The 144,179-nt window shown below is 41.7% G+C and overlaps 1 protein-coding gene and 1 pseudogene across 2 annotated transcripts; one reads left to right on the forward strand and one right to left on the reverse strand.

Annotated features, from left to right (window-relative positions):
• Positions 1-2,338: 2,338 nt before the first annotated feature.
• On the forward strand, positions 2,339-87,236 carry kiaa1549l.S (KIAA1549-like S homeolog). Of its 2 annotated transcripts, none has more exons than XM_041560903.1 (21): positions 2,339-2,830; positions 26,482-26,781; positions 30,016-30,561; positions 32,203-32,339; positions 32,437-32,650; positions 34,760-34,893; positions 38,148-38,310; positions 41,773-41,832; positions 44,877-45,028; positions 48,343-48,514; positions 49,144-49,310; positions 52,105-52,280; positions 55,576-55,703; positions 60,206-60,384; positions 63,291-63,511; positions 69,641-69,773; positions 78,497-78,841; positions 80,603-80,700; positions 81,928-81,995; positions 83,523-83,671; positions 86,808-87,236. In XM_041560903.1, the coding sequence occupies exons 1-21, from the start codon at positions 2,626-2,628 to the stop codon at positions 87,087-87,089; spliced, it is 4,029 nt and encodes a 1,342-aa protein (XP_041416837.1). In that variant the 5' UTR covers positions 2,339-2,625; the 3' UTR covers positions 87,090-87,236. The 2 variants fall into 2 exon arrangements, with proteins under 2 accessions (XP_041416837.1, XP_041416836.1); XM_041560902.1 differs by having other exon boundaries at positions 2,340-2,830; positions 81,928-82,076.
• Positions 87,237-99,657: 12,421 nt separating this feature from the next.
• Positions 99,658-101,543, reverse strand: LOC121403720 (annotated as a pseudogene).
• Between the last annotated feature and the right edge of the window lie 42,636 nt (positions 101,544-144,179).

Genomic DNA, 144,179 nt, shown 5'->3' on the forward strand with positions numbered 1-144,179 from the left:
GACTGCACTGGGTCCTGTGTTGTCATGTAATCTAATGTGGGTTTTATAGTTTTTGTATTGTTTAATATAAACTTTCTCCAACTCTGCAGAACCAGTGGCTGCAGCAAAATAATCCTCCAAATAGAATCCCAGTTTATCTGTTTAAATCTGGCTCCATGATCTTTGTCCCTGCAGCTGGAGTTGGAAACAGTAAAGGGGGTGTAAAGGTCTCTATCTCTCCCTCCCCCCCTCTCTCTCTCTCTCTCTCCCTCCCCTCCCTCTCTCTCGCTCCCCCCCCTCTCTTTCTCCCTCTCTCTCCCCCCCGCTCTCTCTTTCTCCCTCTCTCTCCCCACCCAGTGTGTAGGGCTGCAGAATGGCCAGACTGCTGTCCGAAAGAACTTAGTGACCAATTACATGGCAACTAGTCACCTCTCCCACCCCCTGTAGCAGGACAGGTACATAGAGCTCCCATGTCCTGTGTGAGTCAGTTTTTGGAAAACCATACCTGCAGCCTTCAATTTGTACCGCTACCCAAACCACAATAGGCCACCTAACCCTCCGACCCAGGGGACACGGAAGTGTCGTCACTCCGGCACCGAATCTTCACAAAAATATTAAAAAACTGGAAGAACTACAAGGGAGGGTGGGAGGGATCAAGCCCAAACTTTTGTTGGGTACCCAGCCGGTACCCGCAGCTATTCTGCAGGTACCAGACCCGATGCAGGACTCTACTCCCATATACTATATACAGTTAAAACCAATTGTGCAGGAATTTGCTGCCATAGTAAATGACGCACCTAAGTGTCAGCTCCCCTGTCCCTAGTTCTCATGGGGCCCTTCTACACAAATTGGCCTGAGCAATGTGTTTGTAAGTGAATCTGAGATCAGTCCCACAATAAGAGCCATAACACTCATTGGCCATCCTCTTGTCAGCAGATACTTGGGCCCTTCATGTATTGGGGTCCCATCTCATTACGTTGCATTTGTACAGTGAGAGCAACGCAACTTCCAACTTTATATGAATAAAGATCAACAACTATTTTTTGGAATGCAAAACTTCAGCCTCACCCCTGCCCAAAACGGGCCGCCATTCTCTTTGACCAATTAGATGCCAGCATTTTATGGGTTGAGTGTCCTATTTGTCTTCTTCTGACTATTTCCTGCTTTCAAAAGGGGGTCACTGACCCCATCTAAACACAAATGCTCTGTAAGGCTACACTTATTATTATTATTGCTACTTTTTATTATTCATCTTTTTATTCAGACCCTCTCCTATTCATATTCCAGTCTCTAATACAAATCAATGCATGGTTGCTAGGGTAATTTGGACCCTAGCAACCAGCTGCTGAATAAAAAGCTAAATAACTCAAATGCCACAAAGAATAAAAAATGAAAACCAATTGCAAATGGTCTCAGAATATCCCTCTCTACATCATACTAAAAGTTGATTTTAAAATCAACTGATTTTAAAATCAGTGCTGAGGAATAGATGGGCTGTTATAGTTTTAGGGTGTTGCAAAGAATCCTAATACCCGGCTTTGTACTTCCATTTAAAGGAGCGGTTCACCTTTAAGTTTACTTTTAGTATGTTATAGAATGGAGCTACTTTTCAATTGGCCTTCATTATTTATTTTCTACAGTTTTTCCATGATTTGCCTTCTTCTTTCAACACTTTCCAGCTTTCAAAAAGGGGGTCGCTGACCCCATCTAAAAAACAAATGCTCTGTAAGGCTACAAATATATTGTTATCGTTACTTTTTATTACTCCTCTTTCTATTCAGGCCCCTCCTATTCATATTCCAGACTCTTATTCAAATCAGTGCATGGTTGCTGGGGTAATGTGGACCCTAGCAACCAGATTGCAAACTGGAGAGCTGCTGAATCAAAAGCAAATAAGGGGCACGTTTACTAACATTGGGCATTAAATATCTGGAGTGATTTCTGGAGATGTTGCCCATGGCGACCGATCGGCAATTCGATTTAAACAAACGCCTATGAGTTAGAAAACAAAAGCAAAGATCTGATTGGTTGCTATTGGCAACATCTCCAGCTGTTTATCTCCAATGTTAGTAAACAGGCCGCTAGATGCAAAGACCGCAGGTAATAAAAAATGAAAGCCAATTGCAGATTGTCCCAGAATAATAGTCTCTACATCATACTAAGTTAATTTAAAGGTGAACAATCCCTTTAAACATTTTTCTTATTTTTTGAGGGGGGGATAGGAATGGGTGTCACTCAATCTGACAGGGGGCGGGGCTGCCAAGGCTGAAGAAGACACGCCTATAATCCGCATTCCAGTGGCAGCAGTCGTCCTATTGCGCTGTCCCGTGTGCGGCCACTAGGTGTCTCCCTTCTCCAGACGTTCAGTGTCCACTGTCCTCACATTCTTCTGCCTGAGACGTGATCACTATGTCAGCCGTCTCTAGGCTGCAATGACAGTTTCATCCCCCGAGCAACAGCAATCAGCGACCGAGCTCACCTCCAGCTGCCCGACCCCAAGCTGCCTGAGCCCAGCTGTGTCCGTCATGAGCCCCTGATACTGCAGCACTGGGACCTGTCAGCCAATGACTCGCAGCTTTCCGGATCTGTGACCCAGAGGAGGGGGGTTGATTCCCCTGGGGTAGATGTTTGCACCCCCAGTTATAAATGGTTTCGGCGGGGATCTGGACTGTGGGAGATGAGGGTCGGGGCTCCAGCTCAGCAGCAGCTCAGTGGTGCATTGGTTCTATAGGCAGAGCCTGGCAAGGGAGCCCAGGAGCAGCAGCTGAAATGCTATGGACAAGGTGGGCTTCTCTGCTCCTGTTTGTGGCTGTGATGGGAGCTGTGCTGATGCCTGTGAGAGCCTTGGGAGGTAAGTGATGGGGCCCCTGTATTCACCTGTATACACCTGTATAGGCCTGTCTCACTGCAGCATCCCCCCATCTGCCTCATTGCCACTGCTGATGCTTTATCCCCCTTTACTCTCATTTATCTGAGGCTACAGGGCATTAAGATGTAGAAATAGAAGCCCCTTGATGTCTTATTTATATCTCCTTATTAATCTCAGTGTGTCCCTCCTGCTGCTCCACTGCAGCTCCCACCGTAGGTTGATGGTGCATGCTGGGAATTGTAGTAGGCGATGGTGGTAGAAGCTGATCACAGAAGAATGGTGCAGGCTCTAAGGGCTGCATCTTATGTGCTCCTTTATAGCATGTTCCCTATACGGTATGGGACCTGTTATCCAGAATGCTCAGGACCCGGGGTTTTCCAGATAACGGAACTTTTTGTAATTTGGATCTTCATACCTTAAGTCTACTAGAAAATCATGTAAACATTAAATAAACCCAATAGGCTGGTTTTGCCTCCAATAAGAATTAATTATATCTTAGTTGGGATCAAGTACAAGCGACTGTTTTATTATTACAGAGAAAAAGGAAAACATTTTAAAAAATCTGGATAAAATTGAGTCTATGGGAAACGGCCTTACTGTAATTCGGAGCTTTCTGGATAATGGGTTTCTGGATAATGGATTTTTCTGTAATTTGGATCTTCATGCCTTAAGTCTACTAGAAAATCATGTAAACATTAAATAAACCCAATAGGCTGGTTTTGCTTCCAATAAGGATTAATTATATCTTAGACGGGATCAAGTACAAGCGACTGTTTTATTATTACAGAGAAAAAGAAAATCGTTATAAAAAAATCTGAACTATTTGGATAAAATTGAGTCTGTTGGAGACGGCCTTTCTGTAATTTGGAGCTTTCTGGATAACAGGTTTCCGGTAGGGATGGGCAAATGAATGCGGCAGGCATGGATTCGTGGCAAATTTCCACTGCCGGAAATAAATTTGCGAAACTGCCTGCAAAAAATTTAAAAAATTGTCGCGCGGATAAAACTTGTCACATGTCAAAATTATTCAGACGACCATTGACATTTGGACAAAATAGTCACGGATATAAAAATTGTTGTGCGTCAAAATATTTTTGACGCCCATTGACTTCAACTCTTTTCGCAAATTTTTTGCTTTCGCAAAAAATTTCAGAAAAACTGGACAGATTTGCCCATCACCAGTTTCCAGATAACGGATCCCATACCTCTATCAGTCATGGCACCCCTAGGTTTTTCCTCTCTGGTATAAATGTTGTTGCATGGCTTTGTAAGCACTTTAGGCAGCAGCACCGATGTGGTTAAAGGTCTTGCTGCATGCATAGGGTTAAATAAGTCTACATTTTGTGTTTCATATATATAGATAGATATATATATAGAGGTGAGAATGTCTGTCCCTATTCTATGGGGGGTATTAACTCCCCTGTGCCCAATGGGACCTCCCATGCTGAAACCCATTGCAGAGCAGAATGCCCACAGGAGGGGCTTATACACACACACACATATATATATATATATATATATATATATATATATATATATATATATATATATATATATATATAGATATATATATAGATATATATATAGAGATATAGTTATATATAGATATATATATATATATTTTGTATATAGTGGCACCTGATTTATTGATTATACAATTTAAGTACCAGGCAGGTGGAGGTGGGTCTGACCACAACTAAATGGATCTGCCCGTTTCCCATAGGCAGTGATTGGTGCCACTGGATAAACTGCCATGACTCGACCCAACCAATTAGATCTCTCTCCCATGTTTATAAAGGGTGATCATTGGGAAGTGTCAATGTTGCCTAAATGTCATGTGGTTGGATTTTGGACAAGAGGGGTATTATTATTCGGATATTTTCTATTGGTTTTAATTTAGTTGCGCTTTCTATTAGGGATGCACCGAATCCACTATTTTGGATTCTGCTGAACCCGAACCGAATCCTAATTAGCATATGCAAATTAGGGGAGGGAAATTTTTTACTTCCTTGTTTTGTGACGCGATTTCCCTCCCCGCCCCTAATCTGCATATGCAAATTAGAATTCAGTTCTGCCAGCAGAAGGATTCGGCCGAATCTGAATCCTGCTGAAAAAGGCCGAATCCCCAACTGAATCCTGGATTCGGTGCATCCCTACTTTCTATTGTACTCGAGTCTGTTAACGTTTGAATTCAGCCTATTCCAGCGCTGTGATTGGCTGTAGGCTGGTTCTGTACCGCTTTGGGTTTTGCACGTTGACACACAGAGGAACGAAATTATTACACCCAAGGTTACTGGATTCCTTGGAAAATCAGGGACACGTCTAAGAAATGCGAGCTCTTCAGCTGAAGCTCACACAATAGGCCTTAACTGAAACAGCACCTCTAGTGGTGCAGTCCTGGTGCAAACTATGGAGAATACTCATTTATACTAAGGAATATTTATGACTATACAGAAAATACTGCCCTGGCTGAAGGAGAGGACCTGCCTGAATGTCCCTTAAGGTGATATTTGGCCGAAATAGAGTTGCTCTTCTAGATACTCCTGGATGTCCAGCTTGAAGGTCAGTTGAAGCAAGAACTGAGATGAACACCTACTTGCTGCCCTACATATGATTGTTTAGGACCTGACCATATCTTGGACCTCAAAGGTGGGCAGATGCCAGAAAACCACTGCCCTAGACTGTAGAATGGGTTTGTAGGGAGCTAATTCAGTTGCCTTTGTAGTCATATATGTATCAAAGGCTTCTGTGGTTAAAGGGGTGGTTTACTGTTAAGGGGATACTGTCATGGGAAAACATGTTTTTTTTTTTCAAAATACATCACTTAATAGTGCTACTCCAGCAGAATTCTGCACTGAAATCCATTTTCAAAAGAGCAAACATATTTTTTTATATTTAATTTTGAAATCTGACACGGGGCTAGACATATTGTCAGTTTCCCAGCTGCCCCCAGTCATGTGACTCTCACTCTTTACTGCTGTACTGCAAGTTGGAGTGATATCACCCCCTCCCTATTCCCCCAGCAGCCCATCAGCAGAACAATGGGAAGGTAACCAGATAGCAACTCCCTAACACAAGATAACAGCTGCCTGGTAGATCTAAGAACAGCACTCAATAGTAAAATCCAGGTCCCACTGAGACACATTCAGTTACATTGAGTAGGAGAAACAACAGCCTACCAGAAAGCAGTTCCATCCTAAAGTGTTGGCTCTTTCTAAAAGCACATGACCAGGCAAAATGACCTGAGATGCACCTACACACCAATATTACACCTAAAAAAATACAGTTGTTGGTTCAGGAATGAAATTGTACACAGTAGAGTGAATTATTTGCAGTGTAAACAGTGCAAAATTACACAGAATCCCTTTAAGTTACATTTTAGTATATTATAGAAACCCCTATACCTAGCTACTTTGCAGTTGGTATTCATTTTATATTTTCTATAGTTTTTTTTAATGATTTGTTGTCTTCTTTAGACTCTTTCCAGCTTTCAAATGGAGGTCACTGACCCTGGCAACCAAGCACTTGCTTTGTGGGGTTACAAATTGTACTGCTAGTGATAGTTTTTGTGATTTATATTCCTATGCAGCCCTTCTGCTATTCATACTGCCATCTCTCATTCAAACCACTGGCTGGTTGCTAGGGTAAAGATGATCCTAGCAACCAGATAGCTGCTGAAATACCAAACTGGAGCACAGCTAAAGGGAAAAAGCTACATAACTGAAAAAGCATAAAAAAACAATTGTCTCCGAATAGCAATGTTTGCCAGGTTATGAAAGTTTGAACACATTTCTGTGGCTTTTATGTGTTGTTACAGTTTTGCTAATGAAGTTGAATTGCCCTTCTGCTGCAAGTCACAGTTTCCCCAAGAGAACTGCTTATCTTAAATTGTTACAAAAGTATCTAAGTGCACCTGCCACGTATTTTGGGCTCTCTGCCAACAGCCAATTAAGTTTTAGAAACTTTGTATCCTTTTCTGGCTGTTCAGTGCAGATCAAAGAGAAAGTCAGGATATTTCAGTAACAATCCGGGACTGCGGTTTAAGCTGTCAAAATCGGGACTGTCCCGCGGAAAGCGGGACAGTTGGGAGGTATGAATAGAGCCTGTATTCTGATTGTGGGTAACAGTAGTTCTGTTATCCCAAACTGTAATGAGGGCTTTATTAGCCTGCACTTTTGGTTGGGGAAAATATTTTTGCCCAGGAGGTGCAAAAAGGTTTGAGATCCCTGGTCTACATCATACTCAATTAAGACAGATCTTAGAAATACATGGTATGTGGGTGGGGATGTTGATCTTGAGCCATTTCTAGGTTCAAGGTGTTGGCTGGTTGTTATTATTCTGCCCATCTTAATTCTGGGCCTGTCTGGTATTCCAGGGAGTTGGATTCCTACCGTGAAGGGACTGACACCCTCTTGTGCCGGGCTCCCCGGTGTCTCCTGCGTGAGTCTAGAATTGGCACATTCGCTGCTCTGAAATCTTTGGGAAAGTTCTGTATTGTACCAAGTTGGAAGCTGCACAGGGGACACTCGGGAGCCGGGGTTTAAAGATGAGAGTGGCCTGCTCAGCATTAGGGTCTCTGGTGGGTGCCCCCTCTACGAATGGAAGTTTCCTCCTCAATTAAATGAGGGAAGAGGTGATAGCTGTTCCCTTATGAATCATGAGCTTGTGGTGAAGAGGTGAGACCCATATACATGAATGTATTTTTAGCTGCCCGTGTGACAGTCATACATTTTTTAGGAGAGGTTGCCTAGGGGCATAAATCACTTTATATTAAAACCACTGACAGAGGAGAGTCTGCAGGCGATCGAATGCCCAGGACACGCTCAGCACAATTGCATGCGGGTATGATACTGGCAGTGGCATTATACTGTCGATTTAACCATTTCCTCCTGAGGCATCCAGCCTTCCTAATAATCGTTCTCGTATTTCGGTCAGTTTCATTTTCTGGTGTACTGGCCCTTTAAGATAAAGTCTGTATCTGCCAAGCTGAGAGATAATGATCAGTTTGTGGGAAGTGAGAATCCCTGGTCAGCAGCCAATATACTAACCAAGTGCAGGAATGTACAGCCATCACTAAATAACCTGATTTATAGCAAGAGATAAGACTGAGCACCCAACTTACTAACACTGTCAGGGTAGGGCAACTGTCACTGCTGGTTGCCATGGCTCCCTGTTGGGAAACACTGTTGCTAGGAGACCTTAAAGTTTTGGGAAATTTACTAAAGCCCTTCAGTACACAATGCTTCTGACTGCCTTTCTTTTTCTGGTATGGGATCCATTATCTGGAAACCCACTATATAGAAAGTTCCGAATTACATAATAAAAGCTGTGTCCCATAGACTCCTTTTTATCCAAATAATCCAATTTTTCAAATAATTTCCTTTTTCTCTGTAATAATTAAACAGTACCTTGTAATTGATCCCAACTAAGATATAATTAATCCTTATTGGAGGCAGAACCAGCCTATTGGTAACTTAAAAAGCTGAAATTCCAATTTTTTCAATGGATAAAAAAGATATTCCTGAGCCCCCCTCTGTATGTACCTAGACTAAGGCTCCCATTAACGTATGCTTGTTTTCCCCCTTGGTCCCAGTTTATAGGATTACATACGCCCCGTGTAATTAGTACATACAATACTTATTTCTGTTTAGGCACCGGGAAAACAGATCTCTCTGGGGTGGCTGGGTTGTATAAATGGCTTCTTTGTCTTCATCAGCCCAAATCAAATACTTTTCAGAAGATTTTTAATTTCCTATTGCAATGGAACCGTTCCCTGATAAATACGCACTCACAGTTTGCTTAATGCTCGATAATTAGCAGAATGTTTAAAGGATTGGTTCACCTTTAAATTAACCTTTAGTATGGCGTAGACAGGGATATTGTGGGACAATTTACAATTGGTCTTTATGATTTAGCCTTTAGATCTGCTCTCTAGTTGGGAACTCCAGCAGCTTCGTGGTTACTAGGGTCCAGTTTACCTTAGCAACCAGACAACTGCTTCAACGAGAGACTGGGAGATGAATTGGAGGGGGCATGAACAGAAAGAGAAGTAATAAAAAGTAACAATAAGATTGAACAATAGTGCCAGGGTCAGTGAAAGCTAGAAGAGGTAAGAAAAGAACGCCAATAATTGGAAAATAATGAAAAAAATGAAGACCAATTGAAAAGTTGCCTAGAATAGGACATTCTAGTAAAGGAACAGTAACACTTACAAATTAAAATGTTTTAATGTAATGAAAATATCATGTAGTGTTGCCCTGCACTGGTAAAACTGATCTGTTTTCTTCAGAAACACTACTATAGTTCATATAAACAAGCTGCTGTGTGGCCATGGGGGCAGCCATTCAAGCACAGGATACACAGTAGATAACAGATAAGTACTACTATAGTTTATATAAACAAGCTGCTGTGTAGACATGGGGGCAGCCATTCAAGCACAGGATACACAGTAGATAACAGATAAGTACTACTATAGTTTATATAAACAAGCTGCTGTGTAGCCATGGGGGCAGCCATTCAAGCACAGGATACACAGTAGATAACAGATAAGTACTACTATAGTTTATATAAACAAGCTGCTGTGTAGCCATGGGGGCAGCCATTCAAGCACAGGATACACAGTAGATAACAGATAAGTACTACTATAGTTTATATAAACAAGCTGCTGTGTAGCCATGGAGGCAGCCATTCAAGCACAGGATACACAGTAGATAACAGATAAGTACTACTATAGTTTATATAAACAAGCTGCTGTGTAGCCATGGCAGATATTGAAAAAAGGCTATATGTCACAGGTTAAATAGTGGATAACAGATAACATTATGTTTTACAGAGCTTATTTGCTATCTGCTGTGTAACTTGAGCCTTTTCTCCTTTGAATGGCTGCCCCCATGGCTACACAGCAGTTTATTTATAGAAACAATAGTAGAGTTTCTGAAGCAAACACAGCAGTTTTACTGGTGCAGGGCAACATTACATTTTATTTTTATTACTTAAAAACAATTTCATTTTTTGATGTTACTGTTCCTTTAAGAGTTAACTTAAAGGGGAACTACCCCTTTAACTATAGGCTGCCGTCTTTACAGCCGTACTAAGGGACCCACCACATACCGCCCAACATTTTGGAAGTAAAAAGAGGGATAAAAAAAAAATTTCCGCACGTAGCGCAGCAATTTTTTTGACCACACCCCTTTCTGTGACCACACCCCCTAATTACCATGTTTGTTTTACAAAATTTGGCAGGTTATGAAAGTTTGAAAATATTTCTCCTTATCTTAACTGTGTTTTTGTGTCTCAAAATTGTTACAAAGTATCTTTTTTGCACCTGTTAGTTGTTCTGGGCTCTCTGCTAAAAGCCAATTGAGTGAGAAACTTTGTTTCTTTTTCTGGCTGTTCAGTGCAGAGAAAAGAGGGACTTTCCAGTACAAATGAGGGACTGCGGGTTGAGCTGTCAAAAGAGTGACTGTCCCTCCGAAAAAGGGACAGTTGGGAGGTATGCCACCATGATGTCCCTGCTTCTATGAACTGCCCGGGAGAATTGGCTTCCACCATGTTTGGCCACTTGAATTTGTGTTCCTGGCAATTGCTGACCAGGAGGATATTAGAACCAGAGACCCTGACACAAGTCAATCAGCCAGAGATGACAGTTGCCAACCCTGCCAGGAAGCTCTACCTATTTAATACACATTTGGGGGTTCAAGGCTGTTTTTTTTGGGGGGGGGGGGTCTCTTTGGTGCAGTTGGGGGCCATCTGCCTCTTCAAGTTAAAATTTAGTCGGCCTTCATACAGAATAGAGCAATGCTTAGAATATCCAAGCACAGAATAGGACCTGCTTGTATTTTAGTTATAGTTTCCCTTTAATTAAAGGATCTATTGATTCCAGGGGAAAGATTAATTTCCTGAACAATCTGTGCCCCTTCCCTTATTACTGCAGCATAGTGAGCTCATTGTGAAGCTTGGCCTCTGATTGGTTGGTGTCAGCTCCTCTGAGTCAAGGGGAATAGCATACACATTGCAAGGTTGCTTTACAGGGAGGGTTATATCCCCCCAAAACAGATGAGAGCAATATGGCTGCCAGCAGATAATATTGAACAACATTAGAGACAGCCGTTCTGCCATAAAGTATAAAGACCTTCATTCACAGGCCAAAGGCAATAAACTGTTCCTTCTAGATTGTCTGCTTAAAGGGAAAATACCCCTAAAAATAAAATATTGCCTTATGAAAGAAGCAAAATCCAGATCAGCTCCAGACAAGACTCCATTTCTCATACTACTTTGTACAATTCTTCCTGGCTCTGTTAATCACCTGGATTCTGCTTACTTTGTTTCAGTAGTCAGTCAATATTTGGTTTGAGCATCTTAAAGGGGTTATGCCCCTTTAAATGAACTTTTAGTATGATGTAGAGAGTGGTATTCTCAGTGCATTTGCAATTGTTTTCCATTTTTTATTATTTGTTTTTTTTTAGTTACTTAGGCTGATTATTCAGCAGCTCTCCAGTTTGCAATTTCGGCAGTCTGGTTTCTAAGGTCCAAATTACCCTAGCAACCGCGCATTGATTTCAATAAGAGACTGGACTATGAATAGGAGAAGGTCTGAATAGAAACATGAGTAATAAAATTTAGTAATAATAATAATAATTTTATATATATATATATATATATATATATATATATATATATATATATATATATATATATATATATATATATATATGGGATCTGTTATCTGTAAAACCATTATCCAGAAAGCTCCTAATTACAGGAAGCCTGTCTCCGTTAGATTCCATTTTATCCAAATAAAATCTTTTTAAAAATGATTTCCTTTTTCTCTGTAATAATAAAACAGTAGCTTGTACTTGATCCCAACTAAGATATAATTAATCCTTATTGGAAGCAAAACCAGCCTATTGGGTTTATTAACCGTTATATAATTAATTTGCACACTAGTTATTCCTATCCATCCTTTGGAAATAGAAATACCATTATAGGATTCGTTATCCAGAAACCCATTATCCAAAAAGCTATGATTTCCTTTTTCTCTGTAACCATAAAACAATAACTTGTACTTGATCCAAACTAATGTATAATTAATCCTTATTGGAAGCAAAAGCAGCCTATTGGGTTTATTTAATGTTTACATGATTTTCTAGTAGACATAAGGTGTGAAGATCCAAATTACAGAAAGATCCCTTAATCAGAAAGCCCCATGTACTGAGCATTCTGGATAACAGGTCCTATACCTGCACTGGAATTACTCTACATTCAAACCACTTTTGTAAATTCCTCCCTGGGACACAACTTTAAAGGAAGCAGGTAGAGTTGCCACCTTTTAGCCCGGTGGAGACCGGGCAGGGGGCGGGGCTGTGATGTGGAGGGGGCGGGCCGTGGTGTCAGGGTGGGGCTATGATTGGCCAATCACCATTGACGATCGTCGCGTCAGTCTTAGAAAATCCTGCCCGGTTTTTCTAATTTGGAAAATCGGCAGCCAGTTTTGACCAAGACAGCCCTTTAAATTACAGGGCTGTCCGGGTCAAAAACTGGACAAGTGGCAACTAGGGTTGCCACCTGGCCGGTAAAAATGATGCCTGATGTCAATGTTATAATTTGGAAAAAAGGCAAGAATATAGGAAGTTATTTTTTTCCAGAAAAGGTGGCAACCCTACCAGGAGGAATGGGTGGGGCAATTGGGACAGTGACAGTTTTGGGAGGCCCTAAAATAAGTTTGCTATGGGGCCTAGTAACAAAAAGAACAGGAAAGACATTGGTAGGGGCTTTACAATCAGGTGGAAGTTTAGTGAGTTGGGTGGGGAGAGGTGGAATGGGGAATCTATGGAAATCAGTATATCTATAAAGACAGTGAAGCAATGTTCTATGACACAATAAGCTGTTGATGTTGCTTTGGATGGAAACCCTACATAAATGAGCTTCATTTTCCCTTAAAGCAGAGCAGCTACGGTTTCCTATTTAAAAAAAAAAACATACCGTATAAATATTTCCCTCATATTTTCATTTGACAATGATAAAACGCATCCCGTGCGAGTGTATTGTCTGCCTTGTGATAACTCCTACCTTCATTCAAATATCCCACTATTCAAAGGCAGCACGATTTCCCCGTAACCATGGCGACACCTGCGTACAACCTAATAAGGGCTGGTTGTCGGAAAACTGAAGATATTGCTGTGAAATTTCAGTTAAATGGATAAAATAAAATCAGGGCACCATTGTATAGAGAGGGAGTTGAAGGGGTGTGCGAGTGTGAATGAATCCCCTGGGAGCGAGGCAATCAGCGCTGCATGTGTTAATGTGATAGGTGGGCGGTTATCGCATGCGGCAATGTTGTTATTGATCTTACAATGGGCGCCTCATTATATGATACACAGCTCTCAGTCTGGTCATATAGGAATGAGGGAGAACACATGATTCAACTATTGAGTTTGTAGAGTCAGTGACCCAGGCAGCTATAATCAGATTAACTCCAAGACTAGATTGTTAATTGTACGTCCAGTCATTCTAACCACTGATCACTTGGGCCAGTTGCCACAGCAACCAAATGTCAACCAGGAAGTAGCACCAGGAACAGGAAGTAGTAACAACAACTGCCCATTTGTAGTCTTCAATGCATTTACGACTAGAAAATCAGGGTGTTTTCGATGACTCAATAATTTGATTCTGTCCCCCTCTTTCGATCAGCTATGATGTAGACAATTTGAGTTGTTTAGCTTTTATTCAGCAGTTTGCAATTGCAACCATCTGGTTGCTAGGGTCTAAATTACCCTAGCAATCATGCACTGATTTAAATAACAGACTGGAATATGAATAGGAGAGGCCTGAATAGAAATATGAGTAATAAGACAGTAACAATAATTACATTTGTAGCCTTACAAAGCATTTGAAAGCTGGAAAGAGTCGGAAGAAGAAGGTCACTAATTCAAAAACTATAAAATAAAAAATTGAAAAGCTGCTTCGAATTATCCATTCTATAACATACTAAAAGTTACCCTAAGGGTCAGGACACATGCTCAGATTCGGGGAGATTAGTTGCCCGGCAACAAATCTCCTCTTCTTCTGGGCGACTAATCTCCCCGAACTGTCTGCTGCCTCCTAGAATGTAAATCGCTGGCAGGATGGCACTCAGATCGATTCTTTTTCGAGAAGAGGAAGAGGCGACTTATCTCCCGAATCTGAGCGTGTGCCCTGACCCTAAAGGTGAACTGCCCATTTAACTACACCCAAAAAGATTTTGCATAATGAAAAAAAAATGGAATTTAAATCAGGTGTTTTTCCGATGGTTTTAAAGGGGAACGAAAGCCATAGATAAATGGCAGTAACACTTTCTAGAACCACAGCAGCCTGATCTCCCCTAATTATTTCCCTGTTTTTTGTTTCCTGTTGAGAAAAAGTAGAACAGTACAGCCGCATTTTATACCAAGAACATACACTAAATTGCCCATGTGAAAAGGTGGCCATACGATAAAAGCTGCCGACAGACCGAGTCGGCAGCTTATTGGCCTGTGTATGGGGCCCCCCGACGGGCTTCCCCGATCGAGATCTAGCCGAAAGTCAGCCGGATCTCGATCGGATGAGACTAAAAATCTCGTCAATCTGTTCGTTGATGCGGTACCGCCCGTTACCATTTGTTAGGATCCGATCGTTGGGCCCTAGGGCCGATATTGCCCAATGTCGCCAAACGAGCGGATCTCTCCGTGTATGGCCACCTTAAGAACCCCTCCTGCACTCCTTTCCTTACCACTAACTCCAGTCCCAGATGCAGTAAAGAGTATAATTAGATACTAATAAACAGTACATTTAATTACTCAATATGATAAAATTGCAAACAGAATGGAATGCTTGTTTTTTCTCTGCGCAGCCTAATTTACCTGCATAAACAGTTTTCTGTGGTTTTGAGATCAATTCTATAGAAAAAGCAGCACTTCTCAGCCTGGGAATACACTGCCATTGAATGCTGTAGCTCTCCAGTAGTAAGTACAAAGGGGATATAATCTTAAAAATAACACTGATAAAAATCGATACAACTTTCCAATATACATTCAATAGGCATTTTCAATGAAAAGCAAAAATCTGGGGGTTTATTATCCCCTTTAATTACAGATGCAGCACGATTCTCCAAAAAGAATTTTCCTATCATGACTAGGACAGTTAAGCTGGCCATAGATGTTGAGATTTTTAAAGGATCCGATCCTCATCGTGAGACCCAGTTGCTGCTGCCCCCCCTCCCCCAGAAATTTGCTCTTAAAGTACCAGGAGCAACATTTTTGCTGCCCCTGGTACCTAGTGGGGCGCTGCCGCCTGAGGGGACAGCCTCAACTCGCCTCATTGGCGAAGCACCCCTGGTGAGACCACAATTTTCTTGGAACGATCGTGTGAATTGACCATCAACTAAAAAGACCAATTTGCCAGGAAAACAAAGGGGAGCTGCCTGCTTGGCCCTGCAAACATAGATAGATTGCACTGGGACCGACAAAGATTTTTTAACCTGGCTGATCAATTTCCTGACAGATGTCGGCCGAAAAATCGTAAGATGTGCGATCATTCGAATCCCACTATCTCACGATAATTTCGTTGGATTGGTGGGACTTCGCTAAAATTGGTAGTTCGGCGAGAAGAATCGTCGCGTCTATGGGGAGCTTTAGGGTTGACACTTTTTTTAGGGTTGACCCCATCCCTAAGTACAACTTAGGGATGGGCTAATTTGACCCGTTTTGTTTCGACAACAATTAGCCGCTGGCGAAATGTCGCAGACGCCCATTAAAGTTGGGCGGCGTCTTTTTTTTTTTTTGACGAATGCTGCCATACAAGTCTATGGGTCGTCATTTTTTCGTCTAAACGAGGGGAAAAAATTCGCCCATCCCTATTAAAGAGCGATATTCTGAAACAATTTGCAATTGGTTTTCATTTTTTATTATTTGTGGTTTTTGAGTTATTTAGCTTTTTATTCAGCTGCTCTCCAGTTGGCAATTTCAGCAGTCTGGTCGATAGGGTCCAAATGACCCTAGCAACCATGCACTGATTTGAATAAGAGACTGGAATATGAATAGGAGAGGCCTGAGTAGAAAGGTGAGTGATAAAATGTGTTTTTCATTTTTTATTTGTGGTTTTTTGAGTTATTTAGCTTTTTATTCAGCAGCTGTTTTTTTAGATGGGGTCAGTGACCCCCATTTTAAAGCTGCACATAATCAGAAGAAGAAGCAAATGATTAAAAAACGATAACAATGAAATATTGAAGACCAATTGCTTGCAATTAGCCATTGTATAACATACTAAAAGTTAACTTAAAGGTAAACCACCCCCTTAAAGTTTTCAGCCAAGTCTACTGCCAGTACAAGTCTGAGACCAGATCCACCTTAGATGAATTTCTCTTTCTCTCATGGGGAAGGTAATATCTCAGAGAATAATAATCTTAGTCCAGAGCTGACGTTTTTTGTAGATAATGCAGCGTTACTGTGGAAACTAAAAGGCGGTGACCGCAAGCATGGTCACATAGCAGAGAAATGTGTTTTTTTGTAAAAAGCTCCATAAAGCCATATTGGTTTACTCGTCCAGCCTTCTCCTCCGTCATTGTATTACATATACTACAACATTGTCCTATTAGTGAGGCCTCACAGCCAAATACACATGAGAGATGGGCATATTTTTAGGCCAGCCGTCTCTTTAAAACACTGTATAGTAAATTGAAAGTGACACATGGCTTGGCCCCCGGGAGTTCACATGTTCATATGCTCCGAGTCTATATATATATATAGATATATAGCTGGTACAATAAGTTCAGTAGATAAAATTCAGGATTTCTGTCCATAATCATGTTTAAGCTTTAGTTTTCCTTTAAACATTCTCTCCTTTATTTTTGCCTTTCTGTAATATCAGGCTTCTGTCAGTGATCAGTCTGCAAAAAAAAAAAAATCAATGCCTTGCTGCAATTTTCTGAAATGTCTTTGGGAAAGAAATATGTACATGCGTCAGACTGCAGAGCGCGCAGTTAATTAACCCTTTGTAACCACTGAGCTCTAACACTTATCAGCTGCTCCTTGATGTACAAAGATTTGCACGGCCAACGCTGATTCCCCATTTCAGTTGCAGAAGGGGGTCATTAACGCATTTCACCAGCTGAGCACAAGTGATCCCTGTTAGGGCTCTTACAGACGAGCGTTTTTACATGACGCATTACATTTTTTACAATGGGGCTGTACTCGCACAGGTGTGTGTAGGCGCCGAACACAGTTTTCCTGCGTTCGGCACCTACACGCACCTGTGTGAGTACAGCCCCATTGTAAAAAATGTAATGCGTCTATTCTTGCACTCCCCTGCAGCTGAACGCAGAAAAACGGAATGCAGGGGAGCGCAGGTAAAAACGCTCGTCTGTAAGAGCCCTACGTGATGTGCGGGTTGGGATTTCCCCGACCTGACCCTAACACAGTCTCTCTCTAAGGAAGGAACTCCACAATGCGTTTGGTGCCGACACGTCGCCATGCGACGAAAACGCATGTGACGTGTCGGATGTTGTGAAGAAACAGGAAGTGAAGGAGAAGACGCAGCTCGCAGCTTTTCATCCGACAGTCTGATAAATGTAGTTCTTACATGCGATTTTCCTTCACTTCCTTTTTCGTCACAACATCCGACACGTTGCATGCGTTTTCGTTGCATGGCAACGTGTCGGCACCAAACGCATTGTGGAGTTCCTCCCAAAGGGAGTTATTTTTTATTAAAGCAAATGGCAAAAACTCAAAAAATTTGAGTTTTTTTTACTATAAAATCCACATTTTTAGTGGGAAAAAAACCTTGAATTTTTTGGAATGTAATAAACCCCGAGGGTGTTAATAGTCCGAATTACTCCAACTCAGACCTGCTGAGTTCATGTAGAAGTCAAAGGGAGAAGTCCGAAGATATCCTGATCTGTGGAAAATTGAGATTTTGGATGTCAAATCCGATTTTATAAAGTTTTTTCTCGAACAGGAAATTTTCGGAAAAATGTATTGATAAATAAGGGGAAAAATCTGTGCGGATTTGGTGGGACTGTTTTACAGAAAATGATCAGAAATGTTCTGATTTTGATAAATAATGCCCTATGTGTGGGGTCACACGGGGTGGTATTTACGTTGCGATTTTAAAAACACACGGTCACACGTAAGTACGCCATTGAAACCTCATGCGCATTTTTCAGCCTGTAGTTTTCTTTTTCCCAACATGCATTTCTGTTTTTTCTCGTTCCCACAATTCCGCTCAGAAGAATTTTATCAAACTTTTGAGAAAAAATAGCCAAACGGAAAAGCGATTCCCATGCAAAATGTAGCCGGACTGATTGTAAATACGCGACCTAATTACGTCACCAGCAGACAACGCTGCATATACGTATATGCTATACGTATATGCTTAATACATCATGTGAGAGTTTGCCCTCCATATTGAAAATACACAGTGTATATCAGCAAAGTGCAGGGTCGGACTGGGCCAGCGGGACACCCGGTGGGCCCCGACCCTCATGGGCCCCTGCTGGCCCAGTGCCCCTCCCCCGGTCTCCGGGCCCCCCAAATAAACACACATATGTGTGCCGCACGTCGGTGTTCGCACATTCGCACCACAAGCCAGCGTTAACGCATGCACGCGGTGGTCTCGTAGGTAAGTAACCGCATGGGCCCCCCATGTCCAGTCCGACCCTGGCAAAGTGGATTTCCAAACCTGCACATTCAACAATATGGCGTTTCCTTGGTGTATTGGCGTTTCTGCTGAAAAACCCAAATACTGGCATCTCAATGTGGATGTTGACTTGCACACCCCCCAGTGAGATTTGCTATAGTGCATATTCCATTATTTTCAGTAGGGCTTCATTTTTAATTCGTATCAATGCTCGGCTGTGCGTTTTTTTTAAAAATGCAGCATAAAAACACTACACAAAAAAAGTTGCCCGATGGTTTCAAGTGCTTCTCCACCTGCTGAAAATCATGGAGTACAGCACTGTTATTCAAGGCTTATGTTCTGGGGGGTAACTAGAGTGTGCCGGGACCCCCCTGCAGAAACATTTTCAGAAGGGCCCAGCGCACTCTGATCCCCATCCTCCCGCCTACTTCCTGCCTCCACCCTTTTCCCGCCCAGACTCTGTCCACTCCCCGCCCACTCATGCACCCAGACTCCACCCACTAGCCACCCCGTGCCGACGCTCTCTCCTTCCCCACCGCAGATAAGAGAGCGGCTGGGGAAGGGGGGGGTTCTTTTTGGCTATAGCAGAAGACCCCTTTTCCCCAGGCCCCCCTGCGACTTCTATAGTTACGCCACTAATTATGCCCCCCTTCCAAACACTTTTTTCAATACATTTGTTTTTAGATTGTTCCCCAGAAATGAATACTTTTTTCAATAACTTCCCATTACTTATTTTTTCCAAAATCGAAGTATAAAGTTGAATGTTCGTGTCTCTGGTGTTTGAGTCTGGCAGCTCAGTAATTCAGGCGCAGACCCTGAACTGTTACAATTTTGCAACATTATGGGGCAGATTTATCAAAGGTCGAGGTCAATTTTCGAATGTTAAAAATTCGAATTTCAAGCTATTTTTTGCGTACTTCGACTAGGGAATAGTCCAAATTCGATTCGAATTTGAAAAAAAAAAATCGAAAGTTCGAATATCGAAATTTATCATGTACTGTCTCTTTAAAAATTTTGACTTCGACTATTGGCCATCGAATTCGATCGAAACAGACCTATTCGACCAAGAAGAATTTTTGACTTAATTTCGGTTGGTCTTTTTGAATTTGAATTTCGAAGTTTTTTCAGTTCCAAATTCGACCCTTGATAAATCTGCCCCTTAGTTGATCCATTTCTCAGCAGCATCTCTGGAGTATCAGCAACTATTGTATCAATTCTAACAGCTGCCTGTAATGAAACCCAGGGATTCTGCTCAGCAGGGACAAAGATAAGAAATGTATCAACTAAATGTATCAATTTAGAACAGTTTACAGGGTCGGTGACCCCTCTCCCAGAGCTGCTTCAGAAGGTGAAAAAAGTTGTGTTCTCTATCTTTGTGCCATGGGGCAGAGAAGGGGCGGATTGTGGAGCCGTGTGAATCCTACAAGTCTTCAAATGAAGGGCTGCTGTACAACATCAACGACTGATTTCATGAATTTTAAATGCAGCCTGTACATGTTGTTGTGTAAGTCAGTGCATCAGGCTTTAATATAGGAATCTAGTTTTATAGCCTGGCCCTAAGCTGATGCCCAAGCCTTCCCCTTTGATTCAGGGACTCCTTTTCATATGTTATACTTTACGTTGCAAGCATTATTATGCCATACCGGTATGGAAATCCATAATCCGAAAACCCATTATCCAGACAATTCTAAAGAACAGGAAGTCCATCTCCTATAGACTACATTTTATCCAATTAATGGGGCAACTAACAGGTATGGGATCCGTTATCCGGAAACCCGTTATCCAGAATGCCTAGATTTACGGAATACATAGAATGACCATTTCTAGGCAACTTTTCAAGTGGTCTTTATTATTTTTTTTTTATCATTTTATAGTTGTTTGTCTTTTTCTTCTGACTCTTTGCAGCTTTCTAATCTTTCTATTCAGGCCTTTCCTATTCGTATCCCAGTCTCTTATTCAAAACAGTGCATGGTTGCTAGGGGAGTTTGGACCCTAGCAACCAGATTATTGATACTGCAAACTGGAGAGCAGCTGAATAAAAAGCTAAATAACTCAAAATCCTTAAATAATAAAAAATGAAAACCAATAGCAAATTGTCTCAGAATATCACTCTCTACGTCATACTAACAGTTAATTTAAAGGCGAATAAACCCTTTAAATAAACCCAATAGGCTGGTTTTGCTTCCAATAAGGATTAATTATGTCTTAATTTGGTTCAAGTACAAGCGACTGTTTAATTATTACAGAGAAAAAGGAAATCATTTTTAATAATTTGAATGATTTGATTAAAATGGAGTCTACCGGAGATGGTCTTTCCGTAATCTGGAGCTTTCTGGATAATGGGTTTCTGGATAACGGATCCCACACCTGTATAAACTGGTTAGAACTCAGAACATGGTCTGTGCTATCATGGGGAAAGCAAAGCCTCATGTTGGAGTGATGCAGAATTAAAGGGCAACAGTCACATTAAAATTGTTTCCCCCACTGAGTTGCCTGTAATAAAGCACAGAATGTGCCTATGGGTTGCATTTATCACTGACGTGTATTGCATCTCCTGAAAAAACGTAGCATTCTCAGCCGTTGCTCACAATCCAATCACTGTCGCATATTTTACTCCGGTGACTGGCAATCCATATTAATAGTGTTTTTCATTCTCTAACTCAGATGCTTTTTCTAGTGATTTAGGGCTCTTACTCACTGGCGTTCTGACCTGCACTCCCCTGCGTTCCGTTTTTTGGCGTTCAGCCGCAGGGGAGCGCAGGAATAGACGCATGTCATTATTTCAAATGGGGCTGTACTCACTCAGGCACGTGTAGGCGCCGAACGCAGGTTGAGACGCAACATGCTGCATTTTTCCTGCGTTCGGCGCCTACACGCTCCTGAGAGGTCCCACTGAGACACATTCAGTTACATTGAGTAGGAGAAACGACAGCCTGCCAGAAAGCATTTCCATCCTAAAGTGCTGGCTCTTTCTGAAAGCACATGACCAGGCAAAATGACCTGAGATGCACCTACACACCAATATTACACCATCATGACTTTGTTACAGGAGCACCCTGTTCTGTTTGCTTAATTTACTGATGCAGTGTCTCCTGACACCTCTCTGCTCAGTTGTCTTACATCAGGAGATGCTCCTGTATCAGTCACGTAAAATGAGTGTGAAAAGTGATAGTATTATAAAATCTAAATATATATTTATATATATAAAATATAAATTGCCATTGAAAACATTGGTTAACAAACCTGCAGAGAATCATGCAAGGCTCACCTTGGCTACATTGTTTCAAGAGACAGAACCAGCAGTGCAGAAAGGGACAGAAAAATATCTCTTCCACAAGTTGCAATCACCTAAAAACCATTGGAAAGATTTGTGTATTGCAAAGTTACTTAGAGTTCCATTATTCTTTCATTCGGAAAACTTTCATTTTAACTTTAACATCTCCTTTAAATATCTCACCAACCGGGGAAAATCTATTCGGAATTATATGATGCAGTTTAAGAGATGCAACAAAACAGCGGAGTGAGGCAAACGGAAATGTGAAATGGCCTTCAAGGGCAATAAAGTAGAAGGGATAAAATAAAGCAGCAATAAAGCACATGGGATACAATAAGGCAATGGTGGGTAGAACAAGTCAAGGATAAAATAGAATCAAAGGTTTAAAGGCGCAGTTCGGGCTTAGAAATGAATTGTTTTGATGTTACAGTCGTGGTTTTAGTACCTTTGAGGTTCCACTTTCTCACGATTAAGGTCAACGAAACCAATTTTAATTAAAGTATGAAGCTGTTATCTGAGAGCTCAGGATTCTTTCTGCACAATTAGAGACTGTCGTTTTAGGACTAAAACCTCAGCAATGTTTTGCGTTTGATAGGGTTATACAGAAGCATCTTATAACAGCAACAGCCAATCAGTTGAACAGCCATTCAGTTATACAGCCAATCAGTTGAACAGCCAATCAGTTGGCAGCATTGGACCGCGGGGTCTGGGCCCACTAGGGCTGCCACATTCAAGGACCTCACCCCCCAGGTTCCCCCCCTCCACAGACCCCCAGTCATCCCCCCTCCCCACCAGCACAAACCTGCCTTTCTATTATCAATCAGGATGGGAAAGGTCAAGGTGCACACAGTTTAAGGTGGCCATAGGGTTGCCACAATTTTGGGGCATCATGGGGCGGAGCAATGTCATTGCAGGGTTAAACTGATGACGTCACAGGGCTATGGCTTGGCGATTGGCCAATAATTTTGAAAATCAGGCAGGTACTTTTGACGTTGGTAGCCCTTCTGAAAATCAGGCTGTCCGGGTCAAAACTGGGTGAGTGGCAACTCTAGGTGGCCATGGGGAAGGAGTCGCTATGGAATGCTCCCACTGCCGAAGTAACGCTGAGCCCATGACTAAGTGCCCTGAGTGGGTGCGAAACGCGTAGGGCGGATGGAGATGCAAATATGCATTTTTAATTTTGTATAAATTAAATATATATTTTTTACTAACTTTCCTTGGCCCTGCGGATCCGTTTGAGTGCCCTGCTTTTTCCACATATTTGTTGCCGTAGCGCTCCCTAAAGCTGGGGGTCTTGGGGCTGGAGCACCCAGACCACTTTTACTATTCGGTGAGTCATTTACAATTTATTCTGGAGCACCACTTCTCTTCCTACCTTTGAACTGTAGTGAAAAGTCGCCAGCGTTCGACGCCCAGGGCAAACTTCGCATGTTAGTGAATTAGGGTAGTGGTAGCGAGTATGCGCCTGGCGAAGTGCGTGCGAAGCGGTTGCTGGCGACAATTAACCCTTTAGTGAATCTGCCCCATTGTGTCAACCAGACGAATAAAGGACTAAACTTACAATACACATATAATCCAACAATAAAATCGCCATGACATATTGGATTTGGCTTGGAGCAACTTCAGAATTGTGTCTGCGTTTCCGAGAGAAGCAGCTGGTCTCCGGCAAGTGTACGTGGCTTTTTCAAACAAATAACACAAGGCCAAAAGCCAAGTCTGCGGGAAGACAAGTGCATCGCGGTGCGGCCAGATGGTGAATGGAAATGTCACATTTAAATACTGCAATACAAAGCGGCCCTAAACTCATAGAAACCCGTCTACTGTCGCATTCTCGTTGTGCTGAATGTCTCATAAATGAAATGAGTCTGTCTGTATCAATGGGACTGTCTGCAGCCTGTGGGGGGCGCTACTTGAGTTATCACCGTCTTTACTATACATGAACCACAAGGAAGGCTGCCTGGGTCTGCTCGCGTACTCGTAAATAAAATAAGCTTGCGGCAATATCCAGTGACCTTTTATTGAACACAGTGAAGGGATAAGGTCATCAGAATAAAATGGCGTTATTGCGTTTGATTTATTCCGAATAACACGATATTATTGTCACAACAGATTTCCATTGAAGACACATGGATATGATTTAGGCTGCTGAAGGAACACTGTATTCTAGTTATAAAAAAAAAAAAAAAAAATTATTTGCGGCGGTGATAATCAGGGCACCATAAATGATTCCCTATCTGGAGCACTGCGACGTTGGTATTCACAGCACAGAGGGAAGAGTCTCATAGGGACACTGGGCATGAACACAAAGAGTTATATTTAGTAAAATCATTTCGGGGAGGGAAAAAAGATTTTGTAAAAAAAAGTTATAGTCACTTTTTGTGCCTTCTGCTCCGTCCCTTTGTCATGAAGCAGCGGCAGTCTCACTTTGGTCCAAATGCTTGAAGTTAACACTTTTCATTACAAATGTCCAGGGAACCTCAATAAAAACAAGAGAGTTAATATAATGCCCTACACATGAGCCCACTGTAAAATGAATGTTCCATATTTTATAAAATGTCTGGAGAAAACCGGTTACCCAAAAAAAGTTTGTTAGGACTTTTGCAGGCAATTCTGCTTAAAAAAATGAAAAGTCGCCACTCGCCAGCGTATTTTGGAATTTAAAGCACTTTCAGCACACAGGATATGATGTAAGTGACAGAAGATGTAGCTGCTTTTTAGAATTTCACCTGATCCGAGGTAGAGAAGTAAAATCTGCACTCTACTGAATTTGCGGAATAACGGCCATTCGCCAGAGCGAAATTCGCATGGCGATAGAGTGCGAATGATTGTCGGTCTCTTTTGCTAGCGAATTGACGCCTGCGCCTGTTAGTGAATTGCCGATGTCCCTGTGGGTTTGATACCTGGCGAAAAGTCGCTAGCGTTAGCCATTTTGCCCTTTAGTAAATCTGCCCCAATAAGAGAACTGATCCTCCCGCTGGAGCTACAATATGCACATAATCTGTTCTGAGAACAATTGGAGAATTTGGATCTTCACACATTGAGTCTACTTGAAAATCATGTAACCAGTCCAGTACTAACCCACTGGTTCAGTTGGTGCAGGGGAGAATGAAAGATTATATTATTGGAGAACCAGTGGAGCCCACATTTTCATTTGTTGAATATTCACTTTACAGCCCACCCTTTCTTTCTAAAAGACCATCAAGAGCTGTGGTCCTCAAACATTCATAGAAGACTGTAGGCCACACAACTTCTGTATTTCATTTGGTTCAAGGCTTCTTCCCCCACTGCACTGGCCATCTTGCCCCTTCTTGAAATGAAGAGTTATTCAGCGAGCGGCTGCCATTTTTGTTGACATCACTTCCAGGGGGGTTATTTATCAAAATCCGAATTTTTCTGATTATTTTATTTAAAAAAGTCCAACCAAACTAGAATCCACGACCTTATTTATTATTAAAATAGCTAGATTTAATCGGATCAGGGAAAACTCGATAAAATATAGCAAAAATCCAAATCATGCAGTTTTTTTAAATGTTTTTTTTCCGGAACGCTTGATTTTTTCAGGCATTTTCCCAAATAGCCCAGATTTTTCAAATTTTTGCCCAAAAAGCCTGAAATAGTCCGATTTTCGGGCTAATCCCAATGCAGACCACAGAAACTACCAGATAGGGAACTCTCCCATTGACTTATATACAACCTCGGCAGGTGTGAGATGGCGGATTTTCAGATTCTGACTTTTTGCAACCTTGGGGTATAATAAATCTCAAAAAATTCAAATACTTTGAATCTTTGGCATTCGGACTTTAATAAATAACCCCCTCAGTGTCTGCTGCCCCAGTGTGATGGTTGGCCAGGACCAGATTGGTTTCCAGTTCACAAGCTCCTGCTCGGCGACGACTTCCTTGGAGGCAGATACTGGATGTGACACTTGCAAACATGGCTCCTGCCCACCCTGCTAAGAAACTGCATGGTCCCCATAGCTGTATGTATAGGGGAGACCTGGGGCCTTATATTTATTCCCTGGATGCAGGTAAGAGAGCAATAAGGGGAACAAAGCCATAAGGATCATTTATGAACTTAGTATAATGGAAGCAAATTGCATTGATTTTTACCCACAATGCCCACCTTAATTGCCTCCGTCGTTCTGAAACATTGTTAATTCTAAAATTCAGTGTTAAAATGACACTACCATGTGATTCTTGTGTCAAAGTCTGCTTCACCTATAGACATAATCTGCTTTGGGTACCCGAGAATTACCGACACCTCCAGGGTCCCTCAATAGCTCAATAGGCACATTGAGTACAGCAGAAGAGGCAGATGCAATGGTACTTAGCCCAGCCAAGAAATGCACAATAAAGCAATTTGTACGTGTGTACGCAGACCTTACAGCAAGAATGTCTACATCTCTATAAACTTGCATTGTCCTATGTGAATCCTTATTTCCTAGTCACCATTGCACCCCTCAATTTAAAAATGTCTACTGAAATAAAGGGGTTCTTGCAGATTGTCCATTCACTTGGCTATGGCAACTGAGCTTGATGAAAATCGTCTTCGACCGAAATTTCTGCTGGTGACGATAACGATAGTCTTTGTGTTCCATTGTATTTAAAGTTGGATGGCTTTTTTAATTTCTCTGGGCCAACTATGTTTTGTGGGTCTGTGTGTTTTCTGCCTTTGTATAACAATATCCATTTATATTATATCTCAATTACAGATTCGACACAGCAACCGGACCAAAGTATGGCTCCAACGGAATCGCCCACATGGACTTTACAAGGAACTAAGTCTTCCTTCACAGACAGTGGTGTTCTTGACACAGTAGGAAAAGTGCTGGAGAATACCACCTTGTACAATATATTTGTATTGCTATCCAGCAAGAATACAAAGAACTATATCACCCCAGCTTCAGGTGTGCAGAAAAATGTATCTATGCTAATGGGGGAGTATAACTCTTCTACTGAACTGTCAACAGCATCTACATCTCAATTGTCTGATCAAGAAGACACCAACTCAGGTCAAAATAATGCCAGCATATTAACCTATTTGTTCCCATCTTATTCGTTGACTCACACTCCATCTCCTGTCTCATCTCACTCAATATCTCCTGTTGTTTCAAAGGAAAATACTGGTTCAAGTAATCTGGGTGATTTTCCTTCCTCATCATTGTCACCTTCATTGTCATCGTTGTCACCTTCATTGTCATCATTTCCAGCTTCCAGTGGAGGCTTTTCCAATGATACAGTGTCTACTACTACTGTGCCTTATACACCAAACAGAGTAACTTTGGGAAGCAATACCAACATGACCAGCACTAGGTCTTCTGCAACAAACAACCATCTTCTTATGGAAAACACCAGCACTTTGAAGGCCTTTGGAGAACATCTACTGTCTTCTGAAGAAACCACAACAGCACCTACTCCTTTGTCTGTTACTTCTAAAGGACTACTCGCAGGAATCATAACAATATTCACACAAGCAAATAGAGATATTCCAACTGTATATTCCAGTGTAACCACTAATGTCTTACAAAGTACCAGTACAACTGAAATGCTGAACTCAGAGGTCTTATCTACGTCTGCTGAAAATTCTACTCTCCAGCATTTTATGGTATCTGAAAGTTTGTTATCTACAATAAAAGGCCAGGACACTAGACCAAATGAGAAGCCTTCTGCTTTATATGATACTTTAACAACAACAACAACGGATGTTTCCTTGTATACAAGAGATGATATCTTGTTGAAGTCAGTATCTACTGATTCACTAAGCACCAGTCACCTTGAATATAAACAAACCTCTTCTTTAATTCTTCCAGGTTCAACGGTGCCTACTAATGAGTTAGTATCAAAGGGAACCAATGTAACACATTTTGCAGAGGCGACCGTAACATTTTCTAAGGCGACAACGGAAATGAATATGAATAAGCCTTACACTGATATATCACTGTCCACTTTGTCTTTTACAAAAGATACCCATGTTTTATCCTCTAGGGATCATACTACTACAGTGATTAATTCTTCCGATGAAATCGTTCACATCGAATCTCCATCAACTGCTGTTTTTAGTAGTAACGCATTAACAACGATCAATAAAAATAACAACCCTGATTCCTCTAATCCAGTATCTGATTCAACATCTTCCTCCGGGGCTCAGGAGACAAATAGCCTGCATTCTCAGCAAACAGATAAGGAGAGTATGTCTACAACAAGCAATAAAATAGCACTTTCCACAGAATTTAAAATAGTATCTGATTCTGTATCCTTGACAAAAGGGACTAGAACAGAACACCCTGCCAGCACCATAAACTCTTTCCCTACAGGAATAAGCCAAGTGTTGACAAGTCCTACTCATATCGTAGCATCATTCCCATATTTGACTACTCTGGAAGTTCTAAAAACATCTACAACTGGTCAGTCTTCTTCAGACAACTCATACACCAGCTTACCAGAAGACTCATCCACCAGCTTACCATCCTCGATATCAACTCAGACAGAGCAGCCTAGAACATCAGACCGTCTCATCTCAGCAGGTTCAACTTCCCAGTTTGTCTCTGGTATAATGGGTGGTTCAGAAGCATCATTAAAAGATATCTCAGATACGTCACCACCTACATGGTACTCAACCTTATCACTGACTTCTCTACAGTCTGTTTCAGATGCTTCACAAATATCCACGACCACAAGAGACACTTTACCTTATAGAACACAAACGATGATACAAACACATGAGTTACAAACTGACAATGTACAGACTAGTCCTTCAGATATCAGCTTCTACAGCAGTACAATAACTCTCAGCGTGAGTGAGGGGATTACATTGTCAAGATCAACACATCAAACAACTACCTCAAACTTCCAACAGTCAGAAAACACAACACCATATTCTGGTGACTTAATTACCCCTGTTAACACTGGTACACATTCTAGTACAGGTGAAGTAGCTAGTAGTACATCATCAGATGTAACCACTCAACACTCAACAAGCACTTTCCCTAAAACGACTGCCTCCAGTACAGTTATTAATATAAAGACAAATATTCCAGATATTACACAATCTTCTGTATCTGAAACTTCTTCTTTGTTATTTACATCTACTAGAAATGGAGACAAAGATTCACATTCCACCACAATCAACCCTTATAGCAGTGAAGATAGTACAGTTTTGCAATCAACTGTAAATACTCTTAGTGAATTAACATCCCCCTTTAACCATACTACATTTTCAGGTACAGTGAAATCAGATATTCCTGAAGTTAATACACCAGTACCATCAGCCAGTCCATCAAGCACTCCTTTTTGGGATGTATCTACAGAGGTGGTTTCTTCTACCCATAGTAGTTCTACTGACATACAAACAGGAAGGACTATAGTGTTCCCTACTACAAAGAAATTGGAAACAAGTGATATCACAGTTCAGCGATCAACATCTTTGGTTGACATGGAAAATGAGTCAGTTACAACTATTACTACTGAAAAAGCAAGCCAATCCAATCACGTGCCAAGCAGTACTACCAGCAACCTATTATACACATTGACCTCTGATTTGGCAAATATTACTGTGAATGTGAGTTCTACTGCCTACGTTTCTTCAGAATTTACAGGTAGCAATGCCTTGATTTCTTCCTCAACAGGTCAGTTTACTGATCATTCAAGTCCATCAACAACAACAAGCAACCCATTATCCACATTGACCTCTGATTTGGCAAATATTACTGTGAATGTGAGTTCTACTGCCTACGTTTTTTCAGAATTTACAGGAAGCAATGCTTTGATTTCTTCCTCAACAGGTCAGTTTACTGATCATTCAAGTCCATCAACACCAACAAGCAAAAAAAACAGTCCAAGTCTAATGAGCACTTACAACTTATCTACAGAAAGCTCTTCCACCCCTTCATCATTTTTTCAGACAATCACTCGTAGAACTGAAGTTCCTTCTAAACAACCTACGCCGACTAAAATGTCTTCCGCTTTAACATCTGATGGCACTCTTACAACTCAAGAGCATTCAAGATCTACTGCAGCAGAGCATTCAGAGGTCTCTACAGTCACACCAACACATGTTAGTGCTTCCCCTGTGAATACTTCAGAAATAGGCCGTTCTACTGGAAGTTCCACTAATGGTGAAGCCTCTGTGACCACATTTCACACCACAAACCATTTATCATCCAACTCCATAAGTTCAACCCGCTCATCCCCCATACCATATTCTCCCACAGTATTTCCAACAAACATCTCCAATTCTGTTTTTACAGTCCTTTCTACGGTACCTACTGGTGAATCATCAGCAGTTTCATTAACAGAAAATGGAACATGGAAATCGAGTTCTACATCAACCATTTCAACCATGCAAATGTCTTCAGTGCACGAAACTCACAAGGTCTCCACAAGCAATATGTTTATCTCAACAACTTTGCAATCGACTGCACGCTCAGAGACAACTACAACTACACCAACTACAACAGCGTTTCTTGGAACATCCTCAACTGCACAAAAAAGCATGCATACTCCAACCTCTGTTTTTCTTCCGACCAAGATATTAAATACAACCACTACACCCCTCATAGCTACAACACATACGTCTACTACTGTGAAGACTGTAACTCCAGCCACCAGTGTGACTATAACTAAACCAGCAACGGTACCAACTGTTAAAACAGAATTAACATCTACAACAATAACAACACAGTCAGTGACTCACAGTCCATCACTAACGATTACAACATTGGAACCCAGCACAGTTGCAACAACTCCTTTAGCTTTGGAGTGCAAATTGTCTCCTCAAACCATGCTAAAAACAGGTATGTATGGGCCACCCACCCCAACTTCTATCAGATGAGCCCCCACTAATCTTTACATTTGGCCATGTCACATCTTGTTAGAGCTTCCATGATGTGATCACTGACCAGGAGTACAGTATGTGCATGGACTGGTCAACTTTTGGTGGGAACTATGGTAAAGTCCATAAAACACATAGAAGCAGTAGCATCATCTACTGGTTCAAGTTAAACCATTGCTGTTATGAAATATTGTCCGATCAACCCAATGATGTCCTTTATCCTAGCTGATAAACTAGGGAGCTATTACACTAGAGAAGAACCGAAATTCAGTCAGTTTAGGCTTAAAGGTGTTCTCCTTTGCTGACCCATGTACCTGAGTGTCCGAAAAATAATTTTTGGGTTCAAGGGTAAGGATGAGGAGTGAGACTAATTCACACATTCAGTTCCTGAATCTGCTTCGGTAACCTGATTGGCTCAAGTTATTTGGCCAATCAATATGCCAGGAGACTGCATTTTCTGTAGCATGCTTTTTTTTAGTTATTTATGTATTTTAGTGGCTATTTTGTATAGAAGGGAATTTATATACGTTAAACTATATAGCCAAAAGTATGTAGACACCTGCCTTTCCAACATCTCATTCCAAAATCAAGGGTATTTATATGAAGTTTGTCTCCTCATTGTTGCTATAACAGCCTCTATTTTTCTAGGAAGGCTTCCACTACATCTTGAAACTTTGTTGGTGGGTTTTGCTTTGTAAATCCATCCAGGTGAGGACTTCTTCCAACATAACTCCTTAGTCCTCCCAGGGAGACAAATGATTAGATTTGGCCTAGCATTTTGGTGACTAAACCAGTAAAGATCCGTTTGTTTGGTGACCTCGCCAAATGAACGTATCATATTAGTGCACGCCCAGCTTTATTGAGGTTAGGTACTATTCTTGATGGCTTGGTCAATATTCCAGTTCATCCTAAAGATGTTCAGTTGGGTTGAGGCCAAGGCTGGGCAGTCAGGTTCTCTCATTTTAGCAAACCCTATTTGGACCTTGCTTTGGGCTTAAGTACAACACTGTCAAGAATGACATTGTACGGAGCAGGGTTTAAGATTATTAAAGGAGAAGGAAAGGTCTTTGTACTTGGAGGTGCCAAAAGTTAGGCACCCCCTAATGATCGCATTTACTTACCTGAAATTTCGGGGAGGTGCCCCTATAAGGAGAAAACTGCACCGGCCCGGGATTCTTCCAGCGATTCTACCATGGATCGATCTTCTTTTTTCTCGCGGCTGCACTCGCATAGTAGAGCGAAAAGCCAAACTTTAACGAAAAAGCTTTTTATTTAGTTCTACTGCTCATGCGTATGCACTGGGAAATTTAAAGAAAGAAGAAGCCGGAAGAAAATTGCTCCGTGGTGCTTGCTGGAAGAACCCCGGGCGGGTGCAGTTTTCACCTAATAGGTGCACCAGCACTGGGTTTCAGGTAAGTGATTGCGATCACTTGGGGGTGATCAGCAGTGAGTGATCCAGCGTAAGGCGTCATTTTTGTTGGAATATCCAGATATTTTTGGCCAAAGATGAGTTTTGATACTTTGGCAATGTAGGGTATATTAGCCATGCTAGATTGTAATATTCCTACAAACACAATATGAAATATTTTATCTTCTTGTTCAGTTCTTACTATGCCACAATGGCTGCCAGACAAGGACACGGAGAACGTTGTACAGAGTATGAAGGAAGTCCTTATGGATACTCTATATCAAGCTTTAAAGCTGCCGATTCAGGTTCTTGTAAACCAGGCTTCAATAACAGTAAGTTCTGCAAATGATATCAGTCATGTTTTTTAATGGTTTATGGTTATTTCCCCTATAAGACATATTATCTTATTAATTTTTTTTTGTATTTCAGATAGCCACAGATCAGAAATTCAAGAATCTGACTGTCGGATATTTTGTTCTGGTGAATATTTCGGTTTATATCCCTTCCACTATCACAGACATTATTGCGGCCAGTTCTAGTTACGTAGATAACCTGATGCGCCAGATACCAAAACTTCTCTCGGTGCCCGTGCCCGCTGCACCATGGGATCCAGTGCCGGATTACATCTACAGGTTAAAGACAGGCATGTGATTTATTATGTATCGGATATACCCAGAGCTTTATTTCAGGGGAAGCAAATAGAGGGGACTACCCTGGGCCTCACAGATGATGGGGCCTTCCGAGCAGTAGTTGTAATTAGTATGAGCTGGGGCAGCAGAACAAATTTGTGATAGTTGGTCAAGATGGCAAAACAGTTACTTTTTATGTCATTGTTATAGTGATGCACAGGTCAACAGAAAATTGATTGAGACTCAACCCTAACACACCTGCTCCTAACAAACTGACATGGTGTATGTCCTTACTTATATACCCAATCCCTCTGATATGAGACATGACATGAGAATATAAATAAGCAACACCATCAGAATGAGCAGGAATCTAAAGGATCTGATGATATTGAATCATCCTTCCAAGTCCTACCCGAAGGCATGGGCTCCGATGCCCAAGTTTCACTGAAGGAACAGCTTGGGTGGGTCCACCTTCGGCGAAGCTAGGGTGAGCCCCACCATCCCCGCCCCCCGAAGGGGTTTAGGGCTGTTTGGACTCCCCTTCGCCGAAGCTAGCGGGAGTCCCGTCTACCCTGGGTTCTTCCGAAGCTTCCCCCAGGGCGTAAGTCATAGCCTGGGGTCCAGCCAAGAGACTATGACACCCATCCAGGGTGCTCGAACCAAACACAAAAAAGGTGCCGGAAGCTGCGGCCGGAAGCTGGCGGCTGGAAAAAAGAAAAACGGCACCCCCTGCCGAGCGGCTTGGTGAGGGATGAAGCAAGATTTAAACAAGAAGTGCATGTGCTTTGTGCAAGACCCTTCTGCTTTCAGCAAACTTCCGCCTCCCCGGCCTAGACCAGAGGAGTCCAAGTGTGTCTCCGTTTTCAAATAAGAGTATAAAGACGGATACCTAGCCAAAAGGCCCAGTGTGACAAAACCTGGTCTTAGCCAGCCAGAGGACCAAGTGTTTTTCCTTCTTCACAGAAGTTGTACCTAGCCAAAAGGCCCAGTACTACACTTGATCTTAGCCAAAAGGTGGAGAAGCGATCTGATGTATGTGGGGTGGGGTCAAGGACAAAATTCAGTTTGTTGCTATCCGCAACCTACTGGAACAGTGATGCTCCGGCCTGAACTTGCCAGACCCATGGGCCCAACCTTTGGCTATTCAGCTGTTGTTGAAATATAAACCCAAACACCCTCTGACAGCCGAAGACACATTAAGGCCCATTTATTTCAAGCAGATGTTGATGAACTACAGCTCCGAACATCATAGAGAAAATATACAAAAACAACACTCCCAGTCCCAGAATCCTCCAACATGGGATCAAGGTAAATGAGGCTGGAGGTTATATAGGTAGAACTTTGCTTCTTTGAACTTTGAATGTGGCTGCCATGCTGGATCTAATGATGCCTCCCCAGCCTCACTAGAAGGAACAATCCTTGACGACTTTGGGCATGTTCTGGGCAGTAAAATAATTAGCACGCACCAAGCCCGAGTTGGGGAGAACTTAGAACTAATGGACGTGATGTAGAAATTAGGGATGCACCGAATCCACTGTTTTGGATTCGGCCGAATCCTTTGCAAAGATTCAGCTGAACTGAATCTGAATCTACTTTGCATATGCAAATAAGGGGTGGGAAGGGGAAACATTTTTTACTTCCTTGTTCTGGGAAAAAAAGTCACGCGATTTACCTCCCCGTCCCTAATTTGCATTTGCAATTTAGGATTCAGATTAGGTTCGGCCGGGCAACAGGATTCAGTCGGATCTGAATCTTGGATTCGGTGCATCCCTAGTAGAAATACAGTATTTTGCTAGACAAATTTTAACCTGAAGAGTAAATAATTACATGGATTTATAAAGGGATATTTGCTCCAGTTCTGTATCCCATAGCAGTTAGCTGGTGGCTATAGGTTCGTAGACCTGCCGGCAAATATTGCACCTCTTACTTACTACGTTATGCTGAAATATTTCTGCAGGAAAAACACTCTGCACTGAATATCATTTAAAGGCCCCCTGTGATCAGTAATGATAAAACAATATATACGTTAATGTGATATATACATAGTATATTCCGGGTATAGAAAATCGGGTGCTGCTTCTCCGTGCCAAGGAAAATAAGTGTGTCTTCTGTGTCATTGGCAGTTGTGAAGTTAATGGCGACAGCAGGGAACATCCACACGTGCAGTTATGCGCAGAGCATGGAGCAGAGGCTGCGGGTTGCATATGACAAAGCAGAAGTGCAGACAACCAATAGAAACAGCAACCTCACAGTACAGGTAAGTTATACTTTACTTTCAATTCTGCACTGGGCAAGGAAGCCTAATACCCCCTGATTGTGTCTGTAAGGATTGCAAGCTTCATATTAAAGTGGCATTGATGGGAAAGGGAAACAGTAGCAGGCAGGACATGGGAAGCATATATATATATATGTATATATATATATATATGTATATGTATATATATATATATATATGTATATGTATATATATGTATATATATATATATATATATGTATATATGTATATATATATATATATATGTATATATATTATATATATATATATATATATATATATGTATATATATGTATATATATGTATATATATATATATATGTATATATATATATATATATATGTATATATATATATATATGTATATATATATATATATATATGTATATATATATATATATATATGTATATATATATATATATATATGTATATATATATATATATATATATATATACACACATACAAAGTATGCAGATGCCAGGTTTGTCATTTCAACCACTATCTGGTTCCTAGGTAAGGAACATGCCACCTGTTCAATTTAAACCCAAACAGTTTGGTTTTTCTAAGGCCTGTTCTGGTCTCGCCATTCTGTTGGGTTTTCAGCCTTGTGAAACCGAACAGAAATGTGCCCAATAGATAAAAACATTTACATACTAAGATACTCACCTTAACACGGCCTAGTTATTATCAAGTACAGTTAATTTCTTATTATTTCAGAAGCAAAAAAAAAAGCAATTCATAGATACATAGTTAAGTTGGGTTGAAAAAAAGTGTCCAATGTCCAATCAATCAAAAATAAGAAATTGTTTTTCTGAATTAGCATTTCTGTATTTCAGAGCTTTCTTGATAACCGATTTCTGTATAATAGGCAGAATATAGATAGAGATAGGGTTGAAAAGATTCAGAAAACTGAACAGAAATCAAGCCATTTGTATCTAAGTCAGTGATCCCCAACCAGTAGCTCGTGAGTAACGTGTTGCTCTCCAACCACCTGGGATGTTGTTCCCAGTGGCCTCGAAGCAGGTGCTTATTTTTGAATTCCAGCCTTGGAGTCAAGTTTTAATTGTATAAAAACAAGTATAGTGCCAAGTAGAGTCTCCTGTAGGCTGCCAGTCCACATAGGGGCTACCAAATAGCCAATCATAGCCCTTATTTCCTCTTATAGTCCTCGTATTGCCGTTACCATGCTGGGAGAGTCACGAGCATCTGCCAAATATTTTCGGTGCCTTGAAATAAAACGTAATGCAGAACGGTGGGGAATTTTGGCAGCGTTTCGCCCTTGCTGAGACGGCACCTGTTTAGTTCTGGGAAGTCATTTGTGATTAAAATCCTGCGCAGGAGCAGTGACCTACAGGGAATAAATCAGAAAAAATTGCTTAGAATTAGCGAGTCTATAACATTCTAAATGATAACTTAAAGGTGAACCACCTCTTTAACCCTAACCCTGATAATACAGAATATAACACAATTAGTGATGGGCGAATTTATTCGCCAGGCGTGAATTTGCGGCAAATTCCTGCGATTCGCCCCCCAGCGAATAAATTTGCGAACCCCCCGTGAAAATTCACCGGTGAATCTGCGGAGGCGTACAAAAAAACGGACGTCAGCGTCAAAAACGAGACGCTGGCGCCGTTTTGCGAATTTTTCCCTGTTTCGCTAATTTCGCTGGAAATTCGAGAATTTTTCGGTGAAGCGAAACGCCCCAAATTCACCCATCACTAAACACAATGTTCCATTTGAGCAGTTTATATAAAGTGCAGAACATATAGAACAAGGATTCCAAACCTTTAGATTAGGACCCAAAAAATGGGGACCAAAACCAGATAAATAACGGCTTCTGGGCCAATTCTTGGGTCAGTTTCTCCAGGTTAATTCCGGCCCCCGGTGTGGGACCAGTTATCCAGAATGCGCAGACCTGGGGTTTTCCGGATAACGGATATTTCCTTAATTTAGATCTTCATACCTTAGATCTACTAAAGAATCATGTAGACATTAAATAAACCCAATAAACTGGTTTTGCTTCCAATAAGGATTAATTATATCTTAGTTGGGATCAAGTACAGGTATGGGACCTGTTATACAGAATGCTCGGGATCTGGGGTTTTCCAGATAGCGGATATTTCTCTAATTTGGATCTTCATACCTTAGATCTACTATAGAATCATGTAAACATTAAATAAACCCAATAAACTGGTTTTGCTTCCAATAAGGATTAATTATATCTTAGTTTGGATCAAGTACAGGTATGGGACCTGTTATACAGAATGCTCGGGACCTGGGGTTTTTCCGTATTTAGGATCTCCATACCTTAAATATACTAGGAAATCATGTAAAAATTAAATAAACCCAATAGCTGGTTTTGCTTCCAATAAGGATTAATTACAACATACTGTTTTATTATTACAGAGAAAAAGTAAATCATTATTTTTTCGATTATTTGGATAAAATGGGGCCTGTGGGAGACGGCCTTTCTGTAATTCGGTACTATTTGGATAATGGGTTTCCAGATAACGGGTAGCCTAAAACTCAGTGCTCTGGTACGGAGGATGGGCATGCACGAGATCCTGTAGTAGGGAGGGGGGCACTAGAGGACGTTGGCCTCCGGGGGTGAAATCTGGCTCTTGTAGAAAGGTCTACTATTCATAGAAAATATAGGAAAATATAGAATTTATACTGAACACAACATATATTTATGGTTAATTATGATAACAACGTATGGTCCCAATGGGCTACACAGAATAACCAAGAGAATAACCAACCAGTTGCAATATACATTACTGCACCATACAGCATAGCCTACATTTCTACGGTGAACTTCCCCTTTAATGCTCTTTTACTGCAAGTGTAAAAAATCCTTAAATGAAAAACAAGGCTAAAATAGAAGCAATAAATACAAGATCCAGAACAGACGCAGCACATATAATGGAAGTGTTGAGGCTCTAACATTTGCTAAGAATAATTATCTTTCTGAAGGTGTGAAATCAGCTCTTTTAATGATCTGTCAATATTCATGCGGCGAGTATATACCATATGTGATACATTTGACTGGTTGCAGAAACATTGTGTATCATGCATAATGAAGTTATCATTTTGGATCAGTTCAACTCAATGCACAATACCCTAGCCGTGTTCATGTAACACCAAATAAAGGTTCACTTTGCCTTAACCTTCTATATTTTAAGTTTCCCTTTGTATTTGACCAATGAGCTTTTCCCATTTTGATCCATTTCCTTAGATCTTAAGCACTTCCCAAACTGGGCAGCTTCTCACGTTGATCTATGTCGTGAAGAACAGCAGCTTCTTCTTGAATGGGACAACGTCTAGCAGCCTCCTCAATGCTCTCTCGGGAGAAGTGGTGGGCTATTATCTTGGGGACCCTCCTTCAATCATTGCAGAACGTAAGTACCTAGATGTTAGCAAGGCTGCCATTAGTCTTGATCTACCTAACCAGTCCTTCTTCAGGTTGGCCATTGGTCTCACAGAGTTATTTTCTGGGATTCTTGGAACCGATTTTCTCAGAAAAAAAAATGGTTATTGGGTCATTTGGAGCACTCTGCCTTAAAACTACTAATGCTGGCTAGGTGGAGAATGGATGCACCAGTTTTTGGAGAAGACCTCCCATGGTTGTGTGTTCTTACTGTAGATATGCAGATGGTCCTCATATATTTTGTTTTCAGCTGTGATGTCAGCATGGGGAATGTAAGTACCAGCAGTCATGAGTAAGAGCCCTTAAAATTACCAACCTATGGATAAGGTTGACCACACATGCATTGTTTTGACTATACCATTTGCTGATTTCCAATCTGGTTGCATGGCTATGATTTTTGTTTTTGTCTATGACCCAATGGAAAAGTGAGTTGATCTGTGACCTCATGCATGCGAAAAGCTGGCCATCGGCCAAATGAGCGGATCTTTCACCGACATTCCCACCAACGGCAGAGCTATATCGGGTAATCCGAACAGTTGGCCCTAGGGGTGAACGATCGGATTACAACAAGGAGCAATGGGCTCTGACGGGTCGGTCGGTGGAAGAATTAAACCTTTGATATCGTGCCCAGATATCTATCAGGGAAGACCCGATGGAAGTCCCCATAGATTGCAGATAAATTGCAGAATTGGTCTAAAGGACAGCTTAATCTGCCCGTGTATGGTCACCTTTAGGATGGGTGTCTCTGGAGGCAGCTACATATATCTACCAGACTGTACAATAGGATGATGCTCCTTTGCAACCCTATGTAACTAATCAGCAGTTTGACATATCCATTGCCTTATGTGCTGCTTAGAAGAAGCAAGTGCCTAGGATGCAATGGTGGGGGTACAAGAACCCTAGGCACTAGGACCCTAGGCATTTGGAGCTGGTGTGGCATTGGACGCCGACCCCTCCCTACTCCTCTGACCCCCCCCCACTCCTCCGACCCCCCCCCCCCCCCCCCGGTCCTTGCAAAAGAATTTGGCTCTACACCAAAAAAGGTTGGGGACTGCTGCTTTAGTGGTTTCCAGGCTGGAATGTATTGCTATTAGTTTTAGCCTCCCTATGGCCATATTCTAGCAGACAAAGTTGATATGTACATATATTCAGTAAAACCTCGATTTTAAGTCCCCTGATTTTAAGTTTTCAGGCATTTTACATTTTATTATTTGTGGTCCCATCAAATTTATACTGCATTTCAATGGGTGCATGTCCCTTATTTTAAGTAATGTTTGTCCTGATGTTCCCAAAAACTGCTTTTTCTCCCTGCACCAATCACTTATTGCTTTTGGTTGTGTATGTGACTAAGGGCTCTTACACACGGGCGTTCCGACCTGCGCTCCCCTGCGTTCCGTTTTTTGGCGTTCAGCCGCAGGGGAGCGCAGGAATAGACGCAAGTCATTATTTGAAATGGGGCTGTACTCACTCAGGCGCGTGTAGGCGCCGAACGCAGGTTCAGACGCAACATGCTGCATTTTTCCTGCGTTCGGCGCCTACACGCGCCTGAGTGAGTACAGCCCCATTTCAAATAATGACTTGCGTCTATTCCTGCGCTCCCCTGCGGCTGAACGCCAAAAAACGGAACGCAGGGGAGCGCAGGTCGGAACGCCCGTGTGTAAGAGCCCTAAGAGTCTTGCACGTGCCCCTCATAGTGTTAACGCTGCAATGTTTAACCCTTGTTATTAACACACTAAATATTGTATCTCAAAGTAAAACAGACTCCTGTGCTTATATCCTTTCAATACTCGAAGAAAAAGTTACTTTAAGGGCTCTTACTCACGAGCGTTTTTACCTGCGCTCCCCTGCGTTCCGTTTTTCGGCGTTCAGCCACAGGGGAGCGCAGGAATAGACGCATTTCATTTTTTCCAATGGGGATGTACTCACACAGGCGCATGTAGGCGCCGAACGCAGGAAAAATGCAGCATGTTGCGTCTCAACCTGCGTTCGGCGCCTACATGCGCCTGTGTGAGTACAGCCCCATTGGAAAAAAATGAAATGCGTCTATTCCTGCGCTCCCCTGCGGCTGAACGCCGAAAAACGGAACGCAGGGGAGCGCAGGTAAAAACGCTTGTGAGTAAGAGCCCTAACACATTTCCCTGATTTTACATTTTCTCGGATTTTACATAATTTTTGTCCTGGTCCCCTGAAAAACGAAAATGGGGGTTCTACTGTAAACACATCTACAAGCCTGTGCGTTCTGTAAAGGGGAGGGTGGAATCTCCAGTGAGCTCCGGATCCAATGATGTTTGATATGTGATCTGACTATAGGCTTCAGCACCAGTCATGCATTATACACGTATATAATAAAGACCTTTTTTGAGAGGACTGGAAAGAAAATAGATTTACCCAGCTTGCACCTAATATTCTCTATCCCACGCATTACTTTAAGTATGAAAACAATTTAATATCTATTTGCAAATGTACCAGCGAGCCCTTCATACAAGAGCAATTTATTTCCGCCTTAGTGTTTCTTTAATTAGAACTTTATGCTGGGGATGTAGCGGCTGCACAGCTGACACCAACCTGATTCATCATTTCCACCGAAATTAAACCTAATCTTTCTGCCTAATGGATCCTTAATTCTTCCCTCTCTGAGAGTCACGCTGGGCTTACAAAGCAGCCAGACAGTGGCACACGGTCACCATATTTTTTTTTAAGAAATCATCCTTAAAACGAACTTTTAGGTATAAATCGACTTATTCTAAGCATCGTTTCCGTTGGTCTTCGTTATTTATTTTGTATGATTCTTTTAATTATCGGTGTTCATATCCTGCCTCTCAGCTAAAAATAGTAATCTAAGAAAAAAACACAGCAGAGGCCACTGACCGGTGCTCCTCTTCTTCCAAATATGAACCAGACCAGCGTACTTTTCTCAGCTCCCTACATGTTTTGTGAATGGTTTGGTGCTTTAGCCCAAACCCCAAAATAATGAATTGATGTAAACGCACTTGCAATTTACATTCATTATTTTATTTTCTGTGGTTTCTGAGATATTAGCAGTTTTAGACTGCTTTTTACCAGACTTTCTGCTTAACAGCTCTTTTAAAAGACCCTAGTGACCCTAGCTGTCTATGCACTTTATTTGCACTCACTATATTCAGTTAACCCTCAGTTTGCCGACTTTGAGTTGAGCCCAAAAGCCTGGTTAATAATAGTCTTGAAATTCAGATATTTCAGCAACCACTAAAAGTAGAAAAAAATGTAAGTTGCAAGCATCCATACATCAGTTCCACTTTATTAAACAATTATATTTCAGTGATGAATCTCTCAAACATGGGATTAAAAAAGACAAAATGTATAAATTACCGTTTTTTTCACCATTCTGTTATAACATTCTGAACATTTTTTACATGCCGTGGCTCATTACTGTCTTGGTATCTGTTTTTTTTAGCTTTGTATTATCCTAGCATTGACACCTCGGAATCCACCATAGATTACTGGGTGAATACAGGTAATTACAGATTGCATGGAAACTCTTATGTTATTATTGCAAATGTATTACACTCACCCTTCCTCACTGTACCCCTTCCCCAATCTGCCCTGACTTATCTACTTCTCTTCCTTCCTCCCCAATTTCTTCCTTAACTTCTCTTTTTTCTTACTATTATCCGCCCACCCTTTATTCCTTCCTTTTCCTGCTCATTTCTCATAATCTTCCCATCTAAAACTAAACTGAATAATAGAACTTTAAAACTCCAGTATTTGGCCTATTGTTTTTTTAATGTTATATGCAAAAACTGATAGTAAGTCAACCCAACTTCATTATAGTAATTAAAGGGAAGAAGAAGAGAAATGTGGAAAGGGAAAAGTGAAGGGAAAAAAAGTGAACAACTGGAGAAGAGAGTATAGTAGACAGGGTCGGACTGTGGAGCCCAGGGCCCACCAGGACTACCGTCCAGGGCCCCATCTGACCCCCCCCCCCTTCTGTGTTGCACCGAACGCCCATGCATGAATGTGGTGATCGGCGCGCCTGCGTGAAGGCGCCGCCCGGCATGCCTGCATGAATGGTGCCGTGCGCATGCGCAGATGGAGCTGCGCCTAAAAAATCAGATCGGGAGATGGGTCTGGTCCGGCGGGGGCCCATTAAGGGTCAGGGCTCACCGGGTTTTTTCCCAGTGGGCCGCCGGGCCAGTCCGACACTGATAGTAGGGCAAGAGTAGAGAGAATGGGGGAAGAGTTGAGAGAATGTGGATGACAATGAGCCTAGAATGTACTGGAGTAACTATAGAGGAAGTAGACCCTGCTAGTGATGTGCGCGCTTGCCTGATACCCGTGGTTTTACCCATGACCTCGCACTCCCATTTGCGGTGGGTCACTTTACACTTGCGGTTTCTGACTGGCGGGTTCCAGTTTTATGGCTGCCCGTCTAGCTGGCCCGCCTCTTTTGTGATGTCTTCAGCGGGTGGGTCGATGCAAGTCTATAAAAGGAACCCGAAGTCAGGCTCGGGCTTGCGCGGGTGGAGGGAGGGTGGATATCGGGCGGGTGGGGGTTGGGAAAAACCTGACCCGCACTAGACCTCGCAATCGCACTAGACCCCGCAGTTGCATGGGGGCCTGGTCTGCTTCTATAGTTAGCAAGAAACCCCCCTCCCCAGCCACTCTCTTACCTGCCGCGGGGAAGGGTGCAAGTTGGCAAGGGACTGGGAGTGGGCAGAGGCGAAAAGTGGGCGGGAGGGTTGAAAGGATGGTAATTGGAGTGCGCCAGGCCCCTCTGAAGTTTTCTTGCATAGGGGACCCTCTAGTTACACCACTGCTATAATGGGTAGATGAGAAATGGGGTAGGCAAGAAAAGGTGGCAAAAGAGAAAGAGGGAGAGGAAAGGCAGAAGGGCTAGAAAAGAAGAGATAAAATGTGGAGGAGAGAAAGAAGAGGGAATAAAAAGATAAAACAAGTAAAACAAATAAAGACACAAGAAGCATATAAAGAATATGAGTAGAAAGCAACAGAGAGCAGAAACCGGATTGAATATGGGACTGGATTGGATATGAAAGGTCAATAAACTGAGAAAAGAGGAAAAAGGGAGAATATTTTGTCAAGTTGACCCCTAAGTACAAGTTTCCCGGTGGGCCTCTGTATCCCAGTCTGGCGCCAACCAAAGCTGAACAAATCAGCCCAGTAATGTAACTATACTCACTACAATGGCTCGTTGCTTATTTGCTTAGTAAATGGAGCCCTAGAATCCTGTGTTACTCGACAGTCTGTGAGGCCAACGAATAGACACCTGATATACATATTGGTTATCTCAAGGAAACCTCATTAAACAGATCCACAATGTGTCAATAAAAAAAATATTATTTCTGTACTCAAGTGACACATGAACAGAACTGCGGGACCCTCCTCACATTCTTACTATCCGACAGTCTTTGCTGCCTCTTTCTGGTATGGGGTTTATGGTTATGTGTAGAGTGTAGAGTTTTTACAGTGACCTTTCATGTGAACCCCGATGTTTGGCTTCTGTAGCAACGAAGCGTCCTGCACTGTTATCAATGCAAAGTCAGTGGAAGACAATTTCAAACCTTCAGAAATATATTGACAATGCCAATGGGCAATGGAAAGGTCTCTTGATGTGATATATATGCTGCATGATTCCACCTGGAAAACTGGGACATTTTAAGCTCTTCATGGCTATGCCTAGCCACACGCTAATTAGTTAGTTAGGGATACTGTCATGGGAAAAAAATTTTTTTTCAAAATGAATCAGTTAATAGTGCTGCTCCAGCAGAATTCTGCACTGAAATCCATTTCTCAAAAGAGCAAACAGATTTTTTTATATTCAATTTTGAAATCTGACATGGGGCTAGACATATTGTCAATTTCCCAGCTGCCCCAAGTCATGTGACTTGTGCTCTGATAAACTTCAATCACTCTTTACTGCTGTACTGCAAGTTGGAGTGATATCACCCCCCTCCCTTTTCCCCCCCAGCAGCCAAACAAAACAACAATTGGAAGGTCACCAGATAGCAGCTCCCTAACACAAGATAACAGCTGCCTGGTAGATCTAAGAACAACACTCAATAGTAAAAACCCATGTCTCACTGAGACACATTCAGTTACATTGAGAAGGAAAAACAGCAGCCTGCCAGAAAGCATTTCTCTCCTAAAGTGCAGGCACAAGTCACATGACTGGGGCAGCTGGGAAATTGACAATATGTCTAGCCCCATGTCAGATTTCAAAATTGAATATAAAAAAATCTGTTTGCTCTTTTGGGAAATGGATTTCAGCACAAAATTCTGCTGGAGCAGCACTATTAACTGATTCATTTTGAAAAAAATGTTTTTTCTTATGACAGTATCCCTTTAAAGAACAAGGACTATTACCCACAAGGGCTGATGTTGGGGCAGGGAGCCAAGTGCCTGTTTTTTTAACTTGCTACCCTACCCAGACAAGTTCCCTGAGCCCATTTGTCTTTGTTACTCCTTTCCCTGTCCTTTAATGTTATTACAACATTCATGAAATTGCATGTGCACAGATGTTACTCTTTACTTGCCCTATAGTCATAGTCGGAGTGGCCAGTGATTTCGTGGGAATCAACAACCAGAGTTTTGCCAGGTTGATGGAGGAACGATTGGCCCAACTCTTTCAGAATTCTGGCCAACAAAGCAGAAGATTTAAGAGAGCAACCGCCGTTGGTAGCTACACTGTTCAGGTGAGCATTTCAAAGCAACAAGAGGGAAAGTATAAGGGTCAGGGCACACGCTCAGATTTAGGAAAATTAGTTGCCCGGCAACAAATCTCCTCTTCTTCAGGCGACAAATCTCCTTTTCTTAGGGGCGACTAATCTCCCCGAACTGCCTCCCGCCGGCTACAATGTAAATTGCCAGCGGGATGGCACTCAGATCGCTTTGTTTTCTGAAGTCCCCTGAAGTTTTATTTGTGAGGCAATCTTCGGGCGACTTGGGAAAAGTGCTCCGAGTGCCATCCCACCACCGATTTTCATTCTAGCTGATGGGAAGGCAGGGGAGGCAATTTGGGGAGATTAGTCGTCCCATTAGAGATTAGAAAAGGAGATTTATCCCGGGCGACTAATCTCCCCGAATTGCAGCGTATGTCTCTGCCCTAAATGTATTGTATGGCATCTGGAAGTCTTCTTATGGCTTCCACAGACTTCTTTATACAACATCAACGTTTAAATAAATCAGCCCAATGAACTTCAGTTGGTTGATGCATGAGCTCAATGAACAGGAGTTTTTCTGAAGATACTTTGTGCATATTTTTGTAACAAAGAAATATCTATTATTTCTTGCACTAACGAAAAAAAAACGAGACCGGTTTCACTTTCTAGGTCTGTTATAAATAAACCCTTTGCTCCTAGTTCTGCCGAGCAGAGGAGAAGTTGATAAAACAAATTGTAAGTCCGCAGCTAAGCCTTCTATATAATGAGCTGCCCCTTATCAGGGATGGGAGAGGTTTGTTTATTTGGAGCTCAGATCACCTTTTAAACAAATTACCCTGTTTATAGGAGAAAAGGAGGAGAGACTAATGAAATAAAAAACATACGTTTTAAAATGTACACTTAATAATTGAAAAAAAAAAACTAGGAAAGTGTGGATTTTATTAGGGGTGCACCAAATCCAGGATTTGGTTCTGGATTCAGCCAGGATTCGTCCGTTTTCAGCAGGATTCGGATTCAACCGTATCCTTCTACCCGGCTGAACTGAATCCAAATCTTAATTTCCATATGTAAATTAGGGTGTCATAAAACAAGGAAGTAAAAAATGTTATCCCCTTCCCACCCCTAATTTTCATATGCAAATTAGGATTTGGTTTGGTTTTCGGCCGAATCTTTCGCCAAGGATTCAGGGTTTCAGACGAATCCAAAATATTGGATTCAGTGCATCCCTAGATTTTATAAATTAAAAGAATAGCCAGGTTTTGTAGTAGTTCAGCACACTGAAATAAGACACTTTCTAAATACAATCAATTAAATATTCTGTACTGTTTCTGAAATAATCAAGTTTATCTTCACTATTCCTCTCTCAGTATCTGTTTCTCCTCATTCTGTCTTCATTAAGGAGTTGGGTGTCAGATGAATGATCCAATATATCTTATAGGGGGGCTCCTTTTGCCTAGAAGATGTATTAGAGCTCACTCTATTAAAATCACCAGACATCGTGTCTCTCTACATGCAGAATTTGTGCAAAATGCAGTGTGCTAGGACAGTGTCGGACTGGCCCATCAGGATACCAGGAAATCTTCCGGTGGGCCCAGGTGTCAGTGGTCCCTCATGCTGCTAAACTTTTGGCCAATTTCATGGCCATTCCCTTTTTCTATGAGAACAAAGAGGCTAAGTAGATGGAATAATTGATTATAGTATGTAAAGAAAACAGACTAGGAGAATAGAGCTTGATTGAGGAGATGAAGAATAATAGTACTGAGACTGGCCCCTGGCCTAAGGTTTTTGGGTGGGCCCCTGGTGTCCCAGTCCGACACTGTGCTAGGAAAGGGAAATATAAGATATATTAGATCTAACTGTCAATGAATATCTGACACCAGGTCCGGACTGAGAATCAAAATAGGCCCTGACATTTCAAGTACACAGAGGCCCAATCAGCCCACATAGAGGCCCAAATAGCCCCCACCAGCCGACTAAATACTGACTTTCTATGGCACCTTCTAGCATCACTTATTAGCATCTTATTACAGATTTCCTTTGTCAAATTATAGGGTACAGGTCTTATTCCTTATGGATCCACCCCGGGGGGGGGGGGGGTGCATGTGTACAGGTTGTAATGATTTCTGGAACCTTTGCAGCAATGCCATTTTGCAAGGATTTCAGAAGAGCCTCTCCCTGTGATTAGTTATTACCTGCAGGCTCCACCTAGTGGCTGACTCTTGTCATAACTATTAATATGGACAAGATATGGCTTGGGCTGAAAATATGCAATTAATTTATAGTATACAGAAAGAAACAAAAGAGGTAGTATCCTTTTAGGATATGGAACTGTAATAACCGTAGCAATTAAGCAAGTCGTGTGTGGTAGGTAAGCAAATCATGATTGCTAAGACCCAGCAAAAAAAAAAATGTCCCTTTACATTCATTTTCACATGTTGGCAATTATAGAAGAGCGTCTGTGATTCTCACGATTTCTCTTGACGCCAGCAGCCAATGTTTTCATGAACTAACACTGCATTTCATTAACGTTAAGTCGCTCTTAATTGAAAACACATTCTGGAACACTGACAGATTTAATTGCAGAAGCTTCTTCATGAAAGGAACAAATAACTGGAAACCTAGGGCCCCCCTTTATATATATGTATTTTTTTTAATAATACAGCCGCCTATTATGATCAAATATTGTTCTTCTACTTTTACAGCTAATTTGAAATATTAACTATTATCTACAGTTCCCCCAGTAAAGCCATTGAGAAACATGGTTCAAAAATCTGCATAGCGGTTTTTGGGAACAGCACAAAGGCATTGGTTTTGGGTCCCCCAAAGTCATAGGGGGGTATATACGGCAACATTATAATAATGAACATTGGAGGGTTTTAGAGTTTGCATTTGATTCACAGTGATCACCCCCTACCCCAGAATTCCCAGAAACCAAACCCCATCCAGTTTTGGGTAGGTCCTTCCTTTGTCCCTAAAGGCATGGGCAGGGGCCGAAAAAAGCTGCCAACTGAGTTGGATGCATTTTGTTACGATCGTTGAGCCCGAAGGATCAGCCCGATATCGCCCACCTCAATGTGGGCATATGGGAGAGAGATCCGCTTGTTTGGCGACATCGCAGATCTCTATGTCTATGGCCACCATAAGTCAGGGCCCTCCAGGCAATATAGGGGCAATTGGGAATCATGGGGGGCAAAGTTTGATAGAACTGATTATATGTATAAAGTGCATTCCATGATAAACAGAGCATGGCTTTTGAAAGCATTTCCCTGGGTCCTTTCCCAATCAATAGCCAGATCACCTCCACTCCAGTCTTCTTCTTCTAACATGACTTAACCTTTATGTTCCAGATGGTGAAAATGCAGCGCGTGGTTGGTTCTAACAACCCAGCGGAACTGACTTACTACGCTGAGTACAATAAAATTCCCATATTGGGGACTGTGGCAGCCAAGCAGCTCAGCACTATTGATCCACAAACCATGGCCCTGACCCTGGGTTACATCGTACGAGTGCAAGCAGACCGTACGTTATTTGCTATTATATCTTGGGGTACAGTTTGGGTATACTCTGGGATGTGGTTTGGCATTGGGGGTGTAACATGAGCAGTTTGAGGGCTTGAAAAGAGTTGAGTTGTAACCTGTTATGTCCACAACCCCATGTTGCCCCATGGCCCGGCTGTTTGGACCTCCCAACACTTTACCCCAATGCATGTCAATGAAAGACTGCTATAACCGTATAACTTGAATATAATATCCCATTATCTGAATATATCTTTAAGCTGGGCAAATATGGAAGAAGGTTGTCCACCAAGCAGGCATGAGGTGCCTCAACTGACCATATTTTATTTGGTGGGTTCCACCACTACAGATGGCTGATCCCCATCAAATATGAAGCTCCCTCCTGCTTCCCAAGCAACCTGATTGCTGGGCCCACAGTGCCCGATCAGTGTATTTTGGCCCTTAGCAGTTAATACATATTCACAAGAAAGAGATGAGGTTCATAAGGTGGATGGATGGAAAGTCTCAGTGGAGCCAGTTAGTAGATAGTGAGCCCATTACTCATTTGCTTTATAATTATCAGATATCTTTATAATTGGGTGGTTTCTCCCAACAATATCCTTATCAAGATCTTTTCTCCTGTTTTTTTTTTAGCCGTTGTAAAAAATCCCCCAAACAACCTGTGGATTATTGCGGCAGTGTTGGCCCCCATCGCAGTCGTCACGGTGATCATCATTATAATCACGGCAGTTCTGTGTCGGAAGAATAAGAACGATTTCAAATCGGACAACATGAGCAGCAACATCCCCCCTCGCACTAAGGTAGCGTCTCAATTCTTCGAGGGGACAATAGTTCCAGTCGATGTGCTGCCAATAGGTCTATATTTATAGTATATCGTTTGTGCAGTTCATTGCAAGATCCCTGTGCGAGGTCGGGACTGGTAGTGAGGACGCGCCGTTGCTTATAAACTGTATTCCTTGTGGTGTGTAGGGATGTAGCGAACGTCGGAAAAAAAGTTCGCGAACATATTCGCGAACTTGCGCAAAAATGCGAGCGGTTCGCGAACGGTTCGCGAACCCCATAGACTTCAATGGGAAGGCGAACTTTAACATCTAGAAAAGACATTTCTGGCCAGAAAAATGATTTTAAAGTTGTTTAAAGGGTGCAACGACCTGGACAGTGGCATGCCAGAGGGGGATCAAGGGCAAAAATGTATCTGAAAAATCTGCCTGTGTGTGCTTGGAAGAGATAGTGTAGGGGGAGAGCTGTTAGTGATTTCAGGGACAGATGATAGTAAGCTTGCTGGCTAGTAATCTGCTTGATACTGCTCTGTATTGGAGGGACAGAAGTCTGCAGGGATTTGAGGGACATTTTAGCTTAGGTAGCTTTGCTGGCTAGTAATCTACTGTTCTCTTTAAACAACTGCCATACGTTGACCTTGTAGGCATTGTTTGTCCAGTTTTTTTGGACGCAGCCACTGAAGCACAGTTGCCAGAAAAAATATGCCATATAAATGCTGAAAATAGTCATTTTTTGCCATACGTTGACCTTGTAGGCATTGTTTGCCCAGTTTTTTTGGTCGCAGCCACTGAAGCACAGTTGCCAGAAAAAATATGCCATATAAATGCTGAAAATAGTCATTTTTTGCCATATACGTTGAGTCAACGTATGGCAAAAAATGACTATTTTCAGCATTTATATGGCATATTTTTTCTGGCCTCTGTGCTTCAGTGGCTGCGGCCAAAAAAACTGGGCAAACAATGCCTAAAAGGTCAACTTATACACTACTACAGCGGTAGTAAAATAAAAAAAAGTAAAATAAAAAAAAAATGAATATTAAAAAAAAAAAATTAAAGTTGGTGCTGCTGAACTACTAGGAGCAGCAGATTAGCACACCAGTCCCACTCCCCAACACTGCTAGACTAATAGCACTGGGCTCTTATAGTAGTAGTAGTAGTAGTAGTAGTAAAACAACAAAAAAATAAATAAAAGCAGTCCTTACAAGGACTACTGTTATTGCAGCAGTCAGCAGATGAGATCAGAAGCAGGACAGCTGCCCACTGCAGCTACATACAGAGCACTGCAGTAGAAGGTAGATTACTAGCCAGCAAAGCTACCTAAGCTTAAATGTCCCTCAAACCCCTGCAGACTTCTGTCCCTCCAATAACAGAGCAGTATCAAAACGATTACTAGCCAGCAAACTTTCAACTGTCCCTGAAATCACTAACAGGCAGCAGCTCTCTCCCTACACTATCTCTTCAGCACACACAGGCAGAGTGAAAAAACGCTGCAGGGCTTCGGTTTTTATAGGGAAGGGGAGTGGTCCAGGGGAGAGCTTCCTGATTGGCTGCCATGTACCTGCTGGTCTGGGGTGAGAGGGCAAAAAAAAGCGCCAACAATGGCGAACCCAAAATGGCGAACGTCGCGCGACGTTCGCGAACTTCCGGCGAGCGCGAACACCCGATGTTCGCGCGAACAAGTTCGCCGGCGAACAGTTCGCGACATCTCTAGTGGTGTGTCAATGATATATAGATAACTCCAGGATTAGATTGCAGCAGCTAACCTTCCAACGCATTGTAGGAGTTGTACCCTTCATTTGGCATTACTGTAAGGATATTATATAAAACGCACTCAGTCGGACAGACTTGTTCTGGTATATGATGGCATTATGCTGGCGTAAGATTTTGTTTTTTTTTTATCACAGCCTTATAGCGATGGGAGATTAAATTCGCCAGGCATGAATTTGCGGCAAATTTCCGCGTTTAGCTGGTGATGCTTAAAGGGATCCTGTCATCGGAAAACATGTTTTTTTAAAAACGCATCAGTTAATAGTGCTACTCCAGCAGAATTCGGCACTGAAATCCATTTCTGAAAAGAGCAAACAGATTTTTTTATATTCAATTTTAAAATCTGACATGGGGCTAGACATATTGTCAATTTCCCAGCTGCCCCCAGTCATGTGACTTGTGCCTGCACTTTAGGAGGGAAATGCTTTCTGGCAGGCTGCTGTTTTTCCTTCTCAATGTAACCGAAGGAGTCTCAGTGGGACATGGGTTTTTACTATTGAGTGTTGTTGTTAGATCTACCAGGCAGCTGTTATCTTGTGTTAGGAAGCTGCTATCTGGTTACCTTCACATTGTTCTTTTGTTTGGCTGCTGGGGGGGAAAGGGAGGGAGGTGATATCACCCCAACTTGCAGTACAGCAGTAAAGAGTGATTGAAGTTTATCAGAGCACAAGTCACATGACTTGGGGCTGGGAAATTGACAATATGTCTAGCCCCATTCAAAACTGAATATAAAAAAACCTGTTTGCTATTTTGAGAAATTGATTTCAGTGCAGAATTCTGCTGGAGCAGCACTATTAACTGATTCATTTTGAAAAAAAAAATTTCCTTTAAGTAAGGCTTAACAGCAAGATAACTCAATACCACTCAATTCTGCTGAACAGGACTAGTCCCTCTTTGCAACCTTTAGATCTTTAAAGGCATAATAGGGTATTGGTGCCCCTTCCAGCAGCCTGTATTTCAAATATACAGTTCCACGTCTAAATCGTATAAAAACCCAAGTCACACTGGAGCCTCAATTAAAAAAGTTACTGTTTTACCTTCCCAACAGCCAGTCCAAGGATTTGACTATGCCAAGCAGCATCTGGGGCAACAAGGAGGGGACGAGGAGGCGCTGCCGGTCACCCAAGAGACTGCGGTGCCCTCACTCAACCTGTCGCAGGAAAGAGACAGCACTCAGGATGGCAGCATTGAGAAAATGCCCAAGTCTTCAGAAACCATGAAAAGGTACAGTCAGCACCACAGTGACATTGTTACCCAACCTAAAAACTCAGCTCAGTTTGTTAGTTTATTGATAGTGTTTGTCTTTGTGTGAATACTTTGCTTGTGCAGAACTATATGCCTTACTGCAGTGATCCCCAACCAGTAGCCCAGGAGAAACATGTTGCTCCCCAACCCCTTGGATGTTGCTCCCAGTGGCCTCAAAGCAGATGCTTATTTTTGAATTCCAGGCTTGGAGGCAAGTTTTGGTTGTATAAAAACCAGATGTTCTGCCAAACAGAGTCTCCTGTAGGCTGCCAGTCCATTTAGGGGCTACCAATAGCCAATCACAGCCCTTATTTGGCACCTCCAAGAAACATTTTTCGTTCTTGTGTTGCTCCCTACCTCTTTTTACATCTGAATCTTGCTCACGGTTGAAAAAGTTTGGGGACCCCTGCCTTACTGTATAGCAGTGATCCCCAACCAGTAGCTCAGGAGCAACATGATGCTCACTAACCTATTGGATGTTGCTCCCAATGGCCTCAAAGCAGTGTTTATTTTTTAATTCTTGGGTTGGAGGCGAGTTTTGGTTGTAAACCAAGGTATACTGCCAAACGGAGTCTCCTATAGGCTGCCAGTTCACATAGGGTCTTACAAATAGCCAATTACAGCCCCTATTTTGTAACCCCCCCAAGGGGTGTTGCTCCCCAGCTCCGTTTACATTTGAATGGGGCTCATGGGTAAAAAAGGTTGGGGACCCCTGCTGTATAGGGTGGGGAGCTGCCATATTGCTATAGACACAAGTGATATCTAAAATAGCCCAAAAAGACTTCTACGGAATAGAATAGAATTGCATTTAGTTAAAATAAAGGAAACTAAAGAGAAGTAGTCAGGCTTTGCAGCTGTAGCAGAACAAGATGGTAACAGAGATGGCAAGAGTAAAGCCAGTGTTGCTAAACTGTGGCTCTTTCACTTTCAACCAGGGTCGGACTGGGCTGGCGGGACTCCGGGAAAAAACCCGGTGGGCCGGCTTCTGATAAAACTGACCATAGTGTCTGTGTGTGAATGGGAGTGGGACAGGGACTATAGAGTGTAAGCTTCACTGGGGCAGGGAACAATGTGAATGATGTATCATCTGTTAAATAATATGGAATGTGTGGGCAGTATATAAATAACAGAAAACAATATACTGTATCTTGTATGGTAGGTACAAGAACAAGCCTTGTGATGCCATGTCATGTCAAATAGAATCTCTTTGCAGATTTATTAAGGGTCAAATTAAAAATTTAAATTTTTGAAAACTCTCAAATTCGAAAGTGTGAATTATCCAAACTCGTTTCAAGTTTTAATTCGAATTTCAAGATTTCTCAGTACCCTTTAAGAACTCGAATTCGACTATTTGCCACCTAAAACCTGCCAGGTTCATGTATAAGTCAATGGGAGAGATCCAGGGACATGTTAGTAGCCTTCCTGAAATTCAAAGGTTTTTTTTGGAGAAAAAACTCAAACCGAGTTTAGTCGAATTCGCTTCGAGTTTTCGAGTCGGTTAAATTCGTACGATTTTAAGATATTCGCTTTTTTTTATTAAATAACCCCCCCGTCGGATTTCGAGTATATTCGAATTTAATAGTTAAAAATAAACTCATGAAATTTGAAATGCGACCTTTAATAAATGTTGTCAGTTTTGCATTATGGCGGCTCCCGCTCATGGGTAGAAATGCACATTAGTAGAGACTTTATGATCCATTCAGGAGGAAAATATGTGGTTGATAAACAATTTATTAGGGGAAATTGTACCAAAGGGGCTGCATTTCTGGCTGTAGAACCTCATGAGACAAATGATTCTTGTCTGAATGACACTGGGCTAAAGTGAATAATCATTTTCCAGGCTCTTTATGGCAGATGTGATTCCCTAGTATTTCCTGAGCAGCAGGTATAATAAATAAATGTATAGATAGTAATCTGCTCCCTGTAATAATCCCCGGGCCCCTCTCTAACCCCGCGCCACTTCTCACTGGGAATAAGAAATGGGATCAGGTTGCGTTTCCTATGGAATCTAATCTGCATGGGATGATAAGAAGATAAGGCTTTATTTCCGAATTACGGAAAGGCTGTCTGCCATAAACTCCATTATAAACTGCTGCTTGGGATGATCATAGATGAGCCCTTGTGTCTGAATAGTAAAGGCAGAGACACACAGGGAGATTCGGGGAGATTAGTCGCCCCGGCGACAAATCGCCTCTTCTTCGGACGACCCCCCTGAACTGCCTTCCTGCAGGCTAGAATCTAAATCGTCGGCAGGATGGCACTCGGAGCGATTCGTGTACGAAGTCACTCGAAGGGCGGGATGTCGTTCGGAGCGCTTCGTTTTATGAAGTCGCCCAAAGTTGGAAACTTCAGGCGACTTCAGAAAACGAAGCGATCTGAGTGCCATCCCACCGGTGATTTAGATTGTAGATGGCGGGAAGGCAGTTTGGGGAGTTTAGTCGCCCGAATAAGAGATGATTTGTCGTCTGGTGACTAAATCTCCCCGAACATCCACGTGTGTCTCTTCCCTAAGGCAAAATGGTGTCAATATATTATCCAATGGGTTTACCATAATTTGGATCTCCATAACTTAAATCTTCTAAAAATAAAAAAACATGGAAACATTAAATAAACCCAATGTTTATATGATTTTCTAGTAGGCTTAAGGTATGAAGATCCAAATTATGGAGAGTGTCGTTATCCGGAAAACCCCACGTCCCAAGCGTTCTGGATAACAGGTCCCATACCTGTACTTGATCCCAACTAAGATATAATTAATCCTTATTTGGTTTATTTAATGTTTACATGATTTTCTAGTAGACCTAAGGAATGAAGATCCAAATTACAAGGAAGGCCCCAGGTCCCAAGCTTCCTGAATAACAAATTCCATACCTGTGTACCCCCTGTTAGAGGGATCCCCTGAGCAATCATACACTAACATGGAGCAAATTTGTTTCAGTGCATTTAAACCAAGCAACCAATCAGCAGTTGGCTTTGTTCATTCTATTGCACAGAGAAAACTGTAAGTAAGGATCTGATTGGCTGCCAGCGCTAGTGAATAGGCCACTCACTATGGAAAGAAATTAGGCCACGTATCCCAGAATGTGACTTTTTATATTCGCACAGCAACACAATCATGTCATTTTGTATATTTCGATAATTCCTCTAAATGGGAGTGAACGCTGCTCATAAACACAATAGTTCCCTTTCAGTGAGCTCTGTGACATTTCCATTGTGTGCTTGAAAAAAAAAATGGATGCTTGACATTTGTCTGTGTTGCTATGGTAACCTGCAGCCGGTCGCCTTGTGAGAACGGCTCCGTCATCAGCAACGAATCGGAAGAGGCCAGCTCAGACAGGAGCACCCCGCAGAAATCGTTGCCTCAGCTCCGAGTGACAAAAGAAGAGGTGTGCAAGCGGAACGGTGAGGACACCAGTCTTGCTAACTGCTTTCTGCAGACCTTACTGACACCATTCATAGGCCTTCATCTTGCCCCTCCCCCAGCCTCTTCCTTACACATATAGTTGCTGCCAGGCTGAATTGTAAAGATAATAAGAAGGAACTGACAGTTTGGGGTATAAAGGCTCCCATGGCAGATCCCCTTAATGCGGATACGTATCTGCATTGCTTATATATAGTAGTTCCCGACATCATACTCTGTATTCTCTAAAACAAGGAATGTATTTAATAGCAAGTCCAATCTATAGGCTGGGCCCCCAGCTAAGCACCTTTGGTTTATAGGTACAATATGCAAATATAAAGAAACACTGGTATAACAGTCACCCAGCTATATAGTTCCAGGGGTACCCAGGGCACAAATAAACACTCACTCCAAATCTCCCCCTAACGGACCTTCAGACTGGGCCCCCTTAGCTCATAACAAGGTTAAAGATATATAGAAACATTGGGGTAACAGTCACGCTGCTATAGTTCCAGGGGTACCCAGGGTACAAATAAACACTCACCCCAAATCTCCCCCTAACTGACCTTCAGGCTGGGCCCCCTTAGCTCATAACAAGGTCACAGATATATAGAAACATTGGGGTAACAGTCACGCTGCTATAGTTCCAGGGGTACCCAGGGTACAAATAAACACTCACCCCAAATCTCCCCCTAACTGACCTTCAGGCTGGGCCCCCTTAGCTCATAACAAGGTTACAGATATATAGAAACATTGGGGTAACAGTCACCCTGCTATAGTTCCAGGGGTACCCAGGGCACAAATCAAGTCACCCCAAATCTCCCCCTAACTGACCTTTAGACTGGACCCTCTTAGCTCATAACATCACTATAGAGAAACGTTGATGTGACAATCACCTTGCTTTAGTTCTAGACAGGGAGTCAACTAATAAGTCCAACCCTCACAACAATTGGCCATCAGAATGGGGGCCACCACCAACTGCTTAGGGTCCCACTTGGGATGAAGTAGAGGCAGCACTGCAGTTTGGCAACCAGTGTTTTACAGTATAGTAAGGTGAACTTTGGATCCTAACGCTGCCTAATAGATGCTGACCTATCCTACTTGTATAAATACTAGACGGGTCTACACTCATGGGCATATTGATTTAGCATCTTATTTTGTTTCTTCTCAAAATTCAGGTTTAAAAAAACAAAAGCGCAAGATTGGTAAGGAACTCCATGTGCTGCTCAGTCTTACTAACCCATTAATCCTTCTCTCGGCCTCTCTGATCCACAGTATTATGTTCTTAACAGGCAAAGTCCATCTCCAGAGTCAAATCTGTCTGAAGCCCACACTTAGTACTTGGCTGTTCCATCTTATAAAGTTACATAACGAGCAATTTGCTGCAGGCCTGGAAGAAATGTAATGGGTTATTTAGTAGAGATAATAATAAAACACAAGGTCATCTTGCATATAGGGACACTGCCATTAGATAACTCCCCTTTCTCTACGCCATGTCTTGTGAGAAGGGTCAATAATAGGTGAGAGTCATGTCAATGGTTTGGTCCACGATGGTCCAGAATTGAACAACAAAGGGGTTGGACTTAGAAAAAAAAGAGTGGAATTGGGCATGAAAGGCAATGGTGGATTGGGGGTTAGTGGTGGTGAGACCTGGATTACATAGATGTAACAATTATTAACTTGTGACCTCATTCTACTTCCAGTACTTCCATCACCCAGTACTCCTGCCAACTTTGTAGTATGGGGCCCCATGATTTCTGATGGCCCCACTTACTTCTCAGGTTCAACTTTCATTTAATTAAATAATGTCCTTCAGCTGATGCAATAAGCATTTGTCCTTTATGCCATAAAGCTGAATCCTATGGCTGATGTGTCAACCAAAGCCCCATGACATCTAGGGCAGGAAATAAATCCTCATACCAAATTTTAACGTTATTATCATTTAAAGGAACAGTAACAGCAAAAAAATAAAATTGTTTGAAAGGAATAACAATATAATGTACAATTGCCCTGCTCTCGTAAAACGGGTGTGTTTGCTTCAGAAACACTACTGTAGTTTATATAAACAAGCTGCTGTGTAGCCATGGGGGCAGCCATTCAAGCACAGGATACACAGTAGATAACAGATAAGTACTACTATAGTTTATATAAACAAGCTGCTGTGTAGCCATGGGGGCAGCCATTCAAGCACAGGATACACAGTAGATAACAGATAAGTACAACTATAGTTTATACAAACAAGCTACTGTGTAGCCATGGGGGCAGCCATTCAAGCACATGATACACAGTAGATAACAGATAAGTACTACTATAGTTTATATAAACAAGCTGCTGTGTAGCCATGGGGGCAGCCATTCAAGCACAGGATACACAGTAGATAACAGATACAGTCCCATTGTATCCCATTGTATACTACAGAGCTTATCTGTTGTGTATCCTGTTCCTTTTCTCCCTTTTCCAGTTTGAATGGCTGCCCCCATGGCTACACAGCAGCTTGTTTATATAAACTATAGTATCTGTTATCTACTGTGTATCCTGTGCTTGAATGGCTGCCCCCGTGGCTTCACAGCAGCTTGTTTATATAAACTATAGTTGTGTTTCTAGAGCTAACACAACAGCTTTACCAATGCAGGACAACGCTACATTATATGTCCACTATTTTTAAAACACTTTCATATTTTGGTGTTACTGTTCCTTTAAGTTAGGCTTACAGAGGAAGTAGCAGAATAAATATGTAACTCCCCCCTGATCTCTACCTGAATACAGAAGCCCTTTATCTAGAGGCCTAGTACCTGTACCAGAAGGAAGTGTACCCAGTCTATATGTTCCGTGTCTGATCATGTGTTAAGTCCTATAAGATAAATGTAGCTCCTGCCTGTCAAGGTTATCATGAAATATATGATTTACTAGAAATCACTTGACCTGTGACTCCAGTTATTTTATCTGGCCTGACAAGTATTGCAAATAATTTCTATTCATTCAACCTTAGCACTGCAGTATGTGTATATATATATATATATATATATATATATATATATATATATATATATATATATATATATATATATATATATATATATATATATATATATGCACAGTGGAATAAATGATTATTGACCAGTAATATTGGAGTGCTTATCTTCCTTATCGCTATATATATATATATATATATATATATATATATATATATATATATATATATATGATATTTTAAAGGGAAATAATCTCAACCGAACTGCATGCAGCTGTTATTATAATTACTCTTTTTGGCCAAGCTGCAGTATCCAGTTTGCAATTGGTCTTTACTTTTTAGATTTGGTGGTTTCTGAAATATGTCTTTTCATTTCCCCCTTTGGGGCGCTGACTTACAGAACAACAACAGAATTTTCATAAGAAAAACCCCCTATCAAAGCCTGGGAGGGAGGGTTTGACTGTTCTGGGGCATGTGCATAATAATCAAATGTTCCAGCTCGTGCATGTGACGTTGGATCGAGGAACAACATTGCCCGATCTACAATTTCTAGGTCATACGTGGCCTTTAATTAATCTGAAATCTGTAGAATTTGTTGAGAATAAAATATTTTAATTAAAACAAGACATTTTTAAATTAAATTAGAAAATTAAGGAGACTTGTATCATTTTTCTTTTTAAAAGCCACAACATTGCAGGATTTGAATATGGAGATGGTCTTTCCAACATCTACTGCTCTAATTCTTTGCCTTTTCTGCTAACAAAATGCTGACAGTACTGACAGTTCTTTCCATCACAGTTTTTGACTTCCCTTGATCTTCATCCACCTTTGGTTACAAAGATTCATATGCACAGTATGTGATATTGGTGGCTATGTGTTGACTATGTGGGTCCATAAAGACCAAGCTGCATCCACCCTACCATTCAATATTGACCACAGTTTAATGTCTAAGGTCTGCAGCCTGATTAGCAAGACCTTTCCAATGTTGTTGAGCTGATGGCACCCCTGAGCCCATGCATCATCTACTCAAATGAGGCCTGGCAGCATTAGGGGAAAGGAGATATTTACACATTGTTCTCCTCCCTCTGGACTCGGTTTACAGCAATCCTGATAGCCATCATTCAGATCATACCTTAATATAATGAATTCCAGGGGATGGAGTGGTTTGTCAAGGTCAATGTGCCTGTTTCTTAACCTTGGGCACCTCATTTTAGACATCTGCCAGTGTTCCTCAACATATAAGGGTGAAAACATGCTCAAAGAGAGGACAGAGCTTGAAATGAATAGCCAGAGGCTGAACACCTAACCTCCAATGGTTTTTGGGATGGTAGTTCTGTATCTAGGTGCAAGACTTGCTATAGGTCTAATAACCCATATCAACCAATCAGCAGGGCAGCTGTTTGAAAGTAAACTAATCTGATTGCTATGGGTTATTTACCTCTAATCTACCCCATATACAGATAATTAAAACATGAATGAAATACTCTCTCTCTCTTTATATAAATACGTAAATGATATATATATATATTTTAGTGCCTGTAAGTGATGAAGAAGAGGAGAACATGCACTTTGACAAGAACACCAAGATGATGGTTGATCCGTTTGACTCATCGTCCGGCTCAGTCCAACTCATTTCACTCAAACCAGTGTCAATCCCTCCTTCACACCTGGTGTCAGAAAGGAATCAAGAATTGGCTGCTATCAATGGGGAGGTAAGGGACCATCTACATAATGGCCATTTAAAGGGAAACTGCGGTATGAATGTAGATTATAGACAAGAGAGCTTTTTGTAGGGCTACACAGGTGTCTGCACTGGTCCTACAGGCTAATCCTTTCCCTTAGTTGTGGCTTTGTAAAGAAAAAAAATATATTTCCACACTTCCTCTGGTGCTAGTCTACTGCCCCCTGTTGACTTTAAGAGCAGAGACACACGGTCAGATTCGGGGAGATTAGTCACCCGGCGACAAATCTCCTCTTCTTCAGGGCGACTAATCTCCCCGAACTGCCTTTCCGCCAGCAGGATGGCACTAGGAGTGCTTTGTTTTCCGAAGTCGTCCGAAGTTTCCTCGTGAGGCAACTTCGGAAAACGAAGTGCTCTGAGTGCCATCCTGCCGGAGATTTACATTCTAGCCAGCGAAAACAGTTCGGGAGATTAGTCGCCCTGAAGAAGAGGAGATTCGTTGCCGGTTGACTAATCTCCCCAAATCTGACCGTTTGTATCTGCCCTAAGGCTTTTAGTACAGTAAAGGGACAAGTCAAGGATCCTAATCGCTTGGTGATGTGGTCATTTACTGACGGCTTGCATGGGTGCCTACTACAAAGTGGCCATATTGGGCATGAAACCACTCATGTGTATGGCCAGCTTTAGTCTCATGCAACACAGGGACAGGGATTCTGCAGGTGGAGAACTCCTTCAATTGCCTCCCAGAGCTCACATTCAGACTCTAGACCATAAAGCTTGCACGCAACTGTGGACAATGTTGTTATCTTCATAAATGCTAATATAGAATGATAGATCCTTTAATCTGGTTGGGAGGGGGGTTATAAATCCCAAATCTTTTAAAAATGAAAATGATTATGATACATTTAACTTAGATGTTACCCATTTTAACCAGTGTGACTAATGGATCAATAGGTTAAACTCACAGACCACAAAACCCTCATTGTTTTCTGCTTTGAAATCGATACTGCGGCAGGTGAAGTCTGGTTCACGGTTGGGAAAAGAACGACCAGCCTACCCAGCCCGGAGCTGAATGCTCTTTTGCTTCGTTCTCTAATTAGTGTAATTTTCTTTCAATCAGCCCAAACAATATTGTGCGGCAGATGTTTCTTTCCAAGGCTGCTATTTAAAAGGGGTGGGGGAGGGGGAGGGGGTAGAACGCCTGCAACTGCGGCATCTAAATGGCTTCATCCTGCAGTTTAGATTCTGTGTTGGAGAAGGAATACAAAGCTATAAAAATGGTGGCAGCTCAAGCAAAATAAGAACCCCCTACCAATATCATTAGTGGGATATCTTAGACTAATAAATGCTTTTCTTGCTGATCAGGTATTTCTGTTTTTCGGAGGATCAGGCCAGTCTAGTAAGGCATTTTTTGCAAGGAAAGGTCATGAAAGCTTCTTGTATTTTGATTTGAGGTCGTTAACTATGACCCCAGACTAGGGTTGCCACCTGCCCGGATTTTACCCAGACAGCCCAGTATTTCGAAGGGATTTTCAAATTAGGAAATCCAGACAGGACATTTAAAATAATGACATGGCAATCAGCCATTCACTGATCGTCACATCATCTGTCCTGCCCCTGAGGTCACTAGTCCTGCCCCTGAGGTCACTGCCCTGCCCCAAAAATCATTTTCCCCACCCCCTGCCCGTTTTCCGGCCCCAGTAAAGGTGGCACCCTTACCCCGGATGCAAATGCTACAACACTAAGGCTAGTGCCAGATTGGGGCTGCCCCTACTCAGGCATTGACCTCTTCTCCTATCTGCACCCAGAACCCGTCAGCTTGGGTGCAGGTTTCTTCACCAAAATCAGCTGCGTGTGCCTGAACCTGAGCCAACACTACAGTTCCGGGTGCAAGAAGGAGAATAAGCTAATGTCCATGTAGGGTCTGATCTTGGCCAATTTCAGCCTTAAGGTGGCAAAGCATGGCTCTTTGTGTTCTATTTAAAAAAACTTGTGCCTGGGGCGTGGCTGAGCTGTTAAACTAGCACAGGATTGGAGGTTCTGCTCTAGGTACAGAGCACAGTGCTAGCGGGTGCAAAGCAGCAATGTCCTTACCTCTAGTTACAGAGCAGTTGGTAAGTCAGGGGCTTCGTTGCAGCCTGCACCCACCAGTTCCCCTAACTTGTCTGAATGACACACGGATTGGCGACAGGTAGAAGGGGCACCTATGTGCCTTCCCCATCTGCTCCATCATGAATACATCACAGCTGCATGCAGGCAGCACTGTATTCATTGAGTCACATGCAGGTCTCTGTGGCAATTCAGAATAGAGCAGGACAAGAAACAAAGTCAGAAAGCATGATGGTTTGATGGAATTCATGCAGCTGGAGTGTTGCTGAATCAGGTGCAATGGCCAAGGGGCACAGCTGTAGGTGCAATGAGCCTTGTATTTAGGGGAGGTGTTTCCACTGTCCCCTCTGGTCGGTTGTGGTCGGCTAGGGGAAGCACAGCTGGCTGTGATGAATACAGTGCTGCCAAATTCTTTTTTTTCTTCTTCTGCTTTAGCCAGACAGCATTAATCATTATTATTATTACTATTATTACTATTAAAAAGTCTTTATATATACCCAACAAATTCTGCAGTGCTCCAAGGCCTTCCATAGTTTCCATTATTCCGTTTTTCATCTTTATACAGTTGCACTGTCTCTTCAGGAGTTCAGGAGACTGTCTTTCCCTCAGAGAAGTAGATCTAGATGTGAGATTACTGTATCTGGCACAATATGTTCTTACTTTGTATCCGGTTGTATTTCTGCTCCACTGATCCTTTCATTTCCCTTTAGCTGCACCAGGACATGTAGGTGCTAAAATCACTCAAGCGCTCCATGAAAATAAGCGATGGCCAATAAAAGCCTATGACTGAGGAAGCGTTGCTGACAAGTCCTTTTTTTTTCCAACCAGGTCAACAAAGCTCTGAAACAGAAGTCGGACATAGAACACTATCGTAACAAACTGCGCCTCAAAGCCAAGCGAAAGGGCTACTATGACTTCCCACCCATTCTGGACAGCAAGTCCCTCACAGAGAGGAAGAAGAAAATGTACGAGAAGACTCAGATGGAGATAGATAATGTGCTGGACGCGGATACGGACACATCATCTCCATTTGCCGAACCAAAAAACAGGTACGTTGTTCTCACTGCATGGGGAATGGGCAATCCAAAAAATTGTTCTCCAAACTCAAAGGAGAAGAATGGGAATTATCTGTGGGCAGAAAAGAGGCTAAGTTCAACAGCCAGCCTACTGTTGGGGCAAACAATTGAAGGAACTTGACTTCAAAATAGTAAATTTCTGTGTTGTGTGGCTCTCCTGTATTCCTACTCTGGGGTTCTCCAGTGCCGTGTGTCAAAAATTTTCAGAGGTCAAACATTTGGCAAGAATTTACTGATCTAATGTTTGAAGGCCCAATATATGGGAAAAGTTTGGCTCAAGTGAGTTTTTCTCTTCGGGCATGAACGTTTCCCACCAATATTTGATGAAGCCCAGATTTTAAATGGTTTCTGTACCTCCCTATATATACAGGGTTGGACTGGTCCATTAGGAAACCAAGATGATTCTGGATGTAGCGATGAGCGATTTTCGTCAGGTTTTGCAGAGAAAAAGACGACAATAGATTCCAACGGTGAAAAAAATTGTTGCGCGTCAAAAAAAAATTGTTGGGCTTCAAAATCAAATTTGGTGAATTTTTCACCTTTTCGTGAATTTTCGGCAATACGGGTCAGATTCGCCCATCACTACTCAGGAATAAGGACTACCTCTTCTTCATCCAGGCTTATTTTTTGTCCTATATACACCTTGGGGCTCAGCACTCCCAACAGTCCAGCAAGACAGCCCTGATTGGAGCAGTGATAAATCTTACTCTAAAATGGGTGGAGTTTTGGGTGATCATTAGCGACGAGCGAAATTTTTCGCCACAAAAAAGACACCCATAGACTCCATCACTAGTGATCATGGGCATAGCTGGGCATTATGTAAGGGCAGAGGATCAGGACATAGGGAACATTTTATGATACAGGTATGGGATCCATTATCCAGAAACCAGTTATCCAGAAAGCTTAGAACTATAGCTCTTAGCAGCAATAAACTGCCCTATAACTATGATTAAGTGTGTTCTACACTGGCACCGAGTACAAAAGATATAAACTAATGACTGTTCTGTGTCTCTTAAGTCAATGTAATTTATGTAACCATAGCAACAGCAATTAATTGGAGCTACTGAAGAATTATTGAGTAAAATCCACATTTGTAGTGCCAATTAGTTGATCCCAACTAAGATATAATTAATCCTTATTGAAAGTATGTTAATATTTACATGATTTTCTAGTAGACTTAAGGTATGAAGATCCAAATTACAGAAAGATCTGTTATCCGGAACCCCCCAAGTCCCGAGCATTCTGGATAACAGGTCCCATACCTGTATTATTATCTGAAATAAAGAATCACTAGCATGTCATGAAGGGAGTGCTGATAATAACCTTTGATCGGTTGTACTCAGGGTCGGACTAGGCCCGCTGGGCCCAGGTCCGCACCCACATGTGGCTATTAATGTCGCGACCCCCTTTATCAACGGTCGCGGAAGAAAACGGTGTGCTTGCGCATGTGCACAACTACGGCGCCGCGCGCATGCGCACAGATGAGGGGTTGCGTGCATGTGTAAAGACACGGCGCCGCGAGCAGACGCACCAGACAACGGCACTGCAGGGGGGTCCTGAGGGGGGCCCTGGGGCAGCAGCCCCGGTGAGCCCCGGGCCACCCAGTCCGACATTGGTTATACACAGTATTGACACTGCACACTAGCCAGAGTATAAAGGCTCATCTCCTGGATGTTTCTGAACTACAACTCACAACATTCTGCAACCTACAATCAAGGGTTAAAACATGCTGAGACTTGTATTTCAGCCACATGTGGTTCAGGAGAAAGGTTTAAGGGTCAGGGCACACAGGCAGATTTGGGGAGATTAGTTCCCTGGGCAAAAAATCTCCTCTTCTTTGGGCGACTAATTTCCCTGAACTGCCTCCCCGCCGGCTAAAAATGTAAATCGCCGGCGGGATGGCACTCGAAGCATTTCGTTTTCCAAAGTTGCCTCACCAGGAAACTTCGAGCGACTTCAGAAAACAAATCGATCCGAGTGCCATCTCACCGGCGATTTACATTTTAGCCGGCGGGGAGGCAGTTCGGGGAGATTAGTCGCCCGAAGAAGAGGAGATTTGTCGCCGGGCCTGTGTGCCCTGACCCTAAAAGAAACACACACACGAGTTTCATTCCTTGTTTGAAGCAGTATTGTCACCTTTCTGTTTTGTATGCCTCCTAACAGATTATTATCTTGATTCCCCAAATAGAAGGGGGCAGGGAAACAGCTCCTATAATATTAGTTCAGTTATACAGGTAATTCATTAACCTGGCTTTAGACTCTTGGCTAATTGCTGTTGCTAAGGTTATGTCAAACATCTCATGAAGAAAACAAGACATAGTAATTTGTTTACTTTGTTGGTATTTGTTATTTGCTGGATACTGGACAAGCCCTAGAAACACACTGGTTGAACGGCCATTGCTAATGGAACATGATGGCCACTGATAAAAGACTCATCTGGCACAAGGGGACCCTGTTCTTCAGAACATCTGTTGCCATCGATGCCTCTGCTCATCCGCTGTAAATATCAGTCCTGTGCTCCAACTGGACGAGGGCTGGGCTCTGGCTCGTTAGTACAGAGACTAAACATAAAGGAACCTCCTTAGGAAAATACAGATATTTGTCTCTTGAAAATGAGGACCAATAGAAATGTTGCTTAGAATATGCCTATATATTCTAATATCTATAGGACTAAAGGTATATTTTATACTAGAGATGCAACGAATCCATTATTTTGGATTCGGCCGAACCCCCGAATCCTTCAGCAAAGATTCGGCCAAATACCGAACCAAATCCGAATCCTAATTTGCATATGCAAATTAATGGTTGGAAGGGGAAAAAATGTTTTACTTCCTTGTTTTGTGACCAAAAAGTCACGTGATTTCCCTCCCTGCCCCTAATTTGCATATGCAAATTAGGATTCGGTTCGTCCGTGCAGAAGGATTCGACCGAATCTGAATCCTGCTGAAAAAGGCCAAATCCTGGCCGAATCCCGAGCCGAATCCTGGATTCGGTGCATCCCTACTTTATACATCCAGAAACCCGTTATCCAGAAAGCTCCAAATTACATAAAAGTCACCTCCCATACACTCCATGTTATTCAAATAATTAAATTTTTAAAACAGTAGCTTGTACTTGATCCCAACTAAGATATAATTAATCCTTATTGGAGGCAAAACCAGCCTATTGGGTTTATTTCATGTTTATATGATTTTCTAGTAGACAAGTTACGAAGAACCAAATTATGGAAAGATCCGTTATCCAGAAAGCTCCGAATTACAGAAAGGCTCCCATAGACTACATTTTATCTAAATAATACAAATTTTTAAAAATTACTTCCTTTTTCTATGAAATAAAAAAAACAGTAGCTTATACTTGATCCCAACGAAGATATAATTAATCCTTATTGGAAGCAAAACCAGCCTATTGGGTTTGTTGAATGTTGATGATATTCTAGTAGACTTAAGGTATGAAGGTACAAATTATGGAAAGATCCATTATCCAGAAAACCCCAGGTCCCGAGCATTCTGGATAACAGATCCCATACCTGTACCACCTTGTGGCATCACCTCTAGGACCTGCCTGCATGTAACAATCATTACAGGAAACTGGTACCTTCATTCTTACGTTTTTTCTCTGATCTCTTTAACTCTTTCTGTTAACTTGTAATATGTTATAGAATGGCTAATTTTAAGCAACTTTTCAATTGATCTTCATTATTTGTTTTCTATAGTTTTTAAAATATTTGCCGCCATTTTCCATCTTTCAAATGGGGGTCACTGACCCCAATCTAAAAAGCAAATGTTCTGTAAGGGCTACACATTTATTGTTATTGCTACTTTTTATTGCTCATCTTTCTATTCAGGCCTCTCCTGTTCATATTTCAGTTTCTTATTCAAAGCAGTGTACGGTTGCTAGGTTAATTTGAACCCTAGCAACCAGAACTGGAGAGCTGCTGAATAAAAAGCGAAATAACTCAAAAACCACAAATAATAACAAATGAAAACCAATTGCAAATTGTCTCAGAATATCACTTTCTACGTCATACTAACAGTTCATTTAAAGGTGAACAACCCCTTTAATGTATAATTGAGATATTCATTTCCTGACACTTGCTTGCGGTTACTTGACAAAGTGCGGGCGGCGGCACAGGAAGGTACATATCTGCCGCTGTGAAATTGAATAGCTAATTAACCTGCCAATATGAATTAAGATACTCACGTTGACAGAGAACAATGGTTCATATAACAGCACTGCCTGTATATACAGTGATATACATTGCAGGAGTTAGTGATACAGAGGCACCCTTGCCTGACTGGTTTCTCATAGAAGGGTAGGAAAGGGCAGTGTCCTGCAAAATGATGTATTGCCGCCTACACTGTATTAAGAATCCAGACAACTGCCTATATAAACCCACAAGGGTATAATTAAAGGAAAAATAACACCAAAAAAAATCAAAGTGTTATAAAGAAATTAAAATATCATGTAATATTGCCCTGCACTGGTAAAACTGATCTGTTTGCTTCAGAAACACTACTATAGTTCATATAAACAAGCTGCTGTGTAGCCATGGCGGATATTGAAAAAAGACTATATGGCACAGGTTAAAAGATAAGTAAATCTTAAAAATGTGAATGTGAAATTGACACGGGGGCTATTCTAAGCACTTTTGCAATTTACATTCCTTATTTATTTTCTTTTTATTCCAAAATATTAAAGGATACATGTGCTGTTAATATGAATGAATTGTGTTACAACAGCGCCACCTGCTGGTCATTTTCCCACCAGTCTGACCACCAAGTAGTCAAGGAAGTTGTCAGGAGAAAGAAAGAGGCTGCTCTGATTTTCTTCTGCTTAGGAAAACAATTAGAAACCTTTCTCACATCTTTCCTAAGCAGAAGAACATCAGAGCAGCCTCTTTCTTTCTCCTGACAACTTCCTTGACTACTTGGTGGTCAGACTGGTGGGAAATGACCAGCAGGTGGTGCTGTTTTAACACATTTCATTCATATTAACAGCACATGTATCCCATAATATCTTGGAATTTAAAAAGAAAAAATAATGAATGTAAATTGCAAAAGTGCTTAGCATAGCCCCCTCGTCAATTTTACATGCACTTATTTAAAAGGTTTACTTATCCTTTACTTATTCCAAGATATTAAGGGATACATGTACTGTTAATAAGAATGAATTTTGTTACAACAGTGCCACCTGCTGGTCATTTCCCACCAGTCTGACCACCAAGTAGTCAAGGAAGTTGTCAGGAGAAAGAAAGAGGCTGCTCTGATGTTCTTCTGCTTAGGAAAGATGTGAGAAAGGTTTCTAATTGTTTTCCTAAGCAGAAGAACATCAGAGCAGCCTCTTTCTTTCTCCTGACAACTTCCTTGACTACTCGGTGGTCAGACAGGTGGGGGAAATGTATCCTTTAATATTTTGGAATAAAAAGAAAATAAATAATGAATGGAAATTGCAAAAGTGCTTAGAATAGCCCCCTCATCAATTTTACATTCACTTATTTTTAAGGTGGCATGCTTACAACGCACTATTTCCACGACAGTTGAATAGACATGTTATTGTCTGTACAACTGGCCAACAAAACCATTTTACTGTGTAGGTTAATTGATATTATTCAGCCCTGTTGCTCTTTACCAACCACATTGGACACCAAAACTGGAGGTTCTTCATTCAGAGAAACCTGTATCTATGGACTTAAAAACAACTGTCAGTAGCAAGGGAGGATGTGCCTGGTATATGGTCTTAGACCGTCAACCTAGTCTGTATGAAAATCATCTCTATGGGAGATCTGCCCTACTTCCAACTCATATGTTGCTATTTTTATATGAGCAGTGTTCAAAAAGCACCCTGCACTTCCAGGTATCTGCCTCATAAAGCCTATCGTTTGGTGGAGGAAGCTTTGTGAAGTTATCGCCTTTTTCTCTGCTTGCATGGTGACCCCTTGTTACTGTGGATCAATCTATCCTTCCAACAGAGAACTTCTCTCCCCAGATCAATGGAATGATCAAAGGGTTTCCATTGTTTCCATTGATGCCACTGTTATATATGTCATTACACACTGAAAATGATGGTGTAAGACTTAAATCTATGTTTTTTTTTTTTTTTTAGGCAACCGTCAATAAAGAACCGCCCATACCGAAGCAGACAGTCTCTAAACAGCCCGAGCCCCGGGGAAACCGAAATGGACCTTCTTGTGACTCGTGAAAGGCCACGACGTGGGATCCGCAACAGTGGCTATGATGTAAGTCTATCTGTGCTACTCACTTACTTATTTGATAGAATATGCTCACTGGTAGGACCGTTTACAGTGGGTTTCACAAACGGGCTGGGTAGGTTTGGGGCAACAAACAAGTCAAGGCAACAGTTGTGGGCAGGTGGCAAGCCAAACTATTTCTCCCCCTTATTATATCGATTTTTATGTCTACAACACCTATGGTGACTAGTGATGTGCGGGTCAGGTTTTCCCTGACCCGCACACTACCATAACCCGCGCTCCCTCCCTTCACCCGCGACCTCCGGGTTCCTTTTATAGACCCGCGCTGCCCCGCTGATGATGTCACAAAAAGTGGCGAGCAGGGCCGGATTTACCCTTCCTGCCCCCCCTAGGCCCAGCTACTGTGCCGCCCCTCCCCCCCGTATTTTCTGTGCACGCATTCGCTCAGCAGCTCTTGCCTGAACTTGCTCCCTTCCCAATCCTCTAGACTCAATTTCTAATTACTCTGGCGCCGTGCGTGCCCGTGTGGCGCGCCAAGTGATGTCACGATGAAGTGCGCATGCGCAGTTACATGGTAACGTGGCGACGTCACAGAGCGCAGACCGGAAGAAGTGGAGATCTGCACCGACACCGCTTGCTATCTACTCTCTGTAGAGTAGAGGCAGGCGCACAGCAGGAGTCCACACAAGCTGCTGCGCCGGGTCAATGGGGGGGGGTGGCGTTTGCTCTGTTTGGAAATGTGACGGTCACGGACCGCTCCGCTTTACTATGTTATAGAGAAGATGTTAGGGGGCCTGCTTGCCGCCCCTAACATCTTGCCGCCCTAGGCCCGGGCCTAGGGGGCCTCTCCCCAAATCCGGGCCTGGTGGCGAGGCATTAAGGCGCGAGCCTATAAAAAAAGGAATCCAGAAGCCGGCAATGCAAGGTGGCGGGTGGGGAGAGCAGGAAGAAGAGCCCGCAACCTGTCACCAACTAGAGGTGCGAGGTCAGACCGAACCCGCCAGACCCGAGCGTAAACCGGTGGGTCCCGTGGGTATCGGGCCGGCCCACACATCACTAATAGTGACATCACTAGAGGCATATCCCTTCCCCTGTCTACTTACCTCCTGAGAGGGCAGGTATATAAAGTTAGATCAACTGTTAGACCGAAAAACACTGGACCGTGGGAGTGGGAAAGTCAGATGTGGGTCAGGACATTCCCAGGGTGCACAATCATTTTCCTGTCTGTTGTTCAATTCATTCCTTGGTTGTTAGGGCAAGTTCTACCCTTGGGTAAAATAATTCTTTTAGATGATCCATGTTGATTTGTCTTATCTATAAGCCACAATGAAACGTTGGCTCAGAGGCCGTTGCTTTGTGATGGAAATGGTTGGATGATTGTAAAGCTCTACTAAACAGCAGCTGGGCAACCATTTCTACTTATGGCCACTAGATGGGCTGTGTACTATTGCTGGGAAATCCAAAATGATTTTTCAAGCAAGTGGTTTTTCCACCAGATAAATTAACAGCAACTTGTCTACTCCCTGACGCCTCGTAAGGAACAAAGATAAAGAACCTTGATTGTAACTGAGAGTAATGGCATTGGCTTTGGCACCCTCTCACGGCCTCGCGTTATTAAAATGATCTTTATTATTGGTCGGGAAAAGACCAGTCGTTAACTTTAAATGGGAAAAGTAACATCTGCCTTCAGACTCTGATCTTAACGGCTGAAATGTTCTCATTGACTTAAATGGGTAACGTCATGGCATGAAATAATGCAGTTAAAGGGTTAGTTTGCCTTTAAGTTAACTTTTAGTATGTTATAGAACGGCCTGTGTCTAGCAACGTTTCAATTGGTTTTAATTACAGCTATGGGAACTGTTATCCAGAATGCCCGGGCTCTGGGGGTTTGGATCTTTCTGTAATTTGGATCTTCATACCTTGTCTACTAGAAAATCCTGTAAACATTAAATAAACCCAATAGGCTGGTTTTGCTTCCAATAAGGATTAATTATATCTTTGGGATCAAGTACAAGCTACTGTTTTATTATTACGGAGAAAAAAGGAAATCATTTTTAAAAATTTCGATTATATTAAGGATAGGGAGGACCACATGTCATATGTTCAATATGGTGCCAGTATTAAATGTATGTTTACAAATGCAAGAAGTCTGACTGGTAAAATGGGAGAGCTGGAGCTGCTGGTGATGGAAGGAAAATATGATGTGATTGGTGTGGCCGAAACATGGCTGAATGAGTCGCATGACTGGGCAGTAAATATCAGTGGCTATACTTTGTTTCGGAGGGACAGAGGCAATAGAAAAGGAGGAGGGGTATGTCTGTATTTTAGGCAGGATTTAAAAGCTCATATAAAGGAGGAAGTTGTGTTAGAAAATGAGGGGCCAGAAGTCGTATGGGTGGAGTTCTTCACCAATTGTAAAGAATCCAGCAAATTAATTGTAGGAGTATGCTATAGACCCCCTAATGTAAGTGAGGAAGAAGAGACAAAGCTCCTAATGCAAATAGAAAAGGCTGCTAGTTTAGGTAAAGTAATGATAATGGGGGATTTTAATTGCCCAGATATTGACTGGAGCAACAGTACTGCCAGATCAGTTAATGGGAACAAGTTTATAAACTTATTGCACGACAATTTTTTAGCACAGGTTGTTGAGGAGCCTACCAGAAAAAATGCTATTCTTGATTTAGTGATCTCAAATGACCCAGAACTTATAGCAAATGTGCAAGTCATTGAACCCCTGGGTAATAGTGACCATAATGTTATATCCTTTAATGTCTGGTGCAAAAAACAAAAATATACTGGGGCAACAAAAACCATGAATTTTGCCAAAGCTAATTTTAGTGCCTTGAGGGCTGCCCTACAGAGCATTGATTGGGGCATTAGGTTTTCAGCTAAAAACACGGAACAGAAATGGTTGTCCTTTAAAATGATATTAAATCATTACTGTTCTCAATTTATTCCCTTAAGGACTAAACGTAGAAGCTCTAAGAATCATCCTGTGTGGCTTAATACAGAGGTAAAGATGTTAATGGGAAAGAAGAGAAAGGCATTTAAAAACTACAAATCTGTAGGGACAGAAGCTGCATTTAATGAATATAAACACTGTAATAAATGTTGTAAATCAGCAATCCGGAAGGCTAAGAAAAGAAATGAAGAGTTAATTGCGGTGGAGGTGAAAACTAACCCTAAAAAGTTTTTTAAATATATTAATAGTAAAAAGATGCAGGGTGAGAGTGTTGCTCCATTAAATAATGGTACCAGTATGGTTGTAGCAGATACAGATAAGGCAAATGTGTTAAATCAGTTCTTTTCTTCAGTGTATACAATAGAGGAGTCTGGGTTCACAGGCTCACTTAATAACTGCACGAATGGTTCAGCTCAATCTAGTCAGTGGCTGACTCAGGATATGATTCAAAAAGCTTTAATACAAATTAATGTAAACAAGGCTCCAGGGCCTGATGGCATACACCCCCGGGTTCTAAGAGAGCTTAGTTCAGTTTTAGACCAGCCCTTATTTCTGATTTTCTCAGATTCACTGTCATCTGGTATGGTGCCTATGGATTGGAGAAAAGCTGATGTTATTCCAATATTTAAAAAGGGATTACGATCTCAGCCTGGCAATTATAGGCCAGTAAGCTTGACATCTGTGGTGGGCAAATTATTTGAAGGCTTGTTAAGGGATCACATTCAAAATTTTGTCCTAATGAATGGCATTATGAGCAACAATCAGCATGGCTTTATGAAGGATAGGTCATGTCAGACGAATTTGATTGCATTTTATGATGTGGTAAGTAAGATTCTGGATAGTGGGGGGGCAGTAGATGTGATCTATTTGGATTTTGCCAAAGCGTTTGATACTGTGCCCCACAAACGACTGCTTTCTAAACTAAGGTCTGTTGGGCTTAATGAAGTCGTTTGCACATGGATAGGAAACTGGCTACAGGATCGGGTACAGAGGGTGGTTGTTAATGGGACATTCTCTACTTGGAGTAAGGTTCTTAGTGGGGTCCCCCAGGGCTCAGTATTGGGTCCACTTTTATTTAACTTGTTCATTAATGACTTAGGGGAGGGTGTTGTAAGTAATGTATCAGTGTTTGCAGATGACACAAAATTATCCAGCCCAATTCATTCCATCCAGGATGTGGCACTTGCAACAGGATCTTGACAAACTGGCAATCTGGGCAGCTAAGTGGCACATGAGATTCAATGTTGATAAATGTAAAGTCATGCACCTGGGATGTAAAAATATCCACTTATAACCTTAATGGGACTGCACTAGGCAAATCCATTATGGAAAAGGACCTTGGAGTCCTTGTAGATGATAAACTTGGCTGTAGCAAGCAATGCCAGTCAGCAGCATCAAGAGCAAATAAAGTCTTGAGCTGTATTAAAGGGGCATAGAGTCACGGGAGGAGGGGGTCATTCTTCCACTGTATAGAGCACTTGTAAGGCCCCATCTAGAATATGCCGTACAGTTTTGGTCTCCATCACTCAAACAGGACATTATTGTATTAGAGAGGGTACAGAGAAGGGCAACTAAGCTGGTAAAAGGTATTGAAAATCTTAGCTATGAGGAAAGACTGGCCAAATTGGGGGTGTTCACGCTGGAGAAGAGGCGCTTAAGGGGTGATATGATGACTATGTATAAATATATAAGGGGATCATATAACAATCTCTCTAATGCTTTATTTACCAGTAGGTCTTTCCAGCTGACACGAGGTCACCCATTCCGATTAGAAGAAAAGAGGTTCCGCCTAAATATTCGGAAGGGGTTTTTTACAGTGAGAGCTGTGAAGATGTGGAATTCTCTCCCTGAATCAGTTGTACAGGCTGATACATTAGATAGGTATAAGAAGGGGTTGGATGGCTTTTTAGCAAGTAAGGGAATACAGGGTTATGGGAAATAGCTCATAGTCCAAGTTGATCCAGGGACTAGTCTGATTGCCATTTTGGAGTCAGGAAGGAATTTTTCCCCCTCTAAGGCAAATTGGAGAGGCTTCAGATGGGTTTTTTTGCCTTCCTCTGGATCAACTGGCAGATAGGTAGTTAATAAAAAAAAAAAAAAAAAAGGTTGAACTCGATGGACATGTGTCTTTTTTCAACCTTACTTACTATGTTACTATGTTACTATGTATATTGGTAAAATGGAGTCTATGGGAGACTGGCTTTCTGTTTTTGGAGCCTTCTAGATAATGGTTTCTGGATAACCGATCCCATACCATTTTTATTATGATTTTTTCATTAATCGTCTTCCTCTTCTACATCTTTCCAGCTTTCAAATGGGGGTCGCTGACCCCAGCGGAAGCAATATCAGGTATAGGGCACTCTGGAAATCACTTGCACATCAGACCATAGGTATCAATTAAAAAGTAAAAAAATCTTTATTTAGACTACGCGCGTTTCATGTTCATCTGACACTTAGTCATAAGCTCTCTCACTGACCCCAACACTATTGCTCTACGGGGCTATTGTTACTTTTTATTATCTATGTTCCTATTTAATTTTTTCTCTTATTCCTGTTCTAATCTCTTGTTCAAACCACTGCCTGGTTGCTAGGCTAAATTAGACCCTAGCAACCAGATAACTGCTGAAATGCCAAACTGAAGAGATGCTGTACAAACAGTTCAATTAAATTAAAAATGAAGACTAACTGCAAATTGTCTTGATTTTTGATTGAATATTGAAAGTCCTAGTCATACTAAAAAGTTATTTTCATGGTGAACAACCCCTTTAAATATGGTGCCATAACAATCCACCATTTATTCTACACTGATTTTCCATCGCAAATAATCAGGCGGAAAGAGTAATTCCAGAGCTAAAAAAGACATAACCTTATTGTTTGTAGGGTAGGCACTAGTGATGGGTGAATTTATTCGCCAGGCAGGAATTTGCTGCGAATTTCCGCATTTCACCGCGGGTGAATAAATTCACGAAACTGCCGCGAAAATTCAGCAGCAAATTTTGGCCGGCGCAAATGATTTTTTGACAATGTTGGCCCTCTCGACAATTTAATGCACGCCCATTGACTTTAATGAAATCGAACAAAATAGGCACTCGTCAAATTGTCGCCGGGGTCAAAATTGTCTCCGGCGTCAATTTTTCCGCCAGCGAATTGACGCTGGCATCGAAATTCATGTTTCCCAAATTTTTCAACGTTAAATTCTCTAATTTTTCAGCGAAGTGAAACAGGACAAATTCGCCCGTCACTAGTAGGTAGTAAAAAGAGCAATCCTCCAGGCAGTAGTAGTAAAAGCAGTTCTTTATTGAAGTTAGGGATGCATTGAATCCACTATTTTGGATTTTGTCGAACCCTCGAATCCTTCTCTAAAGATTCGGCCGAACCCCCAAATCCTTCTCTAAAGATTCGGCCGAATACCGAACTGAATCCGAATCCTAATTTGCATATATCAATTAGGGGTGAGAAAGGGAAAAGATTTTTTACTTCCTTATTTTGTGACAAAAAGTCACGCGATTTCCCTCCCCGTCCCTAATTTGCATATGCAAATTGGGATTCAGATTCGGTTCGGCCGAATTAGAATCCTGCGGAAACAGGCCGAATCCCGAACCGAATCCTGGATTCGGTGCATCCCTAATTGAAGTACAAGTGTGGATTAAACCCTTACGCGTTTCGTGTTCTCACAACACAATCATAGGCTACCTACTGAAAAAGACATAGATACATTTACTATGGCCAAACTGGCTAGGGCTGGAGCAGTGGTCCCCAACCAGTAGCTCACGAGCAACATGTTGCTCACCAACCCCTTGGATGTTGCTCCCGGTGGTCTCAAAGCAGGTGCTTATTTTTGAATTCTTGACTAGAAGGCAAGTTTTGGTTGTATAAAACCAGATGTACTGCCAAACAGAGCCTTCTGTAGGCTATCAGTCCATATAGAGGCTACCAAACAGCCAAACACAGCCCTTTTTTGGCAATTGCATGGACTTTTTCATGCTTGTGTTGCTCTCCAACTTTTAAATTTAAATGTGGCTTACGAGTAAAAAAGGTTGGGGACCCCTGGGCTGGAGTGTCTAGTAGCACAAAATTGTACCCATTAGAGCCCATACAGAAAGAATTTGTAGAGCAAGGGGTTGTTCTTCGATTTGTGAAACCCCTGTACTGTCTGCAGGGAGATTGGATGGTAGTGTGATTTATTTAAAAAAATGCAAAAACTTCATTATTATGTGACCTGCATTAATATTGGAGATTTAACTTAAAGCCACACATTTTAGACCAAATAAAAAAAAGGGACAATGGACTGGGCTGTACAATACAAAAGAGCAGTGGAACGGGGGTGGGGGTGGTATGATCTCACTGCCGACTCTCATCCTCAGATTTATAGCAGATTTTGGTCCTAATGCATTTCACACAAGATTGCCGCCAGTGCCGGTTCTGCCTTTATGAGGAACTAGGTCAGAGCGCCGCATGTTAATCTCCAGAGCTGAGAGTCTGAGGGACCGGCAGAATTTATACCTGAAGATGAAGGTTTCATTTATCACGGCATCGTTAAAATGTCTCTGTGGCTGCGGCATGTAAAGGATATCAGCCCCCAGAACTGCAGATTATTCCAGCCATAGAAGAAAGAAAGGGAAGAAAGCATTGGGATAAAATCCATTATATTCTTTGAATAAATACTGTTTGTTGGCATGAGCAAGAATTCAAGGAGCAAATTGCAACCCCCCCCCCCCTAAATCCTATGGCAATTGCTTGAATAAGTTAAAGGCAGAAAGATTCTGTTCATTTTGACCCCATGTGTGTCCGGCTGACATGACTGGGTACCTGAGGATTTCCAGGTGGGCCATATCCAAGGACAACTTCCATCAGCTCTTTCCATAGGTCTATGATGCCAATTTCATTAGGCATTGTCTACATTTTGTGAGCAGGGTCACCATACTGTCTATTTAGTTGGGCCCTTTCATGGGTCCCATGTTATTAGTGTCTGAGCCTCCTGAGAGACAAGCCCTGCCAACTAATTAGAATGGGGCCTAAACAATAAAAAAACTTTAATGGAACTGTGCTCTTAGTCACGGCCCTGATCAAAGCCACAGCAATTCCCCCAAACCTTCCAACTTCCCATTCAAGCCCGACCCTTTGCAGCCCACAATTGGGCCTTGACATTTTTTTTCTGTAGGCCACCTTTCTGCCCAAGCCTAGCCAGCAGATGACGTAGGAGAGGGGGGATCTGAAAGAGGTGGGCAAATGAGATCACAGGGAGAGGTTTGGACCCAATTGGTGGCGGGATTATGTTGCAGCAGGGATATGACATGGATGGTCGGTACGGACCAAATATTTGACAGGAGGCAAAGTTGAAGAAGGAGGGATGGTGGAGGAGGCAGGATTGGGGGAATCAGAAGTGCTCTACTGAGACAAAATAGGTAGGAATTTAAAACAAATACATTGCCTGTAAATTTACAATACTGGCCCCAGCCCTGGCTGGTATTTTAACCATAACCTTATGCAGTACCCTCTGTACATCCTGATAAAAGCCTTAGTTGCTAAAGTGGGACCTAGATGTCAGATTCTCTGGAGAACCCTAGGCGGCCCAGTCTGACTCTCGCATCAAACAAAATGTGATGAGCAAAACACTGTTTGTTGTTTTATGGGTTTTCCCATGCACAATGCTTGTTCTGCAGACCAAGTGTGATACAAACCTACAAGTGTGATACAAACCTCTACATTAAGTTGACTAACTTAATGTAGAGATGATCTCCTGTTGTCTTAATCTGTGTGATAAGTATGTGTGATGTTCTTCTTGCAGACGGAACCTGAAATGATTGAGGAGACAAATATCGACAGGGTCAAGCAAGCCAGAACTTTTATCAAGTCCCATCAGGCCAAAGGCCATTCAGAAACGTCCACGTTGAGCTCCCAGCCATCCATCGATGAAGTCAGGCAGCAGATGCACATGTTGTTGGAAGAAGCCTTTAGCTTGGCATCTGCAGGCCACGGAGCTCCAAAGAGGCAACAAGATCCTTATGCGTCAGTACAGCACATGCCGTATTCTGAAGTGGTGACCAGTGCTCCTGGCACCATGTCCAGGCCTCGGGTGCAGTGGGTGCCAACATACGGACCTGAAATGTATCAGTATAGCCTGCCCAGGCCGGTGAGTACCCCAGATACACTACAATCACAACAAGAGCTGTGCCAGCGATTGAAATGTTAGCGATATCACAAGTAGTGAGTTTCATGATGAATTGAGCACCCCCTGTTGGAGATCCAACATTTTGTCAGGGCCCCTTATGTTCCACGAATATCTAAGATAGCACATAAGTCAATATAAAAGGGTCAAGAAAAGCAGTGTGCCATGTGCAAAAGACTTATGGCCACTCCCATGAATTAATTTCTTCCTTTGTACGTTATCACCGTATTCATGAGGAGCTGGAGGGGGCATCACCCATTCTGCCTCTACCCATGCCCTAAATTGGGTGCAGGCCCGGACTGGCAATCTGTGGGTTCTGGCAAATGCCAGAGGGGCTGCTATAAGGTGCCATAGAAAGTCAGTATTTAGTGGGCTGGTGGGGGCTGTTTGGGCCTCTTTATGGGCTGATTGGGCCTCTGTGTACCTGAAATGCCAGGGCCTATTTTAATTCTCAGTCCGGACCTGATTGGGTGTCATTCAGCAAACAAGTTAGGAAGCGTGGGTGGACCCTATGGACCTGTGGCAGGTGGTAAGGACAGAGCTGGCCGGCTCTGCACCTCATACCAGATGTTTTGTAAGGGTAGAGGCACACAATGCTATTTGGGGGAGATTAGTCACCCAGCGACAAATTATCTCTTCTTCGGGCGACTAATCTCCCCGCAATGCCATCCTGCCGGCTGGAATCTAAATAGCTGGCGGGATGGCACTCGGAGCAATTCGTTTTCCGAAGTCCAAGTGCCATCCTGCCGACGACTTACATTCTAGCCAGCTTGAAGGCATTGCGGGGAGATTAGTCGCCCGAAGAGGAGGCGATTTGTTGCTGGGCGACTAATCTCCCCCAAATAGCATTGTGTGCCTCTATCCTTAAGGTGCAGAACACAAATAGACCTAGGACAGAAGTGCTCCCTAAATAAGCACAAAGGGATTTCTCTTGGCACCCTACTGCTCTTGTACTTCTGCCCTGACTAACTCACTAACTAACTAACTAACTAACTAACTAACTAACTAACTAAGCCCCTCAAATCTCGCCCTAATTGACCTTCAAGCTGAGCTTTCAGGTGTATCTAAGAGAATATTTAACAATTATTCCCATATTCACCCAAAGTGGCATTCAGACTGAGCCCCCCACCTTGCCATTTCTCCCACCCCAGGAAGACCAGGGAACCACTGCCCTACTGTGATAAATAAGAATATTCTAAGTCCCATTGCCAAGCAGGAGGAGGCACGCCAACTATTTTGTAATACTGTAAGACACATGCATTATGGGTAGGAGCATGCTTAAAAAGAAGCCAAGGAAAGCTTTCTAATTGTTCTTTTCTTGGAATACACAAGTGTATTCCAAGATGTGCCCTGTACAGGCAGAGGGCAAGGTGAGTAGCACATACACAATAATTATCCATAGGCACAGTGAGTGGTAGCCATACAATGAGCAGCTATAGGACTATATAGAATATATAAAGAGCGGGATGGGCTCCCACTAGAGAGCACAGTTGCCCATAGCAACCAATTAGCAATTCGGGTTTCATCAGGCTACAATCAGTTAGAAGATGAAAGCAAACAATTGGTTGCTATGGGCAACTGCACTAGAGCAATTTAGCACCTGGATGTTGTATTGAGACATCTATATAAAAGTCTTCTACACTCTTTATTAAATACAGTTCATTCCTTCAGCTTTGAGTTAACTGTCTGTATGCTATTGAATGGCCTGTTCTTATTACCCTGCAGACTTACCGGTTCTCTCAACTTCCGGAAATGGTTATGGGTTCACCTCCACCTCCCATTCCTCCCAGGACAGGTCCTGTTGCAGTCACTTCTTTACAGAGGTAAGTTCCTTCTAGATTCTTCTCATTTACCCGACAGCAGAGAGGTTTCTACACTCACGCAATAATGAAAGCACTCATGCAGCAAAGCATGCTGGGTGAACAATGCAGCCACATGTAGTAGTGGGCAGAATATAGAACACATATCTGTCCTTGTAATGAGGGATGCGGGGGGCTTTGTGTAGGAACCACACTATTACCGGAGTGATACCAAAAAATCCTGAATTCTGATGCAGGACACATTGCTGCCGTTTCTCAAAGTCTGCCATCTAGTGTCCAATTGAGAACTATTTAGGCTCATTGGCTTTGTCTAGGGATTAAATACATTTATATCTGGTTTACTGGACAATTCTACTCATGTTTTATGCACCCTCTTTATAGCAGATACTTTTGTAGTAGAATGGAGTTAGATCTTGAGCTTATGCCATTAGATTGAGCTATTTGTTCCCCTTGGCACCAGATGATAAAGTTGGGGGGGTGCAGAATGGGTGTAGGGGGCGGTATGGACTTCATGAGCCTTACTAGGGCCCTACTCTATGCCCGTGGGGTCTTCTTCATGCTTGTTACTCCACCGCAGAGAAACTTTTCTTGATCTCAGTTCTCTCAATGAAAAGATGGTGCCAGGAATCATTTGAATATTGGTTTTGCAAGCAACACCAGCATGCCCAAGACCTGGATATTTCATTTAGCCCAAATGCCTAACTGGCCGCAAACCCGTTATTTGTTCTTTCATTATCTTGTAGCCACCTTTTCGCCCTGGCAGTTTGCACACAATCTGAATAAGGGTGACCATACATGAGCAGACCTGCTTGTTGGAGAGGTCACCAAACAAGTGGCTCTTGCCAGATATGTCCTCCTTGAGTGGGTGATATTGTGCATCAATGAACCAATCCTCAATCCAATGGGATTTTTAAACCTGCCCAATTGAAATTTGGCTGATTTCCGGCAAGATATTGGTTGGGGAAGCTGCCGACTTGGGCTGTTGGCAGCTTTTATCGCCCTGTGTATGGCCAACTTAAGAGTTTGGTAGGATTATTATCTCCCGGTACCCTAAAATGAAAGAATACATACAAAGAGACTAGTATCTGATCAAAATGGGCAATATGACATTGGCCACAAAATCAGAAGTCTGGGACAGACAAGAGAGTTTACTTCCCCGATGCCAAAAACCTTGGAGAGTCATTTTATCATGTCTTGCCCTTGGCTGATGGAATCTGTTATCCTTTCCAGGTCTACGGCCGATAAGGTGAACAAAAGTTCTCGAGCAGCGGAACCCAGTGGCAATGAGCAGGGTCCAGGTGAGCATGGGGGTTTTCCACCGGTTTCAAGGGCGCCGGTGACTGTGGCCCAAGCGGATCAGTCAGTATCAAATTATGCAGGTGAGACCACATCACCATGGCTTGGTATTAAATTGACAGTAACAAAGGATATTATGGATTTTGGAGGTTTACAGAATACCTATGAATCATATTATGCCGCTTCCTATATTCCTATAAAATGCGTGTATGTTTTCTATAGGCGTCCAGTTTTAAAGGAATGATTTTGCACCCCTGTCCTTTTAAAACATCTTAAAATGCTCAGTGTTCAGGGCTGATTGATCTCTAGTTTGGACTATATCAATAAAATTGTACTCTGTGACTGATGATCAGTTTAAATTCCTAAGCAGCAGGGAAAGCTTTTATTGTATTGTCACAATCACAATTTTGAGCTTCATTTATTGGCCTTATCCGCTTAAAATTTTAGGGGCACAGCACCATCATGTTTGATATCCCCTGTGTTAGCTCTGACACATGTTGTGTAGCACAATGCACCGCGCAGGGCGTCGTATTATGAGTTGTTCTTAAAGGAGAATTAAACCCTAAAAATGAATATGGCTAAAAATGCCATATTATATAAACTGAAACGTAATTACAAAAATAGGCTTTATAGCAGAGAGTCCAGAATCCTCAGCATCTGCACTTAGATACATTTGTAACAATTTTAGATAAGTAAAGATACAATTGTAACTATTTAAGAAAAGCAAGTCTCTTGAGACTCACAGCTTATAGGGCAATTTCACCTTCATTGGTAAAACTGTTATAACACATGAAACATGGCCCTAAAACTTTCATAACCTGCCAAATTTTGTAAAATGGACATGTTAATTAGGGAGTGTGGCCATACAATGGCCGTGGTAAAAAAATTTCCGCACTGCGCGCACCAGATATTTTTGTTCCCATTTCCATTTTTGTTGGAAAGTATGTGCTAAGTTGCCCAGTAACTTATATAGGTATGGGACCCATTATCCCAAATGTTCGGGACCTGGGGGTTTCCAAATAAGGGGTCATTCCTTCATTTGGCTGTTCATACCTTAAGTCTGCTTAAAAAAAATAATTAAAACACTAATGAAACCCAAGAGGATTGTTTTTTTTTTATCACAGTGAAAAAGAAAATCAATTTTTAAAAATGTAATTATTTCATTAAAATGAAGCGTATGGAAGATGGCCTTTCTGTAGTTCGGAGCTTTCTGGATTACAGGTTTCCAGATAAATTTGGCCTATTATGCCTCTATTGACTGTCCACCTTTTACTTCCGTTCTGTAAACAGAAGAAATGAAGCCGTTTAAAACACCTGCTTTCTCCCTGTTTCCATAAACCAATTCACTTGCTTTTTATACAGTCCAATACCTTCCTTCTTCATTTGTTTTACTAATTTTATATTCAAAAAAATTATTTGGGATTTGTTTTATTCTTAGCCATGACCCTTTCATTTTTAATGTTAGCTTGCCTGATTGCTGTTTTGTCTCCATCACTTATTATTGTTGATATATTTATTTTATTGGGCAGGTAACTCAGCACCAGCAGTATTTGCTATTCCTGGAAACAGATCAGGATATTCCGGTTACTACATTCCACAGCCTCCCTCTTCCTACAGAAATCAAGCGTGGATGTCTTATTCAGGAGACAATGAGCTACCGGGACAATGGGCCGATTCAGTAAGAATCCTTTCTTTGGAAAGCATAGTTTTACAAAATATAGATACTGGCTGAAAGATAGTGATTGAGCAGTGATCCCCAACCAGTAGCTCGTGAGCAAAATGTTGCTCTACTACCCTGTGGATGTTGCTCTCAGTGTCCTCAAACGAGGTGCTTATTTTTGAATTCCAGGCTTGAAGGCGAGTTTTAAGTATAGTGCCAAGTAGAGACTTCTGTAGGCTGCCAGTCCACATAGGGGCTACCAAACAGCCAATCACAGCCCTTATTTGGCACCGCAAGGGACTTTTTCATGCTTGTGTTGCTCCCCAACTCTGTTTACATTTGAATGTGGCTTACGAGTAAAAAAGGTTGGGGACCCCTGTGATAGAGTGTTGGACTGGGTCTCCTAAGGCCAGAGAACCCAACATCGAGGGCCCACCCTCACAACAATTAGATGTAGATATTGCTAACTGTAAAGTATCATATTGGTAGAAATAATTAAGGGCTAATAAAAAGTGGCTTGGCACTGGAGCTGGAGCCCACCAGGAGATACTCAACTCCAGACATTCTTTTAATGAGGATATCAAAGCATCAGAGCAACTGTAAATGGTATATGTATAATTGGGTTTAATACAGGGGAATAATTATCCTTTGATAGTTTTATGGTGTTTGTCAATTTTCTTCTTGGTGGACCCCTTGGATGATAGGTCCACTTGTAATCCATCTTCTCTAAAGTTAATTATAGGGGAGCTATGGAAGGGGACAAGACCAATAGCACCATGGAGTCTTAGGCAAGTCTGATAATGCAAACTGAATTAGTGAAACCTTTATAACATTTCTGTTAATGTTTAGAAAAGCAAAGCAAAAAAAGAAGGTATTTCACTGGACAAAGTCATCACAAATGAAACAGTGTTTAATATTTAATAGAGTATATTGAGTTATATTTGAGTCCTCTTCTGTACTTCAGCAAAGCAGCAGTACTGGCGTGCTTTATGGCAGAGATTTTATCATCTTTATGGCAGAACGTTGAGACCACAGGTGTCAGAGATCTTGTCTAAAACGTATTGTTTGCAGCACTGCAGGATTTTGATCCGAAAAGGGTTTATTTAGCAGTGTGTTTAAGATAAGAAAGAACAAGTAAACAATCCATAGCAGTTTTTGTTAATTAGAAGTGAATGCATTATTCAAGTTTTAGGGTGATAATGTCCCATTAAAAGGCAATTATTGTCTTCATTGTAAAGTGATTAAAGAAACATTAACACCAACAAATGAAAGTGTTTAAAAGGAATTACACTATAATGTACTGGTGCCCTGCACTGGTAAAACTGAGGTGTTTGCTACAGAAACGCTAATACAGTTTCTATAAACAAACTGCCCTGTAACCATGGGGGCAGCCATTCAAGCACAAGATACACAGTAGATAACAGATAAGTACTACTATAGTTTATATATACAAGCTGCTGTGTAGCCATGGGGGCAGCCATTCAAGCACAGGATACACAGTAGATAACAGATAAGTACTACTATAGTTTATATAAACAAACTGTCCTGTAACCATGGGGGCAGCCATTCAAGCACAGGATACACAGTAGATAACAGATAAGTACTACTATAGTTTATATAAACAAGCTGCTGTGTAGCCATGGGGGCAGCCATTCAAGCACAGGATACACAGTAGATAAATGATAAGTACTACTATAGTTTATATAAACAAGCTGCTGTGTAGCCATGGGGGCAGCCATTCAAGCACAGGATACACAGTAGATAAATGATAAGTAATACTATAGTTTATATAAACAAGCTGCTGTGTAGCCATGGGGGCAGCCATTCAAGCACAGGATACACAGTAGATAACAGATAAGTACTACTATAGTTTATATAAACAAACTGCCCTGTAACCATGGGGGCAGCCATTCAAGCACAGGATACACAGTAGATAACAGATAAGTACTACTATAGTTTATATAAACAAGCTGCTGTGTAGCCATGGGGGCAGCCATTCAAGCACAGGATACACAGTAGATAACAGATAAGTACTACTATAGTTTACTATAGTTTATATAAACAAGCTGCTGTGTAGCCATGGGGGCAGCCATTCAAGCACAGGATACACAGTAGATAAATGATAAGTAATACTATAGTTTATATAAACAAGCTGCTGTGTAGCCATGGGGGCAGCCATTCAAGCACAGGATACACAGTAGATAACAGATAAGTACTACTATAGTTTATATAAAAACAAGCTGCTGTGTAGCCGTGGGGGCAGCCATTCAAGCACAGGATACACAGTAGATAACAGATAAGTACTACTATAGTTTATATATAAACAAGCTGCTGTGTAGCCGTGGGGGCAGCCATTCAAGCACAGGATACACAGTAGATACCAGATAAGTACTACTATAGTTTATATAAACATGCTGCTGTGTAGCCATGGGGGCAGCCATTCAAGCACAGGATACACAGTAGATAACAGATAAGTACTACTATAGTTTATATACACAAGCTGCTGTGTAGCCATGGGGGCAGCCATTCAAGCACAGGATACACAGTAGTTAACAGATAAGTACTACTATAGTTTATATAAACAAGCTGCCGTGTAGCCATGGGGGCAGCCATTCAAGCACAGGATACACAGTAGATAACAGATAAGTACTACTATAGTTTATATAAACAAGCTGCTGTGTAGCCATGGGGGCAGCCATTCAAGCACAGGATACACAGTAGATAACAGATAAGTACTACTATGGTTTATATTAAGAAGCTGCTGTGTAGCCATGGGGGCAGCCATTCAAGCACAGGATACACAGTAGATAACATATAAGTACTACTATAGTTTATATAAACAAGCTGCTGTGTAGCCATGGAGCACAGGATACACAGTAGATAACAGATACGTTCTGAAGAATCCCATTGTATACTACAGATCTTATCTGTTATCTGCCTTTTTTCATGTGCCTTTACTCCTTATTAGCTTTGAACGGCTGCATCCAAGGATACACAGCAGTTGTAGAGTTTCTGAAGCTACAGTGCAACACTACATTATATTGTCATTCTTTTTAAACACTTAAATGTTTTGGTGTTACTGTTCCTTTAAGTTGCTTTAATCTACCATATCTTTCCAAAGCACCACTGTAAAGATATCTAATTTCCCTCATAGGTTCCTCTCCCAGGATACATTGAAGCTTACCCAAGATCTAGATATTCACAGAACTCTCCATCCCGACTCCCCAGACAGTTCAACCAGTCATTGAATGTACATACAAGCCTTGAGCACACCGTCGGACCATCTATCGGAGCCTCTCAGCAAAGCCTGGCAGACACAGACACCCCAGACACTTCCATCACCAACCTTTCCACTGCAGCTCTGGTTAAAGCCATACGGGAAGAAGTAGCCAAACTGGCAAAAAAACAAACGGACATGTTCGAGTTCCAGGTGTAAGGAGGGCTACATTGTAATAGTGCCTAAATGCTGGGCTTGAAGATGGGACACTATGGTATTTGTATTCTGTTTATCCTAAATAATAGAAAATATTTATGTAAATTAAAGGGGACATTAAGTGTCATTAAAATCAACCTTTTTTTCAAACACCCACTGTCTTACAACATATGCGCCGTGGGTTAAAAAAAAAAAGAAATACATTTTTGCCTGTTAATGAGACCTTCGCACACAACCTCTCAGTTCTGCCATATTGGAAGTTGGGGGTGTGGTCTGTGACTGTTCCATGAGGGGGTTGCATTGTGATTGAAAAGGTAATCCCGCCCCTAGTCTCTTTCCAATCTTCAATGTCCTGAACAACTGGATTGGCTGTTAGAGTTATTTTTCTGAGTTGCGGGTGCCGCTGGCTCTGCTTGCCTTTGGGGACTAGCAAAGTGATTTCATTCTGATTTTAGTCATGAGAAAAGGATTTCTGTCTCTTTATGTCCCCTCTATTCCCTTGATTTTCTTTTACAAAAGACATTAAAGTCAGCAAAACCAAACAATTCCTTGTGTAACTTCAAATCCCTTTTATTTGCAGAGAAACAGATTTAATATTTGAAAAGCACTCGCTGTAAAAGGTCATGTGTGGCCTCTGACTATTACAGTGAATTAAAGGTTTGACTTCAGTAGACATATTTGCCAACCCAAGTGCCCAATGCAATCATGTTTTTTTAACCACAATTTAGAATTCCGCTGTCCGTGTTGATCAACTACGAACAGTTTGTGGGGCTCTTTTTGGTCGATGTGGCTGCAAACAATGGCACTTGTCCGGTCGGTGACATTCCTGCACCATGAGGTGTAAGTCATTTGATGAATGTGCATAGGGAAACCTGGATGTAACACCTTAAAGGTGGCCATAGACGTAACAATTACGATCTTTCTTGGAAAAGATCTTTCCAAGAAAGATCGTTCGGTTCAATACACACGTGTAGAGCTGAATCGTCAGATATAAAGGTAGATATACGGGAAGAAACAATAGAATTCTACCTGTATCTGACGATTCAGCACTAATAATGGGCGATGTTTGGGTCCCTTCAAAGGCACCCGATCAAAATTTTACGTCCAGCCCGATCGACGAGCCGACCGATATCCAAGTCTTCTGCCGATATGGGTCGGCTCTTTTTCCACCATACACGCAACGAATATCGGACGAAGATTCGTTTCGTACGATATTATCTGTGCGTCTATGGCCACCTAAGTCGGGTATAAATTCCAGGGCTTCCTTGCACTCTTGCACCCCATATTTTGCACCTTCTGTGCAATTTCATCAAGCTGGCTGACCTGGCCATAGGAATTTTTTTGTGAATCACGTGGAAATGTGCTTTGTACTTGCTTGTAAATGGGCCCTATATTGTTTCCCTTTTTCCAGTCGAAGCACAAATATAATTCCTGACCCAATAAAGGCCCATTATACGCTCACCGCTTCCTGCCAACGTTCACTTAAAGGAGAAGGAAAGGCTAAAACTAAGTAAGCTTTATCAGAAAGGTCTATATAAATACACCAGTAAACCCTCAAAGAAATGTTGCTCTGAGTCCTCTGTCAAAAGAAACACCACATTTATTTTCTTCTATTGTGTACTCATGGGCTTCTGTATCAGACTTCCTGTTTTCAGCTTAATCCTCCAGAGCTAGGGCTTGAGCATGCTCAGTTTGCTCCTCTCCCCTCCCTCCTATCCTCCCTGCTGTAATCTGAGCCCAGAGCTATGAGCGAGCAAGGAGAGACTCAGGCAGGAAGTGATGTCACACCAAGCCAATATGGCAGTTGCTTTCCTAAACAAACAGAGAACACTTCAAGGGCTGTTTACTCAAGTATGGTAAAGCATTCTACAGAATAAATATAGTGTTATAGCTTGCACTATTGTGGCTAATCTATTGGCAATAAACTGCTTCAGTAGCTTTCCTTCTCCTTTAAGACAATGAAATACTTTTATGGGGGTTGTCTGCGACATGGGAGTTTGTTTCTGAGTTTTATACAGTGGAACACCTATGATGGCTTACCTATACATATATCTTTATACCTTTATTATGAGAACTCTGGGCTCTTCCCTGCTATGGAAAGTTCCTATTACTGGTCCATTTAGCCTCTCATACCTTCAGTGATGTCTAGCCACACCTGATAGGACATGCCTCCCTTACTTCTTGTAATAGGTTTCTAACACAAAATACTGATTATCAGAGGTCATAAGAAAGCTTGTGACCAGCCACTCTGAAAGACAATGGAAGGCAAGCTAAGGATAAAGTGTCCATTTAAGATCTTGAGGCTGGAGAGTCCTAAGGGATGAAGCCAGCTGGAAATGGTTAGTGAAGGCTACAGTTCAAGAACAAACACCATTTCGTGGTTTCAGGTCACCATCTCATTGATTCATTAAACCATTCCATAGTCCATTCCCTGCCCAATAAAATATGAAACCGGTTGACCCCTGGTGCCACAATGATACCCGTCGAGGTCCATACCCTTGATCAGGAAGGCTGGAGAATACTACCGGTCATAGACTGCTTTGAGTTATTGATGTGGTCCTCTCCTAGAAGGTCTACCTGAGAACCTCATATAACCTGGATGTTGCTTCATGTGCCAAATAATTGTTTTTAGTCCATTTGGCAACATCAGGCAAAGATCTGTATACATGGCAACCAGTTTAGTATGAAGTCAGGTAGTGCATATTCATATTAGAGTGCACGTTGGGTGATTTTATGCTGTTGCCATGGAGGGTAACGGAGGAATGTTTACCAGTTCTTCATGTGCAATTGCGAATAGCTGGAATTTATTGGCTACAGAAATCCAAACAGATTAACATTTCAGATTACTTGTACAAAAAAACAAATATTTTTGGCTCACCCGTTGCTATCAGATCCAAAGGTCTTCTACGCCGCTGTACAGATCATTTCCACTTGACACTAAAAGGCCTTTCAGACTAGGGCTTAGCTCGGGCAGGTGAAATGAGAAACCGTTTGAGTAAGACTTAGAATACGATCCCTGCCCACCTGTACAAGCGAGCCTCTGTCTCTCCCGCTGAAGGAAGATTCATTAGGAGCCAGGGACTCGGATTTCTGACTATGAGAGCTAATGAATGTCTGTGCAGGAATGCTCGCTAATAGAGATCCTTTATGGGGAACCTTTGTTCCATAATTTCAAATGTAAGCGTTCTTTCAAAATAGGAAACATTGAAAGCAGCGATTACACAATATGGATATATTTCATGTGCTGCAATAAGCCTCGGGCTTATTTTATCTTTCAGCGCCGCGGTTATTCTGGTTTTCCAATTCTGTAAATAGTGTGATTGCATGGGCATAATGGGCATTCTTGCAGAGCTTTACTTACTCCCAATATCATGTGTTCAGCTTTATAATCAGCTTCATGATCAGTTACCAACCTCGTCATACCTTAAATTGCCATATATGTAAATCATTTACTTTTTTCTTATCTTTTAAAATGAAATGGGGGGATTGCAATAATTTTTAAATTATACATTTGCATTTCCTTGGTTGGCTAGCTGTCAGAAAATTAGGTTGCTGAGGAGAGAAAAGTCTTGGGATACTCAATGTAACTGAAGGAGTTGCAGTGGGACATGGATTTTTAGTGTAAGGCCACACGAGGAGATTCAGGGAGGTTTGACGCCTGGCGACTAATCGTCTTGTCTCACTGAGGCAACTTTGGGCGACTATTGAAAACGCATCGCCGCGTGTGCATAAGCGCAGATGACTTTTCATTGTAGCCTACGGGGAAAAACGCTGAGGCAATTCGGGGAGATAGTCGCTCAAAAGACGAGGCCATTAGTCACCAGGTGACAAAATCTCCCCGAATCTCCTCGTGTGGACTAGCCCTTACTGTTGAGTGCTGTTCTTATATCTACCAGGCAGCAGTTATCTTGCGTTAGGGAGCTGCTATCTTGTTACCTTCCCATTGTTCTGTTCTGGCTGCTGGGGGGAGAAGAGGGGTGATATCACTCCAACTTGCAGTGCAGCAGTACAGAGCGATTGAAGTTTATCAGAGCACAATTCACACGACTGTGGGCACTTGGGAAACTGACAATATGTCTAGCCTCATTTCAAAACTAAACTTTTTTTGTACAATAGAAATTGTGATGCAAACGTTAAATGTAAACATTAAAAACATGGCAGGAAGGAGCATAACACTTACATGGGGCCAATAAGTATGCAATAATGCATTACATCACATTGGACATACAGATATATCTCTGTTATCATAGGCTTTGCTCCTCTACACACAGATCTTAGCCATTGACTAATTGTAATTGTCTTAAGATAACACCATTTAAATGCAATAGCACCTTCTTATTAGCAGACATCTTATTTACATGTATAATTTCCCTCTGAATTAATGGTATCCCACAGAGTGTGACTGTGGGATAGCAGGTATAGTAGGGAGAGATGGTGCCTATAGTAACAGTGGATAATAGTCTCTGGGAAGGGAGTGTGACTGTGGGATAGCAGGTATAGTAGGGAGAGATGGTGCCTATAGTAACAGTGGATAATAGTCTCTGGGAAGGGAGTGTGACTGTGGGATAGCAGGTATAGTAGGGAGAGATGGTGCCTATAGTAACAGTGGATAATAGTCTCTGGGAAGGGAGTGTGACTGTGGGATAGCTGGTATAGTATTGAGAGATGGTGTCTATAGTAACAGTGGATAATAGTCTCTGGGAAGGGAGTGTGACTGTGGGATAGCAGGTATAGTAGGGAGAGATGGTGCCTATAGTAACAGTGGATAATAGTCTCTGGGAAGGGAGTGTGACTGTGGGATAGCAGGTATAGTAGGGAGAGATGGTGTCTATAGTAACAGTGGATAATAGTCTCTGGGAAGGGAGTGTGACTGTGGGATAGCAGGTATAGTAGGGAGAGATGGTGCCTATAGTAACAGTGGGATAATAGTCTCTGGGAAGGGAGTGTGACTGTGGGATAGCAGGTATAGTAGGGAGAGATGGTGTCTATAGTAACAGTGGATAATAGTCTCTGGGAAGGGAGCGTGACTGTGGGATAGCAGGTATAGTAGGGAGAGATGGTGCCTATAGTAACAGTGGGATAATAGTCTCTGGGAAGGGAGTGTGACTGTGGGATAGCAGGTATAGTAGGGAGAGTTGGTGCCTATAGTAACAGTGTATAATAGTCTCTGGGAAGGGAGTGTGACTGTGGGATAGCAGGTATAGTAGGGAGAGATGGTGCCTATAGTAACAGTGGATAATAGTCTCTGGGAAGGGAGTGTGACTGTGGGATAGCAGGTATAGTAGGGAGAGATGGTGCCTATAGTAACAGTGGATAATAGTCTCTGGGAAGGGAGTGTGACTGTGGGATAGCAGGTATAGTAGGGAGAGATGGTGCCTATAGTAACAGTGGATAATAGTCTCTGGGAAGGGAGTGTGACTGTGGGATAGCAGGTATAGTAGGGAGAGATGGTGTCTATAGTAACAGTGGATAATAGTCTCTGGGAAGGGAGTGTGACTGTGGGATAGCAGGTATAGTAGGGAGAGATGGAGCCTATAGTAACAGTGGGATAATAGTCTCTGGGAAGGGAGTGTGACTGTGGGATAGCAGGTATAGTAGGGAGAGATGGTGTCTATAGTAACAGTGGATAATAGTCTCTGGGAAGGGAGCGTGACTGTGGGATAGCAGGTATAGTAGGGAGAGATGGTGCCTATAGTAACAGTGGGATAATAGTCTCTGGGAAGGGAGTGTGACTGTGGGATAGCAGGTATAGTAGGGAGAGATGGTGCCTATAGTAACAGTGGATAATAGTCTCTGGGAAGGGAGTGTGACTGTGGGATAGCAGGTATAGTAGGGAGAGATGGTGCCTATAGTAACAGTGGGATAATAGTCTCTGGGAAGGGAGTGTGACTGTGGGATAGCAGGTATAGTAGGGAGAGATGGTGCCTATAGTAACAGTGTATAATAGTCTCTGGGAAGGGAGTGTGACTGTGGGATAGCAGGTATAGTAGGGAGAGATGGTGCCTATAGTAACAGTGGATAATAGTCTCTGGGAAGGGAGTGTGACTGTGGGATAGCAGGTATAGTAGGGAGAGATGGTGCCTATAGTAACAGTGGATAATAGTCTCTGGGAAGGGAGTGTGACTGTGGGATAGCAGGTATAGTAGGGAGAGATGGTGCCTATAGTAACAGTGGATAATAGTCTCTGGGAAGGGAGTGTGACTGTGGGATAGCAGGTATAGTAGGGAGAGATGGTGCCTATAGTTACAGTGGGATAATAGTCTCTGGGAAGGGAATGTGACTGTGGGATAGCAGGTATAGTAGGGAGAGATGGTGTCTATAGTAACAGTGGGATAATAGTCTCTGGGAAGGGAGTGGGACTCTGGGATAGCAGGTATAGTAGGGAGAGATGGTGTCTATAGTAACAGTGGATAATAGTCTCTGGGAAGGGAGTGGGACTGTGGGATCGCAGGTATAGTAGGGAGAGATGGTGCCTATAGTAACAGTGGATAATAGTCTCTGGGAAGGGAGTGGGACTCTGGGATAGCAGGTATAGTAGGGAGAGATGGTGTCTATAGTAACAGTGGATAATAGTCTCTGGGAAGGGAGTGTGACTGTGGGATAGCAGGTATAGTAGGGAGAGATGGTGCCTATAGTTACAGTGGGATAATAGTCTCTGGGAAGGGAATGTGACTGTGGGATAGCAGGTATAGTAGGGAGAGATGGTGCCTATAGTAACAGTGGATAATAGTCTCTGGGAAGGGAGTGTGACTGTGGGATAGCAGGTATAGTAGGGAGAGATGGTGCCTATAGTAACAGTGGATAATAGTCTCTGGGAAGGGAGTGTGACTGTGGGATAGCAGGTATAGTAGGGAGAGATGGTGTCTATAGTAACAGTGGATAATAGTCTCTGGGAAGGGAGTGGGACTGTGGGATCGCAGGTTGCTCATGCATTATTATGCTACTTCCACACTGACTGACACCCAAAGGAGTTATACTGTTATAAATCAACTATACGGTCATACATGTAAATTTTATGGAAATAATGGGTTTCAAGTCTTGTGCTGGGCTCCAACACCCCTGAAAAATGCCATAAACCATTAACTACTGGTTGGTTGATATGGGTTACTAGTAGCAACTTTTTTCAACATTACCTTTTTCAAAATCCTTTTTTAAACGTGTATTATGAAACTGAGACATTTGTGTGATTATCCCACTCGCAGCTAAAGATTGTGTCACGTAAAACAAACCACAGACCTGTATATATAAATATGAAATGTATTTTTGTAATTGTTGTGTAAATATGGATTGTACATACATACAGATATATGCAAGTTGCTAGGCTGTTACTCATCGATCTGACAATTAATCTGAATAAACATCTTTTTCTGCTTCTGGCCAGATTCTCATGCTCTGCACTGTAAAAAAAAACATATTATATATATATAATATATATATATATATATATTATAATACACAAAAGCCATGAATATCCTGTAAATTATATCCTTATAAACGGTTCTGATGTCATCAGTTATAAACGGTGAGTTCTGATGTCATCAGTTATAAACGGTGAGTTCTGATGTCATTTCTGTCACATGACTCACTAAAATTTGTGTATTATAATAAATAAAGTACCCCCAGTTGCAAAATATGAGGATATTAGAAGTTACCTCGGAGTTCCATGATCTGTATAAAAAATGGTCATGAAACTCCTCGGTAACTTATAATATCCTTATATTTTACAATAGGGGGTACTTTATTCACTATATATAAAACATGACTGATAATAATACCAAGTAATTCCATTTATTTGCTTTTTTGTAAATGTAAATACAGCTATGGGATCCGGAAACCCGTTATCCAGAATGCTCTGAATTGCGGTTTAGCCGTCTCCCATATTCTCCATTTAGTGATGGGCGAATTTATTTTACAGGTGTGAATTCGTGGCGCATTTCCACGTTTCAATACATTTTTTTTGGACGTTGGTGACAATTCCGACGCCGGCGACAATTAAATACACGCCATTGACTTTAATGCGTGTCAAATTGTCGCGTTTCGCAAATTTTTCGCGTTTCGTTTGGCAGTAGGATGGTGGAGGTGGATTCGTTGGGGGTGTGGGTGCATTTCAGACTTACCAGTAACAATATTTTGGTAGAAAGCTTCGCAGAGCTGTTGTGATGGAGATGGTGCGTTAGGGACGTGGGATTGCAGGTAATTGAGGCCCTTTTTATTGTCTTTGCAGCTATAGGGGTGGCATGGGTTTGGCTGAGCCCACGGCCTGGTGGTTGAGGACCCCTGTGTGGGAGTAATGGGGAAATAAACCAGTATATTTGATAAAAAAAATTCAAGCTACAGCATTTCTACCCAAAGTATTCCGTATGGTGTCAAGGGGGGAGTTTACACAAGTCCTGGTAGAACCTGCCTGACAGTTGCTGTGAGTTGAGACCCAACTGCTCATCCCGAATACAAACTTGGACTATTATGGGTAAAGGCTCTGAGGCCATTCCCATTTGTTACCATTACTGGCCTCCTAGACAATGAAGAAATATTGAACAATGGACACTGATTATGAATAAATGTTGGCAACAAATTGCGTCTCTCCAGCAGAGCAAAACCTTGTGTCTAAGCCGCCGCGCACATTCCCCGCAGCCAGTATGGATGGCGGATATCCCCCCATTTACTAAACAGCTGAATTGGCCGCAGGTTACTAGTGAGTTCAAAGCCCCCTGTAATATTCCAGGCACAGTTTGTTGCATTATAAACAGGGCTCATTAACTTGTTATATATTAATTATGGCTGGATATCAGGCTGTAAATACACAATAGAACACTCGTGGGCCAATTATGTTCCATTGAGTCATTACATCTACAAAAGGCCACCAACAAGTGTGCAGAACATGAAATGCAGAAATCAATTTTTTTCTCTTGCATTTGCATTAGGTGCGGCCTAGCAACTGTTAGAACACGGAACACGGGGACAGAAGCTTTGCAAAAAGGAAAAAAGACTCATAAACACACATATAGAATATACAGATACAGTATACAGATATGGGACCTGTTATCCAGAATGCTCAGGACCAGGGGCTTTCTGGATTAGGGATCTTTCTGTAATTTGGATCTTCATTCCTTAAGTCTACTAGAAAATCATGTAAAAATTAAATAAACCCAATAGGCTGGTTTTGCTTCCAATAAGGATTAATTATATCTTAGTTGGGATCAAGTACAAGCTGCTGTTTTATTATTACAGAGAAAAAGGAAATCATTTTTTAAAATTTAAATTATTTGGATAAAATGGAGTCAGCCTTTCCATAACTCGGAGCTTTCTGGATATCAGGTTTCCAGATAGCAGACCCCCATACCAGTATAAATACAGTATATTTTAAACTAGCTAAAGGCCAAGTTCACACTGTCCTTTAAGGGCAGGACTACATGGGCGATTCTGCCGCGATCCGCCGCGCTGCACAAAATCGCAGGCGTCACTTCAGATACGTCGGAAATAGGGTAAGTAATGGCAGTTTTGAAACGTGTGCGTGACGCGTCGCATCAACGCTGCAGCACAATCGACAATTGAATTACTTACCTTATTTCCGTCGCATCCAACGTGACCCCTGCGATTTTGCGCAGTGCGTTGGATCGCGACGGAATCGCCCATGTAGTCCTGCCCTTAAAGGACAGTGTGAACTTGGCTAGTTTAAAATATACTGTATTTATACTGGTATGTGGTCTGCTATCTGGAAACCTGATATCCAGAAAGCTCCAAATTATGGAAAGGCTGACTCCATTTTATCCAAATAATTTAAATTTTAAAAAATGATTTCCTTTTTCTGTGTAATAATAAAACAGTAGCTTGTACTTGATCCCAACTAAGATATAATAAGGGCCCATGTAGTCCTGCCCTAAGGCTACACCATGATGCAAAACTTTTTATTTTGATGTGAAGTTAAATTGCAAACAATGAAATAAGTGAAATGTGGCTCATTATATAATTAACAGAAGTTGTATTTTAATGAAAGGAGCAGCCTGTCGCCAAGTGTATTGGAAGACATATGGGTTCCAGTGTTTTTCAGTCCTCATTTTGGAACCAGGGAAGATTAATAAGGAATAGAAGTGATTTCACTCAGCGGAGCTTTTATTAAGGCTCAGATTGGATTGTTCCAGCGCAGCTGAAGGCCGAGCATTTATAAACAAGAGGAATTCGACTTCTACACGCCGGTGTAATGAGATACTCCTCCTTTTCACTTTGTGCTCGGCATTAGGACGACAGGAACGACAGAGATGAATGGGGATCTGCAGAATATTATTTCCTTGTACAATAAGCAGCTTTCAAATTGCAGACAACATTCCTGTTATCTTTTAAAGGGGAACTAGTTTATCATTTTCCTTCCTTAAATATAAAGTAAAGTAGGGGCAACTTCCATTTCTACCCGGCCGCACTGGATCTGCTGCCTCATGTAAGGGGGTTACAATGTAATTATCCTACCGCACACCTGTAGTTCACCAATCCTGCAAGCTGGTGGTGCGTTCCTTCCGTTGACCCGGCCGGGTCCCTTAGCAACCAATGTGTAAAAGAAACGGATCCACACACACACCGATTAGTGCAGTCGGGGATTATCCCCTTTTATTCAGCCACCAAACATCATGATGTTTGGTGGCTGAATAAAAGGGGATAATCCCCGACTGCACTAATCGGTGTGTGTGCGGATCCGTTTCTTTTACACATTCATGTAAGGGGGTGAAATATGAAAATGTTAAAGGGGTGCTTCACCGTTGTCAACTTTTAGTATGTTGTAGAATAAGCAGCTTTTCAATTGGTCTTCATTATTCCTTTTTTATACACTGTATATATTTTAAATTATTTGCCTTCTTCTTCTGACTCTGAGCTTTCAAATGGGGGTCAATGACCCCATTAAAAATAATGCTCTGTAAGGCTCCAAATGTGTTGTCATTGCTACTTTGTATTACTCAGCTTTCTATTCAGGCCTCTCCTATTCATATTCCAATGGTTGCTAGAGTAATTTGCACCCTAGCAACCATTTGCCTGAAATTGCAAACTGGAGAGCTGCTGAATAAAAAGCTAAATAACTCAAAAAACACAATTTATGAAGTGCAATACCACTCTCTACAGAAGTGATCTTCAACCAGTAGCTCGTGAGCAACATGTTGTTCTCCAACCCCTTGGATGTTGCTCCCAGTGGCCTCAAGGCAGGTGCTTATTTTTGAATTCCAGGTTTGGAGTCAAGTTTTGGTTTCATAAAAACCAGGTGTCCTGCCAAACAGAGTCTCCTGTAGGCTACCAGTCCATATAGGGGCTACGAAACAGTCAATTATACTAAAAGTTAATTTAAAGGTGAACAACCACTTTAATAGTTAAAATATTTAGGTTCTCCAGCAGGTGGCAGCCACCCTTAATGTTGACCCAAGGGGGGGCACTTTGATCAATGAGCATGTGTTAAAGGCGTCTCTAAAATTCTGTCTAGTTACAGGAGTTCGTCAGCTATGGACCCGCATTACAAGTGGACCCGGATTAGCCCCTGAGGCTGGAAGCCATAAAATATATTAGAGGACCTCATGTAACCCACTGGCCCACTGCAGGACAGCCCTAAACAAAGCCATTGCTGATAGGGCCCCTCTGTAATACTTTCTTAAGGTTGCAGCAGGACCTAAAAATGTCCATGGCAGCAGGAGTTATTAATAGTGGCTGTTTTGTAGGGCAGTCCTATATATATTTTTTAAATGACTTATTAAATTAGATAATACTTTAAAGCAGAGGTCCCCAACCTTTTCTACCTGTGAGCCACATTAAAATGCAAAAGAATTTGGAGAGCAACATAAGCATGCAATAAAGTTCCTGGGCTGTGATTGGCTATTTGGTAGCCCCTATCTGGACTGGCAACCATTTGTAAGCAGGCGGAGGTTGAGGTGATCACTGATTGCATCAGAAGCTACTCGAGGCTCCTCAGTTAATCATGAAAAGTTGGAAGCTTTTTGGACTCTAGGAGGGGAACCGGATTTTCTGGCCACAAATTTCCCAGTGGCCCCAGAGCAGGTTAAAATCTTGGGAGTGAAATTTGGGAGGGATGATAATCGCAGACTAAATTGGGAAGAGCAAGTAGATGCTGGTTTGGCAAAAGTTCAGCGTTGGAGATCTTGGAAGCTGACCTATAGAGAAAGGATTAATCTGATCAAGACCTTTTTTGCGAAATTGCGCCGGCATAAAGAAAAAACAGACGCCGGCGTCAAAAAAACATACCAACGAATTTTTCACAGTTTCGTGAATTTCGCATTAAATTCACAAATTTTTCGGCGAAGCGAAACTCCACAAATTCGCCCTATGATTAAAGCACAGCTTTACTTCTTTAATAACCTTGATAAAATGCACCATATTTTTCCCATCAGCCCTCAGTTCTCCTGCTGATGCCAAATGTAAACTAACAGGTTGGCCCGTGATTCTCCTCTGCAGTTGAAATAAAAGCAAGCTCCTCGGGGGCGGGGACTGAGAACAAAAATAATTACATTTGAATAAACAAATTAACAATTACCACTGCATGAAAAAATATTGATTCAAAACCATTTAATAGTAATTTCTGCTGTCATTTGTAGCTCTATGATGCTTGATTGAGTTGCTGTAGGGCCAAACAGGTTGTGCCGGAGGGAAGGAACCTCTCATTTTGCTTTTTATGAAACGGCCATGGGTTTATCTTTTAGCTGAATGCAGAACTGGATTCCGGAAGGGAATTGGCGTTAGAAGGGGGTGCGGGATCCTTGGCACCCTGACTGGAGTCTGTCCTGTGCCTCATCTTATCTCCGACATCCTCTAAGAGCTGATCTGTAAGAGAAGAAAATGAAGATTGTGCTGTGGCTGCAGAGAAATTGAGTATATAATGGAGCAATTACACCTGCTTGGCTTAACCAGGAGCGTAACACAATCCCCCCGTAGGGAACCCGGCGGCTACTTCCAGTGCCAGAATGTCAGAAAGTCCTTTTGACAAGTAAGATTGCCTTCTAGATACACAAACCCTGTTTGTTTCCCAATTGAGAAGCCGTTTCAATCAGATCGGAGGAACCCTTGGCAAAACATGGAAATTCAATTAAAGGGGTAGTTCCCCTTTAAAATACCTTTTAGTATGATGCAGAGAGTGCTATTCTCAGACAATTTGCAATTAGTCTTCATAAATTATTATCTGTGGTTTCTGAATCATTTAGCTTTTTGTTCAGCAGCTCTCCAGTTTAAACATTCTAGCAGGTTGCTAGGTTCCAAATGACCCTAGCAACTAAACAGTGGTTTGAATGACAGAAGGGAATATGAACAGGAGAGGGTCTGAATGAAAAGATATTGTAGAAAGATTTTTTGGCTGCTGGGGTCAGTGACCCCAATTTAAAAGCTGGGAAGAGTCAGAAGAGGAAAGCAAATATTTAAAAACTAAAGTAAAAATGAAGACCAGCTCCAAGTTGCTAAGGCTAGTCTATAACATATTAAAAGTTAACGTTAACCACCTCTTTAAAGGGGCCTCTACACCGAATTTTCCTTAAAACATAATTATGAGAATGACGATAGGCTTATTTTCATTTTACTTTGCTTAATCAACCTTACCAGCATTTTGTAAATTTTGTAAATTTGTAAATTTTGTAAATTTGTAAATTTTGCAATTTTGTAAATTTGTAATACCCTTAAAAAAAGCCCTTGGCCCGCCCCCAATTCGCTTAGAACTTAGAAACCTTTTTTTTTTGCCTTCTCTGGCCATTGCACATGGTGGCTCTGCCCCTTCTGTGTCCCGATGTATGGCTCCACCCCCTCTTGCAGCACAATACGCCCCCTTTGTTCCCGCCACCGGCCGGTAAAAACTTTAAGAAAATGTGGCAACCCTACCTGGGCCCCCCTGCAACTGCAGGGTCTGTTTCCTCTGTAGTTACACCCCTGCCTTTAATAATCATCAATATGCCTTTTATAAATTCTACTCCCCATCCCGAATAAAACTTCTGCTTATCGCTCTGCTCTTTCTAATTGGTGACTTCTTGAAATGACTGACCAATTGGCTTCAGGCCACAAAAATCTTTTCTGTAAGTTCTTGAACTAGACAATAAAGAGGATTGGTAGAAATTTGAACCAATCAAACGTCTTGCTCACGGCTCTTCGGGGGAAGGTTCCTCTCCAATAATCTTTAAGAGTTCTGCCTCCTTCATCTGAAACTGGAGGTCGCTTATGTCACCTAAATCTATATAACTGGGGGTCGCCCCCCTGCACTGGAGGGTGGAAAAAAATGTTAAGGGTTCATAACGGATATTGGCTAAACCAGGGGGCCACGGGGGACCAAGCTCAGTCTCCTTCTTGCTCTGAGACTCCTCTTTCAAAGCCAACCAGATTTTTTTCCAGGAATTAAATATGTCCTCCGAGGGTGCAGAGGAACTTTTATCATACAGGGACGGGAAAAAGTCCAGAGGTTTTTGGCTCATCTTTCCTGACATTCACTCTAGCAACCTGCAGATCTTCTGCCACAGACAGTTGACCAATTGCAGTTGCCTCTAACTGCACCAGTGCCGCATGATATGCACAGGCTGGCATAGAGAAGAGAGGGGCTTTAATTAAAGCGGTGGTTCACCTTTCAGTAGTTAACTTTCAGTATGTTATAGAATGGCTAATTCTAAGCAACTTTTCAATTGGTCCTTATTATTAACTTTTTATAGTTTTTGCATTACATGCCTTCTTCTCATTCCAGCTTTCAAATGGGGGTCACTGACCCCAGCAGCCAAGAAAAAAAATTAAAAAAGCTCCTTTCCTATAAGTATATTAGTCTTCCATTTCAATCAACTCTGGTTGCTAACGCCATTTGAAACCTAGCAACCAGAGAACTGCTGAAATTCCAAACTGGAGAGCTGCTGAACAAAAAATGAAATAAAAAAACACAAATAAAAAATAAAGACCAATTGCAAATTGTCTCTCTACATCATGCTAAAAGTTGAACAATCCCTTTAATGTGTTATTCTAAATTGGAGATGTTCCTTTGCAAAAAACTGACCTGGGTCGTTAATTAACATCAAGAACTAAATGAGGGCATGGGGTGATTAGAACTGGGCCAAACCAAGGCTATTGGTTCCTTTGTTTATTCCACACCAGGGTTGGTAAATGTAGATGCATTCTGCTTCCCTACCTTAATGGGATTCTGTCATGTTTTTTTATGACGTACTTTTTATTTCTAAATGACAATGTTTACACTGCAAATAATTCACTCTACAATATAAAATGTCATTCCTGAACCAGCAAGTGTATTTAGTTGTAATATTGGTGTGTAGGTGCATCTCAGGTCATTTTGCCTGGTCATGTGCTTTCAGAAAGAGCCAGCACTTTAGGATGGAACTGTTTTCTGGCAGGCTGTTGTTTCCAGGGCTGGGCCATGACGGCCAGGCGCCCTAGGCAACCTGGCCGGTCCGGCGCCTGTTAGCCGCGCGCTTGCGTAAACTGGCACTTCCTGGTGGTGCGTATGCGCAAACTCCCACTTTTTGTGTGCATGCGCGAAACAACACTCTCGCGCACGTATTAGCCTTTTACTGTTCACGTATGCGCCAATTGATGTTAGCGCGCATGCGCGGAAGCACAGCTATGGGGCCAAATAGAAGAAGCTTTTGGAGAGAGGTGACCGGACATGGGGTAGGTGTCAGAGAAGGCATGTGCCTGGCTCCCCCCTAGCTTTTGCGCCCTAGGCCCGTGCCTACTCTGCCTACCCCTAGTTCTGGCCCTGGTTGTTTCTCCTACTCAATGTAACTGAATGTGTCTCAGTGGGACCTGGATTTTACTATTGAGTGCTGTTCTTAGATTTACCAGCAGCTGCAGCTGTTATCTGGTTACCTTCCCATTATTCTGTTGTTAGGCTGCTGGGGGTGGGGGTGGGGGGGGGGCAATTTGCAGTACAGCAGTAAAGAGCAACAGGTTTATCAGAACACAAGTCACATGACTGGGGGCACCTGTGAAACTGACAATATGTCTAGTCCCATGTCAAATTACAAAATTAAATATAAAAAGGTAATTAAAGAAGATGCCTCCTGACCATTCTGTAGGTTTATAGCCAGCTCTAGGGGAAAAATGTTAGAAAGTTAACCACCTGTCCTGCTTTCAATATGGACTGTTAGCACTAGATAGGATCCAAATATACAGGGATGAGAGCAAATGGAAAGTGTTGGAAAGGTTACTGCCTGCTCTGCTCTTAGATCGCCTACAGAAATAGGGATTGGTGGAACTAGATAGGTGCCTAAAATATAGGGACAAAAATATTATGAAAGTGTTGGAAGGGTTACTGCCTGCTCTGCTCTCATTTCCCTACAGAAATAGGGATTATTAGCACTAGATAGGTACCTAATATATAGGGACAGAGTCCCTTTCCCTCTCTACCTACCCCCCTTCTTTTTAAAATGACCAAAATTGGAATCTTTTTCATTTGTGGACAATTGCACCATCTAGTGTATTGATGTTATACTACAATGCAGCGATTTCCTCATTAAAGGGTTTGTTCACCTTTGCGTTTATTTTTAGTATAATGTAATTAGGGATATTCTGAGACAATTTGCAATTGGTTTTTATTTTTTGTTATTTCAGTTTTTTTTTTAATGAAGACCAGTTAAAAAGTTGTTTAAAATTGGCTATTCTATAACATACTAAAAGTTAGGGAAGAAGGGATCCTGTCATCGGAAAACATGTTTTTTTTTAAATGAATCAGTTAATAGTGCTACTCCAGCAGAATTCTGCACTGAAATCCATTTCTCAAAAGAGCAAACAGATTTTTTTTATATTCAATTTTGAAATCTGACATGGGGCTAGACATATTGTCAATTTCCCATGTGACTTGTGCCTGCACTTTAGGAGAGAAATGCTTTCTGGCAGGCTGCTGTTTTTCCTTCTCAATGTAACTGAATGTGTCTCAGTGGGACATGGGTTTTTACTATTGAGTGTTGTTCTTAGATCTACCAGGCAGCTGTTATCTTGTGTTAGGGAGCTGCTATCTGGTTACCTTCCCATTGTTCTTGTGTTTGGCTGCTGGGGGGGAAAGGGAGGGGGGAGATATAACTCCAACTTGCAGTACAGCAGTAAAGAGTGATTGAAGTTTATCAGAGCACAAGTCACATGACTTGGGGCAGCTGGGAAATTGACAATATGTCTAGCCCCATGTCAGATTTTAAAATTGAATATAAAAAAATCTGTTTGCTCTTTTGAGAAATGGATTTCAGTGCAGAATTCTGCTGGAGCAGCACTATTAACTGATTCATTTTAACAGTATCCCTTTAAAGGTGAACCGCCACTTTAAAGGGCATACCTTTATGGTTTTCTTGGGTGAATGTACTTTTTTTCTACCTTTGCCTCTCAAAAAATGCTGTAAGTGTGTTGATATACAAGCATAGAGTGTAGTGCTACACAATCAATCTCACCGCTTTTTGTAGCGTCGGGTGCCAGCTGCGACTCTGTCTGCCCAGGTCCAGTGCAAATTCCAATACAAATTCCAGCAGCACTCCGGTATAGTGAAAGAAATTTATTTGTGCAAATGAAGCAACGTTTCGGGCATAACCAGCCCTTTATCAAGCTTGATAAAGGGCTGGTTATGCCCGAAACGTTGCTTCATTTGCACAAATAAAATTCTTTCACTATACCGGAGTGCTGCTGGAATTTGTATTGCAAGTGTGTTGATATTACAGTATCTGAAAATACAGAACTGATAGCTCAAATGGGGTGTCTTCATTATGCCACATAGTTAGGTAAACCTATGCATATTTGGCATCAAACTGTTCAGCGGACCCCACACATTCATATTTAGGGTGTTTTATCTTGGTACCTTATAGTATGGGGGGGGGAAAGAATCTGCAAATTGGAAGCTTGAAGTCATTTTTACAAATTTGGAAAAAAAAATGATGACTTTAGGAAAGGATTGCAACTTGGTGTTTTGGATTACAAAGACATACTGTATTTACCCATTTTGGATTTATCAGAATCTGTTCATTCCAATTATTTACACTTTTCTATGGTAAAACCTACTGTCACTGGAATGTTTGGCCTTGAAATCAAAAGTATGCAGTTTTGTGGAGTGGTGCTTTGGAAATTTTAAAGTCAAGCTGGAACAACCTGCAAACAGCTCAAGAGCAACATACACTACCTACATACCATCATTTCTAAGGACTGACATCCACATAAGTCTTTATATAATATACATTTGCCTTCAAAGATAAATGAAGAAGCTCCCTGTCAGTCTACCTGTCTAGGCCAGTGGTTTTCTGCCCACCTTTAAGGTCCAAGATATGGTCATGACTCCCTTGGCATGAAAACACTCTTGTATGACCACTATTCCCAGACTATATAGGACAGCAAGTAAGTGTTCATCCCACTGTGTGTCAGTGTGTAAAACCCAAAGTGGTACAGAACCAGCCTGTAGCCAATCACAGCGCTGGAACAGGCTGAACTGACCTACAAGTTGGGCTTTGAGGGAATATCAAGGAGAGCAACTAGGCCTCTACCCAAATCTCAAAACAGGTCCTCTCCAGCAAAGGTCATATTTTGTATATAGCATCCAAAGAGCACGTGCCAACGGTAGCAGCTTCATGAGAGAGCCCATTGGGTGCATATACAGAAAAAAATACTATAGTTTGCATCAGGACTTGTGATTAGCTTGCCTGGAGTTGAGCCTGGGACCTTGGAATTTGTTCTGGATTTTGGGAAACCATATGTTACAGGGCTGCTCAATATTATTTACGACCGCTAGAACTGCTATTTAATTTAAGGACTATTGGGAGACCTTCAACTACAGAGCTTGCATTTAACACAGCCCTGTACCCTGCATTTCTCTGAAGTCTCCTTGACTTTCCAAGGGACCCGGTAACCTTACATGTAACCACTTTATTCCTCTGTGTGTAAAACCCAAAGTGCTAGAGAACCAGCCTGTAGCCAATCACAGCGCTGGAACAGGCTGAATACAAACGTTAACAGCACCAAATTCAATAGAAAGCACAAAAGAATTAAAACCTATGGAAAGTGTGAAATAAACCAAAAGGAGAATAATTCCCTCTTGTCCAAATTTCCAACCACAAGCCATTTAAAGTTAAAGATCTAGACACCAAGCTAACGTTTTTGTTGTTTTCCTATAACGTTTTCGGAGCTCTTTATAGGTCCTTACGCATTGAAATGAGTGACAGTGCTGGGCAGGGTGCCATCAGGGGGTACTCCAGTCAGGGCCCCCATGGAAGAGGGGTGCCACAAGAGATGCAAAGGTTTGATTACTTGTGAGGCATGAGGCATGATCTAATGTCTGTGAGACATGTTTTCTTTGTAATTAGGGCTATATTCATTAGTGGAAGGGCCTTGGGTGCACGGGAGACTGATACTATGGGGCCCCAATAAAAAAAAGTCTGCACAAGTTTGGCCATGCCCTTGCAATGCCCTGACTATGCCCATTATGCCATAACCCTGCCCACATCCCCATAAGCCTCCTCCATTCTTGTGATCCCTCACTGCAGTCCCCCCTGAATGCCCCTGATGGGGACCTAGTATACAAATGAGCAATAAACAGCACAAAATGGCACAACTTCCTAGTGTAAATTGGACCTATTTAGTAGCTGATCCAGAGGAAGGCGAAAAATCCCATTTGAAGAAAGAGCCAGAGTCAGAGGGGGAAAAAATTCCTTCCTGACTCCCAAAGGGCAATCGGACAAGTCCCTGGATCAACCTCTACTGAGATTTCATGTCAGTATCCCTGTGTTTTTCCCTTTCTAAAAATGTACGTAACCCGTAGTTAGAACTATCTAATATATGGGCATCGTTTTTTACTCTGCTGCAGGAGACGTGGATGTATAAAAGGCAAGAAATGGGAAATTAGGAGCAATGGTATTTTACATTTATTTATTTGTCTTAACGGGAGCGGCGTTAATTGCATCACAGGAATATTCGCAGCTATAAAGGGCCACGGTTTGTAGACTATTTTTATGAACTTTAGTAAATGGACGTCGTGGAACTGGGGTTTAAAATGGGGTGCAAACACTAGAGCAGTGATCCCCAACCAGTAGCTCGCGAGCAACATGTTGCTCTCCAACCCCTTGAATGTTGCTCTCTGTGTCCTCAGAGCAGATGCTTATTTTTGAATTCCAGGCTTGGAAGCAAGTTTTAATTGCATAAAAATTAAGTATAGTACCAAGTAGAGCCTCTTGTAGGCTTCCAGTCCACATAGGGGCAACCAAATGGCCAATCACAGCCCTTATTTGGCACCCCAAGGGACTATTTTATGCTTGTGTTGCTCTCCATCTCTTTTTACATTTGAATGTGGCTCACGGGTAAAAAAAGGTTGGGGACCCCTGCACTAGAGCAATCCAAAGCCCAGATAAAATCCAAAATAAGCCCTTCCAGTTATGTCACTGTCAATTTACGGACATTAAAATACACTGATTCCCAGGGACAGGCCAAGCTGGCTGGAGGCACCCTAAGCACCCTTGCACAGCACCCCTACAGTGATAGAGGGGATAGCAATTGAAGGGAGGAGAGGGGAGAGTAACAGAGGAGAGGGCTAGAGGGGAGCGAACATGGACTAGGGGTAGGCAGAAGTACCTGTCCAGCGACCCCCTATCATTGCACCCTAGACAGGTGCCTCTTCCGTCTGCCCCTGATTCCGGTCCTGTCACTTTCCTATAGCTGATCCAAAATAGAATTCATAGACTAACCAGAACTGATTTAACTACGGGCAGTAAATTCATTTCATTGTAACTATTACTAATTTGATTGTGACTCCAAGTGCCGTTTGTAACTGACATGAAGTAGTGGAGCAGCAAGAAAAGAACTGCCATAAAGTGAGTTGCTGATAACAGAAAGACTGCTGGGTGTGGCCTTTGAGCTGTCTCGTTATATTATTTTAAAGGGATACTGACACATTTTTAACAAACGGTTAATTGTTTTTACAAACATCTACCCCCAATTTGTTGCATAGCTCAGCTAAGCTAAGAACAGGCAGGCAGGGCTCTCCTTAGTGAGTTGTAATTGGCGAACCACCCAAAGAAAATGAATATAATCAGTGGTGCCCACCATTGCCCAAATTAACAGGAACATTGATTAGTTGGATGCCTTCGGAGTTTTCTGGAAGACATTTATTGGTTAAATCCCCAGTATAATTCCACTGCCGATATCATACCAGCATGAAATTGTGCTGAGCGTGCCCTGGGTATAAGATCGCCTGCAGACTCTCTTTTCTGTCTCAGTGGTTTTATATAAACTATTTTATGCCCCTTGTTAACCTCTACTAAAAATGTATGACTGGCACACGGGCAGCTAAAAATACATTCATGTATATGGGTCTCACCTACTCATCACACGCTCATGCTGCTTCTAAAACCATCCTGTAGCCTCTGTAAGGAAACAGCTATGACCTCTCTCCTGATTTAACATTTTATCTGCCAAGCATTTAGGTACTTCACGCTGGCAGAAAAATGCTCTAAGTGCCATTTGCACACATATACATTACTAACACATTACTAAAGTTAGCTTTTTTCTTGCTTTTCTGGCTATTTTTCTCTTTTGCACACTCTTGCACATATTTACACACATTTACACACATTTACACACTTTTCAGAGCTGTACACACACGCATAAACAAACACACACTTGTGATTTTTTTTTTTCAACTTAATTTTTAATTCTTTATTTTATCATTTTGCCTCTTGTTTTTCCCATGAAAACTGTTAAAGCGTAGCTATTGGATCAGGTATTCTGACCGCTAACCACATCTGTCGGACATTATTTTGTTATTTCATTGATTTGCCTAATTGTATTTGATTTTTGTGATTATATTGTGGTTTTATGATTGCATTGTTCCTTATGTTTTTTTTAAGCATAGCTTTGCAGTTTGGTAGTTTGGAGTAGTAAAAACATAATTACCCATTTTGGATTTGTTAGAATGTGTACTACCAAAAATATATGCTTTTTTTGGGAGTCTTTGTACTGTTAGGGGTTCTTGTGGCACATAATATGCAGTCAGGGGACTTTGTTCACAGAAGGCAAATTGCAGCCAAGAAAATTCATATGCACTGATAAATCCAAAATGGGTAAATATGTCTTTCTATTTAGGGTCTGTATATGCTACTTGCTTTGGTATATCTATGCATACTGTGCAACAAACTGTTCCGTTGACAAAGGGGCAAATTCACCAACCTCCGAAAATTCACCAGTGACAGCTTTGGTCACAGCGCAACACTTTGCCAGGCGTAGATTCGCCAGGACAACGCCAATTCACTAAAATCCGAAGTTTTGTCCAGGGCACCGAACGCTGGTGAAGTAGCTTTACTGCTCCAAGCGAACCGAAGTTGCACTAGCGTTGGCTAATTTGCATACGGCAGGAAGTTAAAGTTGAATGGACGTATATTTTGCAGCAAATACATTGCATTACACAAGCCCAGGAAACCTTAATGAAATAAAATAAAGTTGTTACATTCCTCTACACATGAGCCCAGTGTATAGTTTATGTGCCATATGTTAGGAAATGTAGGGGGGAAGGAGGGTACCCCAAAAAAAATTACGCTCTTTTTCAGCCTATGATCCTGAAAAAAGGAAAAGTCACGAGGGTTTTTTGTGACAGAAAAATTTTCAACTATTTTTTTAGGAACTCCTATCTACTCTATTGCACTTTGCCTGATCTAATTTGGTGAAGGCAAGTCTGGCGCAAGAGGTAACGTTCAGTAAAATCTGCATCTAAGTGAATATGCGCAGTTACGTCCCTTCGCCAGAGCGCTAATTTGCCTGGAGTTAGGGAGCGAAGTACCGCTAGAGTCACTTCGCTGTTTAGTAAATTTGCCCCCATGATGTTCATATTTAGGGTGTTTTACCCTTGCATGTAAAAAACTGGGTGAGATAAATGTGGCAAATTGCTGGTAATTTTCAGAAATGTCATAAAAAACACTGCCTTTAGCGCAGCTTTGCAGTATAGTAGTTTGGAGTAGAAAGAAAGTACTTCAATAAATCTGTGTCTCAAACTGTTCAGCGGAACCCAGGGGTTAATATTTAGGGACTTTTATCTTGGTACCAAATGATATGTGGGAGAAAATTTAGGAAAAGTTTATGGCTTGGTACTTTCAATTAAAAATACATACATACCCAATTTAGATTCAGGGGAATGTGCACTTTCCAAAAATATATGGTTGATCCTGTGAACCAAGACCACATGGCACAAAAGGATTATTAATGGAAGGCCCTCTTTCTTAAAGTTGGCTACTGGAGACCTGAAAATGAGATTTTCTGAGCAGTGATCTCTGATCTAACCAACTCCTGGCCCCTAAATGCCGCCAACTTTACGGCAACTCTGCCCATTTTGTGGCCTAAAATTCTGGGCTTGCCATGAAAATTGGTACAGGCCCATGGTATGAGCATTACTGACATTTAGTCATCAGAACTGGAAGCTGCCATGATGCATTAAAAGGGTGGTTTGCCTTTAAGTTAACTTTTAGTATAGAATGGCTAATTCTAAGCAACTTTTATATTGGTCTTAAGTTTTTCTTTTTTTTAAAGGGATCCTGTCATCGGAAAACATGTTTTTTTCAAAAAACATCAGTTAATAGTGCTGCTCCAGCAGAATTCTGCCCTGAAATCCGTTTCTCAAAAGCGCAAACAGATTTTTTATGTTCAATTTTGAAATCTGACATGGGGCTAGATATATTGTCAATTTCCTAGCTGCCCCCAGTCATGTGACTTGTGCCTGCACTTTAGGAGAGAAATGCTTTCTGGCAGGCTGCTGTTTTTCCTTCTCAATGTAACTGAATGTGTCTCAGTGGGACATGGGTTTTTACTATTGAGTGTTGTTCTTAGATCTACCAGGCAGCTGTTATCTTGTGTTAGGGAGCTGTTATCTGGTTACCTTCCAATTGTTCTTTTGTTTGGCTGCTGGGGGGGGGGAAGGGAGGGGTGATATCACTCCAACTTGCAGTACAGCAGTAAAGAGTGATTGAAGTTTATCAGAGCACAAGTCACATGAATTGTGGCAGCTGGGAAATATGTCTAGCCCCATGTCAGATTTCAAAATTGAATATAAAAAAATCTGTTTGCTCTTTTGAGAAATGGATTTCAGTGCAGCATTCTGCTGGAGCAGCACTATTAACTGATGCGTTTTGAAAAAATGTTTTTTCGCATGACAGTATTCCTTTAATAGTTTTTATTATTTGCTTATTTCTTCTGACTCTTTCCAGTTTTCAAATGGGGAGTCATACCTCCCAACAATTGAAAAACAGAAAAGAGAAAAACAGAAAGAGGGACAAAAAGTTGTTCCATTGCAAATTTTTTGACTATGCCTACTTTTTGGCCACACCCCTTTAATTACCATGTCCATTTTACAAAATTTGGTTATGAAAGTTTGAACACATTTCTGGGAATTTTAGTGCATTGTTTTATGTGTTATAACAGTTTTGCTAAAGAAGCCCTTTAAGCTGGGAGTCAGAGACTTGCTTATCTTAAATAGCTACAAATGTATCGAAGTGCAGCTGCTCAGTGTCCTGGGCTCTCTGCCAAAAAGCCTCGTTTCAGTCCCTCTCCTATTCATATTCCAAATCAATGCACAGTTGATAGGGGAATTTGGACCCTAGCAAACAGATGGCTGAAATTGCAAACTGAATAAAAAGCTAAATTACTCAAAAAACACAAATGATAAAAAATTAAAACCAACTGCAAATTGTCTTAGAATCTTCATTCTCTGCCTCAAGTTTTTTAAAAGGTGTTTAGCAAGGAAATTGGACACTTGTAACGCTGGGTTCTAGGGCTCAGTCTCAAACTGCATTATTATCCCCCCGCCCCCAAGAATTTTGGTGAAGTGGATATTGGAGCTCCATTTGCTTCATTAGCACGTTCCAGAGCCCTTAATTGCTTTGTGCCATTAGCAAGTCTTCAATCTGACTTCTAATTGAATAAGCAAGCTAGCAAGGGCAACTTCATCTGCACAATGTCATTATAAAACTTTTCAATTAGAAAGAAAAATAATCAATGGAATTATTTGCGGCGATAAGACCGACGAACGCCGCCTCGCAAGGAATGACCTGAAGGCAGAAAAAAAAAGTAACTGCTAAATATTCAGTTCTGGGTTTGTTCCTTTTTCAGCTTTGGAATCAGCTGTTTCCTGGCAGAATGAAAGGGTTAAATTACATTTATACAGATTTAGGACCTGTTATCCAGAATGCTTGGGCCCTGGGACTTTCTAGATAAGGGGATCTTTCCATAATTTGGACCTCGTCTACTAATAAAACCATGTAAACATTAAATAAACCCAATAGGCTGGTTTTGCTTCCAATAAGGATTAATTATATCTTAGTTGGGATCAAGTACAAGCTACTGTTTTATTATTACAGAAAAAAAGGAAATCATTTTGAATCATAATGGGAGATGGTCTTCCCGTAATTCCGGAGAATGGATTTCCGGATGCCTATTAATATGTGTGTGTCTACGAGTCCATATTGGAGGCAAAACGATCCTATTGGGTTTATTTTATGTTTGAATTCTTTTTTTCCAGACTTAAGGTATGGAGGTCCAAATTACAGAAAGATCCCTTATTCGGAAGCTCCAAGGTTCTGAGCATTCTGGATAATAGAGCCTATACCTGTATTGGTATCCAACATTTTCACTGGTTGATAAGACAGACATCTCTTCTAACAGGGCTTTACATTGGGTTATTATGGACTTTTTCACAGAACCATAAAGCTTTCATATCGGTGCTGTACAACAGGGGTCCCCAACCAATGGGCCGCGGCCCAGAACCGGGCCCATTAACTGCGACCAATTAACGCCAGCGCACCAAATTGGACCGGAATCTGGAGGGGGAGTGAGTCCTTTGTTCCTATTGAAGTGAGCCATGGCAGATTCCAGATTTGGCCAGAAGGTGTCACTGTTGCTCAAGCAGGATAAAAAGCTGAGCTGCCATGTGCTCAGTCTCTTTCTATGTTTACGCCAATTGGGAGTGCGTGGACTGCGAGCATGGCGTGATTCTTTTCTAGCAGCTGAAACCCCAAGAAAATGGAAAAAGCCACATGGGTGGTGAGGCTTGGGGATACTGGACCCTGATGATTGTGAAAGAGCTCAACCAGAGAGAGAGAGATGTCTGGAGCCTCAAATTTTATCGGGGAGTTACCAGATCTTCGGCTCTGTCCCCCGGTCTCCCGTCACTTTGATGCATTCCCCCGATTTCTGACGATTTGCAGCAGAAATCCGTTGTGCACATGTGCATGTATCACTTGGTTGCGGCAGCTTCGGGAGAGGTTTTGCGCCAGGGTCGTTGAACCTTGGGGCTATTTGGTTCAGAACTGTCCATTTGGGTTTCATCATTGGGAAACCCGAACAAAAATCTGGCCAATACCCACCCTTGATGTCAATGCCCTGCCTTATGCAATGTCATCATGATCCCTCTCCCTTATGTCACCGCTTTACCCCCCTTAAAGAACTAAGAGTTACTAACTCTAACTCAGAGTTAGAGATCTGAAAAGCAGGAAGTAGTGTTCTGTTCTGTTATGTTAGACATCCAGTCACTCCAGCCTTTATACATTACATTTTTGGCTAACTAACTAACTATATTAGATACATTTTTTTATTTTGCACAGCCTATCTATTTACCCAGTTTTTATTTTTACACTGAACTATTCCTTTAAGTTAGCTTTTAGTATGTTATAGAATGGCTCATTCTAAGCAAGTTTACATTTTTTACTTTTTTATAGATGTTGAATTATTTGCCTTCTTCTTCTGACTCTTTCGATCTTTGGGGAGTCGCCGACCCCATCTAAAAACAAATGCTCTGTAAGGCTATACATTTATTGTTATTGCTACTTTTTATTACTCCTCTTTCTATCCAGGCCTCTCCTATTCATATTTCAGTCTCTTATACAAATTAATGCATGGTTGCTAGGGGAATTTGGACCCTGGCCACCAGATGGCTGATATTGTAAACTGGAGAGCTGCTGAAAAAAATCAAAATAACTCAAAAACCCGGAGTAATAAAAAATGAAAACCAATTGCAAATTAAATGTCTAAGGGGCCCATTTACTTAGCTCGAGTGAAGGAATAGAGGAAAAATAGTTTGAATTTCGAATGGTCGAATATGGCTTCTTCGACCATAGAATGGGCTACTTCGACCTTCGACTACGACCCTCAACTTCGAATCGAACGATTCGAACTAAAAATCGTTCCACTATTCGACCATTCGATAGTCGAAGTACTGTCTCTTTAAAAAATTCTTCGACCCCCTAGTTCGCCACCTAAAACCTACCAAGGCCAATGTTAGCCTATGGGGAAGGTCCCCAAGGTTTTTTTGATCGAAGGAATTTAGTTCAATCGATGGATTATAGGGTAATAATGCCCTATGGTCAGCAGGGGGAGCTGTTGCACATGGAATCGCATTGCCTTAGCCTGGCTGTATAGCTACTGATACACAAATACAGAACTGGGTATGATTTTCTCCTGGGATCCTGGACGGTGGAAAGAATAACGTAAATGCAGAGTGAGTTGCCCGGTGTGTCATTTTAATTTGCAAGGGGATCAATAGGAGCACATGAGTAAACACAAAAGCCTGGATCAGCATCTGTACCGTCTCTCCCTAGGACCCAGCGGACTTTGCCATTATAAAGTATGTCAATGAGCTTTAATTAAGATACAGCAGAGCATTCCTCACCAGGGTCTTGAATAATAGTAGTAAAACTAGGTGCTTAATACAGAGGGAAAGAGACAAGGGGGGAAATGATGGAAAGGTTACTGCCTGCTCTGTTCTCATTTCCCTGCAGAAATAGGGATTAGATAGGTACCTAATATACAGAGACAGAGACAGGAGAAAAGTGTTGGAAGGGTTACTACCTGCTTTGCTCTTATTTCCCCTATAGAAAAAAGAATTTGTAGCACTAGATAGGGGCTTAATGTATAAGGAAAGAGACACGAGTAAAGTGCTGGAAGCGTTACTGCCTGCTCTGCTCTCATTTCCCTACAGAAATAGGAATTGGTAACACTAGATAGGTACCTAATATATAGAGACAAGGACAGCAACTGCTCTAAGGCTTTGCTCTCATTTCCCTACAGAAATTGTGATTGGTAGCACTAGATAGGTGCCTAATATATAGAGACAAGGACATCAACTGCTCTAAGGCTTTGCTCTCATTTCCCCTACAGAAATTGTGATTGGTAGCACTAGATAGGTACCTAATATACAGGGAAAGAGACAAGAGGAAAGTGTTGGAAGGGTTACTGCCTGCTCTGCTCTCATTTCCCTACAGAAATAGGAATTGATATTAGCGATGGACGAATTTCTCCCTTTTCACTTCGCTTCAATTTTGACGCCGGCGTTAAAGTCAATGGGCGTCCGAATAGTGTTGACCTATAGTATATACCTAATATACAGGGAAAGAGACAAGAGGAAAGGATTGGAAGGGTTACTGTCTGCTCTAATTTCCCTACAGAAATAGGAATCGGTAGTAGGGATGGACAACTTTCTCCCTTTTCCCTTCGCTTCAATTTTGACGCCGGCATTAAAGTCAATGGGCATCCGAATAGTGTTGAATTTGCGCCAGGCGAATTTATTCGCCCATCACTAATCGGTAGCACTAGATAGGTACCTAATATATAAGGATAGATACTAGAGCAAAGTGTTGGAAGGGTTACTGCCTGCTCTTATTGGCCCTACAGGAATACTGATTGGTAGCACTAGATAGTTGCCTAACATGATTATGGTCTTACCTTATGGAAGCAAATCTGCATAAAAACCCCTATGCTGTTGTCTGGTTGTTAGAGTACACTGGACCTTACCAACCAGATACCCAAAACCCACAAAGATAAAAAAGAAGACCAACGGAAAAGTGCCTCTGAATATCACGATCCATATCATATATATATAATTAACAGATAAACAACACCTTTATAGCAGTGAGGTGAGCAATCATCTTACATCAGAGGGGGAAAAAAGTGACTGTCATAAAAAAAACCTCATTTTGATCTGAGAATAAATAATGACAAAAAAAGAAAAATCTAATTTTTTTTGTTTAAATCTGGACATAAAAAAAATATAAATCTTGCGAGCCTGAGCGCTGTCGCATCTCATATTTCATAGAGTGAAACTGTAGTCACAATGAAGATGATGGATTACTCCATTTGCCTACGCAGGTAAAATATAATAACAATAAAAGTTTTTGAAAAAGATATACGAGGGAGCAATGACGGGCGCCGCGCAATCATTTACCTTCGAACACTGATAAAATCTTGATGGATTTTTTAAAATGAAATTATTGCAGCTCAAAATTGCCTGTTTTATGCTCAGCGACACTCCAAGGCTCTCCAAACAGTCTCTGCCCAAATACAGATGATACTCTGGAAGCAGAAAAGCATGAAATATAAAGGGGCTGGAGTAACCCCCACTGTACATTTTTACTGGATATTTTGGATAATGGGATTTTTGGCGGAATTCCGCATTTCACTATAAATTCAGCCGCAAAATTTTGTAGTGAAAGAAAACTTGGCGACAAAACACCAATAGACCCTGATGCATTTTGCACAAAAAAAGTAAAAAAAAAATGACAGAAAAAGTCTGCCACAAAGAAACGCCCATTGACATCAATGCATTTCACTAAATATTTGCCACTCTTCACTACTACTGCAACAACCACCCTATGGGGCAAATTCACTAAGAATCTAAGGTGCGCCGCACTTCGCCAGGCGAATTTTCGCCAGCGCTCCGCAAATTCACTAAAATCCGAAGTTGCGCACAGGGGTAGCGTAAGTTTGCGAAGTTGCGCCAGCGTTGATTCGCTATGTAAAGCGAAGTTACGCTAGCGAAGGCTAATTTGCATACGGCGCGAAATTCAAATTTCAATGGAGGAACACGTATCAGCACTACAAATGGATAGAAAAGCTTCAAAACATCAAATAAAAATATGATTTTGCCCTACACATGTGCCCACTGTATAGGTAAGTTGCCATGAGTCAGGAAATGTAGGGGGGAAGGAGGGGAGCCCCAAAAATTTTTTCGATCTTTTTCAGCCATCATGTAGAAAACACGCCAGCGTTTTTTGGGACTTAGAAAAAATTTTGACTTTTTTTGAAGCAATCCCTATCTACTCTATTGCGCTTCGCCAGGTCTGAGGTGGCGAAGGAAGTCTAGCGTAAAAGGTAGCGTTCAGTACACTGCGCGCGTTAGTGAATTTGCGTAGTTACTTCGCTAGCGAAAATTCGCCAGGCGTAAGGGTGCGAAGTAACACTAGCGAAACTACGCCAGCGTTCGTTAGTGAATTTGCGCAGTAGCGAAAATGCCAAACGCTAGCGAATTAACGCTAGCGTTCGGTGCTTTGCGTCTTAGTGAATTTGCCCCTATATCTTTAAAGGGATACTGTCATGGGAAAAAAACTTTTTTTTTCAAAATGAATCAGTTAATAATGCTGCTCCAGCAGAATTCTGCACTGAAATCCATTTCTCAAAAGAGCAAACAGATTTTTTTAGATTCAATTTTGAAATCTGACATGGGGCTAGACATTTTGTCAATTTCCCAACTGCCCCCAGTCATGTAATTTATGCTCTGATAAACTTCAATCACTCTTTCCTGCTGTACTGCAAGTTGGAGTGATATCACCCCATGTCGAGGGTTTTACCGTGAACTCGGGCCCTGACACCTTTGGGAAGGTGTTTGATTTTGAACTGTTGAGCCTTACTCAATTTTACTTAACATTTTTGGCCTGTGTGAAGACGTTTGATTACAAACTCTTGAACCTGTCATCTGGATGAAGAGGGTTAGCATTGGCTCCTGGCCCTGAAGATGCTTGATCATGAACTCTTGAACCTGACACCTGTATAAAGAGAATTTAAGGTGCACATTTGTGCTGACACTTGTGCAAAGATGTTAACTGTGAACTTTTGTATCTAACACCCTATTTTAATTGAACGTTCAACTATTTTTGCAGTTCAAGTATATTAATTATTATGTAAGGGAGACAAATATTTTCAATAGATTATATATCTCTATAGGATAACTTAAAGCTTATCAATAGTAACAATGATTCACAATGAATAACATTTAATTGTCATTATATAAACAGGACTATATGCAAAATGACATTTTCGGACCTTAATCGCCATGTTTTCGTTGATCTACCCTGGAGCTTTTTTTCTCCAGTATGATGATACAAAGGGCCATCCATTCTGGCAAATTTCATGCTATTTCCACTGTGTTTTTGTTTCAGGGTGGTACATAGAATAAGTAGGTCTATTTGAGGTTATTTTTCAGCCTACACCATGTATATAGACTATTCTTAGGGCCAGAGAAGCAATGTAAGGATGCATTTATTTGTTAAGCAAACAAGGGCTCTGCAAGCTTTTCCAGACAATGTTCCCCTTTCTTTCACATAAAAAGGATGATGTGTGAGGCCGCACACAGATTGTCAAGAGACAGAGAATTCCCACAGAATATATGGGCTGGGGATGCATATTCATTGTATCTATAACAACAGCCTAAGTACACTAGAGTGTTGCCTTGGCGTAAACTTCCTATTGCTTTGTCCGAAGGCCCTGAGGTGCAATTTCTATGAGAAGGATAACTTACTAAAGGAATTAACATTTTCTTGAGGAATTTTTTAAACAACCCCCACTATTTGTCAGTATTTCCCTGTGTTCCAGCCATAGTGTAACCTTTGACATTAGTCAATAAGGTCCTACACCAGACTCGTCCTTGGACAGACTGTTTACCTTTGACCCCGGAGAAGCAGCTTTGACTAGTCAACCTATGTTATTTAGAAAAATATGATTTTCCATAGACTGCAGCTAATGGAGAAGTCCATGCTTGGGATGAATTGGGCAACAATTTGGTCAATGTGTCTTTAGTCATAGTGGAGGCCCTGTGGCTATTAACATGTGTGCTGTCCCCATCTCAACCAATAAATTAGACTTATAAAACTCTTGCATATTCATCCCAGTGTTGATTTGCCAGCAAGTGGCTGACTCATGACTGAGGGGCACATTTACTAAATTCGAGTGAAGGATTAGAATGAAGTTTTTTTGGCTACTTCGACCATCGAATTGGCTACTTCGACTACGACTTTGAATCGAACGATTCAAACTAAAAATTGTTCGACTATTCGACCATTCGATAGTCGAAGTACTGTCTCTTTAAAAAAAAAACTACTACTTCGCCACCTAAAACCTACCGAGCATCAATGTTAGCCTATCGGGAACGTCCCCATTGGCTTTCTAGCCAATTTGGGATCGAAAGAAAATCATTAGATCGATAGATTAAAGTCATTCGAATTGTTCGATCGAACGATTATTCCTTTGATCGTTTGATGGAACGAATAGGGCTAAATCCTTAGACTTCGATATTCGAAGTCAAAGGATTTAACTTCGAGGGTCAAATATCGAGGGTTAATTAACCCTCGATATTCGACCATTAGTAAATGTGCCCCTTAATGTATGGGATTACGGGCCACTTTAGGAACTAGTTAGGTCCCTGGAACTTCTGTGTAGTCATCTGGCCAGTTGGCTAGTAGCTGTTGCTGAAGAATTGGCACAAGTGTAACACTTTAGGGGTCATTTATGAATGTTATTCTTTTGTTATTCTTGACTCAAATCGGATGCCATTGTGTTTTGCATTTTCAGTGGGGCTGTGTCACTTTTAGAGTGTTTGTTCAAATAGTTGCATCTGATTCCGTGGGCACAAGTGTAATGTGCCTATTGATGCAACCTGATGTGGGTTCCCTGGAGCTACCACCTGGTCTATGGTGGTTGTTGCTCTAGGTTTCCCAAGTGTCAATAGGCTCAGTTGTGAGCATTCATCAAAAAATTCAGGATGGATTCATTGGGAGTGTGTATTTTTGTTTGAATGGCCTCTAGGGTGGTGGTAGCTCATTGGTTCCCCAGTGTCAATGGGTGTAGTTTGAGTCATTCATCAGAATATTTTGAATAAACTCATTGGAAATCATATTTTTCCTGTATGTTTGTTGGAATGGGCTCTAGGATGGTTGTAAATCCAGGGTTGCCCAACATCAATGGGCACAGTTTGAGCAATTCATCAGAAGATTCAGGATGGACTCATTGGCAGCCATATTTTCCCTGTATGTTTGTTGGAATGGCCTCCAGGATATTGGTAAATCCAGGCTTCCCCTGTGTCATCAGGTGCAGTTGGGAGCCATTAATGAGAAGATTCAGGATGGACTCATTGGAAACCATATTTTCCTTGTATGTTTATTTTAGCCAAAGCAAAGCTAGGAAGACACAGTGAATTGGTGGTGAAAAGTCTTTGCAATTTGCAGTGACCCATTCCCCCCCCCTTTCTAATGAGCAAAGTTTTCAAAATTTGCTCCGTCATTTCTACGGAAAAATACCAGCATCGAATTACCATATATATATATATATATATATATATATATATATATATATATATATATATATATATATATATATATATATATATATAAAAAATAAACTATTATGTTAAAATGATACTGCTTGGTCAATAAGCAATAGAGCGTTTTTCGGTATTCCTGTGCCAAAATATACATTGTTTCAACCCATACTTATTATGCCTCCAGCCAATCCAGATTAATATTGCGACCCGGTAACCCTTTTGATTGGCCCCTGAATCATATCACTGGACAACTAGAAATAAAGAGCTTTATTTGACTCCAACTGCGTATAAGGAAGTTTCTATCAAACATATCAAGAACGACTTTACAAGACACGCCATCTGCTTCTAATCCAGTCTGCTGTGTGCTGGGAATAGAAGTGCTCAGCAAGCATAGCAAGCTTTAAAAAAAAAATACAACAGAAGCTAAAAATGCTTTGACATCTTTTGTTTTTTTACTGACAACCACAAATCCTTGGTGAAACGCCTAAAAAAAAAAGACATAAAAATAAAAAAAATTTACATTTTCTGGTTAACAGAGAAAAAGAGTGAAAAAAGACTTCTTAAAGTGGGAGTTCTGACAGCACCGAGATATTTGCAATACTTAAACAAGTCCACTGTTTCCTCAATCATCCACAATATAACCCACCAAAAAACAAAAATCTAATTTTCACCATGAGAGATATTGCTCATTAGGTTTTTAAAGTGGTGGTTCACCTTTAAGTTAACTTTTAGTATGTTATAGCATGGCTAATTCTAAGCAACCTGGTCTTCATTATTTCTTATACAGTATATAATTTTTTGATTATTTGCCTTCTCTTTCCAGCTTTCAGATGGGGGTCACTGACCCCATAAAAAAAAAGTTCTGTAAGCCTACAAATGTATTGTTATTGCTACTTTTTTATTACTCATCTTTATGTTCAGGCCTCTCCTATTCATATTCCTGTCTATTCTTCAGATAATTGAATGGTTGCTAGTGTAATCTGGACCCAAGCAACCATGGTCAACAGGAGAGCTGCTGAATAAAAAGCTAAATAATGCAAATGAATAATTAAAAAGTAAAACCAATTGCACATTTTCTCAAAAAAAAGAAGCTAATTTGAAGGTGAACAGCTCCCTTTAAGTTCTGGGAAAATTGCCCTGCCAAATTTTTTTTGAAATCAATAAAATTCAACCGCATCTTTTAGGAAGAGGCCACTCAATGCCTCTTCTTCTTTATTGCCATATCACCACCATCCCAGGTATCCCGTGCCTCATTAAGCTGTACAGTTAACTTACTAGACTTTAAGGTGCATATGGTCCACCTAGGGAGGTGCAAGGGATTCTTGGGCAGAACATAAAACATGGTAGCTTGGTGCTCTACAATAAAGTACCCTGCCTGGGCCAGTGCACCATAAAAACGCCCTCGACCAGGCAAGAAGTTTAGCTTAGGCTCACTGGGGTTGGCCATGGCCAAAAAACCATACCTACTGAGTTTACATTTCAATATTTGTCCAAAGGTGTCAATGCAGGTATCCATCACATGGGCAGAAAGAGATATTAGCTTTCTTATGGTTCTTAATATGGTAGCAGAAGTGTTTTTTGGTTCCGGCATGCCCTTGCAGTCCAACATTTGGGTGCCCTCCACCTTAACCACAAAAAATTGTTTTTGATAGGGCAAAACATATGGATGAAATCAATGGACAACAGGGTAAGTCTTACAAAGGTCAGATCTGCCTTTCCCAGGTAGAATTGTAGGGATACTCTGCGAACAGTGTACAGTGTTGCCTTTATATAAAGCATGGGTAGATAACAGAGAGTTCTTTAATGAACAGAAAAGCTTTTACAACACTCGATAGCCCAAGTCATACTGTAGATTTCACACATGTATCGTCTTATCCAAATGTCTTTATGAAGGTAGGAGAGACCTGGCCTCCCACAATCCTCTTCTTGGCTTGGCCTTTAACGTATCCCCACAGCATTGAATCTTCATTCCGCAGTGCAGCCCTCCATCGACGAGGGTGGAATCCCAACAGCGCTCCTTCACAAATAATATAGGTCAGTCTTCTACTTTTGATCTGGGCTCGGGGACTTGGCACTTCAAAAATAATGTTCTCCACTGCTTCTGTCAAAGTTTTTTTTGTGTGGGTGAAAACATCCGAGTGAAAGGCGTGTTCTGCTCAGCTTACAGGATATTTAAAGTTCAGAGGAAAAGAAAAAACAAACGTCTGGTCTGCGGTGAAAGCGGAATGGAGAGACTGAGGTGCTGTTTTTAGACTGACCTCAAACCTGGCCACAAAAAGGGAGGATTGGGATTTGGAACATTTTACCCTGGGTCTAAACTGAATATTGATTTTCTGGCTCTTGTTCTTACCCATTTTTAGTTATTGTCTGATCTTTGCAGAACTTTAAGTTTCTCAGTCAATAGATTAACCCTATCAGTAAGAGATTGGTTTTCGGGTGAACAGAAGGTTTGTTAGAAGTACGTCCTTCTAATGGTAGGGCAATGGATGCAGTAAGACAATATTAGGCAGTATAAAGTACTCACACACCCAACCTGGTTAGAGACAGGATGGACACCATAGTGATTTAGGATCTCCCCCAGTAGAAGCCTCTCAGGGATAGGAGTTATTTTCCTGTTGTGGTCCCAACACAAAGGTGGGTGTTGGTTGGGGAATACTAACCCTACTACTTTTCCTTGGTGGAGCACATGACTGCTATTGCTCTCTGACCCTGACTATTTTATATTCTTGGCTTCTAGTGTAACAGGCTACCAGTCTGTCACTTGATAACCACTACTTCACTAAGAAATAATTATCTTCGAATTCAAAAGCTTCTCCTCTGAGACCTAGCTTCACTTCTAGCAGACCCACACTCCACTAAAGTGAAGTGTAGAAGATACTGAGCACATCTTCCTTCCCTCTTTATCCAATAGGGAACCAGGAACTGCAAAATTAGCCCTGAGCTAATGGGCAATTCTTATCTCCAACAGGGCATTGGTTACTGCCTGAGGACTCCCTGGGCAGTATGGGAACCCTACAGCCAATGTTGTACTGACCCACCAGGGCACTAAAAAAAATGTGAGTAGGCCCAGTCATTTCTGGGAGCTCCAGGTCCTTGTGACAGGTGTGTGCATGGTTGCAGGAGGCATCAGTGGCAATGGGTAGGCAAGAGGGTGAGTGCAGCAATGCAAAAGGGAGGGTTAGTCAATGGCAGAAGGGCCCTGGAGGTCAGGTCATGCAGGGGAGCCCTTGGATCTCCAGTCTGGCACTGCCTACAGCTGCATTTCAATGGTCCAAATAGAAAAAAACACCCAGAACCTCATAATGGAGAAGTTGTAAACAGACATCAACTGTGACAGCCAAACACAATGGAGTCGGTTACACTTTTCTTAAAGGGAACTTAAAAATGAATTGATGTAAACTAACTAAGATTGGTTCACATAATGCTTTTGCCATTGACACTTAATTTTCTATTTTCAGTGGCTTCTTCATCTAGAACTCAACAGTTCCAGATGAAGGTCAGGGTGTTGGCACTCCTGAAGGTGATAGAGGTCTGGCAGAGTGGACAGGAGATCCTAACTATTAGGGAGGGCCTTGTGCTTTGTCTGGTAGGTGTAGTTAGCATTTGCCGGTCACAATTGTTTACTAGACCCTAGAATATTTCTAAGCCCTCAATGCCTACAGCATATTAAATAAGGTTTTCCTAGTGAAAGCTAACTGCATAGCATTTCATACTTCAAGGTTTCACCTTTATTATCCCTTAAGATCTCAAAAAGCCTTCCTATATAACCTATATATTGAGCTGTTTGTTTTTAGCCCTACAATAAACCCCTCCATGTTTTGGCCATTGGTCGCCGGCGCCAAGAGAAGTGATACTCCCAGATAACCCAAAGACTCCTTTCTGCAAATTGATCTCTCTCTCCAGCAACAATTTTCCATTCCAAATTCCTTGGGAGTTGATGATTATTCTAAATGTTAAATGAACTTGCGAGTCTTGCAGTAAAGTTGAATGTCTCTGGGAATTGCGCAAGTTATTGTGAAAGCTTGTGGGATCAGTTGTAAACAGAGTTATGCTTGTTGCTTTACCAAAACTATTACAAAGACCTAAATGGAAGTTGTGCCAACACCCAACACGTTTTTCTATATATTTTCTATGTACAGTATTTTATGTGTATTTTTACATAAACATTCCATTCAAATGTCACTGACGTGTTGCCATAAAAAAAGATACAGGCTTTTCACTAAAGCTACGAGCTGTCTTGGTTACTACTTTGTACGTAAAGGATAAAATAGGCTATAGCCTATAGTAACAGTGGGATAATAGTCTCTGGGAAGGGAGTGTGACTGTGGGATAGCAGGTATAGTAGGGAGAGATGGTGTCTATAGTAACAGTGGATAATGGTCTCTGGGAAGGGAGTGTGACTGTGGATAGCAGGTTATAGTAGGGAGAGATGGTGTCTATAGTAACAGTGGATAATGTCTCTGGGGAAGGGAGTGTGACTGTGGGATAGCAGGTATAGTAGGGAGAGATGGTGGCCTATAGTAACAGTGGATAATAGTCTCTGGGAAGGGAGTGTGACTGTGGGATAGCAGGTATAGTAGGGAGAGATGGTGCCTATAGTAACAGTGGATAATAGTCTCTGGGAAGGGAGTGTGGCTGTGGGATAGCAGGTATAGTAGGGAGAGATGGTGCCTATAGTAACAGTGGGATAATAGTCTCTGGGAAGGGAGTGTGACTGTGGGATAGGGAGATATATAGGGAGAGATGGTGCCTATAGTAACTGTGGATAATAGTCTCTGGGAAGGGAGTGTGACTGTGGGATAGCAGGTATAGTAGGAGAGATGGTGTCTATAGTAACAGTGGATAATAGTCTCTGGGAAGGGAGTGTGACTGTGGGATAGCAGGTATAGTAGGGAGAGATGGTGCCTATAGTAACAGTGGATAATAGTCTCTGGGAAGGGAGTGTGACTGTGGGATAGCAGGTATAGTAGGGAGAGACGGTGCCTATAGTAACAGTGGCTAATAGTCTCTGGGAAGGGAGTGTGACTGTGGGATAGCAGGTATAGTAGGGAGCGATGGTGCCTATAGTAACTGTGGATAATAGTCTCTGGGAAGGGAGTGTGACTGTGGGATAGCAGGTATAGTAGGGAGAGATGGTGTCTATAGTAACAGTGGATAATAGTCTCTGGGAAGGGAGTGTGGCTGTGGGATAGCAGGTATAGTAGGGAGAGATGGTGTCTATAGTAACAGTGGATAATAGTCTCTGGGAAGGGAGTGTGGCTGTGGGATAGCAGGTATAGTAGGGAGAGATGGTGCCTATAGTAACAGTGGATAATAGTCTCTGGGAAGGGAGTGTGACTGTGGGATAGCAGGTATAGTAGGGAGAGATGGTGCCTATAGTAACAGTGGATAATAGTCTCTGGGAAGGGAGTGTGGCTGTGGGATAGCAGGTATAGTAGGGAGAGATGGTGCCTATAGTAACAGTGGGATAATAGTCTCTGGGACGGGAGTGTGACTGTGGGATAGGGAGATATATAGGGAGAGATGGTGTCTATAGTAACAGTGGATAATAGTCTCTGGGAAGGGAGTGTGACTGTGGGATAGCAGGTATAGTAGGGAGAGATGGTGCCTATAGTAACTGTGGATAATAGTCTCTGGGAAGGGAGTGTGACTGTGGGATAGCAGGTATAGTAGGAGAGATGGTGTCTATAGTAACAGTGGATAATAGTCTCTGGGGAAGGGAGTGTGACTGTGGGATAGCAGGTATAGTAGGGAGAGATGGTGCCTATAGTAACAGTGGATAATAGTCTCTGGGAAGGGAGTGTGACTGTGGGATAGCAGGTATAGTAGGGAGAGACGGTGCCTATAGTAACAGTGGATAATAGTCTCTGGGAAGGGAGTGTGACTGTGGGATAGCAGGTATAGTAGGGAGAGATGGTGCCTATAGTAACAGTGGATAATAGTCTCTGGGAAGGGAGTGTGACTGTGGGATAGCAGGTATAGTAGGGAGAGATGGTGTCTATAGTAACTGTGGATAATAGTCTCTGGGAAGGGAGTGTGACTGTGGGATAGCAGGTATAGTAGGGAGAGATGGTGTCTATAGTAACAGTGGATAATAGTTGCATCCTAAAGCCAGGGCTTAATTCCATGTGTTCTATATACAGTACAAGCCACAGAACATCCCATATGACCTGCTTTTTTTTTTTTTTTTTTGTTGAAAGAACCTCAAATCCGCAGAGGGAAATGAGTTAATGGAGCCATATAAATAATGACTCTCATTTCGGCGTGTGATGTCTGCTTCACTGCACGGCTTTATTGATTTTCTCATTGGGAATCTCGATAACAAACGTACTTCTTTTTCATGGAACGCATCTCCCCCCCCATTTCTTAGAAAATGTTCGCTGCAATTACACAAAGGTAAAGCTTTTCAGCCTCTGTCATTAAAAATGCTGGGGCTGGAATCCCTGTGACCTTAGAAAGTAACGTCAACCCCAATGAGCTTGTGTTGTACAAATGTATAAATAACGTTCACATTATGGATCTGTTACAGGCAACCTTTCCGATTTAATTCATCAGCTTAAAGGGGAAGTAAAGTCTAAAAAAGAATAAGGCTAGAAATGCTGTATTTTGAATACTAAATATAAACATGAATTTACTGCACCACAAGCCTAATCAAACAAATGATTTATGCTTTCAAAGTTGGCCACAGGGGGTCACCATTTTGTAACTTTGTTATACATCTTTGCAAGACTAAGACTGTGTACATGCTCAGTGTGGTCTGGGCTGCTTAAGGATCGTCATAAATTATCAAATAGTTTTTTGTATTGTTTAATACAAACTTTCTCCAACTCTGCAGAACCAGTGGCTGCAGCAAAATAATCCTCCAAATAAAATCCCAGTTTATCTGTTTAAATCTGGCTCCATGATCTTTGTCCCTGCAGCTGGAGTAGGAAGTAGTAAAGGGGATGTAAAGGCAAAAATAAAATCCAATACAAATCTCTACACAGTCGCCGACTGCTCTACAGGGAAACAAACAAAGCTGCTTGAGTTCTGCATGGCTGGGAAGTAAGGTGGGGGCTCCCCCTGCTGTTCAGAAGTATGATTGTTTCCATGCAGAGCAGTTAGAGACCGTCTGACAATTCCTATCCACAGCAGTAAATGAAGGGAGAATTTCACTGCATACAGTCAGGTTTCTTATAAAAAATGATATACATTTTTTAATTAAAGTATATTGGAGATAGGTTTCTTTTTCATTAAAGAAAGTAAAAATTGGATTTTATTTTTTGCCTTTACATGCCCTTTAACCTAATGTTGTGTTTATGGCCAAATTTGGCTCTATTCATCTGACAGTGTACTGTAGGATAAATCTCATCCAATCGGGTGGCTGACAGTAACAGGACAACTCTATGTTGACTAGTGCAGGGCGAATTTGTCCCATTTCGCTTCGCCACGAATTTCGCGAAACTGGCGAAAAATGATCAAAACAGGGATTTTGATACCTGCGATAATTCGCTGGCGTCAAAATGGACACTGACGGCAACATATACGCCAGCGCCCATTAAAGTCAATGGGTGTCCATTTATCGGGGTCAGTGTCAAAATCTGCGCTGGCGTCTGTACCATCGCCAACATTTTTCTGATGCCAGGGAATTTTCGGTAAATGTGCCATTTATAAGAGGAGGTTGTCCAGATGACTTACAATGTACAGTATAAAGGAATTGGAGACACTTGCTCGGCATAGAAAGAAAGCAGTTTAGTTGGTTATCCAATGCAGAGCTAGACTGAAGGTTCTATTTGCCATATTGGTACCCAAGGGCCTGTGTCTAGGGCAGTCGCTTTAGAGGGGGTAATGCCTAAATGGAAAGAAACAGGTTAACAAAAATAAAAAATTTCCACCCACTGGCCTCTAAATTCCATGGTAAAGCTGAAGGGAAGGGTGTTCCCCTTGCTTCCAATCTACATATGTACCAATTTAGAAAGGGAGCCTAGGGCAGCCCCGCTGAAAGTCCAATATACCCTATAGCCCTACTGCTCAACTGTACTTAGAATTGGAATTGAGAGCTTCTTTGAAGGGTATTATTATGTACCTACTATTGGGAAATATAAGGATATTATAGTATCCTTCACTGAGTCATGTGACAATAATTACATCACTGAGCATTTTCCCTAATGACATCACAAAACACAATGTACAAGAATTTAATTTACGGTATATTGATGGTTATTGTTGTAACACAATAGAATTCATATGGAAGATAACAAGAAAGGCTGTTGCTTATGTACTTATGGTTATCAGGAAACTCGTTATCCAGAAAGCTCTGAATTACAGAAAAGCTCCCATAGACTCCATTTTGTCCAAATAATCCAAATTTTTTAAAGTGTTTACCTTTTTCTCTGTATTAATAAAACAGTCGCTTGTACTTGATCCCAACTAAGATATAATTTATCCTTATTGGAAGCAAAACCAGCCTATTAGGTTTTTTTTTATATTTACATGATTTTCTAGTAGACTTAAGGTATGAAGATCCAAATTACAGAAAGATCCAGGATCCAGAAAACCACAGGTCTCGAGCATTCTGGATAACAGATCCCATACCTGTATAATGTCTCCCTACAAGAGGAAAGGTTAAGAGCAAATCAAATATGATCCATATTAATCCTAAACTATGGGTCGAAGACTTGACTGGGCACCATCCAGAAAAGATTAAGAAACCCTATAATAACAATTTCATAGAAGCTAGGGAAAACAAAGCTCTTACCATATGTTTTTAACAAACAAAAAGAGAAAATAAAATAAATTTACAGCTTCCCTTTTAAATCCTATTTGTGCGGTGCTTACCATCCAACTCCAATCCATAGTCTTCAAATACAAGTAACAGGTGACGACAATACCCAATGCTTTATGTAAGTAAAGTAAAGTACAGTCATTTCAGATTGTATCTCTAATAGAGCCTTACATAGAGCCCTTGTAGCTTTTTCAAATCATGCAAAGATCTAGCAAATATGAAATGGCATTAGCTGTAATACAAGGTTGCACTGTGAGAAGAAAGCAACATAACCCTATGGACTTAATATTGTTGATGCAGGACAGCACAGAGATAGGACTCACCCTTTGTTAACACAATTGACAGCCTGACATGCCTCATGTAAAGCCAGCCCACTGCAGGTCACATGGCATTTCAGTAACAAACTGCCAGGTCACAATAACTTGTACCTCATTACAGATACATCTCCTCCAGTGTATGTTATACAGCAGCTCTGCCCACCCAGTACACACTTTATTCTTGTAATTACAATTCCTTTCTTTTTTTTTTTTTTTACTTTCCATGAAAATAATCCATAAAGAATTGAGGGGAAAACAAAATTATGCAAAATGGTGAACTGTGGTCCAGAGACATCTGGGAAAAGTAATATTGAATTAACACTGTTTACATTCCTTTTAAACAATCATTTAGCATAGTTGCAACGTCAACATAAATGACAGAAAATACTTAAGCATTTAACCTGGGTGAAATTTTAATTTACAACCCTGCTCAAAGGGAATGGTGATGAGCATGTAAATGTGGTCACCACTGAGAAGTCACTGTGGTATTACTATTAGCATCTTCTACTAAAGGCTCATAATCAAGCCTTTTAGACTTATATGTGAGCTATGGCCTTTAGGGTCTTCTTGTCCAGTTTAGGACAACTTCTCATGGTCACCATCGAGACATCAATGTGGTATTACTGCTAGCATCTAAAAATCACTTAAGCCTTTTACTAAAGGCTCATAATCAAGCCTTTCAGACATTTATATGTGAGCTATGGCCTTTAGTGTCTTCTTGTCCAGTTTAGGACAACTTCTCATTGTCACCATCGAGACATCAATGTGGTATTACTACTAGCATCTAAAATCACTTGAGCCTTTTACTAAAGGCTCATAATCAAGCCTTTCAGACATTTATATGTGAGCTATGGCCTTTAGTGTCTTCTTGTCCAGTTTAGGACAACTTCTCATTGTCACCATCGAGACATCAATGTGGTATTACTACTAGCATCTAAAATCACTTGAGCCTTTTACTAAAGGCTCATAATCAAGCCTTTCAGACTTTTATATTTGAGCTATGGCCTTTAGGGTCTTCTTGTCCAGTTTAGGACAACTTATCATGGTCACCATCGAGACATCAATGTGGTATTGCTACTATCATCTAAAATCACTTGAGCCTTCTACTACAGGCTTATAATCAAGCCTTTCAGACATTTATACATAAGCTATGGCCTTTAGGCTCTTCTTGTCCAGTTTAGGACAACTTTTCATGGTCACCATCAAGACATCAATGTGGTATTACTACTAGCATCTAAAATCACGAGCCTTCTACTGAAGGCTCATAAGCAAGTGTTTCATTTGACAATCATATGTGAATCATGTCCTTTAGGGACCTCATTTCCATACAAGGATGACACCATAGAGAAATCACCACGGAAACTCTACAAGCATCTGCACTGACTTGAAGTAATTTCTTTAAACTTTGTAGGTGCCAGTTGCTTTTGTTAATATCTAAATTCCAGGCCTACAATGCATACCATCGCCTGTAGTTATGAGTCAGTTGGGATTTCACCCGGAAAGTTACTAATGGTTGCAGGTACCATGTAACTTTGGTTCAGATAAGGGTGATTTCTTGCAAACTCTATAAGTCAACAGTGGGAGTTTCCAAGATGTTGTCTGCTAAGTTTTATCTGTTTATAAATCCATGCCAGTTGAGGACATGATATGTTTTTTAAAGAAAAATTATAATTCAATCCATAAAAACACCTTCACTTCTCAGCATAAATCCTGTGCTGCACAGACGAGCTCTGCCAATGGCTTTTCTTGACTGCTACTGAATACAACATGATTGAAAAACATTTCTCAGCAAAATTCCCAGTCTACATTTGCAGCCTCTTTGGGTTGGCATTGACTTGAAATAAAGCCGATACTGGCAGTTGTTGAAAGGAAGGCAATGAAGCTCTATAGCTCTGAAATAAATGTCACCAAGAGTGGACTGGGCCTTGCTGTTTTCAGAAGCTCTCATATATTTTACGTGTGACCTCCGATCTCAGCCTTAAATAGAAATGACAACATAAATACTGGCAAAGTTGCAGATGTCACAGGCTTTTCCAAGGATACAGTAAACAGAAGACAAGCCCAACAAAAACACTGAATGAACATTGTTTGTCCTTCATAAGGGAATCTCTTTAAAGTTTGTCTTTTACTTGCTAAAAAGCCCGTCTCATGGATTCACCGAAAAAGGTCCTCATCCTCCACTAAAATAACCAAAGAGTACAAAGGGATCACATTAAAATTAGCCACTTGGGTCTCTGATTGTAAAGCCCTTGAGATATATTTGTGATTGGAAATTTGTCCCTACACATTACTGACGTGTTGCTGCCATTGTCACTTAGTGAAAACTCATTTGAAATGCCTACCAGGTTACCACTATGGTGAAAGTCCAATATAACAGCAGAATGGTCTAGACCGGGAGAGCGACTGTCTTAAAAGAGATGTTAAAGAAGCCATTTATGTAAAAACTGAAAAACCAAGTCTGAATAGAGGCAGGGTGTGACATCTACTGTCTGCCACATATGATTCTGTTTTGGCACCTCTCTCTGAAAGGTTTAATAACACATCAAAGCTCCAATCATGCTAATAAAATCAACACCTAATTTAACGACGTCATTGTGGATTATGATAAACAGATTATGCTGATTGGAGCAACATTCCAAGGATATATATTCTTGAAGGAAGATTTACAAGTTACTCTGTATTGAGAAAGCCAGTTGGATGACTGGTGAAACATCTTCAAGGGAAAAAAAAACACAGCAAGTCCAGTTGATTTGATTTATTTCTATAGAAATACCATGACCTGGATGAATGAGAATCTTCATAAACTACAGCAGAATGGGTTATGCCCTTGACCTTCCTTTACCCCACATGTGGTGGCCTAGGAGAGAGGAGGAAGGTGCATGGGGGGATCTATTGATGTTCTTTCCAATTGCCAAGTAAGGTGTTCCATTACCTCTGGAATGTGGGATGGGGTCCAAAGTCAATATGCACTTTCTTACAAACCTCCATAAAAATCATGTGTATGCTTGGTGCTGGGGGAACTTATCTGCAGGCAATTGTTGGACCCATCTCATCTGCAACTACTTGTCATCTCTATATGCTGTATCCCTCATGACATTTCCCCCTGCTTTTTCCCTACTTTAGGTACATAAATTGAAGTTGTTTGGGATTCACACAGTAAACTCCTGGTTACATTCCCATTGTTATATTGTTATTCTGGTGGGGGGGGACAGTGGGATGGAGAAGGGCAGATATCACTACAACTTGAAGTGCAACAGTGAAGAGTGACTGAAGTTTATCAGAGAACAAGTCACATGACTGGGGGCACCTGGGAAACTGACAATATATCTAGCCCCATGTCAGATTTCAAAGATAAATATAAAAAATCTTTTTGCTCTTTTCAAAAACAGATTTCAGTGCAGAAGTCTTCTGGAGCAGCACTATTAATTGACGCATTATTAAAAAAAAACATGGTTTCCCATGACAGTATCCCTTTAAGTGCAAAGAAAGCAACTGCTCTGTTGAACTGCTCCAGTTAAGTGTAGGGGAGACAGTGAGGGGGGCACCACAGACCCAGAAGCACCCCTTTTTCTATGCATACAAAAGAACTTTTGCTTCTCCGTGCAACTGAATGAATGCCAGTTTGGAGCAACCCCATGTAACAATTAAACCCCAGTTTTTCTATGTCGTGGGTGGCACTTTAATAGAGGCACAAAAAAGGCAAAGGGATAAAGAGGATATTGTTGGCAGTACAATAGGCAATATACATACTTCACCTGGGATCCACAGTTCACGCATCAATTATTTTGCATTCTATTTTGCCGCTAACTAAAACAAAATGATTTCCCTTTGTTTTTCTCTAAGGGCTCATCCCGCCTGCGAACAGTTAGAGTAGAAAAACAGCCTTGTAATTGCTGTGCAGAAGGTGCCCGTGGTCCCTTTCAGATGACAATCATGGCTGCTCCGCTCGGTTAACGAACACTTGAGAGACCAGGAGTAATAATTAAAGCAGGTGCTCAGAATGCCGACTATCTAATTGCTCTCTTAAACGATTTAGTGATGAGATAGCTGCCAGTGCAAAACTTTTTCCTCGCCGCCCAACCCAGAAAAGATATAATGAGATGCATTTCACGCCGTTAATATTTATTTTCAAACCTCGGGAACATTTCTTTGCATATTGCTTTCACGCTCCACGGCTCTCCATAAAAAAACACAACAATGGAAAATGAGGCTCTGTGGATGAATGTACATAGGTAGGATTGTTTGGATGCCGAGATGTTTATTTCTGAGATAAATATTAAATGCTAGGAGTGGGTGCTTGGGTGATCTTTGTCCAGGCCAATAAAAGCCATTTTGTGCTTCATCTGAACTAAATAAAAGGAGTTCACCAAAGCATCATCTGTGTTTATAGGGGGTTCTTGAAGCCCTAGAATATCCACTACATATAAACCCTACGATACACAGAGGCGCCCCAATAAGGACAAAACTGTCTATCCCAGGAGTGTCCATACTTTACTAATGCAGGGTCTACTTTTAGTCATGGTTTCCCATTGTGACCTACATCCATAAAAACGTTCTGCTCCATGGAAAATATCAATTAAATATTTATTTATACCTTTGATGAAAAAGAATTTATGATAAAATGAATATTTAACACTATTTTTTTTAGTAACCTTAACATAATACATATCTGAATGAAAATAATTAAATATGAGGGTGATTTAGACAAGATGTTTGTTTACAGTGTCTTGAGATCTACTGATCACATCTAAAGGTCTACTGGTAGATCCCGATCTAACTTTTGGGCACCCCTGGTCTATCCTTTGGATCTGCATATCAATAGTAGGGAGAGATGGTGCCTATAGTAACAGTGGATAATAGTCTCTGGGAAGGGAGTGTGACTGTGGGATAGCAGGTATAGTAGGGAGAGATGGTGCCTATAGTAACAGTGGGAAAATAGTCTCTGGGAAGGGAGTGTGACTGTGGGATAGCAGGTATAGTAGGGAGAGATGGTGCCTATAGTAACAGTGGATAATAGTCTCTGGGAAGGGAGTGTGACTGTGGGATAGCAGGTATAGTAGGGAGAGATGGTGTCTATAGTAACAGTGGGATAATAGTCTCTGGGAAGGGAGTGTGACTGTGGGATAGCAGGTATAGTAGGGAGAGATGGTGCCTATAGTATCAGTGGATAAAAGTCTCTGGGAAGGGAGTGTGACTGTGGGATAGCAGGTATAGTAGGGAGAGATGGTGCCTATAGTAACAGTGGATAATAGTCTCTGGAAAGGGAGTGTGACTGTGGGATAGCAGGTATAGTAGGGAGAGATGGTGCCTATAGTAACAGTGGATAATAGTCTCTGGGAAGGGAGTGTGACTGTGGAATAGCAGGTATAGTAGGGAGAGATGGTGCCTATAGTAACAGTGGATAATAGTCTCTGGGAAGGGAGTGTGACTGTGGGATAGCAGGTATAGTAGGGAGCGATGGTGCCTATAGTAACAGTGGGATAATAGTCTCTGGGAAGGGAGTGTGACTGTGGGATAGCAGGTATAGTAGGGAGAGATGGTGCCTATAGTAACAGTGGATAATAGTCTCTGGGAAGGGAGTGTGATTGTGGGGTAGCAGGTATAGTAGGGAGCGATGGTGCCTATAGTAACAGTGGGATAATAGTCTCTGGGAAGGGAGTGTGACTGTGGGATAGCAGGTATAGTAGGGAGAGATGGTGCCTATAGTAACAGTGGATAATAGTCTCTGGAAAGGGAGTGTGACTGTGGGATAGCAGGTATAGTAGGGAGAGATGGTGCCTATAGTAACAGTGGATAATAGTCTCTGGGAAGGGAGTGTGACTGTGGGATAGCAGGTATAGTAGGGAGAGATGTTGCCTATAGTAACAGTGGATAATAGTCTCTGGGAAGGGAGTGTGACTGTGGGATAGCAGGTTATAGTAGGAGAGATGGTGCCTATAGTAACAGTGGATAATAGTCTCTGGGAAGGGAGTGTGACTGTGGTGCTGGAGTAGTAGGGAGAGATGGTGGCCTATAGTAACAGTGGATAATAGTCCTGGGAAGGGAGTGTGACTGTGGGATAGCAGGTATAGTAGGGAGAGATGGTGCTATAGTAACAGTGGATAATAGTCTCTGGGAAGGGAGTGTGACTGTGGGATAGCAGGTATAGTAGGGAGAGGATGGTGCCTATAGTAACAGTGGATAATAGTCTCTGGGAAGGAGTGTGGACTGTGATAGCAGGATAGTAGGGAGAGATGGTGCCTATAGTAACAGTGGATAATAGTCTCAGGGAAGGGAGGTGACTGTGGATAGAGGATAGTAGGGAGAGATGGTGCCTATAGTAAAGTGGATAATAGTCTCTGGGAAGGGAGTGTGACTGTGGGATAGCAGGTATAGTAGGAGAGATGGTGCCTATAGTAAAGTGGTAATAGTCTCTGGGAAGGGAGTGTGACTGTGGGATAGCAGGTATAGTAGGAGAGATGGTGCCTATAGTAACAGTGGATAATAGTCTCGGGAAGGGAGTGTGACTGTGGGATAGCAGGTATAGTAGGGAGAGATGGTGTCTATAGTAACAGTGGATAATAGTCTCGGGAAGGGAGTGTGACTGTGGGATAGCAGGTATAGTAGGAGAGATGGTGCCTATAGTAATAGTGGGATAATAGTCTCTGGGAAGGGAGTGTGACTGTGGGATAGAGGTATAGTAGGGAGAATGGTGCCTATAGTAACAGTGGATAATAGTCTCTGGGAAGGGAGTGTGACTGTGGATAGCAGGTATAGTAGGAGAGATGTGCCTTAGTAAGTGGATATGTCTGGAGATATGACGTGATAGCAGGATAGTGGGAGAGGTGCATAGTAACAGTGGAAAATCTCTGGGAAGGGAGTGTGACTGTGGGATAGCAGGTATAGTAGGGAGAGATGGTGTCTATAGTAACAGTGGATAATAGTCTCTGGAAGGGAGTGTGACTGTGGGATAGCAGGTATAGTAGGGAGAGATGGTGTCTATAGTAACAGTGGATAATAGTCTCTGGGAAGGGAGTGTGATGTGGATAGCAGGTATAGTAGGAGAGATGGTTGCCTATAGTAACAGTGGATAATAGTCTCTGGGAAGGGAGTGTGACTGTGGGATAGCAGGTATAGTAGGGAGAGATGGTGCCTATATTACAGGGATAATAGTCTCGGGAAGGGAGTGTGACTGTGGATAGCAGGTATAGTAGGGAGAGATGGTGCCTATAGTAACAGTGGATAATAGTCTCGGGAAGGGAGTGTGACTGTGGGATAGCAGGTATAGTAGGGAGAGATGGTGCTATAGTAACAGTGGGATAATAGTCTCTGGGAAGGGAGTGTGACTGTGGGATAGCAGGTATAGTAGGGAGAGATGGTGCCTATAGTAACAGTGGATAATAGTCTCGGGAAGGGAGTGTGACTGTGGGATAGCAGGTATAGTAGGGAGAGATGGTGCCTATAGTAACAGTGGATAATAGTCTCTGGGAAGGGATGTGACTGTGGGATAGCAGGTTATAGTAGGGAGAGATGGTGTCTATAGTAACAGTGGATAATAGTCTCTGGGAAGGAGTGTGACTGTGGGATAGCAGTATAGTAGGGAGAGATGGTGCTATAGTAAAGTGGATAATAGTCTCTGGGAAGGGAGTGTGACTGTGGGATAGCAGGTATTAGTAGGAGAGATGGTGCTATAGTAACAGTGGATAATAGTCTCTGGGAAGGGAGTGTGACTGTGGGATAGCAGGTATAGTAGGAGAGATGGTTGTCTATATAACAGTGGATAATAGTCTCTGGAAGGAGAGTGTACGTGGGATACAGTATAGTAGGAGAGATGGTGCTATAGTAACAGGGATAATAGTTTTTTTTTTTTTTTTTTTTTTTTTTTTTTTTTTTTTTTTTTTTTTTTTTTTTCAGGTATAGTAGGGAGAGATGGTGCCTATAGTAACAGTGGATAATAGTCTCTGGAAAGGGAGTGTGACTGTGGGATAGCAGGTATAGTAGGGAGAGATGGGTGCCTATAGTAAAGTGGATAATAGTCTCTGGGAAGGGAGTGTGACTGTGGGATAGCAGGTATAGTAGGGAGAGATGGTGCCTATAGTAACAGTGGATAATAGTCTCTGGGAAGGGAGTGTGACTGTGGGATAGCAGGTATAGTAGGGAGAGATGGTGCCTATAGTAACAGTGGATAATAGTCTCTGGAAGGGAGTGTGACTGTGGATAGCAGGTATAGTAGGGAGAGATGGGTCTATAGTAACAGTGGATAATAGTCTCTGGGAAGGGAGTGTGACTGTGGGATAACAGGTATAGTAGGGAGAGATGGTGCCTATAGTAACAGTGGATAATAGTCTCTGGGAAGGGAGTGTGACTGTGGGATAGCAGGTATAGTAGGGAGAGATGGTGCCTATAGTAACAGTGGATAATAGTCTCAGGGAAGGGAGTGTGACTGTGGGATAGCAGGTATAGTAGGGAGAGATGGTGTCTATAGTAACAGTGGATAATAGTCTCTGGGAAGGGAGTGTGACTGTGGGATAGCAGGTATAGTAGGGAGAGATGGTGTCTATAGTAACAGTGGATAATAGTCTCTGGGAAGGGAGTGTGACTGTGGATAACAGGTATAGTAGGGAGAGATGGTGCCTATAGTAACAGTGGATAATAGTCTCTGGGAAGGGAGTGTGACTGTGGGATAGCAGGTATAGTAGGGAGAGGATGGTTGCTATAGTAACAGTGGATAATAGTCTCTGGGAAGGGAGTGTGACTTGGGATAGCAGGTATAGTAGGGAGAGATGGTGTCTATAGTAACAGTGGATAATAGTCTCTGGGAAGGGAGTGTGACTGTGGGATAGCAGGTATAGTAGGGAGAGATGGTGTCTATAGTAACAGTGGATAATAGTCTCTGGGAAGGGAGTGTGACTGTGGAATAGCAGGTATAGTAGGGAGAGATGGTGCCTATAGTAACAGTGGATAATAGTCTCAGGGAAGGGAGTGTGACTGTGGGATAGCAGGTATAGTAGGGAGAGATGGTGCCTATAGTAATAGTGGGATAATAGTCTCTGGGAAGGGAGTGTGACTGTGGGATAGCAGGTATAGTAGGGAGAGATGGTGCCTATAGTAACAGTGGATAATAGTCTCTGGGAAGGGAGTGTGACTGTGGGATAGCAGGTATAGTAGGGAGAGATGGTGTCTATAGTAACAGTGGATAATAGTCTCTGGGAGGGAGTGTGACTGTGGGATAGCAGGTATAGTAGGGAGAGATGGTGCCTATAGTAAAGTGGGATAATAGTCTCTGGGAAGGGAGTGTGACTGTGGGATAGCAGGTATAGTAGGGAGAGATGGTGCCTATAGTAACAGTGGATAATAGTCTCTGGGAAGGGAGTGTGACTGTGGGATAGCAGGTATAGTAGGGAGAAAATGGTGTCTATAGTAACAGTGGATAATAGTCTCTGGGAAGGGAGTGTGACTGTGGGATAGCAGGTATAGTAGGGAGAGATGGTGTCTATAGTAACAGTGGATAATAGTCTCTGGGAAGGGAGTGTGACTGTGGGATAGCAGGTATAGTAGGGAGAGATGGTGCCTATAGTAACAGTGGATAATAGTCTCTGGGAAGGGAGTGTGACTGTGGGATAGCAGGTATAGTAGGGAGAGATGGTGTCTATAGTAACAGTGGATAATAGTCTCTGGGAAGGGAGTGTGACTGTGGGATAGCAGGTATAGTAGGGAGAGATGGTGTCTATAGTAACAGTGGATAATAGTCTCTGGGAAGGGAGTGTGACTGTGGGATAGCAGGTATAGTAGGGAGAGATGGTGCCTATAGTAACAGTGGATAATAGTCTCTGGGAAGGGAGTGTGACTGTGGGATAGCAGGTATAGTAGGGAGAGATGGTGCCTATAGTAGCAGTGGGATAATAGTCTCTGGGAAGGGAGTGTGACTGTGGGATAGCAGGTATAGTAGGGAGAGATGGTGTCTATAGTAACAGTGGATAATAGTCTCTGGGAAGGGAGTGTGACTGTGGGATAGCAGGTATAGTAGGGAGAGATGGTGCCTATAGTAACAGTGGGATAATAGTCTCTGGGAAGGGAGTGTGGTTGTGACAAGTGACAAGTTCAATGCATCTGGTTTCAGGTGAAATAAAAAGCATTTTTATTAAGACAGTAATATCCTATGAAAGCACTCTCTGCAGTGGCCAACTGGGCTCAGAGTATTATAAGTCACTAGCCTCAGGATTATGATGTGCCAGTACTTAGATAGATAAGTGTATGCAGAGTCAGATCGGCAGGCTGTTCAGGCATCTTGTCTCAACAAACCCTGGTTCTTTTGCATTCTTTTGTCCCTTATCAAACAGTCAGAGGAATGATTTAGTTGCTGAGGAACAACTTTTGTTTTCTATTGTTCCAGGGCCTCAGGGCTGCCTTACAGCAAATACCGTGATCAGGCCCAACATGGATTCCATCAGAACTGGGTAGAAAAGAAGAAAGAAAAACAAGACAACAGTTCAATGTTACAGACATATCAGCAGTTCAAACACAGATGTGCAGATAAGGAGACAATGAGATTGCTGGAGAAGACAGATGGGTGAGTAGCAGGGGAATTGGGGGTGTATAGGGGGGTCACACAGACCACAGAGGAAATAAGAGAATAAGAGACAAAGAATTAGGTTTATCAATAAGTGAAATTTCACTTCTCTGGATTCCCTTATATAGGGCATTTAGAGGTGAAATGTAATTGATGAAAAAGGTCCCAACGGGGACCAAAACTTTGGAAGCAGATACTATGTAATAATAAAAATTAAATTTTTTCATTAAAGGGAGTGCTGGTTTGTAAACTATTGGTGTATGCAAAATTATCGTGCACCCCTCTCTTTATCTATATTGCCTTGGAGTGCGATTCTCATTGGAGAATTATATATATATATATATATATATATATATATATATATATATATAATATATATATATATATATATATATATACACAAACTTCGAATATACATATAAAATACACAAAAGTCATGAATATCCATAAATTATCTCCTTATAAACGGCTCTTAGTGATGTGATCAGTTATAAAAGGAGTTTAGTGATGTCATTTTTGTTCCATGACTCACTCAAACTTGTGTATTATAATAAATAATGTACCCCTTGTTGGAAAAAATGAAGATATTAGAAGTCACTTCGGAGTTCTGTGACCTGTATGGCCAGTATATGGTCATGAAATTCCTCAGTGATTATAATATAGTGAATAAAGTACCCCCTCTTGTAAAATATAAGGATATTATAAGTTACCGAGGAGTTTCATGACCATATAAAAATACGAGGCCAAAGGCTGAGTGTTTTTATACAGGTCATGAAACTCCGAGGTAACTTCTGTATTATAAGGATATAATACACAAAAGCTATGAATATCCTGTAAATTATATCCTTATAAACGGTGAGTTGTGATGTCATTTCTGTCACATGACTCACTGAAACTTGTGTGTTATAATAAATAAAGTACCCCCAGTTGCAAAATATGAGGATATTAGAAGTTACCTCAGAGTTCCATGACCTGTATAAAAACACGAGGCCGAAGCCATGAAACTCCTCAGTAACTTATAATATCCTTATAATTTATAAGAGGGGGTACTTTATCACTTTATAAACAGTGACTAGTGATGTCATCGGTTATAAATGGTGAGAAGTGATGTAATTTTTGTCATTTTTGCTAAGACTTGTGTATTAAAATAAATGAAGTACCCCTTGTTGGAAAATATGAGGATATTAGAAGTAACCTTCAGCCTTGTGCTTTTATATGGTCATGAAACTCCTCAGTGACTTATAATATCCTTATATTTTAAATAGGGGGTACTTTATTCACTATATATATAAGTGAAGCAAAGAAGGGCCAGGTCACTGCAGTGAGGTCCCACCTATTACTATTATGATGAATAACATGACGGCTGGTGACAGTCATTAGTCAGTTATTAGTATTGTTTGAGTCCAGATACAGCCCCTGAGCCAATGAAATGCATTTGCCTTATTTATGAGAAGCCAAAAACAACAATAGAGTGTTCCCTGACCAAGACGCAGGAGAGAAATGAATAAATGGCTTGAAGTGTGTCAGTGTTTAAATCCAAGAAACGAAATGGACCTTGAAACTAGATTTCTCCGTGCCAGGCCTCTAAGGACATGCTCAGCTTTCCCTGCTAACATGAAATTTGGGCATTTCACAGCCCCTGCCCGCGGCACAGACCCCCCACTCGGCTATTAGCGGCGCTGCCAGCAGACCCAGGCGCTTGGCTTGGATTCCCTGCTTTTTAAAGTTTGTTCACACACCAGGAATTCCATCAGCAGCACTAACAAAAGCACCAGGGCAGCTCACGCTCATGTTCTATTGAGCTGTGAGTGACAAGAGGGGAGCAGCCATCAAACAGAGAGACATTCCATCAGAATGTATTAACCCAACAGCACAGCCACATTTAAAGGACAAGTAACACAAATAAATGCTTCATAGCTATAATATATAACATTACAGTGCTTTTTATTGGCTTGAACTTTGCTTGTATTACGTTTTACTTTAATCCCAGAATTAATGATATTTAACACATGGATGTTAGGTTTCCTTGCATGACAAAATGTGTTTGTCTGTCTGAGTTGGCCATACACTTACCAATAATACCATATTAATCGGCTCATGTGTGGCCATCTTTAAGTTTTCAAAGAGTTTGATCAATTCTGAAATCTAACTCTGAACAATTGGACCCAACTTTCCTATGTGCAAGGGCAGGGACTGCAAAGTTATTTTTACCCAAGTGTCAAATGTTAAAAGAGTTGGGGAGCAACACAAGCATGAAGACGTCCCTGGGGTGCCAAATAAGGGCTGTGATTGGCTATTGGTAGCCCCTATGTGGACTGGCAGCCTACAGGAGGCTCTGATTGGCAGAACTCTTGATTTTTATGCAACCAAAACTTGCCCCAAGCCTGGAATTCAAAAATAAGCACCTGCTTTGAGGCCCCCGAGAGCAACATCTAAGGAATTGGTGAGCAACATGTTGGGGAACCACTGGTTGAGGATCACTGTTCTAGGATTACAAAAACTGTTAATTGGATAATGGCCAGGTCTAGTAACTCATAGCAACCCATCTGTTGAGACGCAAATGCAACCTGCTGATTGTACCAAATGTGATCTCGTACAGGAGACATCTAGGAGCTGGGGACAAGATGGCGATGGTCCACTCTGCAGGGACATATGTGTTGTGCCACCCCCCCAATATACCTGAAGGATCGTGTTACCAACGGGGGAGGTGAGTTAAATGGTTTGCAGGCGGTGGGCCCAAACTAAGCATAGGCTACACCCTCTCAACCATTGCTCCATAGGCACATGCCATTTCTACCTACCCCTAGTTCCAGCCCTGAGGAATCACTGCCCAGTCAAGGAGGTAAAACATTAAGGTCATTGAGGGGGATATGAAGTTTCCTTCTCCTTTAAGTGAACAAACACAAATTGCTTGAGCAATGGTTACTCAATGACTGACTCATAGCAACCAATTTCCTTATCTGCAGGAGGCCTGAAAACTGAACTTCTTGCTGGTTGCTATGAAGTTCTCAGCAAGAGCAGAACTTTGCTTTTCTTTACATAAGCCCCTTTTGGGAACCTTTTGGTGTATCTCTATTCTTGAAGGCAAATTATTTTTATCCTCAGCTCTCAGTTTTAAAGAAAAGATTTGACCTAGTTATAGAGAACTCACTACTCCAGATCTGTCAGATGCAAACACAATGATGGAGACCAGAGCTTCAGTTGGCTATTAAGATGATTTTAGCTTTCACTCAAAGAAAGAAAACAAGGCAACCCTTACTCTTAGTCCAACCAGTCAGAACCCAGTGGTACAGCTCATTGTGCACCAGGTTCATGTACATTTATGTTGGGCAACATAGTGGAGCAGTAACCACCACCATGAAAAAGCTTGGGGCCCTATACATATGACCAGTGCAGTGGACCCTTGCAAGTGCCAACTTGGCTCAGAAATACCGGTATGGGACCTGGGTTTGTCTGTATAAGAGGTCTTTCCAAAACATGGATCTTCATACTTTAAAAAAAGAAAATCCGTAATTCTGAGCTTTCTGGCTAACGGGTTTCCGGGTAATGGATCCCATTCCTGTACTGCATTAAAAACAAATAACCAAACATAAGATCGGCTGTTTGGTGTTCCAAGATCAAAACTTTGCCAGACCCCGATGGTTGCAACATTGCAACTGTAAAATGTAAATGACCTCTAAGTTTACACATTAAAATAAGGGTACAGCAATAAAAGGAAAACACATTTGCAGCTCCGCCCCATCATGACAGCCCCACCCCCATCATGGCTAATCACATAGCAGTAGAAAGTCCATAGAAAGAAAGGTTCAATTTACAAAAAGTGTTATTTCTTTTATTAAATAAATGGCATATTTCACAATTATTAGGCTCCCCTGTCTATCCCCCAAAAAACCCCACTTGTGGATTCGGTCCCCTTTAACAAATCCTAATGTGTTATAGATTTCCACCGGCAATATCACCGCAATGTCCCCAGTTTGACAACCAATTAGATGAATTAATGAGGAACATTTTCCGAGGATTAACCAATGACCCTGCTTGGAATTACTGGGAATGACGTCTCTAAAATAAACTGTTTATGTTAAACCCCAGTCTATGGCCTTTTTATCTGTTTTTCCAGAATTACTTTATTTATAATAATTTTATAATT

This window comes from Xenopus laevis, chromosome 4S (assembly GCF_017654675.1).
Source record: "Xenopus laevis strain J_2021 chromosome 4S, Xenopus_laevis_v10.1, whole genome shotgun sequence".
Taxonomy (NCBI): domain Eukaryota; kingdom Metazoa; phylum Chordata; class Amphibia; order Anura; family Pipidae; genus Xenopus; species Xenopus laevis.

Bases quoted from the DNA above. Each gene is read 5' to 3' on its own strand.
- kiaa1549l.S (XM_041560902.1), top strand. From the start codon at position 2,626: ATGGTTTCGGCGGGGATCTGGACTGTGGGAGATGAGGGTCGGGGCTCC. The intron at 38,311-41,772 runs GTAAGTACCTAG...TGTTTTTTTTAG, and splicing joins TCCTTCAATCATTGCAGAAC to CTTTGTATTATCCTAGCATT. The intron at 60,385-63,290 runs GTAAGGGACCAT...TTTTCCAACCAG, and splicing joins TGGCTGCTATCAATGGGGAG to GTCAACAAAGCTCTGAAACA.